Genomic DNA, 144,179 nt, shown 5'->3' with positions numbered 1-144,179 from the left:
TCACCATCTTTCCATACTTAGAATCTGCGAATCGAATAGGGCCTTAATGGGAGGAGATCTGATTCCATTTAGGGTCCATTAGGTTTGCAAACCTAATCCGTGAATCTTAGAAATTTTGCATGAAGTATCCTGTTTGAACATTTTTTCTACACTAACAGATACATGCGTAGTGTCCAGATCTTCTTGTCTGCTTTAAAACCAGATGGATTGGGCGAGTGGATTGGTTGGGTGAAATTGAGAATTCGCTATCTTCTTGTCATGGTAAACATCATTTTTCCTCCATGACCACTTTTTCTCCACATTGTAAAGCTCTGTTAACTTTGATTCTTGATTCTTTATACTTCAATCTTTTCTACAGTTGGAGGAGGTGCAAGGATTTTGTGATCCCAAACCGATTGAATATGTTGACATAGAAGCAACAGAGCCTAATATTGTGTTTTATTGGGGCTTAAATCCAAGTCAGAATATCTTTATAGATATAGACTATGTTGAACAGGACTTTGTTAAGAATATCAACAATGGTTGTGAAGGTCCTCGAGGAAGAATTGCTTTATCTATTGTATGATGAGCGCTGATTTGGCCCTCCATTGACATTGTGACACATGGCATCTCAGAACAACTAGATGACTCATAGACACCACCTAAGTGATGATTTGGAGTCCTAGATCACGGCTCATCTTTACCCCGACATGGAAACGTGCGTTTACCACTGACCTAGCAACCAACCTTCACCTTCGAACTGGCGACTTGCCTTTATGCCAACCTAGAGACCTCGACCACAACTTAGGTTGGTTTGCAGCACCTCATCCAGAGTCAACCTGAAGCACTTCGTGACCGGCCGAAGTGACCTCGACAAGAGGAGTGACTTCCCATCAGGGCTTCCCGACCTCACAGGGGACCAGGTGGTGACCTGCAAGATGTGCTCACGGACAAATTTGGATTACATATCCCGACACTCCCAGGCTTCTCGTAAAACAGCCCATGTATCGAATTTTCCCGACAATGATTCACATGAATGGTGGTTACCTCTGACAATCTCGGACCGGTTAGATACATCCGCTCGGAAATCTCGAATACGGTGCGTGAGGCCCAAACCCAACAATGCCTATATAAAGGCACCAACCCGAATGACACAAGAGAGAAGCGTGAAGCACATCCTTCCTCTCATACTTTCTGATTTTTTAGCTCGTGACCTACTACAAGAGTACTAACTAAATCATCTGAGTGACCACGCCAGGATAGCGACCCCGGGTCGTCTAACATTCATTCCTTGTATGTTTCAATAAAGAGCAACACAGCTCAGCAATAAACCTTGCTCGGCACCCAATCTACCCACCAACTCAGCCTAGTCAGCTCGTCATCCAAGTCCTCATCCAGCAAAAATCCTCCATTTCGGCGTTTCATTCGTCAGCTACCTAGAAGTAGTCCAAACAACAAGGAGCTGCCAGAAAATGCTTCATCATTGTACAATTTAAAAAGGTTTTAGAAGCTGATTTTGATCGTAGGTGTGGAAATGGTTTTAACGCATATTGGGGGATTTCTTTGTATAACGTACAAAGAAAACCAATTTACTCCCAGCATTTACCTTAGTATTTTATTGGATATGTTCCGACTTGTGAATTTGTTAGTGTTGCGGGGGTTAAATTGCGGTGGTCGAAGGTATTACCTACAGGACAATACTCAGATTTCAAATACCTACGACCTTGAGTTTTTTTTTTTAATTGCATAGGGTTTGAAATAACTTTGATTCAAGAAAAGGGAGATAGCACTACAAAAGTAAATTGGTGTGCAGGTATACTTATATACCCATGTGAAATGGAGTGGGTGAATAGGGTGAGAAACCATGCTAAGCGTTTAAATTTAGTGCAATTATTCCTATATCCGATTATGTATACATGATTCTTTTCCCGCTATACCACAAGTCTCAAATAATATCTTATCATGCATAGTTTGCTAAAGCAATTTCAATCGGAAAAATGAAGCCAAATTCCTTTTCAATAATATTGGAATCTGACGGATAAGATTCTACAAATCTGAGAACAAGCGAATCAGAGATGGATTTACCTAGGGGATGTGCCTTTAAAAAGGATCCTACACCAAACTGGAAAAAAGAGGAGAAAAATGGTCAATGGGAACCATAACACCACTCACCATCTTTCCCTACTCAGAATCTGTGAATCGAATAGGGCCATAATGGGAGGAGATATAATTCGTTTTAGGGACCATTATGTTTGCAAACATAATCCGTGAATCTGAGAAATTTTGCATGAAGTAGCCGGTTTGAACATTTCCGCTACACAAACAGATACATGCGTAGTGTTTGGATCTTCTTGTCTGCATTAAACCAAGATGGATTGGGCGAATGGATTGGTTGGTTGAAATTGAGAATTCGTATCTTCTTGTCAAGGTAAACATCATCTTTCCTCCATGACCACTTTTTCTCCACATTGTAAAGCTCTGTTAATTTTGATTCTTGAATCTTTATACTTCTATCTTTTCTACAGTTGGAGGAGGTGCAAGGATTTTGTAATCCCAATGCGATTGAATATGTTGACATGGAAGCAACAGAGCCTAATATTGTGTTTTATTGGGGCTTAAATCCAAGTCAGAATATCTTTATAGATATAGATTATGTTGAACAGGACTTTGTTAAGAATATCAACAATGGTTGTGAAGGTCCTCGAGGAAGAATTGCATTATCTATTGTATGATGAGCGTTGATTTGGCCCTCCATTGACATTGTGACACATGGCATCTCAGAACAACTAGATGACTCATAGACACCACCTAAGTGATGATTTGGAGATCTAGATTGCAGCTCAACTTTACCCCGACATGGCAACTTGCGTTTACCACTGACTTAGCGACCAACCTTCACCTTCGACCTGGCGACTTGCCTTAATGACGACCAAGAGACCTCGACCACAACTTAGGTTGGTTTGCAGTACATCATCCAGAGTCAACCTGTAGCACTTCATGACCGGCCAAAGTGACCTCGATGCGAGGAGTGACTTCCCTCCAGGGCTTCCCGACCTGACAGGGGACCAGGTGGTGACCTGCGAGATGTGCTCACCGACTAATTTGGATTACATATCCCGACAATCCCAGGCTTCTCGAAAATTGGCCCATGTATCGAATGTTCCGGACAATGATTAATGTGCATAGCGGTTACTTCCGACAATCTCAGACCGGTTAGGTACATCGTCTCGAAAATATCGAATACGGTGCGTGAGACATAAACCAAACAATGCCTATACAAAGGCACCAAACCCAATATCACTAGACGGAGGCACGTAACCACATTCTAGCTCTCATACTTTCTGATTTTTTAGCTCGCGACCTAGTACGAGAGAACTAACTTAATCATCAGAGTGACCATGCCTGGATAACCACCCTGGGTCCTCTAACATTCATTCCTTGTATGTTTCTCTAAAGAGCAATCCAGCTCAGCAATCAACCTTGCTCGGCACCCAATCTACCCCCCAACTCAGCCTAGTCAGCTCATCATCCAAGTCCTCATGCAGCAAAAATCCTCCACTTCGGCCTTAGATTCATCGGCCACCTAGAAGTAGTCCGAACAACAAGGAGCTGCCAGAAAACGCTTCATCATTGTACAAGCTAAAAAGGTTTTAGAAGCTGACTTTGATCGTAGGTGTGGAAATGATTTTTAAGCATATTGGAGAATTTCTTGGTATAATGAACAAACAAAACCAATTTACTCCCAGCATTTACGTTAGTATTTTATTGGATATGTTGCAACTTATGAAGTTGTTAGTGCTGCGGGGGTTAAATTGCAATGGTCGAGGGTTTTACCAACTTGACAATACTCAGATTTCAAATACCTAGGATCTTGATTTTTTTTTTTAATTGCATAGGGTTTGAAATAACTTTGTTTCAAGAAAAGAGAGATAGTACAACAAAAGTAAATTGGTGTGCAGGTATACTTATACACCCATGTGATGTGGAGAGGGTGAATAGCGTGAGAAACCATGCTAAGCGTTTAAGTCTAGTGCAATTATTCCAATATCCAATTATGTATACATGATTCTTTTCCCGCTACACCACAAATCTCAAATTATATATTATCATGCATAGTTTGCTAAAGCAATTTCAATCGGAAAAATGAAGCCAAATTCCTTTTCAACAAGATTGGAATCTGACGGATAAGATTCTACAAATCTGAGAACAAGTGAATCAGAGATGGATTTACCTTGGGGATGTGCCTTTAAAAAGGATCCTACACCAAACTGGAAAAAACAGGAGAAAAATGGTCAATGGAAACCATAATACCATTCACCCTCTTTCCCTACTCAGAATCCATGAATCGAATAGGGCCGTAATGGGAGGTGATATAATTCCTTTTGGGGTCCATTAGGTTTGCAAACATAATCCGTGAATCTGAGAAATTTTGCATGAAGTAGCCTATTTGAACATTTCTGCTACACAAACAGATACATGCGTAGTGTCCGGATCATCTTGTCTGCTTTAAACCCAAATGGATTGGGCGAATCGATTGGTTAGGTGAAATTGAGAATTTGCTATCTTCATGTCAATGTATACATCATATTTCCTCCATGACCACTTTCTCTCCACAATGTAAAGCTCTGTTAATTTTGATTCTTGAATCTTTATACTTCAATCTTTTCTACAGTTGGACGCGGTGCAAGGATTTTGTGATCCCAATCCGATTGAATATGTTGACATAGAAGCAACAGAGCCTAATATTGTGTTTTATTGGGGTTTAAATCCAAGTCAGAATATCTTTATAGATATAGATTATGTTGAACAGGACTTTGTTAAGAATATCAACAATGGTTGTGAAGGTCCTCGAGGAAGAATTGCATTATCTATTGTATGATGAGCGCTGATTCGGCCCTCCATTGACATTGTGACACATGGCATCTCAAAACAACTAGATGACTCATAGACACCACCTAAGTGATGATTTGGAGTCCTAGATCGTGGCTCATCTTTACCCCGACATGGCAACTTGCGTTTACCACTGACTTAGCGACCAACCTTCACCTTCGACTTGCAACTTGCCTTAATGACGTCCTAGAGACCTCGACCACAACTTAGGTTGGTTTGCAGCACCTCGTCCAGAGTCAACCTGCAGCACTTCATGACCGGCCGAAGTGACCTCGACGCGAGGAGTGACTTCCCTCCAGGGCTTCCCGACCTGACAGGGGACCCAGTGGTGACCTGCGAGATGTGCTCCCCGACAAATTTGGATTACATATCCCGACAATCCCAGGCTTCTCGAAAATTGGCCCATGTATCGAATGTTCCGGACAATGATTAATGTGCATAGCGGTTACCTCCGACAATCTCAGACCGGTTAGGTACATCCTCTCGGAAATCTCGAATACGGTGCGTGAGGCATAAACCAAACAATGCCTATACAAAGTCACCAAACCCAATAACACTAGAGGGAGGCACGTAACCACATTCTAGCTCTCATACTTTCTGATTCGCGACCTACTACGAGAGAACTAACTTAATCATCAGAGTGACCACGCCTGGATAGCAACCCTGGGTCCTCTAACATTCATTCGTTGTAAGTTTCTCTAAAGAGCAATCCAGCTCAGCAATCAGCCTTTCTCGGCACGCAATCTACCCCCCAAGTCAGCCTAGTCAGCTCGTCATCCATGTCCTCATCCAGCAAAAATCCTCCACTTCGGCCTTTGATTCGTTGGCCACCTAGAAGTAGTCTGAACAACAAGGAGCTGCCAGAAAACGCTTCATCATTGTACAAGCTAAAAAGGATTTAGAAGCTGATTTTGTTCGTAGGTGTGGAAATGATTTTTAACATAACCGAAACTACGTTGGTTGAAAACCCCAAGAAGAGAGCCCGTGATACAGTTAATCCCACGTGTCTGTGGCATTACCGACTTGGCCACATCGGTGTTGACCGAATCACAAGGTTGGTAAAGGATGGTCCTTTGGATTTTCTAGCTGTAGAAGATCTTCCCACCTGTGAGCCTTGCCTACAAGGCAAGATGACGAAACGGCCATTTGACGGTAAGCCTGAAAAATGTACAGGCACACTTGACCTAATACATACTGATGTATGTGGTCCCCTGAGTGTTAGGACACGAAATCAACACGTGTATTTCATCACCTTCACAGATGATTTTTCACGATATGGTTACGTGTACCTAATGAGACACTAGTCTGAATCCTTTGAAAAGTTCAAAGAGTTTAGACAAGAGGTCGAGAAACAGTTAGGGAGAGAAATTAAAGCCCTTCGATCCGATCGAGGTGGCGAATATCTCTCTGACGAATTCAGGGACTACTTAAAGGACAATGGGATAGTATCACAATTAGCTCCTCCTGCTACACCACAACTTAACGGTGTTTCAGAGAGGAGGAATAGGACCTTATTAGATATGGTCCGGTCGCTTCTCATACACTCAGAGTTACCCACATCCTTTTGGAGTTACGCATTAGAGACTGCGATTTACGTGCTGAATCGGGTTCCAACCAAATCGGTTCCGAATACTCCATATGAACTTTGGACCGGAAAGAAACCAAGTGTCAGACACTTGAAGATTTGGGGTTGTCCCGCACACGTTAAAAGAACGAGTGCAGACAAGTTGGAATCTAAGACCAGTCGTTGCCTATTTGTAGTCTACCCAAAAGGCTCTGTAGGTTACCTTTTCTATGACCCAAGTGAGCAGAAAGTGTTCTGCAGTCGAAATGCGCAATTCTTGGAAACCGACTATATCCTGGACACCCATCGTCAGGAAGTTGTTCTTGATGAGGAGAGCTCAGGAGCAGTGGGAGATGTCCCACAAGTTCCAGGTAGTGACCAACTTAGAAGATCCACTCGGGCATCCAGGCCACCAGTCCGTTATGGTTATGACCAGGATAGTTACCTGGTGGAAACCTTGACTAGTGAGGAGGATCCCGTGACTTACGCGGAAGCTATGTTGGACATAGATTCCCAGAAGTGGGTGGAGGCCATGAGGGCAGAGATGGACTCAATGGAGACCAATGGAGTCTGGACTCTAGTAGATCCGCCCTCCGGGGTAAAGGCAATCGGTTGCAAATGGATTTACAAGAGGAAGAAGGGCCCCGATGGTAAAGTTGAGACCTTCAAGGCTCGTCTGGTGGCGAAAGGGTACACTCAGAAAGAGGGCATCGATTATGAGGAAACCTTTTCGCCTGTGGCCATGCTTAAATCCATTAGTATCCTGCTAGCTGTAGCAGCATACCATGATTATGAGATTTGGCAGATGGATGTCAAAACTGCATTCCTGAATGGAGATCTTGCTGAAGATATCTATATGCAGCAGCCGCAAGGCTTCGTTGCTGCAGGTCAGGAAACCATGGTATGTAAACTTAACAGATCCATATATGGACTTAAGCAAGCTTCAAGAAGTTGGAACATCCGTTTTAACTCTGCTGTCAAAACGTTTGACTTCGAGCAGAATCCGGATGAACCCTGTGTCTACAGGAAGTACAGTGGGGATAAGGTTACCTTCTTGGTTCTGTATGTAGATGACATTCTACTCATTGGGAATGATGTAGGAATGTTAACTACGGTGAAAGTATGGCTTTCACAGCAATTCTCCATGAAAGATCTTGGAGAAGCCTCCTATATACTGGGTCTTCGACTCTATAGAGATAGATCGAAGCAGATAATAGGATTATCCCAATCTGCTTACATTGACAAAATAGTCAAGGGATACAGCATGGAAAACTCCAAGAAAGGAAACGTTTCTTTCAGGCACGGAGTCACTCTCTCCAAGAAGATATCTCCTAAGACTTCTGAGGAGATTGATGGCATGAAAGACGTCCCTTATGCCTCAGCCGTAGGGAGCATCATGTATGCCATGCTGTGCACTCGTCCTGACATAGCTCAGGCAGTGAGTGTAGTAAGCAGATTTCAGGCCAGCCCAGGGCAGGAGCATTGGACTGCTGTGAAAAACATACTTAAGTACCTTCGAAGGACAAAAGAGTTTTGTCTGGTGTTCGACGGTAGCTCACTACAGATCTAGGGGTTTACAGATGCCGATTTCCATCTGGATATGTTTTCACGATAGAATCATGTGCTGTTTGCTGGAAAAGCAGCAAACAGGGGTCCACTGCAGACTCCACGACCGAGGCCGATTACATTGCCGCAAGTGAGGCTGCCAAAGAAGCTGTGTGGATGAAGAAGTTCGTTCACGAGTTGGGAGTTGTTCCGTCCAGCACATCACCCATTCCATTGTTGTGTGACAACAATGCAGCCATTGCTCAGGCTAAGGAGCCACGAGCCCACTCGAAGTCGAAGCACATCGAGAGGAAGTACCACGTACTGCGGGAGATTGTTGGTAGAGGGGACGTCCTGATTCAGAAGGTAGCGTCAGCGGAAAATGTAGCAGACCCATTGACAAAGCCACTATCACAGAAAGTGTTTGAGAAACACGTGGAAAGCATGGGACTCTGGCTAGTACCTGATTGGACCTAAGTGCAAGTGGGAGCTGTTAGACAGTTTTGTATGCCCTTAGCTTCAATCAGAATGATGTACTTTATGAGTTTATTGTAAATGAATAAAGATACATATTTGATTCATGTTCCCTTGGTATGTTTCTGTGTAATACCCTTAAACTGGACACTTAATGAGACTCGTGTTAGTTTAGAATGTTCACAGCCAGTGGGTCGGTCTGGGGAGACCTATCCTGACAAGGCTGACACTGTGGTGCCACCAAGTCGGTTGGGGTGGCCTGTCTCAGCTGCCAGGGTGAGACCCTCGGCACATACAGTGTAGGATTAATTGAATCTTTGAACTGGACCAGATTTCCAGTATTGCCCTGGACCTTGGAGATTGATGGGCAAAACTAGAAAGTTACACCCGACCCCTAGACTCGATTATGATACTACACTAGGTGTCGGATTGGGCTGTCTTTGATGTACCAATCAGTGAGATCCTTAGCGGGGGTCAAAACCTGGGTATGTTGGGACAGTCCGAGAATTCTTCTGAGTGGGTGATCATAGTGACAGGATCAGCCCCTTTGTCAGACAAAGGTAATGATCGGGGATGCACTCTCTCTGAGGGAAACCAAGACCGCCGGCAGCCGATTTCAACCGTTGAGATTTGTTTTGCAAAATATATTTTATATAAGATATAAAAGTATATATGTGGTTTCTAAAATGTTTGCAAGAAGGTTTTAATTCCCGGGATCCATATAAGTGGAGAGTGCAACACTGTTCCTTGCAGCCGAGGGAGAGGTCCTCTCTTGTCGGGCAGTGTATGATCATTATGAGCTGAGAGGTCCTCTCTTGGAATAATGAACAAACAAAACCAATTTACTCCCAGCATTTACCTTTGTATTTTATTGGATATGTTGCAACTTATGAAGTTGTTAGTGCTGCGGGGGTTAAATTGCAATGGTCGAGGGTTTTACCAACTTGACAATACTCAGATTTCAAATACCTAGGATCTTGAGTTTTTTTTTTTAATTGCATAGGGTTTGAAATAACTTTGTTTCAAGAAAAGAGAGATAGTACAACAAAAGTAAATTGGTGTGCAGGTATACTTATAAACCCATGTGAAATGGAGAGGGTGAATAGGATGAGAAACAATGCTAAGCGTTTAAGTTTAGTGCAATTATTCCAATATCCGATTATGTATACATGATCCTTTTCCCGCTACACCACAAATGTCAAATTATATATTATCATGCATAGTTTGCTAAAGCAATTTCAATCGGAAAAATGAAGCCAAATTCCTTTTCAATAATATTGGAATCTGACGGATAAGATTCTACAAATCTGAAAACAAGCGAATCAAAGATGGATTTACCTAGGGGATGTGCCTTTAAAAAGGATCCCACACCAAACTGGAAAAAACAGGAGAAAAATGGTCAATGGGAACCATAATACCATTCACCATCTTTCCCTACTCAGAATCTGTGAATTCAAAAGGGCCTTAATGGGAGGAGATATAATTCCTTTTAGGATCCATTAGTTTGCAAACATAATCCGTGAATCTGAGAAATTTTGCATGAAGTAGCCTATTTGAACATTTTTGCTACACAAACAGATACATGCGTACTATCCGGATATTCTTGTCTGCTTTAAACCCAGATGGATTGGGCGAATGGATTGGTAGGGTGAAATTGAGAATTTGCTATCCTCTTGTCTGGGTAAACATCATATTTCCTCCATGACCACTTTTTCTCCATATTGTAAAGCTCTGTTAATTTTGATTCTTGAATCTTTATACTTCAATCTTTTCTACAGTTGGAGGAGGTGCAAGGATTTTGTGATCCCAGTCCGATTGAATATGTTGACATAGAAGCAACAGAGCCAAATATTGTGTTTTATTGGGGCTTAAATCCAAGTCAGAATATCTTTATAGATATAGATTATGTTCGGCCTTTGATTTGTCGGCCACCAAGAAGTAGTCCGAACAACAAGGAGCTGCCAGAAAATGCTTCATCATTGTACAAGCTAAAAAGGTTTGAGAAGCTGATTTTGATCGTAGGTGTGGAAATTATTTTATAGCATATTAGAGAATTTCTTGGTATAATGAACAAACAAAACCAATTTACTCCAAGCATTTACCGTAGTATTTTATTGGATATGTTGCAACTTGTGAAGTTGTTAGTGCTGTGGGGTTTAAATTGTGGTGGTCGAGGGTTTTACCTACATGACAATACTCAGATTTCAAATACCTAGTATCTTGAGTTTTTTTTTTAATTGCATAGGGTTTGAAATAACTTTGTTTCAAGAAAAGAGAGATAGCACAACAAAAGTAAATTGGTGTGCAGGTGTACTTATAAACCCATGTGAAATGGAGAGGGTGAATAGGGTGAGAAACCATGATAAGCGTTCAAATTTAGTGCAATTTTTCCAATATCCGATTATGTATACATGATTCTTTTCCCGCTACACAACAAGTCTCGAATTATATATTATCATGCATAGTTTGCTAAAGATATTTCAATCGGAAAAATGAAGCCAAATTCCTTTTCAGTAATATTGGAATCTGACGGATAACATTCCACAAATCTGAGAACAAGCGAATCAAAGATGGATTTACCTAGGGGATGTGCATTTAAAAAGGATCCTACACCAAACTGGAAAAAATAGGAGAAAAATGGTCAATGGGAACCATAATACCATTCACCATCTTTCCCAACTCAGAATCTATGAATCGAATAGGGCCTTAATGGGAGGAGATATAATTCCTTTAAGGGTCTATTCGGTTTGCAAACATAATCCGTGAATCTGAGAAATTTTGCAAGAAGTAGCCTGTTTAAACATTTCTACTACACGAACACGTACAAGTGTAGTGTCTGGATATTCTTGTCTGCTTTAAACCCACATGGATTGGGCGAATGGATTGATTGGGTGAAATTGAGAATTCGTTATCTTCTTGTCAAGGCAAACCTTGTCTTTCCTCCATGACCACTTTCTCTCCACATTGTAAAGCTCTCTTAAATTTGATTCTTGAATCTTTATACTTCAATCTTTTCTACAGTTGGAGGAGGTGCAAGGATTTTGTGATCCCAATCCGATTGAATATGTTGAAACAGAAGCAACAGAGCCTAATATTGTGTTTTATAGGGGCTTAAATCCAAGTCAGAATATCTTTATAGAAATAGAATATGTTCGGCCTTTGATTTGTCGGCCACCAAGAAGTAGTTCGAACAACAAGGGGCTGCCAGAAAATGCTTCATCATTGTACATGCTAAAAAGGTTTTAGAAACTGATTTTGATCGTAGGTGTGGAAATTATTTTAAAGCATATTGGAGAATTTCTTGGTATAATGAACAACCAAAACCAATTTACTCCCAGCATTTACCATAGTATTTTATAGGATATGTTGCAACTTGTGAAGTTGTTAGTGTTGTGGGGGTTAAATTGTGGTGGTCGATGGTTTTACCTACATGATAATACTCAGATTTCAAATACCTAGGATCCTGAGTTTTTGTTTTTAATTGCATAGGGTTAGAAATAACTTTGTTTCAAGAAAAGAGAGATAGCACAACAAAAGTAAATTGGTGTGCAGGTATACTTATAAACCCATGTGGAATGGAGAGGGTGAATAGGGTGAGAAACCATGATAAGCGTTTAAATTTAGTGCAATTATTCCAATATCCGTTTATGTTTACATGATCCTTTTCCCGCTACACAACAAGTCTCAAATTATATCTTATCATGCATAGTTTGCTAAAGCTATTTCAATCGGAAAATGTAAGCCAAATTCCTTTTCAATAATATTGGAATATGGCGGATAAGATTCAACAAATCTCAGAACAAGAATTAGAGATGGATTTACCTAGGGGATGTGCCTTTAAAAAGGATCCTACACCAAACTGGAAAAAACAGGAGAAAAATGGTCAATGGGAACCATAACACCATTCACCATCTTTCCCTACTCAGAATCTATGAATCGAATAGGGCCTTAATGGGAGGAGATATAATTCCTCTTAGGGTCCATTAGTTTGCAAACATAATCCGTGAATCTGAGAAATTTTGCAAGAAGTAGCCTGTTTGAACATTTCTGCTACACAAACAGATACATGTGTAGTGTCCGGATCTTCTTGTCTGCTTTAAACCCACATGGATTGGGCAAATGGATTGATTGGGTGAATTTGAGAATTCGCTATCTTCTTGTCAAGGTAAACATCATCTTTCCTCCATGACCACTTTTTCTCCACATTGTAAAGCACTCTTAATTTTGATTCCTTAATCTTTATACTTCAATCTTTTTTACAGGTGGAGGAGGTGCAAGGATTTTGTGATCCCAATCCGATTGAATATGTTGACATAGAAGCAACAGAGCCAAATATTGTGTTTTATTAGGGCTTAAATCCAAGTCAGTATATCTTTATAGATATAGATTATGTTCGGCCTTTGATTTGTCGGCCAACAAGAAGTAGTCCGAACAACAAGGAACTGCCAGAAAACGCTTCATTATTGTACGAGCTAAAAAGGTTTTACAAGCTGATTTTGGTCGTAGGTGTGGAAATGATTTTTAAGCATATTGGAGAATTTCTTGGAATAACGAACAAACAAAACCAATTTACTCCCAGCATTTACCTTTGTATTTTATTGGATATGTTGCAACTTATGAAGTTGTTAGTGCTGCGGGGGTTAAATTGCAATGGTCGAGGGTTTTACCAACTTGACAATACTCAGATTTCAAATACCTAGGATCTTGAGTTTTTTTTTTTAATTGCATAGGGTTTGAAATAACTTTGTTTCAAGAAAAGAGAGATAGTACAACAAAAGTAAATTGGTGTGCAGGTATACTTATAAACCCATGTGAAATGGAGAGGGTGAATAGGATGAGAAACAATGCTAAGCGTTTAAGTTTAGTGCAATTATTCCAATATCCGATTATGTATACATGATCCTTTTCCCGCTACACCACAAATGTCAAATTATATATTATCATGCATAGTTTGCTAAAGCAATTTCAATCGGAAAAATGAAGCCAAATTCCTTTTCAATAATATTGGAATCTGACGGATAAGATTCTACAAATCTGAAAACAAGAGAATCAAAGATGGATTTACCTAGGGGATGTGCCTTTAAAAAGGATCCCACACCAAACTGGAAAAAACAGGAGAAAAATGGTCAATGGGAACCATAATACCATTCACCATCTTTCCCTACTCAGAATCTGTGAATTCAAAAGGGCCTTAATGGGAGGAGATATAATTCCTTTTAGGATCCATTAGTTTGCAAACATAATCCGTGAATCTGAGAAATTTTGCATGAAGTAGCCTGTTTGAACATTTTTGCTACACAAACAGATACATGCGTACTATCCGGATATTCTTGTCTACTTTAAACCCAGATGGATTGGGCGAATGGATTGGTAGGGTGAAATTGAGAATTTGCTATCCTCTTGTCTGGGTAAACATCATATTTCCTCCATGACCACTTTTTCTCCATATTGTAAAGCTCTATTAATTTTGATTCTTGAATCTTTATACTTCAATCTTTTCTACAGTTGGAGGAGGTGCAAGGATTTTGTGATCCCAGTCCGATTGAATATGTTGACATAGAAGCAACAGAGCCAAATATTGTGTTTTATTGGGGCTTAAATCCAAGTCAGAATATCTTTATAGATATAGATTATGTTCGGCCTTTGATTTGTTGGCCACCAAGAAGTAGTCCGAACAACAAGGAGCTGCCAGAAAATGCTTCATCATTGTACAAGCTAAAAAGGTTTTAGAAGCTGATTTTGATCGTAGGTGTGGAAATTATTTTATAGCATATTGGAGAATTTCTTGGTATAATGAACAAACAAAACCAATTTACTCCAAGCATTTACCGTAGTATTTTATTGGACATGTTGCAACTTGTGAAGTTGTTAGTGCTGTGGGGTTTAAATTGTGGTGGTCGAGGATTTTACCTACATGACAATACTCAGATTTCAAATACCTAGTATCTTGAGTTTTTATTTTAATTGCATAGGGTTTGAAATAACTTTGTTTCAAGAAAAGAGAGATAGCACAACAAAAGTAAATTGGTGTGCAAGTATACTTATAAACCCATGTGAAATGGAGAGGGTGAATAGGGTGAGAAACCATGATAAGCGTTCAAATTTAGTGCAATTTTTCCAATATCCGATTATGTATACATGATTCTTTTCCCGCTACACAACAAGTCTCGAATTATATATTATCATGCATAGTTTGCTAAAGATATTTCAATCGGAAAAATGAAGCCAAATTCCCTTTCAATAATATTGGAATCTGACGGATAACATTCCACAAATCTGAGAACAAGCAAATCAAACATGGATTTACCTAGGGGATGTGCATTTAAAAAGGATCCTACACCAAACTGGAAAAAACAGGAGAAAAATGGTCAATGGGAACCATAATACCATTCACCATCTTTCCCAACTCAGAATCTATGAATCGAATAGGGCCTTAATGGGAGGAGATATAATTCCTTTAAGGGTCTATTAGGTTTGCAAACATAATCCGTGAATCTGAGAAATTTTGCATGAAGTAGCCTGTATGAACATTTCGGCTACACGAACACGTACATGTGTAGTGTCTGGATATTCTTGTCTGCTTTAAACCCACATGGATTGGGCGAAAGGATTGAATGGGTGAAATTGAGAATTCGTTATCTTCTTGTCAAGGCAAACATCATCTTTCCTCCATGACAACTTTTTCTCCCCATTGTAAAGCTCTCCTAAATTTGATTCTTGAATCTTTATACTTCAATCTTTTCTACAATTGGAGGAGGTGCAAGGATTTTGTGATCCCAATCCGATTGAATATGTTGAAATAGAAGCAACAGAGCCTAATATTGTGCTTTATTGGGGCTTAAATCCAAGTCAGAATATCTTTATAGAAATAGAATATGTTCGGCCTTTGATTTGTCGGCCACCAAGAAGTAGTTCGAACAACAAGGAGCTGCCAGAAAACGCTTCATCATTGTACATGCTAAAAAGGTTTTAGAAGCTGATTTTGATCGTAGGTGTGGAAATCATTTTAAAGCATATTGGAGAATTTTTCGGTATAAAGAACAAACAAAACCAATTTACTCCCAGCATTTACTTTAGTATTTTATTGGATATGTTGCAACTTGTGAAGTAGTTAATGCTGTGGGGGTTAAATTCTGGTGGTCGAGGGTTTTACCTACATGACAATACTCATATTTCAAATACCTAGGATCTTGAGTTTTTTTTTTTCATTGCATAGGGTTTGAAATAACTTTGTTTCAGGAAAAGAGATATAGCACAACAAAAGTAACTTGGTGTGCAGGTATACATATTAACCCCTGTGAAATGGAGAGGGGGAATAGGGTGGCAAACCATGCAAAGCGTTTAAATTTAGTGGAATTATTCCAATATCCAATTATGTATACATGATTCTTTTCCCGCTACACAACAAGCCTCAAATTATATTTTATCCTGCATAGTTTGCTAAAGCAATTTCAATCGAAAAATGAAGCCAAATTCCTTTACAATAATATTGGAATCTGGCGGATAAGATTCAGCAATTCTGAGAACAATACAAATAAGAGAACATGCGTATCAGAGATGGATTTACCTAGGGGATGTGCCTTTAAAAAGGATCCTACACAAAACAGGAAAAAACAGGAGAAAAATGGTCAATGGGAACAATAATACCATTCACCATCTTTCCCTACTCAGAATCTGTGAATCGAATAGGGCCTTAATGGGAGGAGATATAATTCCTTTTAGGGTTCATTAGGTTTGCAAACATAATCCGTGAATCTGAGAAATTTTGCATGAAGTAGCCTATTTGAACATTTCTGCTACACAAACAGATTCATGTGTAGTATCTGGATCTTGTTGTCTGCTTTAAACCCAGATGGATTGGGTGAATGGATTGGTAGGGTGAAATTGAGAATTCGCGATCTTCTTGTCAAGGTAAACATCATCTTGCCTCCATTACCAGTTTTTCTCAACATTGTAAAGCTCTGTTAATTTTGATTCTTGAATCTTTATACTTCAATCTTTTCTACAATTGGAGGAGGTGCAAGGATTTTGTTATCCCAATCCGATTGAATATGTTGACATAGAAGCAACAGAGCTTAATATTGTGTTTTATTGGGGCTTAATTCCAACTCAGAATAACTTTTTAGATATAGAATATGTTCGGCCTTTGATTCGTCGGCCACCTAGAAGTAGTCCGAACAACAAGGAGCTGCCAGAAAACGCTTCATCATTGTACATGCTAAAAAGGTTTTAGAAGCTGATTTTGATCGTAGGTGTGGAAATGATTTTAAAGAATATTGGAGAATTTCTTGGTATAATGAACAAACAAAACCAATTTACTCCCAGCATTTACCTTAGTATTTTTTTGGATATGTTGCAACGTGTGAAGTTGTTAGTGCTGCGGGGGTTAAATTGATGTGATCAAGGGTTTTACCTACATGACAATACTCAGATTTCAAATACCTAGGATCTTGAATTTTTTTTTTTAATTGCATAGGTTTTGAAATAACTTTGTTTCACAAAAAGAAAGATAGCTCAACAAAAGTAAATTGGTGTGCAGGTATACTTATAAACCCTTGTGGAATGGAGAGGGTGAATTGGGTGAGAAACCATGCTAAGCGTTTAAATTTATTGCAATTATTCCAATATCCGATTATGTACACATGATTCTTTCCCGCTACACCACAAGTCTCAAATTATTTATTATCATGCATAGTTTGCTAAAGCAATTTCAATCGGGAAAATGAAGCCAAATTCCTTTTCAATAATATTGGAATCCGACGGATAAGATTCTACAAATCTGAGAACAAGCGAATCAGAGATGGATTTACCTAGGGGATGTGCCTTTAAATAGGATCCTACAATAAACTGGAAAAAACAGGAGAAAAATGGTCAATGGGAACCATAATACCATTCACCATCTTTCCCTACTCAGAATCTGTGAATTCAATAGGGCCTTAATGGGAGGAGATATAATTCCTTTTGGTGTCCATTAGTTTGCAAACATAATCCGTGAATCTGAGAAATTTTGCAAGAAGTAGCTTGTTTGAACATTTCTGCTACACAAACAGATACATGCGTACTGTCTGGATATTCTTGTCTGCTTTAAACCCAAATGGATTGGGCGAATGGATTGGTTGGGTGAAATTGAGAATTTGCTATCTTCTTGTCAAGGTAAATATCATCTTTCCTCCATGACCACTTTTTCTCCACATTGTAAAGCTCTGTTAATTTTGATTCTTGAATTTTATACTTCAATCTTTTCTACAGTTGGAGGAGGTGCAAGAATTATGTATTCCCAATCCGATTGAATATGTTGACATAAAAGCAACAGAGCCTAATATTGTGTTTTATTGGGGCTTATATCCAAGTCAGAATATCTTTATAGATATAGATTATGTTGAACAGGACTTTGTTAAATATATCAACAATGGTTGTGGAGGTCCTCGAGGAAGAATTGCATTATGTATTGTATGATGAGCGCTGATTTGGCCCTCCATTGACATTGTGAAACATGGCATCTCAGAACAACTAGATGACTCATAGACACCACCTAAGTGATGATTTGGAGTCCAAGATCGTGGCTCATCTTTACCCCGACATGGCAACTTGCTTTTACAACTGACCTAGTGACCAACCTTCACCTTCAACCTGGCGACTTGCCTTTATGCCGACCTAGAGACCTGGACCACAACTTAGGTTGGTTTGCAACACCTCGTCCAGAGTCAACCAATAGCACTTCGTGACCAGCCGAAGTGACCTCGACGCGAGGAGTGACTTACCTCTAGGGCTTCCCGACCTGACTAGGGACCAAATGGTGACCTGCGAGATGTGCTCAACGACAAATTTGGATTACATATCCCGACACTCCCAGGCTTCTCGATAATTGGCCCATGTATCGAATGTTCCGGACAATGATTATTGTGCATGGCGGTTACCTTCGACAATCTCGGACCAATTAGGTACATCCTCTCAGAAATCTCGAATGCGGTGCGTGAGGCCCAAACCAAACAATGCCTATACAAAGGCACCAAACCCAATAACACAAGAGGGAGGCGCATAAGCACATTCTAGCTCTCATAATTTCTGATTTTTTAGCTCGCGACCTAGTACGAGAGAACTATCATAATCATCAGAGTGACCACGGTAGTATAGCCACCCCGGGTCCTCTAACATTCACTCCTTGTATGTTTCTCTAAAGAGCAACCCAGCTCAACAATCAACCTTGCTCGAAACCCAATCTACCCCCAAACTCAGCCTAGTCAACCCGTCATCCAAATCCTCTTCCAGCAAAAATCCTCCACTTCGGCCTTTGATTCGTTGGCCACCTAGAAGTTGTCCGAACAACAAGGAGCTGCTAGAAAATGCTTCATCATTGTACAAGCTAAAAAGGTTTTAGAAACTGATTTTGATCGTAGGTGTGGAAATTATTTTAAAGCATATTGGAGAATTTCTTGGTATAATGAACAAACAAAACCAATTTACTCCCAGCATTTACCAGAGTATTTTATAGGATATGTTGCAACTTGTGAAGTTGTTAGTGCTGTGGGGGATAAATTGTGGTGGTCGATGGTTTTACCTACATGACAATACTCAGATTTCAAATACCTAGGATCTTGAGTTTTTTTTTTTTAATTGCATAGGGTTAGAAACAACTTTGTTTCAAGAAAAGAGAGATAGCACAACAAAAGTAAATTGGTGTGCAGGTATACTTATAAACCCATGTGGAATGGAGAGGTTGAATAGGGCGAGAAACCATGATAAGCGTTTAAATTTTGTGCAATTATTCCAATATCCGTTTATGTATACATGATCCTTTTCCCGCTACACAACAAGTCTCAAATTATATCTTATCATGCATAGTTTGCTAAAGCAATTTCAATCGGAAAATGTAAGCCAAATTCCTTTTCAATAATATTGGAATATGGCGGATAAGATTCAACAAATCTGAGAACAAGCGAATCAGAGATGGATTTACCTAGGGGATGTGCCTGTAAAAAGGATCCTACACCAAACTGGAAAAAACAGGAGAAAAATGGTCAATGGGAACCATAACACCATTCACCATCTTTCCCTACTCAGAATCTGTGAATCGAATAGGCCCTTAATGGGAGGAGATATAATTCCTCTTAGGGTCCATTAGTTTGCAAACATAATCCGTAAATCTGAGAAATTTTGCAAAAAGTAGCCTGTTTGAACATTTCTGTTACACAAACAGATACATGTGTAGTGTCCGGATGTTCTTGTCTGCTTTAAACCCACATGGATTGGGCGAATGGATTGATTGGGTGAATTTGAGAATTCGCTATCTTCTTGTCAAGGTAAACATCATCTTTCCTCCATGACCACTTTTTCTCCACATTGTAAAGCTCTGTTAATTTTGATTCTTGAATCTTTATACTTCAATCTTTTCTACAGTTGGAGGAGGTGCAAGGATTTTGTGATCCCAATCCGATTGAATATGTTGACATAGAAGCAACAGAGCCTAATATTGTGTATTATTGGGGCTTAATTCCATGTCAGAATATCTTTATAGAAATAGATTATGTTCGGCCTTTGATTCGTCGGCCACCTAGAAGTAGACCGAACAACAAGGAGCTTCCTGAAAACGCTTCATCATTGTACATGCTAAAAAGGTTTTAGAAGCTTATTTTGATCGTAGGTGTGGAAATTATTTTATAGCATATTGGAGAATTTCTTGGTATAATGAACAAACAAAACCAATTTTATCCCAGCATTTACCTTAGTATTTTGTTGGATATGTTGCAACTTGTGAAGTTGTTAGTGCTACGGGGGTTAAATTGTGGTGGTCGAGGGTTTTACCTACATGACAATCCTCAAATTTCAAATACCTAGGATCTAGAGTTTTTTTTTTTTAATTTCATAGGGTTTGAAATAACTTTGTTTCAAGAAAAGAGAGATAGCACAACAAAAGTAACTTGGTGTGCAGGTATACATATAAACCCATGTGAAATGGACAGGGTGAATAGGGTGAGAAACCATGCTAAGCGTTTAAATTTTGTGCAATTATTCCAATATCCGATTATGTGTACATGATTCTTTTCCCGCTACACCACAAGTCTCAAATTATATCTTATCATGCGTAGTTTGCTATAGCAATTTCAATCGGAAAAATGAAGCCAAATTCCTTTTCAATCATATAGGAATCTGACGGATAAGATTCTACAAATCTGAGAACAAGCGAATCAGAGATGGATTTACCTAGGAGATGTGCCTTTAAAAAGGATCCTACACCAAACTGGAAAAAATAGGAGAAAAATGGTCAATGGGAACCATAATACCATTCACCATCTTTCCCTTCTCAAAATCTATGATTCGAAAAGGGCCTTAATGGGAGGAGATATAATTCCTTTTAGGGTCCATTTGGTTTACAAACATAATCCGTGAATCTGGGAAATTTTGCATGAAGTAGCCTGTTTGAACATTTCTACTACACAAACAGATACATGTGTAGTGTCCCGATCTTCTTGTCTACTTTAAACCCAGATGGATTGGGCGAATGGATTGGTTGGGTGAAATTGAGAATTCGCTATCTTCTTGTCAAGGTAAACATCATCTTTCCTCCATGACCACTTTTTCTCCACATTGTAAGCTCTGTTAATTTGATTCTTGAATCTTTATACTTCAATCTTTTCTAGAGTTGGAGGAGGTGCATCGATTTTGTGATCCCAATTAGATTGAGTATGTTGACATAGAATCAACAGAGCCTAATATTGTGTTTTATTAGGGCTTTAATCCAAGTCAGAATATCATTATAGATATAGATTATGTTGAACAGGACTTTGTTAAGAATATCAACAATGGTTGTGAAGTTCCTCGAGGAAGAATTGCATTATCTATTGTATGATGAGCGCTGATTTGGCCCTTCATTGACATTGTGACACACGGCATCTCAGAACAACTAGATGACTCATAGACACCACCTAAGTGATGGTTTGGAGTCCTAGATCGCGGCTCATCTTTACCCTGACTTGGCAACTTGCGTTTACCGCTGACCTAGCGACCAACCTTCACCTTCGACCTGGCGACTTGCCTTTATGCCGACCTAGAGACGTCGACCAAAACTTAGGTTGTCTTGCAGCACCTCATCCAGAGTCAACTTGTAGCACTTCATGACTGGCCGAAGTGACTTCGACGCGAGGAGTGACTTCCCTCTAGGGCTTCCCGACCTGACTGGGGACCAGGTGGTGACCTGCGAGATGTGCTCACCGAAAAATTTGGATTACATATCCCGACACTCCCAGGCTTATCGTAAAACAGCCCATGTATCAAATTTTCCAGACAATGATTCACATGCATGGCGGTTACCTCCGACAATCTCGGTCCGGTTAGGTACATCCGCTCGAAAATCTCGAATGCGGTGCGTGAGGCCCAAACCAAACAATGCCAATATGAAGGCACCAACCCGAATAACACCAGAGGGAGGTGCGAAGCACATCCTTGCTCTCATACTTTCTGATTTTTTAGCTCGTGACCTACTACGAGAGAACTAACTTAATCATCAGAGTGACCTAGCCAGGACAGCCACCCCGGGCCGTCTAACATTCATTCCTTGTATGTTTCACTAAAGAGCAACCCAACTCAGCGATAAACCTTGCTCGGCACCCAATCTCTCTCCAACTCAGCCTAGTCAACTCGTCATCCAAGTCCTCATCCAGCAAAAATCCTCCATTTCGGCTTATCATTCGTCGGCTACCTAGAATTAGTCCGAACAACAAGGAGCTGCCAGAAAATGCTTCATCATTGTACAATTTAAAAATGTTTTAGAAGCTGATTTTGATCGTAAGTGTGGAAATGGTTTTAAAGCATATTGGAGGATTTCTTGGTATAATGAACAAAGAAAACCAATTTACTCCCAGCATTTACCTTAGTATTTTATTGGATATGTTGCAACTTGTGATGTTGTTAGTGTTGCGGGGGTTAAATTACGGTGGTCGAGGGTTTTACCTACATGACAATACTCAGATTTCAAATACCTAGGATCTTGAGTTTTTTTTTTTTAATTGCATAGGGTTTGAAATAACTTTGTTTCAGGAAAAGAGAGATAGCACCACAAAATTAAACTGGTGTGCAGGCTTACTTATAAACCCATGTGAAATGGGGAGGGTGAATAGGGTGAGAAACATGCTAAGCGTTTAAATTTAGTGTAATTATTCCAATATCCGATTATGTATACATGATTCTTTTCCCGCTACACCATAAGTCTCAAATTATATCTTATCATGCATAGTTTGCAAAAGCAATTTCAATCGAAAAAATGAAGCCAAATTCCTTTTCCATAATATTGGAATCTGATGGATAAGATTCTATAAATCTGAGAACAAGCGAATCAGAGATGGATTTACCTAGGGTATGTGTGTTTTAGAAGGACCCTACACCAAACTAGAAAAAGCAGGAAAAAAATGGTCAATGGGAACCACAATACCATTCTCCATCTTTCCCTACTCAGAATCCGTGAATCAAATAGGGCCTTAAAGGGAGGAGATATAATTCCTTTTAGGGTTCATTAGGTTTGCAACCATAATCCGTGAACCTGAGAAATTTTTCTTGAAATAGCCTGTTTGAACATTTCTGCTACACAAAGAGATACATGCGTGTTGTTCGGATCTTCTTGTCTTCTTTAAACCCATATGGATTGGGCGATTGGATTGGTTGGGTGAAATTGAGCATTCGCTATCTTCTTGTCAAGGTAAGCATCATCTTTCCTCCATGACCACTTTTTCTCCACATTGTAAAGCTCTGCTAATTTTGATTCTTGAATCTTTATACTTCGATCTTTTCTATAGTTGGAGGAGGTGCAAAGATTTTGTGATCCCAATCCTATTGAATTTGTTGGCATAGATGCATAAGAGCCTAATATTGTGTTTTATTGGGGCTTAAATCCATGTCATAATATCTTTATAGATATAAATTATGTTGAACAGGACTTTGTTAAGAATATCAACAATGGTTGTGAAGGTCCTCGAGGAAGAATGGAATTATGTATTATATGATGAGCGCTGATTTGGCCCTCCATTGACATTGTGACTCATAGCATCTCAGAACAACTAGATGACTCATAGACACCACCTAAGTGATGATTTGGAGTCCTAGATCGCGGCTCATCTTTATCCCGACCTGGCGACTTGCGTTTCCCGCTGACCTCGCAACCTACCTTCCCCGCCAACCTGGTGACTTTCCGTATGCCGACCAAGAGACCTCGACCACAACTTAGGTTGGCTTGCAGCACCTCATCCAGAGTCAGCCTGTAGCACTTCGTGACCAGCCGAAGTGACCTCAATGCGAGGAGTGACTTCCCTCCAGGGCTTCCCGACCTGACTGGGGACTAGGTGGTGACCTGCGAGATGTGCTCACCGACAAATTTGGATTACATATCCCAACACTCACAGGCTTCTCAAAAGTTGGCCCATGTTCTGAATTTTCCAGACAATGATTAACATGCATGGCGGTTACCTCCAACACTCTCAGACCGGTTAGGTACATCCTCTCGGAAATCTCGAATGCGGTGCGTGAGCCCCAAACTAAACAATGCCTATATAAAGGCACCAACCTCAATAACACAAGAGGGAGGCACGTAAGCACATTCTAGCTCTCATACTTTCTGATTTTTTTGCTTGCGACCTAGTACGAGAGAACTAACTTAATCATCGGAGTGACCTTGCCAGGATGCCTATATAAAGGCACCTTCGACCTGGCGACTTGCCTTTATGCCGACGTAGAGACCTCGACGTAAGTGGTCGTAAGGTCAAGGGTGCCTATTGAGCTTTCAGGCTCACCGTTAAATGGTCATTTTGTCATTTTACCCTAAAGGCATGGTTCATAGGTTGGAAGATCTTCTACAGTTAGAAAATCCAAATGACCATCATTTACCAACCTTGTGATACGATCTATGTTAATGTGGCCAAGTCGATAATGCCACAGGCACGTGGAATTAATTGTATCACAGGTTCTTTTCTTGGGGTTATCATCCGATGTAGTTTTGGTTATATTTGTTTCTAGAGAAGGATGGAGAACATAGAGACCATTCTCAAGTTCTCCGTATGCGAGGAATTTGTCATCTCTTTTGATGGTAATCATATTACTAAAGTGAACAAAATATCCATCCGCACACAGTTTTGAAATAGAAATCAAATTTCTTCTCAAAATGGATACATAAAGACAATTTTTTAATGTAATTGTTCCTTCTCTGAAATACAATTCTACAGTTCCTATAGTTGTTGCTGCAACGCTTGTAGAAGTCTCCAAGTAAAGAATCACTTCACCGTCACTTAGTCTTTTGCTTGTCCTGAACCCCTGCAATGTGTTACATGCATGAGTAGAAGCCCTGGAATCAATACACCAGGAAGCAGAAGTCACAAACATATTGGTTTGTATAATCATGTGCATTAACTCCTCGAATTTTGAAAGTAGGAAATCATGAACCTTGTCACTATTAGAGGTGCAGTGATACTTTTGAAGTTTAGTCTAAGGGCCTGAAAGGGTAGATGGATTGAATGATCAAATTTTCATGAATCAGAACCATCTATTCTGTCTGGATATATTTGTTTTATCAATTTTTTGTACTTTCAGATAATCAAAATTTGGGTTGACTATCTGGCTGTAGAAGTCTTAGTTAGATTGGTTAATTTTTGTTTTTGTATTTCTTTTCCTTTCATTCCATATGACTAGCAGTTGAATGTCCTTGGGTCAGGTTGGTTAGAATTTGATTTTCCTTCACACTTAAATCATGTATTATTTATTTAATTGTAGGTCCTTTTGAGGCCAAATTTTGCTTGGAGTAGCTTGTTTGAACATTTCTGCTACACAATGAGATACATGCGTTTTGTCTGGATCTTCCTGTCTACTTCAAACCCATATGCATTGGGCGATTGGGTTGGTTGGGTGAAATCGTGCATTCACTGTCTTATTTTCTACAGTTGGAGGATGTGCAAGGATTTTGTGATCCCAATCCCATTGAATATGTTGACATAGATGCAGCAGAGCCTAATATTGTGTTTTATTGGGGCTTAAATCTTGGTCGGAATATCTTTATAGGTATAGATTTTGTTGAACAGGACTTTGTTAAGAATATCAACAATGGTTGTGAAGGTCCTCAAGGAAGAATTGCATTATTTATTGTATGATGAGGGCTGATTTGGCCCTCCAATGACATTGTGACACATGGCATCTTAGAACAACAAGATGACACCTAGACACCACCTAAGTGATGATTTGGATTCCTAGATCGTGGCTCATCTTTATCCCAACCTGGCGACTTGCATTTACCGCTGACCTCGCAACCTGCCTTCACCGCCGACCTGGCAACTTGCCGTATGCCAACCTGGCGACCTCGACCACAACTTAGGTTGGCTTGCAGCACCTTGTCTAGAGTCAATCGGTAAATCCTCGTGACCGGCCGAAGTGACCTCGATGCAAGGAGTGACTTCCCTTGAGGGCTTCCCAACCTAATTGCGGACCAGGTGGTGATCTGCGAGATATGCTCACCGACAAATTTGGATTACATATCCCAACACCCACAAGCTTCTCAAAAGTTAGCCCATGTAGTGAATGTTCCAGACGATGGTTACCGTGCATGGCGGTTACCTCCTACAATCTCGGACCAGTTAGGCACGACCTCTCGGAAATCTCGAATGTTGTGCGTGATGCCCACCCCAAACAATGCCTATATAAAGGCACCAACCCCAATAACACAAGAGGGAGGCGCGTATGCACATTCTAGCTCTCATACATTCTGATTTTTTAGCTCACGACCTACTACGAGAGAACTAACTTAATCATCGGAGTGACCTCGCCGGGTTAGCCACCCCAGGCCCTCTAACATTCATTCCTTGCTGGTTTCTCTAAAGAGCTACCCAGCTCAGCAATCAACTTTGCTCGACACCCAATCTACCCCCCAACTCCTCCTAGTCATCTCGTTATCCAAGTCCTCTTCCAGCAAAAATCCACCACTTAGGCCTCTGAGTCGTCGACCACCAAGAAGTAGTCCAAACAACAAGGAGCTGCCAAAAAATGCTTCATTATTATACAATCTAAAAAGGTTTCAGATGTTGATTTTGATCCTAAGTGTGGAAAGGATTTTAAAGCATATAAGAGGATTTCTTGGTATAATGAACAAAGCACCAATTTACTCCCAGCATTTACCTCAGTATTTTATTGGATATGTTGCGACTTGTGAAGTTGTTAGTTCTGCTGGGGTTAAATTGCGGTGGTCGAGGGTTTTACCTACATGACACTACTCAGATTTCAAATACCTAAGATCTTGAGTTTTTTTTTTTAATTGCATAGGGTTTGAGGTAATTTTGTTTCAAGAAGAGAGAGATAGCACAACAAAAGTAAATTGGTGTGCAGGCATACTTATAAACCCATGTGAAATGGGGAGGTTGAATAGGGTGAGAAACATGCTAAGCGTTTAAATTTAGTGTAATTATTCCAATATCCGATTATGTATACATGATTCTTTTCTCGCTACACCACAAGTCCCAAATTATATCTTATCATGCATAGTTTGCAAAAGCAATTTCAATCAAAAAAAATGAGGCCAAATTCCTTTTCAATTAAATTGGAACCTGATGGATAAGATTCTACAAATCTGAGAATAAGCGAATTAGAGATGGATTTACCTAGGGGATGTGTCTTTTAAATGGATCCTATACAAAACTGGAAAAAATAGGAGAATAATGGTCAATGGGAACCACAATACCATTCACCATCTTTCCCTCCTCAGAATCCGTGAATCGAATTGGGCCTTAAAGGGAGGAGATATAATTCCTTTTAGGGTCCATTAGGTTTGCAACCATAACCCGTGAATCTGATAAATTTTGCATGGAGTAGCCTGTTTAAACATTTCTGCTACACAAAGAGATACAAGCGTTTTGTCCAGATCTTCTTGTCTGCTTTAAACCAGATAGATTGGGCGATTGGGTTGGTTGGGTGAAATTGAGCATTCGATATCTTCTTGTCAAGGCAAGCACCCTCTTTCCTACATGACCTCTTTTTCTCCACATTGTAAAGCTCTATTAATTTTGATACTTGAGTCTTTATACTTCAATCTTTTCTACAGTTGGAGGAGGTGGTGACCTGTGAGATGTGCTCATCGACAAATTTGGATTACATATCCCGACACCCACAGGCTTCTCGAAAGTTAGTCCATGTAGTGAATGTTCCGGACGATGGTTAACATGCATGGCAGTTACCTCCTACGATCTCGGACCGGTTAGGCACGACCTCTCTGAAATCTCGAATGCAGTGCGTGAGGCCCACACCAAACAATGCCTATATAAAGGCACCAACCCCAGTGACAGAAGAGGGAGGCGCATAAGCACATTCTAGATCTCATACTTTCTGATTTTTTAACTCACAATCTACTACGAGAGTACTAACTTAATCATTGGAGCAACCTTGCCGGGTGAGCCACGTTGGGTCCTCTAACTTTCATTCCATGCAGTCTTCTCTGATGAGCTACCCGGCTCAGCAATCAACCTTGCTTGGCATCCAATGTACCCCCAAACTCGGCCTATTCAGCTCATCATCGAAGTCCTCATCTAGCAAAAATCCTCCACTTCAACCTCTAAGTCATCGACCACCTAGAAGTAGTTACCTACATGGTATAACAAACGAAGAAAACCATTTTACTCCCAGCATTTACATCAGTATTTTATTGGATATGTTGTGACTTGTGGAGTTGTTCGAGTTATTGGGGTTAAATTGCGGTGGTCGAGGGTTTTACCTACGTGACACTACTCAGATTTCAAATACCTAGGATCTTGAGTTTTTTTTTTTTTTTGAATTTTATAGGGTTTGAGGTAATTTTATTTCAAGATGAGTGAGATAGCACAACAAAAGTAATTTGGTGGGCAGGCATACTTATAAACCCATGTGAAATTGGGAGGGTGAATAGGGTGAGAAACCCTGCTAAACATGTAAATTTAGTGAAATTCTTCCAATGTCCGATTATGTATACGTGATTCTTTTCCCGCTACACCACTAGTCTCAAATTATATCTTATCATGCATAATTTGCAAAAGCAATTTCAATCGACAAAACGAGGCCAAATTCCTTTTCAATAATATTGGAATCTGATGGATAAGATTCTACAAATCTAAGGACAAGCTAATCCGAGATGGATTTACCTAGGCGATGTGTCAATTACAAGCTGATACTTTTGAATTTTAGTCAAAGGGCTTGAAAGGGTAGATGGATTGAATGATCAAAATTTCATGAAACAGGTGGTGCCCTACGAGATGGTTGCAAAAGTCTTAGCTATATTGGTTAATTTTTGTTTTTGTATTTCGTTTCCTTTAATTCAATATGACTAGCAATTGAATGTCCTTGGGTCTTGGTTAGGTTGGTTAGAATTTGATTTTTCTTCACACTGAAATCATGCATTATTTATTTAATTGTAGAACCTTTGGAGGCCAAATTTTGCATGGAGTAGCCGGTTTGAACATTTCTTCTACACAAAGAGATACATGTGTTTTGTCCGGATCTTATTGTCTGCTTCAAACGCAGATGCATTGAGCGATTCAGTTGGTTTGGTGAAATTGCACATTTGTTGTCTTCTTGTCAAGGAAAACATCATCTTTCCTTCATGACCTCTTTTTCTCCATATTGTAAAGCTCTGTTAATTGTGATTCTTGAGTCTTTATGCTTCTATCTTTTCAACAGTTGGAGGAGGTGCAAGGATTTTGTGATCCCAATATGATTGAATATGTTGACATAGATGCAGAAAAGCCTAATATTGTGTTTTATTGGGGATTAAATTATGGTTGGAATATCTTTATAGATATAGATTCTGTTGAACAGGACTTTGTTAAGAATATCAACAATGGTTGTCAAGGTCCTCGAGGAAGAATTGCATTATCTCTTGTATGATGTGGGCGGATTTGGCCCTCCAATGACATTGTGACTCATGGCATCTCAGAACAACTAGATGACACCTAGACGCCACCTAAGTGATGATTTGGGGTCCCAGATCGCAGCTCATCTTTACCCTGACCTGGCAACTTGTGTTTATTGCCGACCTGGCGACCTGCCTTCATCATGGACATGGAAACCTCGACCACAACTTAGGTCGGCTTGCAGCACCTCATCCATGGTCAGACTATAGCACCTCATTACCGGCCGAAGTGACCTTGACGCGAGGAGCGACCTCCCCTCAAGGTCTTCCCAACTTGACTAGGAACCAAGTGGTGACCTATGAGATGTGCTCATCAAAAAATTCGGCATGCATATCCCAACGCTCACAGGTTTCTAGGAAGTTGGCCTATGTACCGAATGTTCTAGAGGATGGTCAACGTGCATGGCAGATACCTTCGAGTATCTCGGACAGGTTAGGCACGACCTCCCTGAAATCTCGGATGCAGTGCTTGAGGCCCACACCAAACAAAGCCTATATAAAGGCACCAACCCCAATGACACAAGAGTGAGGCGTGTAAGCACATTCTAACTCTCATACTTTCTGATTTTTTAGCTCGCGATCTACTACGAGAGTACTAGCTTAATCATCGGAGCAACCTCGCTGGGTTAGCCACCCCGGGTCCTTTAACATTGATTCCTTGTAGATTTCTCTAAAGAGCTACCTACCTCAGCAATCAACCAAGCTCGACACCCAATCTACCCCCCAACTCGGCCTAGTCAACCCAGCATCCAAGTCCTCATCCTACAAAAATCCTCTACTTCGACCTTTGAGTCATCAACCACCTGGAAATAGTCCGAACAACAGGGTGCTGCCAGAAAGCCCTTCGTCAATTGGCGCCATCTGTGGGAAATGCTACAAGAAGCTAAGTTCTCATTTCTAAAAAGCTAAGTCCTTATTTTCCAAAAAGCTTAGATCTCAGCTTTTAGAAATTAAAGTTCTCACTTTCTAATTTCCATTTTTTATGAACTCAAAGGCACTTTTGAGCAGCACCAACACCAAGAATGAATATCGATTACTAGGGGGAAAAAACATCTGTGATGAACCTAAAGAACTCCCCTATGACAATCAAACAAGTTCAGGCTGAACTCAACATCCCTAGTGCCCTAGATAAATACCCCGCTACCGATTGTGAACGCCCCTCTCCCTGCGGCAGAGCCATCAGCAGTTCCCATCGGGATCGAAGCGCGGCAATTCCATGAGATGAAGCATGAATTTCTAGATGTGAGCACGAAGCAGCTCGACGTATTCATGTCGATGTCGAATAGGCAACAGTAGAATGACCTTAACAACCAATAGTTTGGCAACAGGCACCTCGGAGTAAGGTTGTCCCCGTAGGTCGAGCCAGTCATGGTTCTCGCAGGAAGTTGATAGCCAACAGACTAAGCAACTTTACCAACTTTATTTCAGCCCGGATAAGCCTCATTAGTCCTCTTCATGAGGTCTCCCCTACAGATTGAACCCTTCGCAACTCCCGTGGAAGTTAGCAGCCTACGAACTATGTGAACGCCCTTGTTGGTCGAGCACCTCAAGGCTCCTGAGCGAGTCGGCAACCTATAGTTAGTAGAGCTACTCCCGCAGATCGAGCTCCCCGTGGACTCTCTTAGGAGTGGACAACCGACGTTATTACGAGGCTGATGTAGTGCAATCGTGGCCTTGAACTGCCGACTCACACCAACAATAACATTATGCCCTTGCAAGGGGGGGGGGAGAACATGTACGACGTGGTCTCGCAAGCACTCACCTAGGAAGATAATCCCACGGGATGACATAGAAGCATCCACAAGAGGAGTTACTATAGAATGACTACCCACGTAGGCGGAAAGGTCAGGCCGCACATTGACCAAACAATATTAAGGAGAGTGGACTATGAAGTCACTCCCAAAACCTAAAGGCTAAGGTGCCGAGCTGATAATGACCTCGGCACAACCTAAGACCTAGTCGCCCCTTTGGCATGGGCAAAGTCAAGAATAAAGAGAGTGGACTACGAGTCGCTCACTAGGCCTAAGGGTTATGGTGGCGAGTTGATAGAAGAATTCAGCACCACACAACACTCAGTCGCTTCGGCATGGGCAACCTAAACCCTAGTCGCTTCGACAGGGGTAACCTAAACCCCAGTCACCTCTCTGGCATGGGCGAAAAAAAAAAGCAGTTCACGTTCATCGGTGTGCAAACATGTCGGATACATTTCCTACAATGTTCACACCCCTCTACTTACATCAACCTCGGATTATTCCTAACTATGCCCAACTCTCCAGTTTGGCACCCCGGGTGAATCCACACTTAGAAAAGTTTTCAGAGAAAAAGAAACGACGAAAGGAAGATTAATTCGGCACAAGAAAGAAAAAACAAAGGAAATACTAGTTCGCTTTCAGCATCATGACAGATGCAAACTTGGCCGATCTCCACCTTGGTTCCTAGCTCTGCATCAAACTCATTGGTTACACTTTTGAGAACCAGCTCGAGAAACATTGCGTCGAAGTCTACCTAGGTGGATTGACTTGATAAAACAACCACACATAACCCCTTCTTGAGGACGACATGATGAGCTTCACTCTTGAGGTACTTAGTTGGACTGTAGAACCCCTTGATGGTCGCATCCCCAATAAGGTAGATGCCCTCGGGGTATCTACTCCACCTTTCCTTGAGTAAATGAATTTGCTCACATGCCCCGATAATCAAGGCGGTGAGGTCCTGCGTAAGGCTGCAAACACTTGGACTCTTTCAACCTGAGAAGCAAATTGGACCGACTCTTACGACTACGAGCTTATCGAATCAGTCATTTCGGGCCAAAAGGAGCAATCTACTCCCTTTGCCGAGCTACTTAAATCTAAGGAGTGGGGGGCAATTGATGAGGGCGGATTTGGCCCTCGAATGACATTGTAACACATGGCATCTCAGAACAACTAGATGACACCTAGACACCACCTAAGTGATGATTTGGAGTCCCAGATCGTGGCTCATCTTTACTCCGACCTGGCGACCTGCCTTACCACCGACCAAGCGACTTGTCGTTACACCAACCTAGCAACCTCGACCACAACTTAGGTTGGCTTGCAACACCTCTTCCAAGGTTAGCCTATAGCACGTCCTCACCAGCCAAAGTGACCTCGACGCGAGGAGCGACCTCCCTCGAGGGCTTGCCGACCTGACTGGGGACCAGGCGGTGACTTGTGAGATGTGCTCATCGACAAATTCGGCATGCATATCCCAACGCTCCCAGGTTTCTCGGAAGTTGGCCCACGTATTGAATGTTTTGGAGGATGGTCAATGTGCATGACGGTTACCTTCGAGGATCTCGGACCGGTTCGGCATGACCTCCTAGAAATCTCAAATGCGGTGTTTGAGGCCCACACAAAACAATGCCTATATAAAGGCACCAACCCCAATGACACAAGAGGGAGGCAAGTAAGCACATTTTAACTCTCATACTTTCTGATTTTTTAGCTTGCGATCTACTACGAGAGTACAAACTTAATCATCGGAGCGACCTCGCCGAGTTAGCCACCTTGGGTCCTCTAACATTGATTCCTTGCAGGTTTCTCTGAAGAACTACCTAGCTCGGCACCCAATCTACCCCCCAACTCAGTCTAGTCAACTCGGCATTCAAGTCCTCATCCAACCCCAATAACACTTAGAGGGTGTGGGTTCCGTTTACATTTATGGGTGGCCGTTTATTTGTGATTTTTCGCTTTAAATGTTTATTTATACTTTTTCACTTTAAACGTTTTTTATTGTTTGATTCCTATTTTTGTTGTTTGGTTGGGCTTCACTTTAAACATTTTTTATTCTCCACCTCATATTAATACCCATTAAAGTGTGATACATCAGCATTTGGTTTCAAAAAATGTTGGGGCATTGGGGGAAACAAGAATTTATTATTTTCCCAGATGCCCCATGCACAAAAATCAAAGTGTTTAAGTTTTTTACCATTTATTTGATAAATGGTGAAACCAAACAGTTGTTTCATTTTGCTTCATATGCAATAAATGCCAATGCCTATATGGCGCTGATGTGGCAGGTGTTATTTCAATAAAGGCCAATGGAATAAAACACATACTTAGTTATTAATGCAATATTAGATCTATTTTGCTTAGTACTCGACCTAATTGGTTGCTAGAGATTGTTACGTCCATACTTAGATCAAACGACTCCCAGTTATACTGCACCTAGATCCGACCTTATTTTATTAAGTTATGATTTTCTTTTGTTTCATTTAGAAACAATGCAATGTGGTAGGGTAGGTAAGATGGATTTCGTTGGTGGAATTCCAAGCATTATACATGTACACCATGGCACTTCTATATAGATCATTGCATCATGTGCTTGGATCCTTTTGTGCATGGTTTCCAAGACTGGATCGGAATGGACGGTTGGACCGAAAAACCAGCAATCAATTAGGTAATTGGTTCAATTTCACCCTAATATCATTTTTTGACAAAAAATCGTTGATTTGGTCAATAATCCATTGATCTGGGTGGTTAAATCGTCAAACTATCGATCTGGACAATGATTTTCTACTATTATTTATTTATTATTTTTTTAAGTCAGAGTGGTCCATCCATTGGAATCAGACGATTGATAGCTATAATTATATAACCCTAGCAAGTGCACTAGTTATCAAGTAGTATAAAAATATCGTTCCCATGAGGAATTAACAAAATAAGTACTAAAACTATAGTTTCCCTTTGATTATTTGGACAACCGAATTCTGGATCTAACAAATTTAACTACTGAAAATTAAAGATAGAAAAAGAAAAGAGATAAAAACAAAGGCAATCAACGACTAAACTTGCAACGATTTAATTGAAAGCGTTAGGACTATTGGTCCACCTAACCATCCCAATGAACATCAATTTATTAAATTAACCAAGATGATTTATTATTTTCATAAGTAGAAGTCTTTCCTAATTTATCTGATATTCCCTCCCAGGATATATCAGACCTACTTCTATCAAGTAACCCTTCGATCCCTCGATTAGGGTTTTCGAGATAGAAAGTGCATTAAGTTCTATGAAAAACCTGTGTCATCAGATGAATCATGTATATATATTCCTATATACCATTCAATTCACACTATGAGTTATTTAGTCTCTTATATGAATTCCTCTTTCGATTCATCCACATAAACCAAATCAACTAAGAGGTGGCCAAACTCGTAATCGCATTACGCATAATAACTCATAGACAATATGAAAATAAAAACAACTTGATTGAATTAAATAAAAATCAATCCATGGTCGCGGTTAGGCTTTCCATAGCCCTAGCTATAAATAAACTAATTCATGATAAAGGAATTTAAATAAACAAGGTATAAGAAAGAATTCATGATGTCGCCCTTGAGATTGAGATCGATGAGCTTGTCTTCTCCTTGCCGCCGCCTTCCTCCTTTTCTCCTCCTACGTTGCTGACTGCCTTCTTGAAGGCTGAAGCTTTCTTAGAGGATTTCTCCTTGATTGCTCCAGAGATTGATTGATGCCTGGTGCTAGACCCCCCCCCCCCTTTATATAGCTTTAGGAGGAGGGGTTGTTTCCAACTTCTTTTTGGAGTTTTTTCTCAAAAATAGAAAGTCATAATTCCTAATGATTAGTTTAGATCTAATCCCGTCCTATCTCTTATCTGGTAATCTCAATCTTCTTTATCTTTCTAGAATTACATCAGAAAATTAAATCTGATAGGACTCTTTGCAGTTTTCTTATTCTTGTATTCGTATTGGGCTTCTTCAACGAATTGGGCTGCTACAAGGCTTCTCTGTGAACTGGTTCTATTGTGAATTGGGCTTCTGCTGCGAACTGGGCTTCTCTATGAATTTGCTCAAACTTCGGGCCCGATTTTGACTTTAATGCAGTCTGAATATATCAAAACTAAAAACATGAAATTTGTAGAGTTTTTCCTTATTTTTCCAATGCATCTTGAATTATCTCAATCGGAGTCCGGATGGGAGAGTTATGCCCAGATTACTATGCAGCGCTAAAACTGTGCAAAATTACCTGATTAGCCTTGTTTTTCTCCTAATGCCTTCTTTCATGCCCTGAATCGAAATACAAGCATAAGGAGTCCAATTAAGTACTAATTAAGTATAAAAGGCTGAACATTTAAGGATAAAAATATGATAATTTTTATTCTTATCAACGATTGGATCATTCGACCCGAGAACCGGTCCCCAGAATAGTTTCCTGTTCAGTCCAATTTTAAAAACCTTGCTTTTATGGCCTACGACTGCTTTTATCGTGGAGTTTCACCATTTTTCATATATCGAATTGTTTTGTTTTGTTTTTCTTTGAGTCCTCATTGCTTTGGCATGAACAAAGGGGAATTGGTCAGTAGGGAATTTGACCGGCTTTCCTACGTTCTTTTGCTGGGAATTAACTATAAAGCTCATGAAAAATGTATTTTCCCTTCTCAACTTGTTGGCTACCTCCCTGGGTAAGCTTTACCCTTTTCGTAGGTGAATAAATAAAATTTTCAACAATCTGGGAAGTTACCCAAATTATTGTGGGTCTAGAATTAGCACACAAAACCCAAAGGCAAAATTGGTAATAGAGGAAAAATGCGTTCACAGAAAGAATCAATATTTTTAGTTTTTACACTCTCAAGATTGCGCATGATTGGATTGGGATGGATTCGGAATTGGAGATAGAATTTTGGATTTTGACATTTTTTTGGCTTGGTGCATTTAATTATAAAATGAACCAATTGAAATTCTGAAAGAAACGGGAATGTATTGAAACTTGGGGTTAGATTTTGGGGTCTAATGGTCGAAAAACCTATTTGGTTGTACCAATTTTTAGAGAAAAATGAAAAGAAACGGGAATGTATTGAAACTTGTGCAACTCGCAACCGCCGGCAATGCAAAAAAGATGATTCAAGTTGGAGGCTGATGTTTCTCGAAACAGGAGAGTGACATGGCACTTACGTATACACTGAGTCAATGGGAAAACACTATCCAGTGCATCGTGATGCACCGTTCCATCCTTTGGGTTTTCACTTGCACTATGACGCATCCATGCATATAGCAAGAATTTTTTAAAATCAAAGATTTTTATGGTGAGATATGAAAATAGGACATTATGATTCCAATTTGAATTTTGGTCAGTCTTTTCCCTATCATATTCGAACCCAATAGTTTTTTAAGTAGTCAAGTATCATACGGACAAATGGTAAGGAAACACTTTTGAGAAAACAGTTTCAACCAAACCGAATTGAGGTGAAACCATTGCAATTCATCCTACATGGCAGCAACGTTGCCAAACAAAAAATAAGCCGTTTCTAGTGAGGTGTTGTGCGGCCATTTTTAGAAGGAAAAACTTCACTGAAAACGGCTACGATACCAAACACCTACTGAATTTTGGGCAGAGGCTTAGTATTCCACAACGGAGGGAGAAGGAATCTAAACTCTGATTCAGTACGCATTCAATTAAGATGAGAATTTTTTATAATAAAAGTAAAAACCTATAGCATATAAAACGGATAGTTGCCTTTATTTTGATAAAAGTAAAAAAAAAATTTAAATCCCAATATCATACATCATATATGATTAATACATATCTACATCTATTCCCAATAAGCTTTTCGGAGATATTCCAAAATGATGTCCAAATCACTCCGTGCGATGTGTGGCATCAGGAATATGTTGAAATGGTAAGGGAATAGGCTATCCCCAGTTGTGTGGTCTTTAAAAAAATAAAATAAAAAAAAGAGATCCCAACTGGATTAATACTTACTTGTACACTATTACACCAATTTATTTAAAAGAGTAAGAGCAATAAAAAAGACAAATGGGACAATGAGTCAGTGATCCTGAACTGGAATACCAGACCACTCTCTTAACCAAACAAACCCTGACTGCCAACTGGTTTTGCATTCCTGCCTACTCTTCCTCCTCGTTTCAGACATCCTCTTCCCCTTCCCCTTCCCCTTCTACTTTGGCAAACAAATTGGTCAGTTTGGGAATATATTAGAATAATTTGATTTTGGTACAACGTAGAGGGATGACGTATAGAGAGACCATTTCAGATATATATTATAAAACACACAACTGGTCAGAAGTCAGAACCTGCATGTGAATTTGACGAGGAATACGTATCGATCCCTTGACTCAAGTGATTTGATATCATCAGTCAGCACTCCCCCTCCTAATATATTGGACTTTACTTTGTTAAATGTGAGAAGTTGAATCCATCTCTCCTCATTGATAGATTAATTAATTGGAAATAGATGATGATGAGTAGATCGCATCTAGCCAGTCATAGACTCATAGAAATGAGAAGGAAGAGTAGAAAACCCCTCTAGCAAGTCATAGCCAGTCATAGACTCACCAAGTCAATAGGATGAGTGATGAGTGATCCATCTGAAATCTCCCAAGTCTGAAGTCTGAACCACCCAATATCCGTAGGGGCTGCTTGTGTTATTTGAATCTTTCACCTTGCTCCAATCCTGCCTGGGAAGGTTTATAGTCCATGCATTATGATTGAGGATTGGCCTATTTCCGATTATTATATATTCATGGAAAAGAGAATAGCAGCTCTTGAAGTTCGGATTTATAGCATTAATATTCCAAGCTAAATTACTGATTATGGGTTTATTAAAATTCAAGGAAGGTTAGAAAAAATGCATTGATTGAATATAGTAATTATATCATATTTATATACTAAAACAGAAATCAAATCTATTCAAATTCAAACTCTTAGACTCTATTTAAAATTTTATGTAGTCTATCTTTATCCATCCCAAACTCTATAGTAACATAACAAATTCTGTCTTGCTAAGAATTCTTAATGTAACTTTATTCAACGTCACCCTTATCATAACATTACATATACCAATCCTTATCTTAATTCCCTAACAGGGTTATACCTAGAATTTAGCTTCAATTCTGATCACCCACAAAAATTGATATTCCACAACACCGATGGTAAGTGATAGATTGTTCATATGGGTGGACGTGGATTGAGTTTTTTTATAAATTATTTAAGTTTGGTTTATGAAAAGCTTGATTATATTCATGAAACTTGTAAATTTAATTGAGCTTGTGTTATATATAATGTTTTTAATTTTGATATGTATGACTTTTATTTTTTATTTTTATACAAAACTTGGCACACTGTTGAGCTCGAGCGAACCGAGCTCGAACGTGTGAGTTTTTAAGTTCAGCTGAACTCGGACTCTAATCTTTAGGTCGAATGTGGTTGAGATTGAATTCGAGCCTTGTGTTTTTCTACTAATTGAGCTTGAATAGACCTAACTTAGACTGAAATCCACACCTACCTACCCAACCCAATGTGGATGGTTTTGTCTCCAGCCGGACCAGCCCAACTGGTCCCGAACCAGAACCTGCTACACGAATCGCTTGGGTTCCACTACCTATATTGTAATTGTGAATGTGGTGGAGTGAACTCCAAGTACAAGTCCAAGCTGTAACATATTTAAGTATTAGCACCCTAAAAAATAAAATAAGGATATATAAAAGAGATTCCGACAATTCGAGATTCCCTGAAATTCTTGGAAAATGTCCAGCCCCCCTCCATTCGCTGTCTGATTTGGTCCAAAGAGATCGAAAAGCGAGAGCTCGCCCAACTTGTGTTTCTGTTGACTTTTCTTCTTTTTCAACAATTATATATAGCACTTTTTAAAATTGGACCGGATCGGATGGTCGGACTAGAAAAACTGAGAACTGGTCACTTGATCGGTTTTGTTTTCTTCCAAAACCATTTTTTCCCCCAAAATCGTTGATTTTGGTCAGCAAACCACTGAACCGGCCGATTAATCATTCGAATCATTTTGACTATTTTTCAATTTTTTAATTTTTTAATTTTTTTAATTTTCTTGTCAGAACGGTCAAACTGTTCGAACCGATAACCGGACACCTGACCGATTCGGTCACCGGTTCGTTTTTAAAAACCATGATATATGGTACAAGTGTATATATAACCAGGCAATAGTCCTGACGATGGAAACAATTGGAGACCTTATCTGCTCCTCACACTCACATCGTCCCATGCATTGGGCATATCTCCCGTATTTATAAATTATTATTTATGGAAAATGTTCCCAATGCACGACAGATGGTGAATGTGCCAATGAAGCGCCCATGTGTGAGTAGCAGATCCCGTATAAAGCAATTCGGGGGAAAAACTGAACCGCTACCAACAGATCTCCAGTGGAAGTTCGCATCTTCTGCGACCCCTCAAATCAAGCAGGGGCTGTGGAATTAAATAATTTATGGTTCATGTGATGTTACATATTTTATTGGGGAGCAGCAACGGAATGCTGTAACCACGGTCGCAGCAGATGTGCTCTCATCTCCATTTGGGCCAATGCTGGTTGCATGATGAATAAGCCCACTTGGATTCGAATCGATCCAAGGGATATCATAAACCGTATGTTTGTGCTTCGGAGTGCTCTACCAACAAACAAAAAAACAGTGAACATGATATTTAAATTAAGTTAGAGAGAGATCCTGCCTAAGGGTTCGTTTCTTTTCTTTTTTTTATAAACAATTACAGTCTGGAGATTTTTATAATCAACATGCTGCTCTAGATTATATTCTACTTGCCATATATACTAAAGAGAGAGATGGTTCACACTTTGACTGTACATCGTATTTGCAAAGTCACAATATGATAGTTTAAATAGTTTGACATCATGAAAACTGAAAACCAAATTAAAATAAGAGTCCCATTCCATGTGCCTGGCACGTGATGAACAGTGCAAGCTAGCTAGGGTTATTGTCTTTAATTTGGAGCAATATAATTTTATAAGTAACTCTTGCTACATAGATTATAGATCCAGTGGTATCTCTCTCTCTCTCTCATCTCTCGAATACCAATAACAATGAAAACAAAAGAAGGCGGAGACTCGTTGCAATTTTCAATATGATGTCTGAATCTTTTAATCTAGTAACTGATGCATTTTAAAGGTAATTGATCGAGAAAAATTAATTTCTAAATCATAAGGGTTAAGTGGGTTTGACCAAATTATATGAATTCTTCTACTAGTTGGGTTTCTCGTGTAAACCAATTTCTTGATACAGAACATGGGTAGAGTCCTTTACTCCTCTTTATACAAGTTTGTAGAGAATAGAGATATCAGATAATATTCAATAAATAACAGGCTATGTCATGTAATGAGTATTGTTTATGCTAAAACCACTAAATTATTTGTTATTCACATCATCACATGCATGCATATGAAACAAATAAATTCTTCACTAATAGTTTCCCTCAATTTTTCTGTTTCTCTCTTGTTTTCAATTAAACCAAACACAGCCTAAGTGAAAGGTTCTAATCTAAACCCATTGTACCTAGTACTGTTATACGTAAAACTACGTAGTTATCGTTCAATAAGTCTCAAAGAGAAGTAGTTATCGTACAAATCAAACTACACAGTACGTAGTAATGTTCCATTCAAATTATCCAAACAATTAATCCATGTGAAAGTGAAACAAATTAATTAAACATTTATTAAACTGTATTACAATAAATAACAAGGAAGAAAAATTATATGTAACTCTGCTTGGTTTGCGACCCGGATGAGATTCATCAGAAATGAATCAGACTGCAAGAGACAAGAGTACTCCAATATATTTATATATTATATGAACTGCTATCTCATGCATCAAGTAGTTTTGCATGTCTGTGTGGTGTGAGTCTGGGGTTTGTTGTCAGTTGCAACAATCCCCTCGTTACCAGCCAATATCAAATACTTGTCTTTCCTTGTGAGCCTGGTGCACTCGAACTCCAACACCCGACCGATCTCCTTCTGCACATGGTTAGCCACATCAAATCTCGACTGAGCACCATCATCACGACAGTTAGAAGCAGCTCCACTGACCTTCTCCAGCAGCCGAACCTTGTAAGCCGGAAATGGGTTCATGAGGAAGAAAAGTGGGTCCAAGCATTTCAGTCCACCGGCGGTGGTGCCATAGAACAAACTGACATGGGCATCCATGGCCACCGGCACAATGTTGTCGCTCATCTCTGCAAACAGAGGACTGAACCTAAGCAGATAGGGCTCCCTACAGGTGGTTCCCTCGGGACACACAACAAGGTCGCCCTGGCTCAGGAGCTTCTCCATCATTTTCGCGTCTCGCTCTCTGTCTCTGGTTAGTCTGACGGTCTTAATGGGCGCTAAGACCTCGGATACTCTGCTCAGGCTGTAGGTGACTGCTGTGAGAGGTTTGTTGAGGATGGTGGAGAGGTAGAGTGGGTCTAGCAGTGTTCTGTGGTTGCACACATACAGAACTCCACCTTTGGTGGTTTTGTCTTCTGAAATGGTGGGAGAAGATTTGGGTATTGTTAGCTTCAGTCTTATCCCAGTGAAGACTAAAATTGGGGTTGACATCTTGTAAGGCAATGAGTAGCCTGCAATGGCTCTGACCAAGGCAACAATGAAACCCATCGGAATCCATAAGAACATGGCGAGAGTGGCGAGTGGAGTTGGTCTGAAAGCCAGCCTACCATCGTGAAAGATGAGCGGTTTTGGGTAGTTTTCCTTTGGTAGTTGACTCCAGTTACTCTTTTCTGCTTCACTGACCAAGTAAATCTCCTGCAGGTACAAGCACGGAAACCATAAATATATAATTAACGGTGAATTCGAGGCTATAGTTAGTTTAAATTGTGCCAAAGACTGTAGACTGTAGACTGTGGACTGTGAACCAGAGAGAGAGAGGGAGAGAAGTGAGTGTTTGGGTTGATTCTATAACGAAATCCAATATATACATATTAATTAAATAACATACCTTGCAGTGGGAGAAAACTTGATGATCAAGAGATTTGTTGAGGCAACCAATTCCAACAACATCACGATTCCGTTCATCTTCTTCTCCAAGCACCTTCTCCAAGACTAGACTGGATCTTTCCTTGTTCTCCATGAAACCCAGAAAATACCCACGAAACTGCTTTAGCTCTCTCCCGACGACAGACTCAACGCCCAGATAATCTCTCAGGAATCCCTCCACCATCACCGTGGGCAGGGCAGTCACAGCTAGTTTTCTGCCGGACCTCATCACCTCCTGGAAACCTTCCAACCCAACATCTTCCAGGAAAAACTTTGGCAACACGGCTGTCCCAACTCTGAAGCTGTGCTTCTTGATCCCAAGGAAACAAACAAACACCATGATCTTCAATCCCATGTCTTCACTGACAACACAGAGAATGGGATACAAGAGGAAGAGAACAAGAGCCCTCAACAGACTTCCGGCCTCGAAGGCTACAAGCAGGAAATAAGGAAACAAAGAGGATGATCTCAACAAGGCTCCCTCCACATCAAAGATGAGAGCTCGGTTTGCAAGAGAGGGTAGCTTTTGGAGTCTCAACTGGGAGGCTTTGAAGGAGCGAGGAATCCTCGATCTTCTGAGAATAATCCGAGAGATGTAAAGCAGAAAAGCTTTCAAGGAGAAGGCCTTACCAGCCATTTTCAGTGGCTCTAGGTATGAATGATGGGGTATGAGTACTACTGCTACTTACGAGCTTTGCACAGCCATCGAGCGTGGCTGGTTTTATACATGGACACCGATAAAATACCCTTTGTTTTCAGCTTTAATTACCATAAATGTAAGGAATCAGATACGTCTCTCTCTCTCTCCTATATTATTTTCTAGTGAAGGTGTTCATGAAAAGAGTTTTTTCCATATGGGTTTATAGATGCCATAAGGTCCTATCTTCTACATGAATAACCGTAATGGGTGTTTTGATGCTTAGGCTGTGTTTGGTTGTAATGCAAATAAATTTGCATTGATGCAAAACCATCGCAGGGCAAATAAAGTAAATTAAGACATGGAGCAAAATAAAGTCAAATTCAAAATAAAATTAAATAAAAATTTGCATTTTTACATTTGCACTCTCATATATTTGTACTAGTGCAATATCAAACGCAGCATTAATTAGCCTTTAGTTTTTTTTTTATTTATTGTTTCATGCGGTCCATTTTATAGATATCTATCCCTAAAACACCCCTTATTTTGAAGTATTAGATACTATTAGGAGTTGTTGATGTACTTGTTTGGTACTGGTTTAAAAATATACAAGTGATTAGCTTGAATGTATTTATTTAGTCAGATACCCCATTTCGTAATTCGCAGGTAGGTAGCTATAACATGGTATAGTATGGAAGTATTTTTTAATTCCCACAACTATATACATCCCTATTCTTAAATTGAGGGTTGATGGTTGATACATTTGCCAAAGCAAATTTTGTTGTAAGTCAAATTATATTGCATGATTAAAATGGAATATCTCTCTCCAATCTCCAGTATGCCACCTAGGCCATGACATGTGGGGCTCTTGCCTTGTTCAATTATTTTACATCCTATTGATACAGAAACCTGGTGCCCTTTCAAAAGAAACACACTAAAACAGGGGGCTTCATCTTGCCACCTGACAATTGTTTATTGGTTTGACATTTGGCATTGCATATGAAGAATGAACATCACTCATCGCTTGTTTGTGGCGTATCTCTGACCAACACACTTCTAGTACAGCTACAGAGTTGGACCAAATTATTGGGTGATGATTTGCACTTTAAGTTGAATGAGGGCCATAAAATGTAAAATAGATTAGAATTGGAGGTTGTTTTTGGTAGTAGGAGCATATGCATGCATGCATGCCAGTTAAGATGATGATGCAGCGTTTGGGAAGGCTGGCACTGGCCAGGCATGTGGCGTTTATTTGACTTTTCTTATGCACAAATAAACAATTAGGAATCAAGGTGGTGAAGGTGGGCTGCTGCTCAACTGTTGACTGGGGCCTCGCCTCTCGCTTGGTCGTCTCGTCTCACCGTGTTTAGCATTAACTCCACGCTTGTCGAGTTTGAACTTTAAAGGTTGCCATGTGGCAAATAATCCAGTCGAGGGCTTTAATTAATTACCTTATTTGGAGTGAACCGAGATCATTCCCCACCAAAACAGAAAAGGAAAACGGATGATTCATTCACTAAGATTAATAAGTCGATTGTGGCTGGGGACATTGGGGCTCCATGCCCACCCTCTCATAACTTGCCACCTCACTCTTGCTTTAAATAAACAATACCCATAAAAATGGGTCCCAAGACCAATAATTTTTAGGCGAGTCTTAGTTCATCTCTCTATTCAACTATTTCACTATTGTACAGTTGGAAACAATGACAATAGGAAAAATCGATACCAATATAAGGGGGAATAAAGTGTCAACGTGTCCTATGTGGGGATTTTGGAAGTTATAATTTATTATAATCGCATGAACAAATAAAAATTTATAAAGTGGATTTCGTGAAAATTTTCAGGGTTTTACCAAAAGCAAAGATTTTGTCATGTTATATTTGACATGTGAATTGATGAGGGGGGATTTGGCTCTCCAATGATATTGTGACACATAGCACTTCAAAACAACTAGGTGACATCCGGAATCACTTTGGCAACAACTTGCCTTAGTCAAGTTGATGGTGTCCCACCTGGCGGCCTGGCACAAGCGCGACCTGGTGGCCTAGCCCTGGCGTGAGTTGGCAGCCTGGCACAGGCACAAGCTGGCAACCTGGCACTGGCGCGACCTGGTGGCCTGGCCCAAGCGCGACCTGGCCCTGGCACGAGCTGGCAGCCTGGCACTGACGCGACCTGGTGGCTTGGCCCTGGCGCGACCTGGCAGCCTAGCACAGGCACGGCCTAGGAGACGTGCTCGGCGACAAATTCGACATGCATATCCAAACACTCCCATGATCCTTGGAAGTTGGCCCACGTGTCTAATGATCCGGAGGGTGGTCAACGTGCATGGCAGTTACCTCCAGGAATCTCGAACCACTTAGACGACCTCGCAGAAATCTCGGATATGGTGCGTGAAGCCCACGCCAAACAATGCCTATATAAAGGCACCAACCCCAATGGCAAATAAACAAATTCTAGCTCTCATACTTTGTGATTTTTAGCTCGCAGTCTACTATGAGAGTACTGACTTAAGCATTGGAGCGACCTCGTCAGGTTAGTCACCCCGGATCCTCTGACATTTGGTTCCTTGCAAGTCTCTAAAGAGCAATGAAGCTCATCAATCCAGCTCACCGCCAGGCTGCTCGGCACCTGGTCAACCCGACACCTCACAGGCAGCTCGGCACCTGGTCAACCCAGCACCTCACAGGTAGACCTGTTCATGGGTCGGGTAGCCCGATGGCCCGGCCCGGCTCGACTTAGCATTATATATTTTATAAAATATATAATATGTATTTTATATATTATATAAAATATATAAATAATATAATATTTATTAAAATATATATTTATAATTTAATATATACATTTTTTATTATTTTCTTTATAATCTCCCTCTCTCTCTCTCTCTCTCTCTCTCTCTCTCTCTATTCAGCCGCTAACAATAGGCTAAATTTCGAGCTCGGGCCCAGGCCTGGGCTTTGGGCTTTTTATGAGGGTCGGGCTTGGGCCCAAGTTGTAGGCCCGATGGTCGGGCCGGGCTCAGGCCTTAGAAAATTCTATTAATACAGAGTGAAAGCCCGGCCCGAGCCTGGCCCGGCCCATGAACAGGTCTACTCATAGGCAGCTCGGCACCTGGTCAGCCCGGCACCTCACAGACAGCTCGCCATCTAGTTTGCTCGGCACCTCATAGGCAACTCGCCACCTAGCCTACCCAACTTGACTTAGCTCAGCAGCCAAAGTTCTCCACTTCAGCCTGAGTCATCGGCCACTTGGAAACTGACCAAAAGACGAAATACTTAGCACAAAAAATTGGCCATCACCCAAAAATCGATTCATCATGAATCATTGTTAATTTGTTACGTTAATATCTTCCTTTTTTTGCATGGTGAGTTTGAATGTAACAATATTATAAGGTTGTGATTTGGGTCGTTCCTTTATAAATTTTTTATTTATCTGGTAAGATCATTTATTCAGGTAAATGTTTCTTGATAACACTTATTCTGACAAATTCATTTATACATGTTCTTTTGATTCTCAAATAAGTAATATAATGACTTTTTTTATTCATAAAAAGCTAATATTAAAAATGATAAATCTGTCTTATCATGTTTTATAAGCTTTTGTCCTAGGTTGAAAGAATATATATCTATCTCAGAGATTTGTAAATTTTACGGGGATAAATAAAGTTTCCTTTACTGTGGGAACCTGTACTTAATATATAAGAAACATTATAAAATTGGTGAGTCAGAAAGAGATAATCATTGACCAACTTTCTCTCCTTATTTATAAATAAAAAAATGGGGTTTCTTTAAGAATAGGATCCCTTTCATCTAATCATCTCACTGCACACCCAAAGATTTTTTCTTTTTCTAAACCACTGTGACGTCGGTTATAACGAACAAGAAAGGGTCTACCAAAGGATGAATACCCATTTCGCTCTGCAACTGAAAATGAAAAAACATTACTCGTCTACTTGGCTCCAGTCCAGTGGGTTTATTAACATTCAATTCTCTAATACAGAGCTTGTTTTGGAAATAAAACTAGGTTAAATAATTTGCTTTGGTAGACCGTAGGTGATATATGTGGTGAGAGAGTCGTCTAGACGTTGTACGAAGCAAAGAGCAAAACCTATCCGACTAAAGAGTTTAAAAAAGAATTAACATCCTAATTGGTTGAAACAGGGAAAGCTGTCACCTCTGAAACAGGAAACGTTTCTTTTGAAACATGCTGCACAGCGCACAAGCTACGATCAAATGATGAACACTGAATTAATAATTTGAATTTGGACCAGAATTCATCAATGCATCCACTGTTGCATTGGATGTCTGAGGCTGAGGACGTCTCAGCGGAATAGTATGTTGATTGAAGATGGCTCTTGAGAGAATGAATACAACTCTTAACATATGCATGCATGGTGGCTATAAACAGCTAGCTGTTCCGCTACTTCCACCAAAACTACGACACGTATGAATATATGATATGCTTTATCAATCCAACCAGTCATCGCTAGAAACTACTTGGAGATCCGGACAATTCGGTGCTAGGGAAACTGATGCCTGTTTGGCTGGATGTATTTCTGAAAAATGTTTTTTCATATTATACATCTTGGAAATTGGGAAGGGTGTGGTCTGAAAAATGTTACAATTTTTGTATACTGTTGCTAGTAATAATTTGTTGATGTGGTGTTGAAAAACAATTATATAAGTACCAGCAGCAGTCCCAGAAAAAAAAAAAAAAAAAAAAAAAAAAAAACGCTATACTAATACAACACTGTTTTATCAGAAATGGCACTGAAAAAAATGCCATAACATCCAAACATTACCTTAGTAACAGGAAAAAATCTGGATTCACGAATAATTTGAAGACACTACAAGACAAAGTTGAAGTTAGAATTCAGGTAGTTGCAACTTCAAGCATTCTTCTTCGTGCTGGAAATTAATTAGGTTGAATACAAGAGTAGTTTTAAGTTTGGAGAATATTTGATTCTGATTTCTCTGTATGTCAGAATCCAAAGGCCTTAACAAAGCGAAGTGGTAGCACATAAGCCCAAATGGGCCCACGTTATTTAATTGATATCCTCACACTGCTCCCATATGACACTTGTTTAATTTGTATTTGATTGTATTGTGGCAGAGTTTCTTAGTCATTAATTCTTGTTTTTATTTCTTTTTCTTATAAAACAGAAAGGGATTACACAAGATGAGATATCAAATCTTCAAGCATCACAATAGAAAATAAAAGCAAGACACTAAGATAGGTTGCTTATAGATATAGAAATCACTGAGGACTTCATATGTTAACCAGTCAGCCGCTTGATTTGCCTCATGATAAAGATGTTGATACCTAACTAACATCATGATCGAGTAAGACGTTCACATGCATGCACTCATTGATGGCATTCTTCGGCCTCAAGGGGGTTCACCATCTTTCGCAAACAGTTGATGAACTTGGAATCATCTTCAATAATGATAGGCTTTTCTCAACTTGAAGACAATTCTTGTCATGTTTATCCCATAAGAGTGCAACCTCATAATACCGTTGAGTAATCATAACTTAATTCTCTCTCTCTCTCTTTCAATTTTTCGAGTCTAGTGTTATGTCTCAATTTCCAAAGCGGTTTTCTTAATATCTAGATAGCCAATTATATATCCAAAATCTATGATGCCCAAAAGACATGATACTAGAAAGACTTTGACCAATCAAATCCCTTGTAAATTTTGATGAAAATCCATTTGATTGATTGTTATTAGGATAAAACCGATTGATTGGTTGTAAATTTTTCCGATTTCATATTTTTCTGGCATCATAGTTGAACCCATAATTAATAACATATTGCAGTAAGTTTGTAGTTGTATATTTCTATTAACATTAGATTAATTACATTAGTGTAAAAGATGAGTTTTAAGTATTTACATTTGTTTTTTCTCTTGATGTCAAACCAAAGTCCAGTTTTAACAAAATGGTTTAATAGTGGGAATGGCAGACATGGTGGGGTGCTCATGGTTTATTCAACGTGAGCACATTCATTGCCTGAAAAATGTTTGAAAATATTTGAGAAATGTTTTATATATAATATATATGCCCAAAATGACATTCCTTAATTTATTCTTCATGTTAATGGGCCCAATGTGGATTACTTTTAATTTCTTCCACTTCTCTGATAAGTAGTGATAGTTAAGCAGAATTTATTAATGAACAGAGAAGAATTAAAGACATTTAAGTGCAACAACGACCTTCAACTGTTGAAGCCATACCTATGGCCCACGGGGCCAGGGCTACGTATCCAAATCTAATAAGACTCTTATAATCAGAGTTTTGAACTATATATTAATTCTATGGGAAGCTCACTTATTATTATTTATTTGGCTTTTCCACCGGCCCTAATTGCTTCTTAATTTGATGCTCAATCAGTTCTATTTCCAGAGGAGAAACTGGTTGATTATTAATTAGATCATGTGTGGGTTCTAAAATTGGAAAATTTTGTTATATATCCATTGCAGAAATATTTGACGAATGAAGCAATAACTTTAGCTGGAGTTACTATTCAAGTAGATTGATATTGTGCCGGCCGGGTTCAGCTAACCTTATCTACATATCTATGGGATTCAAGAAGGTACATGACAAAATAATCATCATCATCGTCATCTAAGCTTTATCTCAATTATATGTGATCGGTTATATGAGTCCTGCTTTGTCATTCCATTCAATTTAATGTCGTATCCATTAATATTGAAATAATCCAAAGAATATGTTGCTTATAAATGAGTTGAAGTAACAAGGCTAAATAGTTCCCAATGTGCTTCTTGGATGTAGATTCGAACTCTTGAGCCCTGTTAAAGTGGGGACTTGTCTATTTCAAGTTTTTAAGGCTTTGACATATTAGGTAAAGTGAAAAGAAAAAAAAAAAAAAAGGTTTCTAAGAGTATTGATCATTTCAATATCCTCCATTGGATTCTCTTCTGGTCCGATGATATCATATCAATTCATTCAATAGTTAGTGGATAAAGATAAGTCGTTAATGCCAGCAAAGATTGTTAGGAGAATGACGGTTCAGCCCATGGTCAGAATTTGTAGGTATAAAGTACTGTTGGGGTAGGTGCTACCTCGGAATTGATGCAAATTTACAGGCGTACATAGAATGTGAGTTATTGACATTTTGAATGTTTATAACTCTGGAGTGGAAATCAGACATCTGCATTGGGCCTGTTGGTACTTCTCCAAAGATTGTTTGGGTGTGATAACACACCTCTGACCCAACTGAATCACCCACAGAGAAAACAATTCAGCAACTTCCAGTGAATTGTGAAAATGCCTATGGATGATGGAAGCTAAGGGTGTCAATGGACCGGTTTTGGACCAGACCCCATATATTAGATTGGAGTGGACCTAATCCGTCCATATATAATAAATTTATATTGGATTCTGTTGGATTAAACCAATATCCATTCCATTAATATAAGATAAGAATATAGGTATTAATGGACCGGGATTGGATTGAAACCAATCTAAGTTAAAATGATTTTGAACAGATTGGATGGTCCAAACATTAAATTGGATTGGTCCAAAATATTTATTAGATTGGATTGGACCTGATCCATTTGTAATGAACTCACGTTGGACTGGATCGGATTGGGTCAAATCCAATCCAATTGACACCCTTAATGAAAGCAGCGCCCAATGGGTGCATTATGAAAGACCATAATGGCCAAATAATCCCCACAAATAATCGAAGCCCATGTCTTAGCTCTACAGGTATGCGATAACAATCAAAGGTGACTCACTATTGGTGATCATGCACCAAGACAAAGCCAAGCCTCCATGGTCGTGCAAGACTGCAAAGTCTTAAAACAATCCAAGAACTCTCAGATCTCATATAAAACATACTCATCGCGAAGAAAATCAGCGATTGATTGGCTCACGAACAAAGGTCATATTCGAGAGGAAGAGTTAACTAGCCCCATTCCTTGGTACCTTGCTTTTCCTTTCCTTCATGGATTATGTGGGCAGAGTTGAATTTATTACAAATAGAGGTGGATTCGAGCTGAGCTGATCCGAATAATTAGTTATTCAAGCTCGGTTTGCCAAGGTAGTATGAGGCTTGAGCTCCAACTTAGCTCGAGTCAAAAGCTAGTAAGCTCGAGCTTGACTTGAGAAAAATGCTTTATAAAAATAATAAAAAAATTATATATAAAAAATAGTTTTTATTTGATATTTAAAAAATTAAAAATTATGATAATTAGTTATTATTATATATAAAAATATTATATCTATAATATTTTATTATATATATATATATATTATTTTTTATATTATTATTATTATTATTATGTAGCTATTCGAGCTCAGCTCGTGAAGTTCAAGCTCGAAGCTTGGTTGAAACCGAACTGAACCGAACTCGAATAGCTCATGAAGAACTCGACTCATGGCCAACCTAATTACAAATGGTGGTATGCTCATTTTTCATCAGAAGTGGCTGAATTGTTTTGCCATGTATTTGGGGTTTGGTATAGCTTCTTTCCTGTTAATCCCTTATCTAGACTAGACATGGAGGCTGACTCATTTTTGCCTTGAGCCATGGACTAGTGGTTCAATCATCCAGGTTGAATGGGTCACATGCAACATATATGCTTGTATTATGTCATTTAAATTGTATAAATATATCATCCATGTAATATATATGCATGTATTATTTTATGTCTAGCCTTAAAAATATTGCACCCAAAAGAAGTCCATACGACATTTTAGATGGTTTGATTGTCCGAATTAATCAACAACGGATTGAAAACACAACATCATAATAGGAAAAACTTGGCTGTTTGAAAAACCCAAATGTTTTAGGGTTTCACGTACATGACACCTAGCAGTATGCATGATATGACCACCCTAATGGCTTGAACATTTCCCTCCATGGTTACTATGCAGTCGAAGCATTCTATCGACCAATGTCCCTAAAGAGTGAAGGGTCATGGAGAATATATCAAACCCTACTGACACAATCATATGTCCCATTGAATTGATAATGACTGACAATGTGATACTTGGAATTCTTTCCATATACCATATTGCCTTGGTCAGGGGCTTGAGTCGATATCAATTTTAGGTGCATAAGACATTCTCTCTCTTTAAGGATCGTCGACACAAATATGATGATAGAAACAGTCATTAACAAAGGAAAATCCATGTGATTGTTTTATTGATGGATCAAGTTTAGTGAATTTGTTCACTAATAAGCATCTACATACTTGCTTTAGGCTATGTTTGGAAACGATGCAAATAAGTGTGAACGCAAATGTGTAGAGTGTAAAACGGTTCATATAAATTATAAAATTGGGTTAGTTTTGCATTGATAAATTTACATTTTTACCAAACAAACTTTTAGTTGTAATGGATGCAAACATGAATTTCAACAAAGCATATGCTTTTTTTTTATCAAAAGCCCACTTGAATGCAAATTTACTTCTTTTTATTGATGTACTTTTACATTTTATTGTCAATGTAAATATGCATTGGTTTGTCATTTGTCAATGCATAAATGTAATGTTGCCAAACACAGGCAAAAGTGAACCAGAGTGCGACCGTCCAGTCCAAAATCAATTTGGACGGATTGATCAGACCAAAAAGACAGTGGATTGGACCAATCTGGTCCAAAATATTTATTAGATTGGATTGGACCTAGTCCATCCGTAATAAATTTATATTGGATTAAGACAATATCTAATTCATTGATATAAAATAAGAATATAGGTGTCAACAGACCAAATTAACTAAAATGAATTTGAACAAATTGGACGGTCCAAATATTGAATTGGACCGATCCAAAATGGTCCAAATTGGATTGGACCTAGTCCATTTATATTAGACTCGCATTGGGCTGAATCAGATTGGACCAAATCTAGTACAATCGACAACCCTACCTCCGACTAGGAAGTATTTAAGATCATGTACCAAGAAGAATATATCTCAAATTCTTAACATGCTTAAGAATATATATTCTTGACATAGATTGCAAGGACTATTTATATAATAGATAAAACATGAATGGTGAAACTACCCATGGTTGAGTATAAAAATGTAAATAGTATAAAAATGCCCTACTTTTAGTACTGTCCCATGGTTGAGTTTAAGTCACATAACTAACAATTTATTATTGGAAAACATAAAAGAATATGATAATCAGATTTCTCAAGTGCAGGTCAATGACTTATACTAAATTTACCCATATCATGAAGCCTGCAAATGTTTCTTAACTAGTCAAATTTGCTTTTAAAAGAAAAGAGCACAAAACATTAAGGTCCCATTTACTTTTTGAAAAGTTATTTATTCGGGTAAATGCAATTATTTGAATAAGTTTTTTCTGAGAAACACTTACCCAGGTTATTTATCCATATTCTTTTATTTCTCAAGTAAAAAAGGAAATGACCATTTTAATCATAAAAAATCATTATTAAAAGGGGCATTTTTTTTGTCCCATTCAAGTGTTGGAAATATTACCCTCAAGTGGGAAAATTATTTATCCACCTAAGAAATGGGTATCACTTATCCGAATAAGTGATACCCAAAAAAATAAACTTTCCCTTCTCCCCTCATTAATCTGAAAAAAGAACATGTGATTCTTGGTCAATAGGAACCAAAATCCCAATGACCAGATTTCCCCCTCTCAAAAACCAAAAAAAGAAAGCCCCCTAAAGGTGATATACAATATAGGCTTGTTTTACAATATTTGTCAGGAAAACAAATGAGTAGAATCCAGAATTATGGGATGGGAATTAGGAAAATGGAAACAAGAATATTGCAAAAACTTCGTTGAAAAATATCTAAATAGCAATAATCATACCTTTTTGGTAAGTAGCACTAATCATACTTACTGGTGTAATTACTGTGCTGTAGCGTGACCAGATGAATCCAGTACATATAACCGTAGGAAACCGTAAAGGGAGATATTTACCATTAGTTTATAATAATTAAACCAAGGCGTTTGCTAACAGAAAACAAAATTTCCATGAGAAGGAGCTGACCCACTCATTGGATAAACTTTGAATGGAGGGTGAGAAAGCTTTTCTGGTGGTTTAGAAAAGTCGGCAACATTTGCTGTGCTGAATGCTGATACCCATTTAAAGGTTGGACCATGGAGCCCAGAAGTGAATTGCAGTTAGGATGAGTAGGCTTGGGCCTGGAGATTTGCGGGCCGGGCCAACAATTCCCGACCGAGTTGGCTCCCACCGGTATCTCTCTCTCTTCCTTTCTTCTTCATTCTTGGTTCAAGGAATTAACCAGAGCACCAGAACTGCCGAGCATCGTTTAGCTTTGGTAATCAAGCGTGAGGAGTGTAAATGGTTCTCGTTATCCGGTCCCCATTTACACTCAGCTAAACCGGAGCATCGTTGATTTAATTTCCACCTGCATTTTTTGTGTTTACACCATAAATCAGTGTTTTTAATCGCTATTGACCCAGATGCAGATGGTCAGACCATTCGGCTCAGGAATCCTTCAGGTAACCAATTTCATTTCACCCTTAATTCGGTCTTTGGTCAAAAACTATTGTTTTGGTCTATGACCCGCTGACCCAAAAGGTCAAACTATTTCTTTTATTTTTTAAGTTAGAATGAACTGTCCATTCCAACTGAATGGTTGAACTGTTGACCCAAAAACCAATAGCTAAAACGGTTTGGATTCTGAGTCATTTTTTAAAACCTTACCGCAAACGAACGTAAGATAAGTTCTACTTTTTTCCGGCCAAAAATCCCAAAAAACAAATCAATAGATGACATTACTGATGAGAAATGCATCCGTTCAAATTTACTCTTTACACCATTAGTTACCCAATGTATCAGTTTTTGAACTTTGAAGTAGTCGCTATTTGACATTCATTCATGATTCATGGGAACAGACTAGGTCTGATCTCTGATGTATGGGTTTGTTAATATTACCAACTGCTGCAACCATCCCTTCATTACCTGCCAATATCAAATACTTGTCCTTCCGTGTAAGCTTTGTGCATTGGAAGCCCAACGCCTGACCAATCCGCCTCTGCACATGATTTGCCACGTCGAACCTTGATGGCCCACCATCGCAACACGTGGACGACCCTGATACCTTGTCTAGCAGACGGACCTTGTAGGTGGGAAATGGGTTCATGAGAAAGAAAAGTGGGTCCAAGCATTTCAGGCCTGCAGCCGTTGTTCCATAAAACATGCTCACCTCTACGTCCATGGCTACAGGAACAATCTCGTCGCTCATCTCCGCGAACAGAGGGCTGAACCTCAGCAGATACGGCTCTCTACAGGTGGTGCCTTCGGGGCAGACGACGAGGTCACCTCGGCCCAACATCTTCTTCATCGTCTCTGCGTCTCGCTCTCTGTCTCTCGTCAATCGGACTGTTTTGATCGGCGACAAGAGCTCCGACACTCTACTTAGGCTGTACGTGACTGCAGTGAGAGGTTTGTTGAGGGCAGCAGAAAGGTAGACCGGGTCCAAGAGGGTTCTGTGGTTACAGACGTAGAGAGTGCCTTTTGCTTTACGTGTGGGGATGACTGAAACAGTAGTTGGTGAAGATTTCGGTTTTGTTTGTCTGCGTCTCATTCCTGTGAGGGCTAAAATAGGACCAGATATATTATAGGGCAATAATAAACCGGCCACGGTTCTGATGATGGCAAGAAGTAAACCCATCGGGAACCACATGAACGCAGCTAGAGTGGCTTGTGGCGTTGGTCTGAAAGCTAGTCTACCATCATGGAAGATGAGCGGTTTGGGATAGTTTTCCTTTGGTAGATGACTCCAGCTCCTCTTCTCTGCTTCATTCACCCAGTAAATCTCCTGTAGAGAGAGAGAGAGAGAGTTAGAGAGTGAGAGAGGTGTTCAGTGTTCATGTACTGATTCATGAAGTCTTAAGTTCTTAAAATATTGACTTACCTTGCACTGGGAAAACAACAGATGATGAAGATGTTTGTTGGAGCCAGCAATTCCAACAACATGACTACTCGGTTTGTCTTCTCCAAGCATCTTCTCCAAAACCAGACTGGTTTTCTCCTTGTCTTCCATTAAACCCAGAAAATATCCACGAAAGACCACCAACTCTCTACCCACGGCAAATTCAATGCCCAGGTAATCTCTCAAGAATCCTTCGATCATTACTCTGGGCAAAGCACTCACACCCACATTTCTCTGGAACTTCATCAGCGCCTCGAAGCCTTCTAACCCAACATCATTTAACAAGTACTTTGGCAACACAGCTCTCCCAACTCTGAAGCTCTCCGCTTTAATCCCAAAGAAACAAACGAAGACCATGATCTTCAACCCCATCTCTTGGCTAACCATGCAGACAAAAGGGTACAAAAGAAACAGAATAAGAGACCTCAGTAAGCCACCTCCCTCGAAGGCCACAAGCATAAAGTATGGAAACAAAGAAGGCGACCTCAGCAACAGACCCTCCACATCAAAGATGAGAGTTTGGCTGGAGAGCTGGGGTTTACAGGAAAGGGAAATGTACTTTTGAAATTTGAACTGGGTCGTCTGAGAATTGCCACCCTTTCTCCAGAGAGAACGTGGGTTTCTTAGTCTTCTGAGGACAATCCTAGAGAAGAAAAACAGGTCTCTCAAGGAGGCCTTACCAGCCATTTCGGTTGCTATGGGATTTTTGGTAAGCTAGAAGCAAAATTTATACGATTATGAGCAGAAAAATGCCCTATATTTTTTCCTTTATTACAGTAATGCTTATTTCAATTAACTAACTGGGGCCTGTCTGTTAGGCCAAAAAAAATAGTTTTTTTTTTTTAATTTGGTAATGAAAGATGCATGGAAGTGGTAAAGGCCCATCTCCCATAAGGTCCGTGAAAGCCCATATCTGCTGAAAATAATGAAGCTGCCCGTATTTCTGCGCCTAAAATCTTTCATTCAACAGTCCGATAGATCTAGATATTTGTATTTTTACTTTTCGGGAATAAATGGAACCTTAGGTTGAATTTGGAAGAAGTACAAATGCAAATACATACAAAACACAAGGTTTTGCACACTATATATTTGTATTTGTACTCCTTCCAAACTCAGCCTCAAAGACAAAATCCCAAGAACTATGTGAGGGTTGGTAAGTCTTTTCATGCGGTTTTCTAGGCTTTAGAAAGCTCTCCATTTGATAATCAAAAGCCAAAAAGATGAGAAAACGTGTGTGAAAAGACCCAAAAAACCAAATTTCAAAAAGCTTCAAATGAAGCTTTATGGTCTTTTTGTGTGATAAATAGCCTCTAAACATGTTTCTAAAAGTTTAGTAAACTGAGCTGATTACCAAATGGTCTATCTTTAAAGATAAGACGCTAAAAACTCAACATGTCTTTTGGCTATCTAGAATTGAAAGATCTTTCTAAAAAGACTTGTGATACGAGACATTAATATATTATCTTTTCACCATATCAACTCTCAAAAGATATTCTTAAAAAAAGATTAATTTGTGAAACAACACATGATGGAAAATTATATTGGAATTATCTAGAAATAGGATTCAACATATTTTCCCCACTTGTGGACTAGCATATAGGCAGTAAGGCGTGGCCTATATATATGATTTATGAAGCCTAACGAGCTTAAAATAAAATTTGTTCGATGACTTATCCAAACACTTTCTTATTTGGCAGGCCAGCCATCCTTTCAATATTTTCACTCAATTGAATGACTCTAGCTGACCCTATTTGTTATTTGTAATTGATTTCTAATGTGAATGAAAGAGAATTGCGTTTGTCCTTCCCCTAATAGTGCCGACAATTGAGGTCTCAACTCTCAGAATTCTAACATGAAGTAGTGGAAATTCAAAAACAAAGCTTAATTTTCAGTTTTTCCTAGGTTGGATACTAATGTCTTGGATAGAGATACTCGCCCCTTCTCTTTCAATGATGTTAATTCAAGCAGTACGAATCATGTGCTGAAAACTAAAACGAAATAACTCTTTTGTTGACTAGTCTAGCTGTCTGATCTAGTCCAAATATTATTTTGGGTTCTGGCCTGTTAGGCCTGGTTGAAATCTCCATTAATCTCCAACAAATACCTTACACCCTAAAAATTGAAATCAATTGGAATGGGATTTCATTCTGAAGGGAAAGAAAATAAATGTTCATGAAAGAATGCCATTCTACCAATAATGAAAATAAGATTCTAATTCTGTTCAATCAAACAGTTGGAATCAAAGTGGTCCATACATTTTTAGTTTTACTCTTTTAGTCATTTTACTTTTACAGAGGCATGTACACTTACGCTAATATATTAAATGGCAATCATCATTCATTGAGATTTTCCTCTGATTTCATTTGATTTGTTACTGATATCATTGATACCCATCTCTTCCTGTTTAGTTAAACTTCAGCCAAACGCATCACATGATTCCAACTTTCCATTTCTTTGTCTACGTACTACTAGTTTCACATTAACTATGGCAAAGACTAGCCATGCACCACCAACTCTGATGAGATATTATGCAGATCTGTACCATACTTGCTGTGATATTGTCCTTTATATATATATATATATATATATATATATATATATGAAAGAGTTTTTCTTTTTTTAACAACGATTTTCTATTTTTCTCACAGTAATATCAGCAGTCTCTGTTTCTCCAGCCACGAGTCTGACCATTACGTCGTTCTTCATCATATCGTTTTTTGAGTTGATGATTAGACAATACTAATGGTTTATTTTGCCACGATTAATCTCAACGTACGAGCTGAAGCGCTGAATCCGCTGATTATTATTATAGGAATCACGTGCCGAAACGGAACAGCAAGGTTTAGCTGAATTCTTTAATTGTTTAACGGGCTCTAACCTAAGGGTGATCATATATATATATAACATGACATGTATAATTTATATTATATGTAATATTTTATATTATATAATGAATAAAATAAGTTTATATACATGTTATGTCATTTAATATAAAATATTATAAACATATAATGTTTTATACATGAAAGACATTGGCCCAGAATCAGGTCCAGCCCAATCCGGCCCGGCATAGGCCCATGTAGACCTGAGATAGGGCTTATGTTTCAGTCCCAAAACCCCGGGTTAGGCCGGGCCTGGGCCTAAGCTATAGCCCTTATCATAAGTTTAAAGCCCGGCCCTGCCCGGCCCACTAGCTGTAAGGTTCTATGTTAAAAATATAATACATGGAGACCGCACTTTTCACAGTGGGGCCCATGAATTTATTACTGGTATGAAACCTCACAGTCACTTGCAATCATGTATTAAGAATGCTACATTTTTATTCGTGGGGTGATATTCTCAATGCATAGCTACAAATGGCAGTGAAGACTGTGTGAGCATTGTCTTATGAGTACTGAATCCGAGTTCCATGAAAATGGCTTTACCAGCCATTGGTTAGACCTAGCTTGTTAGGGCCAGCGATCCATAATGACTTATTTAGGATTTGAGGGGCAGTTTTCGACTTGACCTACAGGTCAAATACAGACTAATCTCTAGTGTGGTAATAGAATTTGGATTTAGTCCACACAACACCTGCAGCCATGTGAAATATCTCTGTTTGTATATATTGCGCTTTTAGCTAGGTTGTGTAATTGGCCAATTGGGTATTATACCATTGGTTTTTCAACCTCAAGGGTTTTGGGTTGAAACACCATTTGTACTTCAAACAGCAGTACCATCACTTGCACTTGAATTCTATTTGGAGCTCAGATCTGCTCCCAACACTGTCCCAACAGATCATTAAAGTTGCACATGGACAACATAGGGAATTGGGATCTTCTCCTCACAAAGTGTGTCTCACACCAACCTTATAGCCACATTTCACCTTGTACTGGGAGCATCTCCCCATGAATAATAAATACAAGTATGGGAGATGTTCCCAATGTACAGGCAGGACATACTGTGAGGTCGTTGTGAGGCACACTCTGTGAGGAAAAGATCCAAACTTCCATGAATGACAAGGGAGATATTCCCAATGTGTGGCTGCAGTGGCTTGTTGGAACAGTGTTGGGAGAATTTAGTTGATAACATATTCCTACCATTTTATTTGGTAGTCTGAATCTGCTCCTTATCAGTCTCACAGCATGTCCTGACCGAACATCTTCCTTATATTATTATTCATGGGAGATATTTCCAATACAAGGTGAGGTCAATGTGAGGAGAACTCTGTGAGGACCAATTCGGGAATTGTTTGGTTTTCCATCCATGTCAGCACAACGTCAATATCATATCAGTTAGGAAGTTCAAACTTAAACTTTGATTCCCAAGGCAGGAAACACCAATTGAACATTTGAAGACGTTCCTTCAAACACTTTGCGATGGATTTCCACACAGTGTGTTTTGACTTAAAACAGTCTCCAACCAAACAGATAATTAAAGGTTGAATTTTAGTTAAGTTCCTGCATTTGGATAAGTTTTAGGCTATGTGATTTTAAAGCCCCAGTTTTAAGCTTTATATTTTGGGCTTAAAAGTATTTCTACAGTTCTACTTTAGATTATAACGTCTTTTAAGGTCCCGTTCGTTCTTCGGTAAATTATTTATCTAGGTAAATACATTTATTCAGATAATTTATCCAGATAAATACATTTATCCATGTTATTTCATTTCCTAGGTAAATAAGACAATGGATATTTTAGCCATAAAAACTCATTATTAATTAAAAGGGGCATTTTTGTCATGTCCAAGTGTTTACAATTTTCCCCCAAGAAAATAATTTTCCTTAATTCCCACACAAATCTGTAAAAATAAACATGAGTTTCTTGACCAATGTAATTCACAATCTGATTGACCAACTTTCCCCCTCTCAAAATTATAAAAAAAAATTAAAGTTCAAAACACTAATAGAATTCATAGTAATATTAGTAAAGAAAAAAAAATGGCGAAAACAAAAAGTTAATTCCAATTTGTCTTAGAGAATTGACCTTGATTAATCTTCCCTCAACAGATGTGAAAGCAACGATTATGATGGATGGAAGGAGAAGTTGTATAAGTATTGCGTTAGAGCAGAGATGATGATGTTCAGCCAAGTTGCCATTGATAATACACGCTACAACGACCTCATCTTAATCTATGACACCATTTTTTTTCTGAAGTAAACTCCAAACCTCTGCGCCTAACTTCCTACCCACCTTTGAAAATTATTCCAAAACACTGTTAGCGTGAGTTGGACTGAGTCAAGTACTTGAAGTAAAAGCATGGAATTCATAGTAGTTCCATGCCAACATCGACTGACTCCCCCCCCCCCCCCCCCCACCCAACTCAAAAAGGCAATATGGTCCTCAGACCTACTCTTTCATGTTCAATCAATCGGAACATTTCCCAAATATCTGGAATTGAATGACTTTTTCCTCTACGATTTCTTTCTTTTTTTACCACTTTTCTTTTGATTTTTTGAATGAAAAATTAACTCAAACTTAGAAATTCCCATTCTAACTCGGATTAATTGAATGAAATGTTTGTTTAACAGGCTGCAGAACCAATGATAACATCTCATTCCAGTAAAATCAGTGTTTTCAAAACTAGACCAGAAAACCTAGAAACTGGTCAGGTGATTGATTCCGTTTTACCCTAAACCCGTTTTTTGGTCAAAAAATTGTTGATTTGGTCAGTGAACTGCTGATCCAAACAGTCGAATTGTCAACCCAAACAATGGTTTTTGGCTATTTTTGTTTTTTAATTTTTTTGTCAAAACAAGTAATCCATTCAGACCGGATAGTCGAACTGTTCAACCCGAAAGCTGATCCCCAAAATGATTCCCTGTCCAGTTCAATTTTAAAAACATTGCATAAAATACACTGGAGCCATATAATTCAATCTCTCACTTATGGGCCCATGTATTTTATGATTAGCATGGGGTGTTATCATTGGTTCTATACTATTGTGTTCAATTAATCCGATCTTTCGCTCATTCATACAGCCTACCACGATTTTCTTTATTCAACATATAGAGTGATCATGGGTCAGGCTTGGAGGCCTACAACCATAAATTTGTAGTTATGTATAATCTATAATATATACCATTAGTATGTATAATCTATAATATTCTGGGACATCCCAGGCCTGAAGTATTGGGCCAGGCTCACCTGCATATTTATGGGCCTGGTGTGGGCCAAGACCAGATCTAGGCTTGGACACAGAACATAGTTTCAATCGCAATCCCTCGTAAATATTTCTCTTACAAATTAACAAACAACCGTCCAAGATCCGTGCAACTGGTCTTCCAATTGCAGTACCCTCTTCCCTTGTATTAATATCGTCGCTGCGAGAATCCAAATATACATCGGGAACAACTCCAATATTTATTTGTTATTAAGATGTTTCTAATACACGGTAGGATGTGTGACTGTGAAGTCGATGCGAGGAACGCTCTGTAAGAAACAGATCCCAATTCATGAAGGAGGGATAAGGAATAAAGGCTGGTGGATAACACTGCCACTTAACCCACCTTACAGCATAAGAAAATGCAATGTTGAAGGGTTAATTTCGCTTGTTGTTGATTTTGGGTCTGAGTGGTTAAGAATTACCGCTTGTTGTTAATTTTGGGCCTGGGTCATAGGCAGCCCAGAGATGAAATAAGTGAGCCTTCCATCACCCATCCATCTCACTAGACGTGGCGTAGAAGCACAACACATTCTTACTACGGGCCTAGGCCAGCTCCTTGAAATAAAGGCCCACTCAATAGATCAGATCTTAGGTGCATATATAGAAATGTAGGCTGCATACAAACTTTAAAATGTTGAGAATATAAAGGTGTTTTTTGGCAAGTATTTTTTAAGAAGATCTTCTAATAGTTTAGATAGCCAAAAGATATGATGAGCTTTTGGAGTCCTATATTTAAAGATCTAGACCGTTTGGTAAGTGTCCTAATCAAGATATCTGTTAAACGAACGGTTTTAGGTGCAAAAATGAAGCTTCCATATTTTCAGCCATTTTGAACTTTCACGTGGCTTTTTGTCATTCATCGCCGAACAAAAGAAAAAAACAAATATTGGTCTTCCGAGTTTTGAAAAGCCCAAAAAACCACACAAAAAAACTTACCAAACACCTTAAAAACTAATCATCTTATATGACCAATCCAGACCGAACCACATCTTGATATCATTAACTCTGCCCAGGATGAACTTCACCAGGCCGAACCCGTTGCCTCTCCTCCTGAACATTTGTTGGGAGTCTTTGAATTTTTGTATGACTACTAAAAAGTTGCAAGTATGTTGGGTGGTATTTTTAATATATGGGGGGATGTGGAGCAAAGCAAAAGGTTATTGGATGAACTGGAATGGCATGGCTTTAAAGTGCTATAAAGTGGGAAAATGATTATATAACCGTTCTCACCTCAGCTGCATGCATTTATCATTTCATATTTATTAGGGCACTACTATAACATTTACAGTTGAATTCGGATTTCCTCTTCACACCAATCTCGGTGCATGCATCGGAAATACTAACATTGCACCATGGATTAAAAACATATAAGTATGGAGATGCTCTTAATGTTAGGGATAGTAATTTTTCTCATTTTTAATGGGTTCTGACTTTTTCGACCCAGTTGGGTTGGGATGTGATTGAGGTCCTTGCCCCGGCTTGTCCCCGATTATATATATATATATATATATATATATCAAAATATATTTAAATATTATTTATAATTTATATTTTTTATTTTTTATTTTTTTAAATAAATTTATTTTTCAAAAAAATATTGTTATCTAAAAAATTTAGGGATTTGGGTCCCCATGTGGAATTCATCCCCGTCGGGGATCAGGGATGGAGGACAAATTTTATCCCCGGCAGGAATCGGGGATGGGGATGGAGGTTAATTTCAGAATTAGGGTCAGGGACGGAGAATATGATCCCCACCCCGAACCCACCCTGTTGCCATTCCTACTCATTGTGCAGCTGCAAGGGCTGTGAGGATGATAGGGAAACCTGTACAAATATGATCCCCGCCTCTCTCTCTCTCTCTCTCATAATAGACTGTGTTTGGTTTGATTGAAAACGTGGGGAAAGATAGGGAAACTTGTACAAATTTCCCACCTTTTCTTTCGAGTTTCAAAACAAGCACAATAGAGAATAGAGTAATGGTGGTAGCCTGTGGCTGTATTTACATTTGTTAAGATTGCAAATGTAGAAGACCAAGGTGAATTTGTTCTCCATTGCAGTTTATTTCCGTTAAGAATACATTTTTGTATTGGAAATGAATGTAAATTTGTTTTTGCAAATGACTTTGCATTCGAGAGCAAAATTGATTGACGTAGAAAAAATGTGTTCCACTCTTGAGATTTGTGTTTGTATCAATCATAATCAAACTCAATACAAAATTTATCACTGCAAAACCAAACCAAATTTATATTCTCACTATACCTGACAATTGGGTTGGGTGGGTCAGGTTCGGGTTGGGTCAAGTTGAATTTCGGGTTGGATTGTCAAATGCCAAACCCTTAACCCTAAATATTTGGGTTAGGGTTGACCCATGAATCAATTTGGGTCATCCCAAAAAATAATTGAAATTTAAAAAAATAAAGAAAAATTACATGAAAAATGTCAAAATTAAAAGAATTAACCTTAAAATTCTAAATATAAAATAAAAAAACTTGAACATTTAACAATTTAAAGAGTAAACAATAAAAAATAAAGACTAAATAGAAAAAATTAAAGAGTGAAAACTTCTAACAATGCATAAATAATCCCAATTAGGCTTGACAATCGGGTCAGCGGATTGACCCATGACCCAACCCAGTTTTTCGAGTTGGGGTCAGGTCGGGTCATTTCACATTCAGGTAGCTAAATATGAAACCCTAACCCTGTTTTTTTCGGATTGGGTTCACGGGTCGAGTCAACTTTTTGCCAAGTATAATTCTCACCCTTTAAGAAAGTTTACATTTACATTAATTGATACATATTTTTTGCACTGTTACCAAACTATTAAGGTAAATGAAAATAAACTTACACTGCAAAGATGAGACATGAATACACATCGATTAAAGTAAGCAATCTCTCTCGCCCTACATTATTTTCACATATGTATTAATGAGTTTTGGTGTTCAAAGGACAAAGGCCAGCTTGCAAGTTAGTTGGGAAATCTTAACAAAAGGACCTATCACGACACCCCACTCGAATTAATAAATACAGTAATTCGACATTGACACTTGTAACCAATCAACTGCTATCATAAAAGCGATAACCAATCAGATTGTTATTTATCAAATTCACAAGGAAACTAGGATCTGCTCCTCACACCAACCTTATATCATGTTGCAGACATAAATTGAGAACAAAATGATAACATACAAATAAGGAACATCGGATCCGGGGGGAAGGGAAGCTATGTATCGGGAATATCTTCTATACAAGTAATTTTGTCATATTCATGAGATGTTCCCAATGCATGGCTGCTATGTGGCATGAAGATGGTGCAAGGATCTATTACTGTTTACGATATAGTATCCACGTCTCCATAGAGCAGTGGGTATTAGGCATTATGGCAGAGCCAAAAATTTTCTTTCGTTTTTTTTGGGGGTTTTATGATTCGGTCCACCCTGAAAATCCTAGCTCCACCTAGGGTGGACTGAATCCTGCCCGTGGATTGATGTCAAAGTTACGGGCAGGATGTGATTTATAGGGGAGGGGTGTCAAGTTAAACAAGAAAATGAGATGGAGAGAAAAAGAAGTAGGACTTAAGGAAAAATGGCCCAAAAGGGTTTGGTTTACTACAGATTCTTTTTTTAAGTAAATATATATTTTTTTTTAATTTTGGGAGTTGGAGGAGCCTTAAAGAATGATCCTTTACAATTTTATTTCAAATTTAGGGGGGGAAGAGGGGCAAGGATCCCCCACCAATATACTTGGCTTCACCCTTGCTTGAGAGGTCAACCAAAACTGGCCCAATATGATTATATACATATTAAATTTTATTTTTTATAATATTATTATAATTTTTAACTTTAAATTTAATAATTAAATTAATAAATTAATACAAACTGATACAACTCAAGTTAACCGATTTTCACTAATGATCGGTCAGCTTCGGTAACCAATTCCCTAACTTAATCAAATCGATTTAATTGACCAAAAAACATACAAGCAAACCAAACTTACCACATTGCCATACTGTAGAGCCCTTGTATTTTTTTTGTGCAGGTCAGATGTTGTGTTGTCCTTCCATTTATGGTTAGGTTTATTCTCGTCTTCCACCCATGTGAAGCAATTTATATACAACCGTATTACATCAGGCCATATCCATATATGGAAATTCCATATATTAATACTCCATAGATAAAATACATAAAAAAAGTAGAGGAAGGAATTCATGAAAAGGAATAGACATGCACAGCAAAGACATGTTTCAACTTTCAACATTACAATATCAGACAACGACGAGTCGAGGACCGTCTAAACAGCAAAAGCTGCCGTTATTTAGCTGTTGCCCTGTTGGAAACAAGCGACTGATTTTGGGATTTGTTCCCAGCTGTTGCTGCGATCAATCCTTCGTTACCTGCCAAAATCAAATATTTGTCCTTTCGTGTAAGTCGAGTGCACTCGAAGCCCAACACTCGACCAATCTGATTCTGTACATGATTGGCCACATCGAAGCTCGATTGTCCGCCATTAACACACTTGGACAGCCCACATACCTTCTCCAGGAAATGAACCTTGTAGGACGGAAATGGGTTCATCAGGAAGAAGAGTGGGTCCAGGCTTTTGAGCCCGGTAGCAGTTGTACCATAAAACATGCTAACCTGGGAATCCATTGCCACAGGAACTATGTCATCGCTCATCTCTGCAAACAGGGGGCTGAACCTCAGCAGATACGGCTCCCTGCATGTGGTTCCTTCCGGGCAGACAACCAGGTCACCTTGCCTCAATAACTTCTCCATCATCCTTGCATCTCGCTCTCTGTCTCTTGTCAAGCGGACGGTTCTGTTTGGTGATAACATCTCTGAGACCCGACCCAAGCTGTAGGTGACTACTGTGACTGGTTTGCTGCGGACTGTGGCAAGGTAGACTGGGTCCAAGAGTGTTCTGTGATTACAGACGTAGAGAAGGCCTTTTGGTTTGGAGCTGGAGGATTCTAGCTCTGGCTTGGGGCTACTGGAACTGAGAAAAGATTTGGGTTTGGTTAGCTTCAGTCTCATCCCACTCATGGCTAGAATAGGGTTGGACAACTTGTAGGGTAACAACAAAGCGACGAGGGTTCTGATGATGGCAAGAGGTAACCCAAAGGGGATCCACATGAATAAAGCCAGCATAGCAACTGGGGTTGGTCTGAAGGCCAATCTACCATCATGGAAGATGAGAGGTTTGGGGTATTTTTCTCTGGAAAGCTGACTCCACTTCCTCTTTTCTGCTTCGCTCACCAAGTAGATGTCCTGTTTTGAAGGAGGATATATACTGATCACTTTTAAATAATTACTGATCCATATTTCTCGATCCAAAAACGAAAATCTTTTAAGGCTCAGTTTGGATGGAAGGAGTATAAATACAAATACGTAGAGTGCAAAACCTTGTATTTTGTATGTATTTCTACCCTACATATTTGCATTTGTACTCCTTCCAAACTGAAATGACTGACCTTGCAGTGGGAGAAGAGCTGATGATCAAGAAGAGCTCCGTTGCGGCCAACAATCCCGACGAATTCGCCACTGGGTTGCTGCTTTTCTTCTCCCAACATCCTTTGCAGAACCAGACTGGCCTCCTCCTTATCCTCCTCCATTAGACCCACAAAATACCCACGAAACACCTTCAACTCTCTTCCCACCACATACTCAACCCCCAAATAATCCCTCAAAAATGCCTCAACCATCACTCTGGGCAAAGCGCTCACACCCACCTTTCTCCCAAACTTGGCCAACGTCTCAAAACCTTCAAACCCAGCGTCCTCTAAGAAAAACTTTGGCAACACAGCCGTCCCAACTCGGAAGCTCTTCCTTTTGACCCCAAGGAAACAAACAAAGACCATGATCTTCAACCCCACCTCTTCACCAACCATGCAGATAAAAGGATACAAGAGAAACAAAACAAGAGCCCTGAAAGTACCTCCAGCCTCGAACGCTACAAGCATGAAATAAGGAAACAGAGAAGATGATTTCAACAGTGTACCCTCCGCATCAAAGATCAGAGTTTGGGTTAAGAGCTCCTCCAGTCCATGGGCAAGAAAAGGGTGCTTCTGAACTTTCAACTGAGATTCATGGACATTGCCACCCTTTCTCCAGACCCAGATATTAGATGGATTCTTTGTTCTTCTAAAGATAATCCGAGAGAAGAAAAAGAAAAGAGCTTTGAGGGAGAAAGCCTTACCAGCCATTTCAGTCACCCTGGTAGAGACTGGAACTGTTACTCATGTTACGCAACGCACTGATGAGGTTTAGGTTAATTTATATAAAAGTACTGACATAAATGATGCCCCTTCCTTTCTACCATTATTACAATAATGCCATGCATACCCTCTTATCCATCATGCGCTGACTCATGCAGAAGAATGGAAACCATGCATCGTTTAGGGCACGTACATTTGTTTGGTTGGTTAGTTTGACCACAAATGGAAAGCACTGCTTTCAAGTTTCAACATATTAGGGTGTACTTTAACTCTTGAAGTTACAAATATGTACAGTATAAATATATGTAAAAATAATATACATTTGTAGTATTTCCAAACTGAGCCTTAGATTCAATTTTATGTTTATTCTAAAGACTTTTCTCATTCAAACTTTATTTGTTTGGCTTAACACATTGAATAGCCTTTGATGGAGGTTGATCTCCTTGGTCTTGCATATTGTTACTCTGTATTTTGAGGTTAATCTCACTCTGATATCTAAATTTTAAGTGTGTCAGTCTAGTACTTAAACTTATATATAAAACTTATATAAATTTTAAGTGTGTCAGTCTAAATTTTAAGTGTGTCGTCAAGATTGAATCAAAACAATGATGAACAGTCTGAAAGACATTTAAATGATTGATAAAGAAAATTAAATGACAGCTTAAAAGCATTTGCATCCTTTTACAGAACATTCATCAACAGTTAATGATTTAGAGACATTTTGAAATTTGGATACTAAAATGAAACTAGGCCTTAAATAATCTGCAATTTACCCTTTTATTTATTATTATTATTTTGGTATAAGGTGAGTTGTACAGTTGGTTTTTTAATTAATTAAATTATTGAAATGGTCGTGGGTGTAGTGTAGTAAAAGTTTTTTCTTGGATCAACTTCGCCACATGCAGTAAAGAACCTGGGTCTTCCTCTTTCTCAAGTCAACCAGTAACCCTGTTGAGTCATTGAGTCTCCGTCTCCTTCACTCAATGACTCAACACATAATTAGCACCTAAAAATCCCATCCATGTTTCAGCAACTATCGCGTTCTTGCATTGAATTTGAAGGCATATATGCATCTACTGCCGTCGGCTGTCATTGTTGCATTTTTTCTTGGGTCTAAACATTTCAACAGGACCATTAGCTTCAGTTGGGTTTGGACAATTGGACTGAGGCATTAAAAATCTCTCAGACCCAGCTCACTATGGCCTTCTGGTCATTTGTCGAAGTCGTGGTTGAAATTAGGGGTGTCAATCGATCCAAACTTTATTAAATCGGATTTAGACAGTCTATTTGGGCAAATCCAAAATAAATTGGTCCATATTCTTATTGGTTTGAATTAGATGTAAACCAAATTTTCAATAATCCGATCATGATCAGGCCAAATCCTTGTCCAATTTAAAATCAACCAAAACTGAAAACAACATAAAATCAAGTTTATGAAAGCACTTTTATAAAAACATTTTTATAAAAGTAATTTTATAAAATGTATTTTTATGAAAGTACTTTTATAAAAATACTTTTACGAAAACATTTTTATAAAAGTAATTTTATGAAAGCACTTTTACAGAAGTAGTTTTATAAAAGCACTTTTATAAAAGTATTACACGAAAGCATTTTTATGAAATCACTTTTACAAAAAAAAAAAAAACTTTTACGAAAGCACTTTTATGGAAGCTCTTTTAGAAAACCACTTCTATGAAAGTACTTTTATGGAAGCACTTTTAGAAAATCACTTATGAAACACGAAAGCACTTTTACAAAAGTACTTTTATGAAAACACTTTTATAAAAACTCTTCTACAAAAGTACTTTTATAAAAGTACTTTTACAAAGCACTTCTACAAAAGTACTTTTATAAGTCTATGGAAGTACTTTCAAAAAGTACAAAAACACTTTTCCGAAATACTTTCAATAAAGTTCTTTTGTAAAAACACTTCTATGAAAATATTTTTATGAAAGTACTTTTACAAAAATGCTTTTTCAATGCTAAAAGTGCTTTTATATAATTTTTGATATTTCATTTGGTTTGGATTGGATCCAATCCAATCAATTTACATTTTAATGGATTGGATTGGATTTGGACTGGATTGGGTCCAATCCATTTATAAATGGACTCACATTAGACTGGATCGGGTCGGACCAAATACGTCCAATTGACACCTCTTTGAGATATCAGCCCAAGCAAACTGTAAAACCTTTTTGTCATGACTGGGCATTTATTCTGGGGCCCATTCTACTATAGACCAAATAGGCTTGAGAGCCTGGAAGAGGCAACAACCAAAATATCAGCCCAAGCCCAGCCTAGAGTAAGTAGGATGTCTTATCATGAAGGACATTACATGGGCATTTAAGGTTTTGTTTTGTCATTTAAAGGCCCATAATAGCCATGGACTAAGATTGATCGCCAAATAAAATTAGGGATGCAATTTGGGCTGGCTTAGCCCAACTCCAACCTGAAGATGTCGAGTAGGGTTGAATTACAGTTAGGATCGGAAATTTGACCCAGAACCTGAACCCATGGTTTTTAAAACCGATCTAGTGATTGAATCGATTAGGGGTCTGATTATCGGGTCAAATGGTCTAATCGTTCAAATTGAACGTTCTGTTCGTTTTGACAAAAAATAAAAAACGATCAAAATCGTTCGAACGGTTCAAATGATTAATCGTCCGGTTTAGCGATTCATTGACCAAAATCAATGGTTTTAGGGAGAAATCTGGTTTTTGGAAAAAATGGAACTAGTCACCTGACCGGTTCTCAGTTTTTCCAATCCTGTCCAGTTTTAAAAACCATGCCTGAACCTGTTTCAAGTTTATAGGTTATGTTTCTTTTTTCTGTGTCAGTGTAAAATTGCAAATACAATATTCCTGAAATACCATGAGGTCCACAACTTTGGCTCTGTACTCAAATCTGTCCACTATTATTCAGTATGACAGAAGTAACAACACCTTGAATTACTTTAAGATTGACATCAAACCGACCAAAGCTGATCCTCCCCATATAATCCATACTTCTGCAAGAAGTGGGTGCATGTTATCATCTTAGTTTCGTAATTTAAAAATATCAAAAATGGTGTGTTGACATCGAACCATTTAACCCAGAAATCTGTCATGTTTACGAGTCCGATTTATGCCCCTGGAGTGCTATTTAAAAAACAATGAAAAGATAAAAAATCCATTGATCCAGATGGTTGAACCATTTGACCTTAACGGGTTCATGGATTACATTTAAAATTAATCAAATTAATGGTTTTTCCCTAGGATATTCTAAATCTTCTTTCTAAAGACATAAGAGAGAAGAGATCTGGGATCAAATCCAGCTGCCACCAGGGTTTGGGGGTTAAGGGAGGGTATAGTTTTCAAAACCAGACTGGACTGGAAAAACCGGGAACCGATCAGGTGACCAGTTCCGTTTTACTTCAAAACCGTTGATTTGGTCAGAAAATTGCTGACCCGGGTGGTCGAACCACTCAACGGTTTGGCCAGTTTTTATTTTTTTATTTTTTTAATTTTTTGTTAAAATGGGCCATTTATTCAGTTCGAATGGTTGGACTGTTCGACCCGGGAACCGGACCCCTGACCAGTTCATTGTCCAGGTCAGCTTTAAAAACCTTGAGGGAGGGGGATGGCTACCCCAGTTGTGTAGGAGAGAGAGAGAGAGAGAGAGAGAGAGAGAGATTCACAAGTCTAACCCAAGGCTATGACGATTGACAAAGTAGGCCATCAACTCCCTCTATCTCGCACTGGCCCATGTAATGAGTTCATACTGAACCGGATTGGATTGAACTAATATTGATTCTATAGACAGTTTTATAAAGTGGTTCTATTTTTGGGTCAGTTTTTAAAATCCTGGACAGGATTATGTTAATTTGACGAATGACATATAATATTGATGTGTACAAACATGAATTCCAAGACTAGATTTCTTCTTTACATTGATGGCTTTGAATACAAAGTTTGCATCCATTTTTCGAAGCAAATTTTACTCATTTTGAAAACAAACATATTAAAAGGAAAGCAAATTTGTTGTCGTTTTTCATACAAAAATATATTCTTACTAAGTGCATGCAATACTGAATCAGGGTGCAAATTCACTTTGGTCCATTATTTGCACTCTTACCTAACCTAGCTAAAACTAAACCCCATGTTTTCACTTTTTTTCAGTTTGAAAATTTATTATTTACATCAAGCAATAGCCCTGATTTGATGGATGACATGTAACTCTCACAATTCAGCTAATGAACTTGGCATTTGGCTGCATCTGATAATAATGAAAATGTAGAACTGAGGTGAATATGTACGTTGGATAAGTTCTGCATTGTTTGGTGGCTCCGTTGGGAACAGTGCAAATATAAGTATGTAGAGTGCATTATGTTCCATACAAATGTAAAGTTGGTTTAGTTTTGCATTGATAAATTTATTTTTTTGTCGAATATTTTTTAGCTGTAATAGTGGTAAATATGAATCCCAAGATTGGAATATACCTTTTTAACATTGATCAACTTTGAGTGCAAAGTTTATATTTATTTTTTAGATGCAAATTTTGTTCTCATTTTGAATGCAAATATGTCTTAAAATCTGTATTTGGAGTCATTCTCAAATCACAAATGCATTCTTGCCAAATACTAGTAAAACTTAACTAAAAGGCATGTATGCACTAAACTAGCACTTGCACTCTTCCCAAACGGAATCTAAATTGAAAATGAAAATAAATTTGTTTTTTTGAGGCTTTTGCATTTAAAATAGGAGGTTAATGTAAAAGAAATATATAGATTCGGTCTTGTAATTTGACCTATCATAATCAAACACGATACAAAATTTATCAACGTAAAACCAAACCGATTTTTCATTTATATAAATTTCCATTTACTCTTTTTGCACTTACCAAATGCAACCAGTTTTTTTTTTTTCTTAGATAATTGTCAAACTTGGTGTTTACAGTTGTATGGGATGGATACATGTAACTATAAATTGCCAAGATATATGCATAGTTAACTTTCAGGGTTAGCCATAAGTTTAACATTTGAAGGTCTCATATATAGGTTTGAAAGTCTGCAATATTTGATAAGAGCTGGCAACATGAATATGAGTTGGGCTTCTATCAGGGCAAGTCGGTGCTCGCACCATTCGAACAGCCCCTTGCAACCTTGCATTGGAAATATCTCCCATGAAATAAATCATATAACTATGAAGATATTTCTAACACAAGCCTATAAAGGCTGTTGGATCGGGCTTTGCCCTGACTGAAGCCGGACTCCATGAAATATATAGAGTTCGAACCCAACATCATTGATACAACATGAATCTTAATTTATATATGGCCCGCCTTAGTCCTGAGATTGATGCAACATTAGATTAATTGTATCCTGAGCTCAAAATTAATCTGTAGTGGTACTTTCTTTTTATCCTTCAACTGCAGCTTTAAGGAAAAGTGTTAAGATAAGATGAGAGAGAGAGAAGCGTTTAGATATGACAAGTCCTGGGGTGTTGGCCAATGGTGGGGTCAAAGAAATATATACCCCACAACAGCATTCCATATTAATGATGTAGGATATGTTATATTAAGATCCCATATTATTAATGTGGGACAAATGGATTGTAACATTCCACCATACTCCGTAGTCCTAGTGCCTAGTCGCCCACACATGTTGGCTTTGCACTAGTCTATCTAGTCCTGGCCGAACACTACAATACCGGCGTCACCACCTATGCCACACGATTACAACTAGGAGGCATAGTGTAGGATCTGATACCATTTATTATTCGTCTTAGAAGAACTCGCCCCTAAAAGCTAGTTGTTAGAGGGAGGGAACCCAAAAGCATATATACCCCATAACAACATTCCATACTACTGATGTAAGATATTTCACATTAGCATCCCATACTACCAATGTGGAACAAATGGATCATAACAACCAGTATCTGACTTCACTGTCATGATGTCTATCACCCCAAACCATGGTTTTTAAAACCGGACCAGATCGGATCAGAAAAACAGAGAACCGATCACGTGACCGGTTCCATTTTACCCTAGAATCGTTATTTTGCCAAAAACCATTGATTTGATTAGCAAACTGCTGACCCAGGTATTCAAACCATTCAACAATTTTAATCATTTTTTATTATTTTTTAATTTTTTATTAAAACGAGTCATGTGTTCGATTCGAACAATCGGACCATTCAATCCATGAGCCTGACCGTGACCGGTTCATTATCCGGTTCGATTTTAAAAACCTTGCCCAAACCATAATAAATGAGGGGAGTGGGAGTAGTTGGTTTAGCGGTTGACATTTAAAATCCGAGAAAACATTACCTATTACCTGATCGCAGGTAATGTTTGCTCCTCAAATCTCACCAAAACAAGTTGATGATTCCGAGTCCCATCCACATCGAAGTGAAGTAGCTAATAAGGGATCACTCGATACCATGATTGGGGCTCTGAAGAAGATAGTAAACCGGCAGGAGCTATTCCTTCTTGCACCCTCCAATGGAGTTTAGTCTGTAATGTTGAATGTCCATTAATTACTTGATTTATTGCGCTATATATATACGTACAATTAATTCTTCAGGATGCACCGTTCACGTGAAAACAGCAAGAGCTGCACCACCACCACGTCGTTGATATATATGATGAGAGAGAGATTAGCAACCTCTGTAAAAGTAGTTGAATTCTAGTTGTGAAGCCATTAATGAAGTTTTATGTCGCTTGCAATAAATGACTTTTCTAACTGCATCGATCAAGAGAAAGAACGAAGATATATCCTACTGATCATGATCAGCAGCTTGCCACTGTAATGGATATTAAATCCGTACCTGATACCAGAAAAACAAAGAAGGGTCTCCATCTCTTATCTCCGTTGTTCAGCTTCTGCAAGCTCGTCAATTTTTAGTGTTATCTCTTATTTATAAAATGGGTCCCACTACTCCACTCCTCTCGGACGACCTTCATCGTCATGTCCATCTTAGACTATCTAGTAACTTGTGGGAGCAAAAAGAATGTCGATCCGGTCGATTGAACCGTTCGAATCATCATTCACTCATCATTTTAGATTGGGTTCAATTAAAACTCGTCGGATTGTTAAAATGATTGACTTTGTCAAGAATCATTCGACCCAAACTTGTTTGACCATTGACCTGTTCGACCCGATGATTGAGTTGTGGGTTGAACGATCAATACATGCAAACTTTTGGAGGTCATAACTTTGCACTCCAAGGTGTCCCATGTTATTTTCACAGAAAAAAAAAACCCTTGTTTGACCTCAAATTACAATTTTTAATATTTTTTATAAATAAAAAATTAAAAACTAAATTATAAAATAATACATATAACATATCTAAAACGTATTTATACATTATTTATTGCTAATATATATACTTAATAAATGTAATATGTGGTATAGTCTGAACCGTTTAACTCAGCCGATTGAATCGGTGACCAGCGACCCAGAGGCAAAAAACAATTCGGCCTCTGGATCGGTTTTTAAAACATTGGAATAAAGAGAATAAGATGAATGAATGGGCTTCTCTGAATACAATACCACGGCGAGTGGGTGATATTTGAAAGTAAGGGGATGCATTGCTGGGTCGGGTCACCAACTGGAATGCACCTTCGAGCTTGTAAAAAGAGAGATAGTACTGGCCTACTACCATGCTCGATAGAGGTGTCAAGTGGGCCGTGTCGGGCCGGCACGGCCTGGCCCTGGGCGGCCCGCGGGCCATCACGGGCCGTGCCACCCTCCCCGATGAAAATTTTGGGGGTCGGCCCAATGTGGCCCATGGCTTGGGCCTATGTGGGCCCATGCTGGGCCACGGGGCGAGTCGGGCCAAAGCTATTTATTTAAAAAAAATAACAAAAAAAAAACTTAAAATTTTAATTTTATATGAATTTTGTGTATAAAATTGCTTATATATGCAATAATTAAATAAATTAGTATAATAAAATTAAAAAATATATTTATTTTATTAATATATACTATATATTATTATATAATATATATATAATAATATAAATATATATATAATATATGGGCCATGCTAGACCGGGCTACGGGCTAGGCCGTGCCATGTCGTGCTGGCCCGTGGACCTAAAATCCCATGCCCAACATGGCTCACATGGTCATTCAGGGCCTGACATGGCCCATAGACCGTCGTGTCGAGCTGTGCCAAGCCGCGGGCGACACAGCTCGATTTACACCTCTACGCTTGAAGGTGTGGGAATCCAACAATACCTAAATGATGAGACACATACCTTTTGTAGCCCCACACCACTTATCCATCCTATATAGCCTTGTCATGGCAAGTTTTTCATCCATTGTAGGGAGTGTGATGATTGGTGAGGGCTAATAGTAGGGGTGCAAATGTATTGGATCATGATGTGATTTAATCTGAATATGATTTTAGGGTCCGTTTGGTTTGCATGAATAAGGGTTTGGAATCGGAATTGGAATGGACTATTCCGATTCCAATTGTTTGGTTGGGCGGAATCAGAATCTCATTCCATTCCTGTTGGAATGGCATTCCTTCATTTGAGGGAATGGTCATTCCCTGCCCCTCCTTTGGGAATGAAATCCCATTTCTGATGATTTTAATTTCTATTCTAATTCCTATCTGAACCAAATAGATTATGGGAATGGACCATTCCGGTTCCAATTCTGGAGGATTTCGATTCTGATTCCAATTTCAATTACGAACTAAACGGACCCTTATTTTTTGTTGGATTTAAATAATCTCTTATCCATTTTTTTGATAGAATTGATGGCTTTACATATAAAATTACTGAAATATGATCAACAAAAACCTCTTTTAACGATCGTTTCAGTAATTTTACATACAAAATTACTGAAATATGTTTTTTTTTGTTGAGTTAAAATGGGATTATTTCAGTAATTGTATGTAAAATAATTTATAAAAGGGTAGAATGGATATTTGGAAAAAACTGGTGCATCAATCTAGCGTCTGTTCAGAACCATTGCTGTTGCTCCAGAAAACGTTGCCACATCAGCGCTATGTAGGAAAAAACGATGCTCCAGGAAACAATTATCTGTTTGGAACCATTTTTCTATAGAAAACAGTGCCCCAAGCCATGCTTTGGAAATCGGGAAGGCACGGCTTGGAGCAACGCCAAATTTGGCATTTCCTGAAACTACAGCTCATTACTGCCAACAGGGCAGTGATGTGGCAGTGGATAATGGGTAGAAGTGTAGAAAATGTTTCCTGGAGCATTGGTACCAAACAGAAAAAATTGTTGTTGCTCCAAAAAACGTCCTGCCTAACAGCAATGATTCCAAACAAAAAAAAAAAAATACACCGTGGTGCTCCAAGCCACACATCAGCAGCACCATTTTCTGAAAAAGGGGTGCTACAACTGCAGTATCAATGCCAAACATATAACTAATGTTTTCCGTCTAGGACAATGATAGAAGGGAGGTTTTTGTTGAGTTTCTCAAAAGTTTAAGGGAGGTATTTGTTAGCTTAGGTTTTTGTATTTTACTCTATTTATTATATAACTAATGTGTATTTTTATTATATGTAATAGTATCCAATCAGCCTCATGCCCGGACTGAGTTTATTTGAAAAAGCCTGAGCCCGAGTCGGCTCGCCGGGCTACCTGGCCATGAACAGGTTTAGTTTTTATTATATTTTTTATGCATAAAATGAAGAATACAGTGCATAATAGCATTTTTAGAAGAAATCGAATTTAATCCTCACAATACCGTACTGCCATTCACGTAATCCCTTCCGGCCTTTCATTGAGAATATCTCCGCATGAAAAAAACATACACAAAAAAATGATTCCCAATGCTCGGCCGTAAAAGGCTGTGAAAATGATGTAAGCACGGTAATCACGTCCCTTGATGTGTTGATATGGCCCCACTTTAAATTAGATGAAATGATGTAAAGTGGGGCCACAACAACAATGTATCAAAGGCCATGACTTGACAGCTTTAGCACAGTGCTATTCCAAATGGAGTAGCTGATTTATTCTCTTTCAGTGTAAAGACAGCAGAAGCCCACCCACCTCCATCTTCTCACGTGTTGATCATATAAATAAAACTATGCACACTCTGTAACTAATTACAACACCTCATCAACTTCCTCCACACCTTATACCGACAACACATTATCCCAGTGTCCTCTGTAATCTCTATTGACGATCGATCCAACGTAGAAATAAATGCAATTTTACTTTCTCGTGATTTCTTTTATTTTTTGGGCAGACAAATAGGTATCTCTTTACAAATAAAATCAGTGTGATTGGAAAATAAGATTACCATCTAATTCATTTGCTCATCATCCACAAGACATGGAATTATAGTTAATTGGCTGGTTTTAACTTTAACCATCCAAGTGATCTTGTTATTATCTGAATCTTATTGCATTGTTTAAAATATTTCTAGGAAGAGCTACCAACAGTCACAATGAGATGCATGGTCTCTCCGTCTCTGAGTTCTAGGTTTTGGATAGGCATAATTTAAGTTAACCCCATAAAAAAAAACCACCATATATTCTCAATGCTATGAGAATGATGTGAGCATGGTCTTATGAGCACTGAATCGATTTCAAAAAACATAAATTTTGATCATTAATTTATAATGCTTTTGGCTTTTACACTGGTGCTCGGGGGGATTATGATTAAACTTGGCTTAATTTCATGCCAAGGTTCAAAATATCAATATGCCCGTGTATGGTAGGGGCATATCGGACTATCGATATTTAAAATTGCACGTTTTTTTTTTCAAAATTCGGTTTTTAGACCTATTTTTAATTATATTTTTCATTAAACAGGATCCCAAAACATAGGCGTATAATACAATACGATACGAGTACGACATGTCATATCGAAATCTTGAGTAATAAAATTTTGACTATGAAATTAAGCGGCAGAAATAATTAAATATGTAGAATTGTAGATATGGGTGCTTCATCAGAGTTAAGACTTCAACCACCCATTAAAGGCACAAACCTGTATAAAAAGCGCCCCTAAGCTTGGTCTCAGAAGTGGGCATTTAAAATATATTGTCTTTCTTCTAAAATGGCCTGCAAGGGATTCTCCTTTAAGACCCTCGTCTTTTCTCTTCGGATTCTATTAAGAAGGAATCCACTCTCTCTTGTCGGAAAGGGCAACAATGCCAACATTCCACAGTTGAAATCTCTTGTGTTCTCTTCTCTTCTCCATGCAACAGAGTTGTCAAACCAAACCTTGATCTTTGACGTAGAGGGAGCCCTCCTGAGATCGTCATCTTTGTTTCCTTACTTCATGCTTGTGGCCTTCGAGGCTGGAGGGTTATTAAGGGCCGTTCTCTTACTGTTTTTGTACCCTTTTGTTTGTTTGCTTGGTAAGGACGTGGGGTTAAGGGTTATGGTATTTTTGTCTTTTTTCGGGATTAAGAAGGAGAGCCTTAGAGTTGGGAGAGCTGTTTTGCCCAAGTTTTTCCTGGAGGATATTGGGTATGAAGGCTTTCACATTTTGATGAGGTGTCGGAGAAGGGTAGCCGTGAGTTGTTTGCCCAAAGTAATGGTTGAAGGGGTGCTTAGGGATTATTTGGATGTTGAGTTTGTTGTGGCGAGAGAGTTGAAGGTGGTCTGCGGGTATTATGTAGGTTTAATGGAGGATGACAGGAATGATAGTTTGATTCTGCGTGGCAGATTTGCAGAGGGAAAACTGGGCTCTCATGTAGTGGGCATTGGGAGCTTGCACAAATATGAAGGTCATCAGTTGTTTTCTGTTTGCAAAGTATGCCATTGATGCCTTCAAGTCAGCTCTCTCTCTCTCTCTCTCACACACACACACACATGTCATGTCATATGTCTTTTGACTCTTTTCCTTATTGGGGTACATACTGGATGGATCTTGACTAATAAATACTTGTGTTGGGGCAGGATATCTATTTGGTAAGCGAAACAGAGAAGAGGAATTGGCATCCTTTACCAAGGGATAAATACCCCAAGCCATTGATCTTCCATGATGGCAGATTGGCTTTCAGGCCCACTCCAGAATCTGCTGTGGTGATGTTATTGTGGCTCCCACTGGGTCTCTTCCTTTTCATTCTCAGAGCTATTGTTGGCCTCTTGCTACCTTACAGGTTGGCATACTGTATTTTGGCCTTCAGTGGGATGAGAATCAGGTCATCAAAGCTCAAATCCTTCATAGCCATATCAAACCCAGAAAATGTACAAAACAAAGAAAAACCAAAGGGAATCCTCTATGTATGTAATCATAGAACTGTTCTTGACCCACTCTTTGTTTCTACTGTTCTTAACAGACCTGTCACTGCAGTCACATACAGCCTTAGTAGAGCAACAGAGATAATTTCACCAATAAGAACCGCCCGTTTAACAAGAAATAGAGAACAAGATGCAGTGATGATGGAGAAACTACTGAATCAAGGAGATCTTATTGTTTGCCCAGAAGGGACCACTTGTAGGGAGCCCTATTTGCTAAGATTCAGCCCTTTATTTGCAGAGATGAGTGATGAAATTGTTCCTGTGGCCATGGATGTTCATGTTAACATGTTTTATGGAACAACAGCTAGTGGATTTAAATGGCTAGACCCAGTTTTCTTCCTTCTAAATCCTTGTCCTTGTGGTGCTGTCAATTTTCTGGACAAATTATCCAGAGGTTCCAAGTTCTGGGATAGTGCAAAGTCGAGTTGTGAAGTGGCAAATCAAGTCCAGAGACAGCTCGCAGAGGCTCTAGGGTTTGAATGCACCAGTCTTACAAGGAAAGACAAGTATACGATCCTGGCTGGTAACCATGGAATTGTTAATGCTGGTAAACAAATTGTGTGAAAAGCAATATGTATAAGATCAAGGAAGAGCAAAGACTTGAAAAAAAACAAAGAATAGCAAGAAACAGAAAATTGTATACCACTTTTCCATTGATTTTTCCTGGCATTTTACTTGACCATTTCACCATGGTCATCGCCTTGTTAAATATGGCTACAATTATACTAGAGAAAAAGAAAAAAATAGCTACAGTTACAAGTACTTGTCTTCTTAAATGGATACATAGATATGGTTCCAAGTTCCATAAATAGATAGATACAAAGTTGTGGTTTTATTTGCATCTTCACATTCAATGTAGTAGAGATATTAGAAAATAGAAACTTACCCCGGGTTTTCTGAAATTAATTAAACTTCCCTGGGACCATCTGTGTAATGAATACGTGGATTCTCAGATGCCAAGGCCCTAAAGCAACCGGGAACTTGGGTGTCGGATTTCATTGCTAAACTGAAGGTCTCTGACTCCTTTTAGCCTCTATTCAAAGAATCCAGACTCATGAGTTTGTGGGCCTGCATATTTAGAAAAGTAGTTTGTGGGCCTGCGTATTTAGATTGACCCACAGCACAAGATCTTGCATTCTGAAGTTGAAATGGAGTGGTGGATCTGGTGTTGATTGCAGAGCTGTAAGGGGTGCTGGTGGCTGATATGCTGAATGACTGGATCTATTTCCATAGACCTGCACCTTAACTCTAGAAAAGCCAGAGGGACCAGTGGATCCAAGTCCCACATATATGTGAGACACTTATAAAGAAAGGAGAGCAAAGTTCCAGAAAGCCAGTTCATCCAAGGAGATACTTATGTTCCTTCACTTCCATGACCAATTGACTCAAGTTCAAACACACTTGTAACACACAAGGGTGTGACTTGTCCCCAGCCACAAACTCATGACAATCACCATTCACCTCAATCAAGCTACAACCAGGGCTCTTTTTACAACCAACCTCCTTCATCTCTCTCTTTACGTTCTCAACATCATCCCATCTCTCTGCCTCCCTGTACAAGCTCAACAAAGATAAATAAATGACTCCATTCCATGGTTCTTCATTTATTAACCATCTTGCTGCTAATTCACCAACATCAACATTCTTGTGCACCTTGCATGCATTCAGAAGAGCACCCCAAATTGCAGCATTAGCCTCTACTGGCATATCTCTTATAAATTGGATTGCTTGACCAATCAGTCCAGCACGGCCAAGAAGATCAACCACACAACCAAAATGTTCAATCGTGGGCTCAATCCCAAACTCAGCTGTCATTCTCTGAAAATACCTCAAACCTTCATCCACCAGTCCGGCATGGGTACATCCAGAGAGAAGTGCAACAAATGTGACTGCATTTGGTTTAATACCTGAACTGACCATGTCTTCAAACAATTCGATTGATGTCTGACCAAATCCATGCATGGCCATCCCAGATATCATAGCCGTCCATTCACCTACGAATTTCTTCTTGGCCCCAGCAAAGACTTGGAGCGCGTCTTTTATGCTCCCACACTTGAAATACATATCTATAAGAGCAGTAATAATTCGACAATCAAATTTGTTACCTTCCCTCTCGCATATAAAGGAATGAATCCATCTACCCAAATCCAAAGCCCCGAGATTTGCACAGGCACAGAGGACACTGGAGAGGGTAGAATTGTTTGGCACCAGTCCTTCTATTTGCATCCTGCGAAATAATTGCAATGCTTCCTTAAACCATCCATGACGAATGTAGCCAGCGATCATGGCACTAAAAGAAACATTACTTCTTTCAGGCATTCTATCAAAGAGCTTACGTGCTAATTCGATGGAGGCAAAATTAGCACAACAAGCAACCAAAGTAGTCCAAGTGGCGATATCACGATGAGGCATTTCATCGAAAATTCGATGAGCAATCTTGATCTTTGAATTTGATCCGTAGAGATGAATCAACGAGTTCCGGACAAAAATATCGGAAAGGAATCCTTGTTTGATCACATGGCAGTGGGTCTCCTGGCCTTTATGGAGATCCGAAAGAACGGAACAAGCTTTGAGCAAGAAAGGGAAGGTGTATCTATCAGGCTGAGTGCCTTGTCTGCGCATTTGGTTGTAAAGGTGTAAGGCTTGAGATGGGTCTGAGCTCGTGGCATAAGCTCTGATCATGGTGTTGTAGACGAAAGTTGATGGGGTTTCAATGTTAGAGAATACAAGGCGAGCATAGCTGAGAGAGGAAGGATTAGAGATGGCGAAGAAGGTTATAAGCTTTCTAAGGTAAAGCTCTTGCTGTTGCAATCCGGCGATTATTATGTGAGCGTGAAGCTGCTTGGCTTCTTGCATATTTTGGGCTTTGGACTAAACGCTGCTCTGCTCTGGTTGTCTTCTCGTTCTCGGTTTTGAGTTGACACAACTTGACAGTTGAATCTGTTACTCTGTTAGTTTAGTTCCATAGAACGGCTTTGATTGGATTGTGACCGTCTGATCAGTCTACTTCTTCTAAGAAAATGACTTGATCAAGGCCGTCTGATCACGACGCTAGTTTCAAAGTTTTAACTTAAATTTCGGATAGGTACCTTGTTCTTTGGGTTAATTTTACTTGGGGCCTGAACTTTCAAATGCGTCATTTTAATACCTAAACTTTCAGAAATTTATATTTAAGTGCAACTCTTATGATGAGGAGTAAAATTACGAAACTGCCCAAATTCTGACTGTCTACGGTCTACTGTCTTGGCCTTACTCTTCATCCCTCTCCAAATCAGACGCTCCGAGTTCGAAATCGGGAAGTGTAAACGACTACAACCAGGTAAAAAAAGGGAGTGCGCTTAGAGCTCGCCTCGATGGCCATGGCCATGGTTTTGAAGCATATTCTATCGAACAGAAACACGTTCTCAGTGCCACGGTTAGTTCCTGGATTCCCAAGATTCTTCTCTAAATCCAACCAATACTTAGGTAAGTAAGTTTTAGGGTTTAGTGTTTTCTTTGTCTGCTTCTGGTTAGGGTTTTAGGCCTCTATCTCATGGTCTTTAGTTTTTTGGTTCTAGTTAAGGTTGGGATTCCAGAGTTCCTGAACGGGGTAGGGAGAGGAGTAGAAACCCACGTACCGAAGCTTGAAGCGGAGATCGGTAACTTTCAGAAGCTGCTCGTCACCCGCACTCTCAAGCTCAAGAAACTAGGCATCCCGTGCAAGCACGTAAGAACAAGTCTCCATTTCCATCCTACTTCCGTAATCAGGTTTCCTTGCTTACTTATTATTTGATAGGGTTAAGGATGATATCTCATGAAAAATAGTTATTGATTTTAGTTTCTACTGATCCTAAAGGAGAAAGAATTTGTAATTTTCCTGGTGGTAGTTGATAAAACTGTCACTGGGAGAGGTCATATGAAAAGAGCATATGATCCAGTGTCCACCATTCTATCTCATTACAGAAAACAGCCTCAGGCTTTGAATGAACAAAATCCTTCTAGGGATTCGTCCCTTTGGAGCGAAACTAATGGCGTGGTAGTATTGTACCACTTGTAGAGGGTTTTTGTTCCCTTGTATCTGAGTGTACCCTACAACATTGGCTTTTTAAACACCCACGGATTTTTCTGTCGCTCGTGGAATAGAATTGGTAAGATTGTTGCCACTATTAGGTTCTCCGTATGCTTGTATCCAGAGATCTGTTTGCAAGTAAAACCCATTTGGGGATGGCAATTTTCTCCATTTCTCCGATTCCGTGGGACCCCTAGCCCCCGGGAATGGGGCAGGGATGGGGAAATTTCATCCCCTTTGCCCCCGATCCCTGCCCCGTGGGGATCTCCACTTATATATGGTTGAATATGTTTGAATCTTGTTTAATTGGATTGTAAGTTTTAACTACTTTCTTTTTTAATTTTTCAAATTAAATAGAAAACAAAAACAAAATGATTGATATCATAAATAATCACGGGGAGTGGGGATTCCCGTGGAGATGGGGATGGGATAACCTTGTCCCGCCAGTGGGACAGGGATGGGGATAGGGGTTTTCGTAGGGACAGAGATGGGGCCCCACCCCATTTCCATTCCTAAACCTATTGCTGAAATAATCTACAAACTCTCGGTGCTCCAGTAGATGTAACACTTGGGTACAATAAATTTATATTTCACAGCTAACAAATTGTTCTTGATGTTGTGAAAAACTAGAAGAGACACTGAGCTGGCCAAATGGCAAGTTGAATGGATCAGTCTGTTCTATTTTGAGTTTTTGACAGCTCGATTGATCAATGAGCACCTTCTATAATGGATATAATACCATGTTATATGCTACATGGATTAACAGTATACATATGAGAGGTCATGGTATCATCCCTTAAGATGCATATTTCTTCAAGCATGTTTTTTTTTATTGGAAACAGTAACTTTCATTAATTCTTTAAGAAACTTAGTACAACTGTCGCCTTCAAAAAACAAGGTGACCCCTCCACAGATTACAAACAGGCCCAAAAAAGGTTCTGCCTACTAACTCCTCGCTTTGCTAAAATATCAACCATTGCATTGGCTGATCTACTGCTCCATTTAAACCTGACTTCAAGCTCCCTTGTTAGTTGCATAATCTCCCTTACAGGTTGTCTAAGGGACCAGGCGCCTAAGCTGTTTGTTTGCATCCACATATTTCTTCAAGCATGTTATCAACATCTTTATATATTTGTGATCAGGACACTCTTCTTTAATAAGAGTTTCATGTTGACTACCCACATTCTCTCTATTGTTAACTCCCCAGTTTATGTTTCACGGCCTTCTGAGCTCTTTCTTATTTGCTAGTACTTAGAGCTTGTTAGATTAGTGCTGGGGATAATCTTGTTTAATGGATCATGCATGTCCACTGCTCATTTTTTGCATCAAAATCTTGGTGTTGGAAAGCTGGTAAACTACCACTTTGTATGCAAATGTAGAGGCTTTGACATGATTCAACTTATTGAAAAACTAGTCATTTTTACCACCAGAAGGGGTTGCAAATATGTAATTGTGACCTTGTTCCTTGTTAATTATCTTATAGGGTAGTGGGAGTCCGGGTCTGGAGGAAGTTTGTTGCAAATATCCCAGGTGTTGGAGCATGGTCATGGTATTTTGAGACTCACTAACTAGATTGTGTAGTGTAGGCTTGTAACAGACGTCTGGGCCAGAAGTCAGCTTGGTGGTTGGAATGCCATTCTGAATCTCTGGTGCATCAAAACTTTGGACTGTAGTCTTTATGTGGGTTTATTTATCCATGACTTAAAATTTATTTTGTTTATTGATTTCTTTTTAGGGGTGGAAACCTTTAACAATCCTAATTCTAACTGCTCCAAATGTGATCTGATCACTGGATAGGATCCTTTGTGGTATAATCAAGTCATAATACTACTACTACTTGAGTCTGTGATGCAAAATCCTGCCTTTCCCAGACCATTCTGTTTTGGAGAATAGGCCCTACCCCTAGCATAAACTTGGCAACCATGACTGAGGATAGTGTGGTAGAAAGCAGTGTTACCAGGACACCTAAAGACTATTTGGTCCAGCCTTGTCAACACTTGGCAGCTGCCACAACTCTTCTTATAACATTCTAATGGTGCTCCACTTTTAAGATGAGCAAAGGCATTGGAAGATTTCATGAGAAGGAAGACACCCTATAAGGTGCAAGCACTTTGATATTCCGAGTTTGCTTTAACTTCGTTGCAGTGTTATCAAAGTGTTGCCTGATCTGGTCATTCACTAGTCAATGTACTAGTCAATTGAGGGCCATACTGACCACTCCATTAACTTATCAGTTGATACTCATGATGCAGTTGCCTGGGACAAGTAAGCATTGACTAGATTGACTAGCTCTCTGATTTGTTCTAGTCAAACATGAAGTTATTTTTATATAAATTATTATTTAAAATAGTATTATATATGCTATTGTCTCATGCGTTCATATTGTCTGCATTAAGCATTTGTGATTGTACACGATTGGTTAAATGTATATAAATAGAAATAAGACATATAATAAAAGAAAATGATGGTCAAGTTCTTTTAAGTTTTCTTCTAATCAGTGGTATGCTGGTAAAATGTTGCTATAGACAGAGGGCGGCCAAAAGGTAAAGGTTGCATTATTTCTATGAAAGACATAACTCCCTTGCTAACCTATCCAATATTCCTTTTTCTATATTTTCTAATCAAATATTGCAAACTAAATGTTCTATATCGTATTTTATCACACATTTTCAGTATTTTTTTTTGAAGAAAAAGGTAACTTTCATTCAATTTTTATTAACTTATATATGAGATTGAATCAATATCTCTTATTAGGGTATCATTTTGTGATTGACTAGTCAGTGTCTAGGTGCTGACTAGTCATTGCACAACCAGGGACTATTTTAATAGTTTTTACTTTCTATGAACATGTCCACAAGTCAGTTGTTTTTTCTTCTTACCAAGTCAAACTTCTGAATATGCAACAGATTCCAATTCTTGCATCCACATCCATGTAAACACTAGGGAGGCCCAATGTTTTCAACCCATGGTTGAGCTGGTCAGTTGAACTGGTTGACCCAGTTAGCCCCTGAACCATTTACTTGCAATAATATGTTTACTCAGTCAACAGACTGATTTAACCACTGAACCAAGAACAATTTGACCTTGTCAGTGAGTCACAGTTTAGACATTAATTCTTCTGACATCTTTTTCTGCTTTTTTTTTTATTTTTTGCTGTTTAACTATAATTCTCATTTTTATACTTGTTTTTGTTTAATATGATGAACATATAATATTAGAGACATGCCTAATTTTCCCTGTAAAATTTATTTGTTTTTCTGCATTTATCTTTATTTATAGTTTTATTATTTGATTTATGACATCATGGGGTTGACATGTTTGACCAAGATAATTGAACTCCTAACCCACCACCTGGAGAGAAAAGCAGTTGCATTTCCATTTCATTTATTTTAAAGCATTGGCGAGGCCAAAACAATTAGTCATTTCTCTGCTTTCTCCCTTTTTACATTATTTATGTAGTTTATTATTTATTTATGGCTATATCCACGCATTGTCAGTTCTAGAGGTGGATGTGCCAGACACGTGGTCACCTAAACACTTGGCACTTGTGCTATTGTACAAAGTAACACTGGGTGGATATTATGAAACTTTTCTTCTTATCCAAACTTTCTTGGTTGGCAAAATCTGCCAATTCTCTGAGTCCTGGCCTTCTACACCCCAAACTTATGGTAGGTAGAAAGTAATTTGTCTTGGTCTATGGCATACATGTTCAACCCCATGTTATTTTGGCCACACAAATCAGAAACCTCATTTGCTTATTTTGGCTCTATCTGGGGTCTTGGTCAGGGTAGACTGGATATGAATCCAACTTTTGGCCTTTTATTTATTTTATTTTTGGCACCAAGTGGCTGCCCTCAGAATGTTGGTCTTGTCAGCCCAAGATTTTTTTTCATTGCACCAAGCAATGACCCTTGCTTGGTGAAGTGCATGTGCTTTTAGATCACCATGGGCAAACCACAGGCATGCCCCTCGTAGAATTTCTCATGTTACCTTTGGTACATTCTGTTCTTGTTATAATGAGTGGCTAAGTGGGTGTGTTCTCTTCTAAATTTCTTATGTCGGCTTTCACTCCTGAAGATGGTGCAAGTCTTGCTATCTAAACTAGATATTTGCATTCATGTTTACTTTTTCTTTTCTTTTTTTTGTTGTTGTTATAAATACCAGTAGTCAGATCTTCTTGCCCTTTTCTTTGAAATTATGTGAAAGTTAAACCTAAAGCCAAACTACTGATTGCAGTCAACCTCAAAATCATTGACACTGGATTGCATGATTGTAATAGCAATGATAGCTCCTTTTGATAACTTAAAGGTCATGAGAATAACTAGAATCTTGGTGATGCAGAGGAAGTTGATCTTGAAATACACCCACAAGTATAGGTTGGGACTCTGGAGGCCTCGAGCAGAACCTGTGAAATCTTCTTGAGCAACCAAACCATGGAGAACCTTGGCATTGCTTATGTGGTTCGACAGAGGATGACAGAATCGTTATGGTTTCGCATTAGGGCATCTGCAGAAAAAGAGGTTGTTGATCGTAACTCATCTTTGATCTCCCTACTTTTCATGTCCCATTGAATTTCAAACATTGTCTTGATCAGTGATTATTTATTTATTTATTTATTAATCACATAAATTTAGGTTGAGAATTAGAAACAAGAGCAAGTTCATAGTGGATGGGCCTTTGGTATAATGGTGGTATAGCGCTCGCTCTGTTCCTGTTCCATATTATAATATTACATTGCCGAGGTTTCAGTTTTCATGATACAAGGTGAGGCGGCATGGAATTATATGCTCTAATTTGACAACAGACAACTTGTAGCCCGTTTTTTAAAAGGCAATACCGTCAACTTTTCTAACAATACTAATGTTATTAGCCCATCTTTTTAAAAAGGTTTTTTAAAAGTAGGTGCTCATCCTTCTTTCGTAACCCGTGGCCCGTGGGAACAAGGCCAAGCCAAAAGGATGGTTCTATTCATGATTAATATTAGAGCATCGTGATGATTGATCGGGAAATAGGATAAGACGGAACTCGTCTGTTTTTCTCCGTTTACATTGTCTGGAACAAGGTTGAAAATATTGGTACGATACACCCCATATTGGCTTGGTTCAGGGGATACTGGGATAGATCAGCTTTAAATTGACCCCTTTGAACCAGTTTCGAAAAAAATAGTGTAACGAGCTTTGATACAGGCTGATACGTGCCTATTGGCGTATCAGCCTGTATTAATGTTTTAAATCTTGGTCTAGAACCTTATGTTACCCCCCGCATGGTTTTTTGTTCTTCATTACGGTGTGGTGGTTCATATTGCCATATTCAGTGTATTGGAAATCCCAGGTGTATTAAGAAGGAAATTTGAAGAGATGCAGGGGCATTTGTTGTTTTGGATATACATGAAAGTTGAAAAAAAGCATATATCGAAGTATAAAATCCATGTTAAACCAGACTGGCTCGAGACTTAAGTGGTAGACTAGGCCGAGACTTAATGGTTCCAATTTCCACGTGTCAATATGCTCATACCGAGTTAAAAGCATCCATAATTCATTGTGGTGTAAAATCCAAAAACCCTATTGTACCATAGGGGTGTCAAAATTACCAAAAGTTGCATGTATCCTCTCAAACTTTCACAAGTACATGTACATTAAAAGAATTCCATCGAGGAAAACGGACAAAAAATAATCATGAATGCATTTATTTGACATATCAACGAGAACAAGGTATGTTTTTTACCTGTTTCTTGCAAGGTTCAAAATTTCACAAAGGCTGATGTATATCAATCTTTAAGGGGTTGTCTTGAGAAACATTATGTTGACCCCATGTCAGGAACGTACAGATAACCAATTCCACAGAAAATACGTATTTGATTAGATGATGACATTTATAATAAAAACACTAAATTTGAAATTTCATGAAGCAACATCAATGGTATCAAATATTGCATCGATGAATCAAAGCCTTTGGTGTCAACCAATATTTAACACAACCTTCGTGATTGCCCATTAAGCAATTTAAGCTCCCTATAATATTGACCTATTATTGTTATATAAAATTGCCACCTGTCCCTAATTCAGAGTTTCGCAACATAAGAAACCAATACATATGAGATATCTTATGATACGACAAGTATTGATACTTTGAAGCAATACATATCGTATGATAGATGCATCATACATATCGGTTTTCAAGGTCACTGGAATACGAAATACTGAAAATTAGGGCAAGGGCTTAACATTTTGTTTAGACTTTTGACAGCTTATTTAGTAAAAGGTTTTGCGTGCAAAAAATGAGAAGACGACTTTCTCAACACGTATTTACAGACCGAAATCACCAAAATGAGCAGTCTATCAAGAGACATCGATCTATAAGGATCCCGAAACTGGCCAAACCCACCTCAGTCCTCTCAGACATCTGCTCATGTGAAGGGAGGGCATTTAATATGACAAACCGTTTCACCCCGCAACCCTGCTCACTCCTTCCTCGGAGCTCAACCCAGATACCTGTTCTACTAGACTGCAACAAGATTTTAAAAGGAGTACAAAATATGAGAACCATATCTTATGGCAATGTCACCAGATAATCTCGTCATCAATGCTTAAATTGAACAAAAAACAGAAGTCAACCACCCCGTTAACATATTATCAGTGAAAAGAGAAGCCACAAAAGAAAAGTGTAACGTACATAGGCGACGCAGAAACAGATCCGTTAGCACCGCTTGCCGAAATATTCTTGTAATACTGAACTGAAATCAATCCTACAGATGATTCAGGAGATCCGTTGAAGCTCACACTTGAACTACTCCTAGAACATATCCCTATGAAGCAAACATCATTGATTAACTGAAAATGAATTATATTTGTGGTTCAAACTAATCCAATAAACATGATCCTGATGACTTGTTAAAGCCTATTGTGACACTTGAATTGAAACATCTCTAGATGCATGGGGAAAGACCAAGTTTCAGCTCTAAGCATAAGGAGATAGATCATGCTCTAGAGTGGTTGCAAATCTCAGCTAATCATGTTTCACTTGGTGCATTCAAGACAATGACAGGAAATAACAGTTAAATTTTCGTTATTGGCAACTATATAAAAGTTTTATCACTCAATGCCAGCCCCCATCATCCAGGGAGGTCTTGGGTGGGGTGGACCGGTGGACAGGTGCAGCCCTAACCTCTGGCATTTTTCGAAAGGGACCACTCTCAGAACCAAACCTGATAGCTTGCCGGGCCAGGATTTTTACCAATAGCAACAAGCAATGGGCCAATGCCCCCTTTTTACCAAAAATATAATAACATGTTCATTGGTGCCAACCGTGACATAAATGCAAGACATTTCCTACAACAGAAAGACAAGCTGAGATTTCCCTGTAAATAAGACTGTAATACTGCCAATTCTAGAAATATATATCTCTCCAGGCCTTGGTCTCTTGAAATAAAGCATCGGTTTGATTTAGCACAAAGTACCAAATGAAAGACTATGGAACACAGGAAATAAATTTAAAATCCTGAAATCAAGTTTCTGATCAACACGAGGGAAAAATAATTCAGAAGATGGTGAGCAATTGCACATTGGAGAATGTACCCCTCTTACATCCAACCAGCAACTTCAATGCAACATCAAAGAATGATTTACTGACCAAAAGAAATATTGATAAAAGAAAAAAGACTCCTTATAGATAAGTAAGTTGCAAATCAACACAACATAAATTATGGGATTTGAAAAATTCACCATGTGTATTAAGGTTCAAGTTAGATCTCAACAAAACAATATCCTATACAATTAATACTTGCACATGTTGACAAATAAAAGTTAAAAAAGTGTTAATCATATAACATCCAATTAGCAACAGAATAATTGTATTCTAGAAATGGCCATCCATTATATAGCACCAATATTTGTGCATGTTAATTCACATTGAAGTATCTTAATCATGGCATTGCTACCTTTCCTCCTACTTTGAACCTTTTTAAAATTCAACATCCCCAAACAATTTTAGAATCAAGAAATCATAGTCAACGCTCAACACAGCTACCTTAGTTAAACAAATAACCATGACAGTATATTGGGAGAAGAAGAAGCTGTGCAAGGGTCTATTAAATGCTATTTGGGCATGAAAATGACTATTGACTTCACACACGAGAACCCAGGAAACCTGAAAGCCGAATAAATGTAGACATTATAATATTTTAAATTGTGTGTACTCATCGTACTAGCACACAAATTTTGACAACTTACCAGTTATTAATTATATAGTCAAATGGCAATAAAAGATTGTATCTGAGTACAGAGCTCAAACACATATTTGGATCACAAAGTATCAAACCAAGTTCCAGGAACAAGGGATACCAAGTTGAGTTTCATTTCACAGCAGTCAAGTCTCAAAATTCCACTCAAAGAGCAACTGTGTAAGTGTGTAATGAATGACACCAACTCTTACCAACACAAAAGCACTCCCATTAAAAATGTTGGAAGATAGAATGTTCAAATTATGATAAAAGCTTCTTTAGATACAAAACTGAGTTAATAATCTACCCAAGTACCTATTAATAGTCGATCTTCTGACACAGAAAACATGAATTTCTTGCTTCCAGTGAATCAAGCATCCCATAAAGGAAACTGATAGCATCCAAGTATCTGTAATGATGATGAATGTTGTATAAAAATGATAATACCACAAGTTCTTAACTGCAAATTTGGGCTTCGATCCCCACATGGGTTTACATAGTATCCACAAAAAATAAACAGTTACTAGGAATTTATGGGCTAGGACCCAATATAGACAAATAATAACCATTAGTAGGTGAAACTTGTTCATTATAACATGGTCAGAGAGTTCAAGTCAACATAAAAGTACTCACAAACATGTACACCAGTTGAAATGTAGCAATAGTGATGCCATTCTAGCAGCAGCAATGTTTAATTAAACTGTTCATTAGAAACATTTACCTAGGAATTTATGGGCTAGGACCCAATATAGACAAAGAATTAGTAGGTGAAACTTGTTCATTATAACATGATCAGAGAGTTCAAGTCAACATAAAAGTACTCACAAAAATGTACACCAGTTGAAATGTAGCAACAGTGACACCTTTCTAGCAGCAGCAATGGTTAACTAAACTGTTCATTAGAAACATTTACCTAGGAATTTATGGGCTAGAACCCAATATAGACAAAGAATAACCATCTGGTAGGTGAAACTTGTTCATTATAACATGGTCAAAGAGTTCAAGTCAACATACAAATACTCATGAACATGTACACCAGTTGAAATGTAGCAACAGTGGCATCATTCTAGCAGCAATAATGGTTAATTAAACTGTTCATTATAAACGTTTACCTAGGAATTTATGGGCTAGGACCCAATATAGACAAAGAATAACCATCTGGTAGGTGAAACTTGTTCATTATAACATGGTCAGAGAGTTCAAGTCAACATACAAATGCTCATGAACATGTACACCAGTTGAAATGTAGCAACAGTGACACCATCTTAGCAGCAATAATGGTTAATTAAACTGTTCATTATAAACATTTACCTAGGAATTTATGCGCTAGGACCCAATATAGACAAAGAATAACCATCTGGCAGGTGAAACTTGTTCATTATAACATAGTCAGAGAGTTCAAGTCAACATAACAATACTGATGAACATGTACACCGGTTGAAATGTAGCAACAGTGACACCATTCTAGCAGCAGCAATGGTTAATTAAACTGTTAAAATAAAATGCGTTAATAATAAATTGACTTTGAACAATTAAGGAAATTAATAATTTAAGTGTGAACATTTCGTACAGGTTAACTACTATATTTGCATTAACTACCAAGAAATAGAAAAAGAAATGAAACAAAGCCAAATTATTGACATGCTAAATTACAGTAACAGGTCATAACTCAATCCCTAGCTAAATCAACAAAAGAAGAAAAACTGAAGACATAAAGAATCCACCCAAATTCTAAAGGAGATATTACCTTGAAAAAGAATTACAAGGCAGAAGAGAATAGTAATAATCATGGCATACAAATTGCTATTTGATGATGAAGCTTTAGCTGCTTTCATCCTCTTCAAAGCCTTCATCCGTTCAACTCTCGCCCTTTTCAACATAGCAAGCTCAGAGATCTCTTTAACCAATTTCAAATCAGCAGCATCCAAAGATGGACCTCTGGGTGGTCGTGGTGGCTTAGGAGGCTTTTTAGAGCTTGTTTTTTTGCGTTTTTCCTTCATCACTTTCTTCTCTAAAAGTTCAACAGCTTCTTCTCCTCCGGACTTCTTGTCTGTCACCAACTCCAGATTATCAATAGAAAACTCCCCAGAATTTGATGCTTGCCACGAACTAATGCCATCTTCACCTTTAACCGAACCATCAAAATTGACAAACCCATTCCAAACCTTACCCAACAAATTCTTTGTTTGTCCGGTGCTTGAAACAGGTTCTTTACTTCCTTCTTCCTCGCTGGTAGTACCACCACTTTCTAGATCAACAGCAAGGTCTTTATCTCTGAAGGTCATATTATCCATCACATGGACCCAATCTATTCTATTCTTGCTCTTCTCCCACTCTCTGAATCATGAATACAAGCAACCCAGCACAAAAATGCTAAAACCCAGATGTCTCCAGTCAACCCATTAACGCGATTCCTAATTACTCAGCAGTTGCGCTTTGATAGATGTATGATCCCAGGGGTTCTCGATCTTCATAAACTAAAAATCTCCTCAAATTCCATCCCTAAGCAAAGCCAGAGAAAACCTCTATAGTTTGATCACCAAGCTTCCCTTAAACACTGAAATGGAAGATTATCTACAAGCAAATTACTGGACCAAAAAAAAAATTGCAATCCGTTTCTTCTCCTCCTGTACAAAAGAGAGCAGCTTCGACTTTAAGCCTTGGGACACAGAAAGAACCAATACAACTGATTTTTAACCAAATCCAGTCTACTTTCTTCTAATCCAAGCGTTTGGAAAGAAATATCTGCATTTATAGAAAAAGAGCAAAAAAGTCAAATAACCCATCGTTAAAAAACAAAAAGAAGCCTTGACTTGCTGCTCCACCTACAAATCCGAGAAATATGCGAACTCTAGCTCGAAATGCAGTATCAGACACACCAATAAAAAACCAGAGGAAAAAGGAAGCTTGACAAAGTCGTGCACCTCAAAATGCAGCTCTTTCAAACAATAACCAAACGATCACCGGGCCGGCAGAAACGAAAAAAAAAAAAGGACCGAAAAATGCAAGAAAAAATGTCAAACTACAACCGATGGAAACTCCAACCCTAACGTGTATCAACGACTGTGAAATACTGAAACAGAACCCAGACAATCCCCCCAAAAGCTACATCTACATGGTAAGAAACGGAGCACCTTTGAGAAAAAAGAGAAACGAAGAAACCCTAGATCCGTCGAAAACGAGAGCTCGAGATCCCACCCAAAATTAAATAAATGTACTCACCGAGAGCAAGCGCACGAGAGAGAGAGAGAGATGCACAAGGTGTCGAAGCCTCTGAGAAAACTTCTAGAATTTTACATCTACACCTCTCTTCCTCAAATGGAAATTGCAAAGAAAAGAAAAAATCTTAGAAAATTAAAAAAGAGAAGGAGAAAACGTACAAGGTGAAAGAGAAGAAAAAAGAAATCGGGAAATAATCGAGTTTTAAAGAGGAGAACCTCTGAAAGTTCGTCGGTGGAGGGTTCTCGTAGGTCCCACCAACCCCCTGCCTCCGGCCATCGATTCTTCAGTGTATTCCATTTCCATCCCATAATTATACTACATTGCCTGTTAGAGCAGTTGGTCACCGTCTATCTTTTACACAACACGTGTCTAATTACAAATGGACAAGATCTGGTAGGTTGGGGGTCCCACCATCGATCCACGATGCTTTTCTGAATCCAGTGACGCCACGTTAAGATATTTTTCTTCTGTAAACTGTCTGAGGCAAGACAAGTTCAATTGAGTTGACTCGGTTGGTCCGGGGTGTCCACGTTGGCCCCGGCCTGCACAGTCACGATTGCAGATTAAGAAACAATGCTCGTGATGGGCCTGGGCAATTGAATTCCAGCTTGGCCCGCCCAAGATATGGAATCCAGAGTATGTGTGTGGAGGCCCATTTCGTTGAGGCAGCATAAAGTTTGATGGACCCGAGCACCAATTATTGTACGCTATTCCAAGTCTCACCAACCAATCTGTGGGGCCTCGTCTTGGATATGATTACGTTAACGTTCCCTCCTGGATAAGGCCGCGAAAGATGGACCCACCGTTGAATCAAAGAGATCGGTCGATTCGAATAAATCTAGCTGATATCTTTGGAAGTGGGCCATGATTTTGGACCTTTGGTTGGTGTCAACGGTCCAATCCAACAAGACTTTTGTGTGATCCATCCTTTTCCTCTGAGCCCTTTTTAGACCTAAACATGGCAAAAAGTTGAGTAACCCGCGAACCCGATCCAACTCAACTCGAAAAAACAGGATTAAGGTTTTATATTTAGCTTCTTGAATTTAAAAATGATCTGATCCGATCTAACTCGAGAAAAGGAAAAAAAAAACTGAGTTGTATTGTTAGAAGTTTTTACTTTTTAATCTTTTCTATTTAGTCTTGACTCTTTATCATTTATTCTTTATTAAATGTTCAAGCTTTCTATTTTCTATTTGAAATTTTAACGTTAATTTCTTTAATTTTGACATTTTTCATGTATTTTTTTATATTTTTAAATTATATTTATTTTTAAGAATAACCCAAATTGACCCATAAATCAACCCTAACCCGAACATTTAGGATTAGGATCTAACAATTGACAACTCAATCCAATTGCCAGGTCTAGCCCTGTTCCATGAATCATGATTCCATCTGAAAAAACAATTTTCCAACTCATAAATGGTGGCCATTAATCCATTGCTTTTACTTTTCAACTAGTGTTTTCCTTGAAAAGATAATGATATGTTAAATACCAAAATGAGTTATATTTGCAAATGGTTGAGAAATATACAAAGTTTCTTTAAATGGAAAATAAGAAGAAAGGCGTTTTTTCTCAGTGTTTTAAGACTCAAGCCCCAACCGGACGGTCGGACCATAAAAACCAAGGAATAGGTGGTAAATGATAGTTCTAGCAATTTTTTTTACAGGTTGAAATGGGCAAACAGCTTGGTTAACCAGTAAATGGGACCCGTCGAGCATTATAGTTTTTAGGGGTTTTTACTGTTCAGTCCACCCCAGAAATCCTATCTCCACCATACAGTTGGGGGTAGGTGCCAATTCACGGGTGGGTATAGGTGTTATAGGTGGAGGTATTTATAATTTTGAATTGTTGTAGGTCTGCAGTTTAAATCAGAATTTTGTGGTGGAGTGTAGTCTAAAAATCCCTAGCTAATACCATATAAAGTGGATACTTGACTCTATTTCTATAGAGGAGAAATTTGGCCCGGGCCTAGATTTCGAGCCTGAGCCAACCCTCATAAAAGCCTGAAGCCCGAGCCCAAGCCCGAGCTAATGCCTAAACTAAAATGATTTCAGAAGGGTCGGCGAACTAGAGGAGTGGAGGAGTGGAGGAGATAGAGAGAGAGAGACCTGATGGGGTTTTCTGTCACTGGTTGTCGCTTGTCCGACTTCTGTTGTAGATGCCACCGACCATTGTTAGGGAATGGGGACACCGCCTCTAATCTGAAATGTGCTAATGTATATTTAAAAATTAGAGAATGGGAAATGGGGTACCGCCTTGTGAGAGATGATATCGCCTGCTGATTCACCGTTTGTGGAAGGAGATGAAAGATGATACCGCTCAGGTGCTCACTGCTGCTAGTGCTGGCTGTGATTTGGAAGGTTTGAAGGATATTGAATGAAATGGCCTGAGTCGGGCCAAGATGCCCAGTCCATGAACAGGTTTATTTTTAACCCTCTACCAAATTGATTTAACACCACACATCTCACCATGAGACTGGGACTTGCCATGTATGAGATGTGCGATGTGTAGGGGTGTCAATTGTGGTTTTGGTTTGGATCCAATCCAATCCAAACCTTATCAAATTGGATTTCGGCGGTCCATTATAATTATTGGATTGACTCGATCCAAAATAAATTGGTCCATATTCTTATTGGTTTGAATTGGACCAAAACCAAATTTCCAATAATCTGATCATGATGCCAAACATTTGTCCAATTTGCAATCAGTCAAAATTGAAGCTAGCATAAAATCACTTCTATGAAAGTACTTTTACAAAAGCACTTTTACGAAAACGCTTTTATAAAAGTAATTTTATGAAAAGTATTTTTACAAAAGTATTTTTATAAAAATACTTTTACAAAATTACTTTTATAAAAGCATTTTTGTACAAGTAGTTTTATAAAAGCACTTTTACAAAAGTACTTTTACGAAAGCACTTTTGTAAAAGTACTTTTACATGAAAGCACTTTGTAAAAGTACTTTTACACGAAACCACTTTTACAAAAAAAAAACTTTTACGGAAGTACTTTTAGAAAAGTACTTTTTATAGAAATACTTTTATAAAAGCACTTTTACGAAAGCACTTTTATGGAAGAACTTTTACGAAAGTACTTTTGCAAAAGTACTTTTCTGAAAACACTTTTATAAAAACATTTATACAAAAGTACTTTTATAAAAGCACTTTTATGGAAATACTTTTATAAAAGCACTTTTACGAAAGTACTTTTACAAACGCACTTCTACAAAAATACTTTTACAAAAGTCTATAGAAATACTTTTCTAAGTGTTTTTTTACGAAGTACTTCAAGAAAGTACTTTTGTAAGAAAGATAAATCTTTTCATATGAAAATCTATTAGAAGAGTAGACCAGTCAGTCAAGATTAGTTTTGTCATTAAAAAATAAATAAAATTGGAACATAACGGGGACTCATATTGACCTGACGAAAGATATGTATATATTTTATAAATATAAAAAGTGTTTGATATGGGTTCTCTCGAGGTATAATTGTATATAAAGGTCAGGGTAAGGAAAATGTTGAGTAATAAAAGCGAAGAGGAGTTTTAACCCTTCATTTAATGTGCAACCAAGCAGAGGACTATACAGAAGATCGAAGATAGAAATGTGATATTTGACAAAACCATTCATACCCCCATGTAGGGTTGTCAATTGGACCGGATTTGGTCCACTCCGATTCAGCCCAATATGAATTGCAAATGAATTAGGTTTAATTAAACCTGATGAATACTTTGAATCATTTTGGAGTAGTTTAATTTAATGTCCCAACCGTCTAATTTATTCAAATTGATTTTAACTTAGAATGGTTCCAATTCAAATTTGGTCCATTGATACTTCTTTTCTTATCTTCAATCAATGGATCAGATATTGGTTCAATCTGATCTAATCCAATATAAATCCATTACGGATGGACCAGGATCAATCCAATCCAAGAAATACTTTGGACCATTAAGTTTGGATTAGTCCAATTCAGTATGTCTTATTGGTCCGTCAAATCCATCCAAATTGATTTTTGATTTGAATGGGGTCCATCCCAAAACCAGCCCATTCACTGCTAACCCCATGAATTTCAGACATGCTGCTATCTGTTTTTTTTCGTGAGGCATTGGTTCGCAAACCAGTGGTTTAGGACTAAATGCACAAAGAAAAAAGGGAAAGAGGTAACTAAGGGTGCAAATCAGGTATCCAACTTGCAGAATTTACATTGCATAGGGCTCGGCTTGTTGATAAGACCTATTCAAATTTTAGCAAAATCCCAACTAGGAGTGTCAATGGACCAGTTTTGGGTTGGATCGTCCAAATCAAAATCCATTTGAATGGATTGGACGGGCCAATAAGACATTGAATTTGGACGGATTGAATGGACCAATATGACATATTGGATTAGAACTGGTCCATCCATAATGAATTTATATTGGATTGGGCCAACATCTGGTCCATTGATAGAAGATAAGAACATAGTGGTCAATGGACCAGGTTTGAGTTGAAACCAATCTAAATTAACAAGAATTTGAACAGATTGGACAGTCTCTGGACCGGTCCAAAATATTCATTGGACTGGATTGAACCAGATTCATTTGTAATAGACTCACATTGGACTGGATTGGACCAGATCCATTTGTAATAGACTCACATTGGACTGGACCGGATTGGACCAAATCCAGTCCAATTGACACCCCTTTCCCAACCTGAGGCCACCCAATTGCAGCGATAGAAGTAACGTAAGAAGCCAGTCAGCCCGAGCCGGCCAGGAAGAAATAAAGAATTGCTTGAAACTAGAAATTTAAGAAGAAAAAACAGAAAAGTTTCTTCTTCGCCATAAGGCCCACAAACATGTTTGAGCAAAATAAAACTGGTTTTCTTTGTGACGTAATGTGGCAAGAAAAGGTCAATTCTCATTCCAATTTCTTTATAAACCAAACAGACTGGGAATAGACCATTCGATTTCAACTATAAATCAAACGGCCCTTGAGAGCCTAATCCACCATTCTGACTCAGGCTTATCCCATTCTCACTCTTTAAAATGGAATATTCTAGAGATGGACCCTGATGGATAGTTAGTTGTAAGATGGGTCACTGCGTAATCAAGTTTGACGAGTGAAGGCATGTCAATTGTTTATATGAACATGGAAAACATTAAATAGAAGTACGGAACTTTTTTTTTTCTTGGGTAAAATATATTTACTTGTCTTCACGGTAAAAAGAAGGAAAAGGAAATAGGAGTATTTAGAATAAAAAAAACAATTTTAGTTGTGAACCTTATTATTTTTTTTTTTGATAAATCCAGAGGAGATACACAAGACGGGGTAGCACGTCCCCACAGTCACTAGAACAAATAAAATTTTAGTTGTGAACTGAATCTGAAGTAAGCCATGAATGTTTGTATACTTTTACACATTAAATGTGTTTTAATTTCTACATCTATAACTATGTTGGTCGTTTAGAAAAAATGATTGCTTCGGATAAGGGCAACTTTTGGGCCCTAATATCAATAAGAATAATCTTTTTAACATAATTATTAAAATAGTTTAACTTTTTTTAAAAAAATATATCAAATAAGGGCAGAAATACTATTCATCTCTTTCCTCCTTACCATGAACAAATCTTCCCCAATCCTGATTTTCATGTTTCAATGGCATTCAAAACTGCTTCAGATACCTCTAACAGGCTTATTAGCTGGAACCAAACCGTCGATTCGTATACCTGGTATGGTGTTTCATGTATTCTTCTAACTGCTTTAGAAGAATAACTCATAGCAGTTATGCTCTAGGTTTGGAACATCTCAGATGCAGTGAAGAAGAAGAGAGAGAGAGAGAGATGGGGAGATTTGTTCAGTGGTCTGGAGGAAGAGGAAGATGAGCAGTGTTTTTGCCCATATTTGATATAAAAATTAAAAAAGTTAGCATATTCTAAAAATTATGCTGAAAAGATCATTTTTATAGATAATAGGGCCCAAAAGTTGCCCTTATCAGCTAGAATCTCTTTAAAAAACAAACCCTAGGAGATTTCAAGCTTCCATCAGTCGATGGTTCCACGGTTCAGATTTGTGCATGTTCCCATTGATTCTGCACCCACAATGCTTCCAAAAATATTTCCTGGCTTGGTACTTGATGGTAGATAGAAATTGATGCTCGGTATCCAAATGCAAGGATTTTAAATCTGGATCGAACATGGACAGGGAAGTTTTTGGGACTGATTCCCAAGTTGAATGGTCCAACTGTCCGGTTTGAGCGGATGGCTCATTCTAACCAAAGAAATTAAAAATGTCCAAAAATCGTTGTCCGAATTGATTTTTGGGTGAAATGAGCGGATGGCTCATTGACCACCAGATCAATGGTTTTTGGCCAAAAGTGATTTTTGGGTGAAATGGAACCGATTGAATTTTCCAGTCCAACCTTTAGATCCAATCCAATTTTGAAAACCATGTCTAAAAGTTCCTTCGGTGATAATGAAGTGGTCGAATTTTAGGGATGAACAAGGTTCAAAGTACTAATGCTAGGTTCAAAATACCAATGCATATATATATATATATATATATATATATATAATATGGCTGGATTGCAGAATAAAGAGGCATAATCGGGAAAGCATATTATTATTTGTGTTATAATTAATTGAAAGGATTTGAAACTTAAATTTTAAAAATTGGATTTAAAATTTAAGGGTTCCAACTATGATGCCGGAAAGCCATGATATGAGAAAAACTTGTAACTAATCAACCGACATCATCTTAGTGGTAACCAATCTGGTGTGGTTTCAACAAAATTCACATGGAGATTTGATTGCCAAAGCCTTTCCAGCATTATAGATTTTTTCAAAATTTAAAAAGAATTTTTTAGTGATGGAATTAACATGTAGATTAATAAAGGAGGGATTCAAATTAATAAGGATTTGGAATTGAAGGTATGTTTATTCCTGGCTCCTGCATTAATATAAATTATTATGTGTAGGATATTTCTATTAGTTTACACTTGCTGATCTTTGTACATTTTTATATTATATACCATTCCTATACATTCTAAAATTTTTGCATAAGTTGAGCTTTCTTAATTTTAGCAACTTATTGATCTTCTTGAAGAAATTATCATAAAATACCTGTCTGTTTTGCTGAAGTTCAAATAAACGATTACAATATGCATTTTCTTATATTTTTATCATTTATATTACCTTCCCTAGCATACGTAGGCATATTCAAGAGCATTCTAAAGAGACATGTTGGGATATGATTTGGAAACACGTGAATATGATTGGAAAAATTAAAATATCAAAAATATATTAATGACACTAAAACTTAAAAGACGACCCAGATTCAAAGTTTATGCATCAGGAAACAATAGGAAAACCTCTTGGAAAACTTGTTGAGAGGGGATTTTTGGGGGAAAAAAACGCTTTTTTAGTGTATAATTAGTTACTACTCACCAGCTTTTTTTGGGGGGATTCGAATATGGAAAAGATATAATACCCGAAAAACAATTGACCAATAAACTGAAATCATAAACATGGTAGCAAATAAGCTATTATTTATCAAAATTCATGGGTGGGTTTTGATTGATCAAAACTCTTTCCATACCATATCTTTTCTGCATCATAGATTTCCCCCCCCCCCCCTTTTTTTTTTTGAAATAGCTTCTTTGAGGGTTTTCTCTGCTTTTTCAAATGGACTTTTTACATTTTAAAAACCTGTTTTAAACTTTTTGACCAAGTGATTCTTTATTAGCTTTTGGCTTCAACAACATAAAAATCACAAAAATGAAAACCCCCATTTGGAGAAGCTCGGCCAAACACGGCCATGCTAGGCTATAGAATCTAATGGCCCTTCAGCCCATAATGGCCATGTAAAACCTAATTACACACCAATACATAACTGATAAATAGCCAATACAAGCCAGCCTGAACTGATACATGTGTGATTCTGGGCCATTCCACCCATGCCAAAAGGCCGTATCAGATGATTCAGACCACATAGTCTAATATGTATTGATGCTTTAACATTGAAGGGTTTTTTTTTTCCTTTTACCTTTTGTCTTCATAAGGAAAACTATGCAAAGATGTCCCTAACATGATAGAAGCAGGATTATTTCTGGGAACAAGGACATCACATTATCATCCATCTTAATTAAAGCTGACCAAACAGCTTTCCACCAATGTTTACACTGGTGTAACTAAAACTTGAATATTGCAGCTCCACTAGATGGCTTTGAAGCAAAAACATAGAGGCCAAGATCGTTCTTATTGATAACCCCCCTTTCTATCCTTGACTGATAAAATGATTCCTGAAACAGATAAGCACCAAGAAGATCAAAAACCATGTAGCTTAAGTTAATTTTTCCTAACAGAAGACAAGAAAATCTGGTCGGACAGAACACAAGACTAACCTTCAAATTGAGGATGAATTGTGGGACGATATTCTCCTTGACCAAGGCAACAGCACAGCCACCCCATCCAGCTCCTGTAAGCCTTGCTCCAAGTGCTCCATTTTCCCGGCAAATCTTTACCAGTTCTTCCAACTCAGGGCAGCTGAAGTCGAGGAAAAAAAAGAGGAAAAAGTTACCGAGCAGAATTCAGAATAACTATCTTCAGGCATATGGGATTCTGTTACGTCATTTTTCCTTAAAAAATTATCCATGGCAACAAGAACGGACAATTAAGCAGAGGCCCAGCTGCCCAGGAAATTTCCCATGGGAAGGGAGCAATTAATGGAAACCATTAGACCTTTGCCCACCTTATATCTTCTCGAGAGAAGGTAAAGTATAATTTGCGGCATCTGCTTCAAATCCATGGAGTTTGCATGGCAATTTAACTTGCATTGCTTCTACACTTGAGTTGAGAAGTCGGGAGGTAATCACCTTCTAAAAGCACTACAACAGCATTCAATGCCATAACAGATACTTGTGGATTAATTGATTTGGGTATGGCCAGCTTGTTCAAAACAGAATTGATCAGGTTCTGATTTTGCATGATTGGCCGAGTATCTTCCCAATTGCAAATGTTATTCGTTTACCATACTATGCAAGTGACCATTGCCCCCTTATTTTACATCTTTTCAATGAAGCTACTGCTGCCCACATCACTAGATTTGAAGTGCACTGGTTCAAATAAACTAGTTTTCCCCACCCTTATAAACAACTTAAGCTTTCAAGAAAGAAGTGCAGGAGCCGGTTACAGTGGTATTGAACCCAATATCAGATCTCTAGAAGAGAGATTATCTAAGTAGCAGAGTTCGAATGATGCTGGCAACATGATCGAAACTGAACCCAGTTTGAGATGTGAGCTAGAAAATGTACTTGTGCAATAAGAGCTGTACTAGAAAGCCCGAGCCAAGGCCCATTTGTTACATGAAGGGGATAGAAACACTCGTTTCTATCATATCTGTGCTTCAAACAGGAGAAGAAATGCAATTCGTTGGCTCAAGGACTCTCAGCGACAATGGACATCATCTCGAAGAAAGATAAGTGAGACACTCTATCCAACTATTTTGATAATATGTTCACTTCCTCTTCTCTAGACATCTCTGGTTTTAGTGGCTTGCCTCCTAAAATAACTAATGAAGTGAACATGAGACTTTGTATGATTCCAGATACCACTGAAATCAAAGAGGCTATGTAGCATTGCAGCCCTCAAAGCTCCCGGCCCAGATGGGTATCATGCACTGGTGTTCCTTAAGTATTGGCATATCTTGGGAAATGATGCCATCTTTCTAGTTCAAGACTGTTTTAGAGACCCGACAAAGATTAGATATTAATGACACCTATATTTGTTTGCTTCCAAAAGGTTGTATTGTTGAGCACGGGAAAGACAGACCCATTGGCCTTAGCAATGTGCTGTACAAAGTTATCACCAAGATAATTGTTCAAACACTGAAGCCTCTTCTGCCATCTATCCTCTCCCCTTTTCCAAGTGCCTTCAAACCAGGGAGGCATGTAACAAAAACAATCATCACTCAAAAGATCCTTCACTCCATGAACAAGCAGAAAAGAAAGACTTCTTATTTTCTCTAAAGTTGGATTCCTCTAAAGCATATGACAGAATTAGGTGGGCTTTCCTGATGCAGATGCTTTCTTCCCTTGTTTTAATCAATAATTTTGCTCTCATTTTCAAAATTCTCTATTTTACTTAATGGTGTTCATGGGCAGATCTTTTGCTCCTACAAAAGGTTTGAGGCAAGACTGCCCTCTTTCTCCTTATCTCTTCATATTATGTACTGAAGTGCTCTCACACATTCTCAATATAAAGCTGGAGTATAATGAGCTGCATGGCATAAAGTTTGGTAGATCAGGCATGAAAATAAAACACTTACAGTTTGCTAACGATCTTTTGTTTGGAAAGTGTTCTATGACAAAAGTTACTCATATGTTGGAGCTGCTCAACACCTTTTGTAAGTGGTTGGGTCAAGCCATAAACTACCAAAAATCATCTATCCATTTAAGCAAGAATACTCATAGAAGGATATGGCATCGTATCACTAACATTCTTGGAGTGAAGATGATGTCTCATAAGAAGTATCTTGGTGGACCAATGTTTTTCCACAGGTAAAAACTCAAATGTACATGGTTGGTAAATGCTCATTGAGAAGATGAAGAAAAAACTTTCAGGATGGAAGTCCAAGTCACTTTCTCAATCCGGAAGGACCATTCCCATCAAATCAACACTAGAGAGTTCTCCAATCTATCACATGCAATCCTACCTCCTTCCCTAAACTACAAGCAAGAAACTAAACTCTATTTGTAAGAATTTTTGGTGGGGAAATGAGCATTTCTTCAATGGGTCAAAGAAATTTCACCTTATGCGTTAGGAGCATCTCCTAAAACCTAAGGATCTTGGCGGTTTGGAACCTTGAGTAGGGTAATCAAGGTCAGCTCTCTAAATCAATTCGGGACCTCAGGTAGGGTAAGATCCCAAACCTTGGAATCAGCCTGGGTGGGGATCAGTTCAAAGAATTTGGAATTGGACCCTACACGGTAACAGATTGGGTAGGATCAGTTCAAGGTCAGTTCAATTCAGTTCCAGGTAGAACCGACCCATTTTCTCACCCCTAGCCTTTATCTTCTATTTAGACTCCACCCCAGCAGATTCATAGATGGCGTAAGCCCCCCGAGGGGTAGTTAAGTGTTGATGGCACAGTTGGCAAAACAGCTGGTTTTGTCTTTAGGGTTCACATCGAAGTCCCTCCTATTTTCTCATGCGAGGCTAAGCCCATGCAATGCGAGAACCGAGAAAGCCCAATAAAAATTGGGGTGGCTATAATCCACCCCCGCAACTTAGGTACTCAATAATATGCCTGTTTGGGATTTTGGTATTGTTAAAAGATAATAGAGGTAGGGCATCATTAGAGTAATATGGTATAACTGGCTTTGCTGTCCATATCCTATACTGCAGTCCTCAAAAGGATAATGTGAAATATTAACTTCAAACATTTTAAGATAGACTGGCCTGTATGCAAACAAATATGAATCATGTACAGATTTCACATAAATAAATAAAATGGATAAGGTGGCATTCATGAATGGCATATAACCCTAGGCTCTGTTTAATTTGTGGGAAAAGGATGGGAAACACGGAACATACTAGTATTATTCTATTTTCACATTTTTATTTTGAGAAACACCAAAACTAGGGATGCAAGTAGCTATCAAAAAAAAAAAAAAAAACTAACTAGGGATGCAAGGGTAACACCAAATCAGTTGAACCCCAATGAGAAAGGAAATAGAGAGACCATGGTAAAAAATACCATGTATTCTCAGACCATCTATTGCCTCCTTTGCTAGACTGTGAAACTCTTCTTGAACAGTTGAACTCCAGTGTCGATCCTTGCAGTTTCAAATCAAGGTAAGGTTGAATCCACACCCTCTACGTTCATCTACAATGCTCTTTTGTATATTTCTTTGTCACTTTTGAGTTTAGAGATGCATTCTCAGTCTACAATATGATGGGCAGAAAATCTATCTTCCATGGATTCCAACAACCATGGAGAGTTTTCTAACCAGAGAACATAGATTTGCCATTTACAAGTCTTCTCTTTGATTATTTCCACCATTTATTGGGGTGTGCAGCTGAGAGAGAGAGAGAGAGAGAGAGAGGAATGGGAGAAGGGTTTCTTGGCTTCCATTTGAATGGCAGAGAGAGGGAAGAACAGAGAGAGTGAAAATAGAGAGAGAGAGAGAGAGAGAGAGAGAGAGTGATGGGATTGTTGATCTCATTACAGTAGAAGGGCTGGTTCGAGGGAGCTCACCCACCTGAAATGGAAGAGAGAGAAAGAGAGGAAGAAAGACGGGAGAGACTAAGAGATTATTTCATTCATGCCCACTCAATTGATTGTTACAGATTGTTAGAATACACAAATCAGGGGTATTTTGGTCATTTGGGTTTATCCATTTGAGAGTGAAAGGTCTATTTTATTTAAGTTTAAGTTATGTGTCCCATCACTTATGAGGGACAATATGGTCTTTCTTGTAACTATGTTATTGGAGATAAATACAAGTGGGTCGGCCAGAGGTGGATTGATTTTCCTAATCTGGCCGAACCCTTCTTCTTCTTCTTCTCTTCTTCTTCTTTCACTTCTTCTTCTCTACTTTAACCTAGAATCGAATAGGGATTTCACATAGTATCAGAGCAATAAAACCTAGTTCTCTTTTCTCTTTTTTTCTTTCCTCACTGTTTGTCTTCTTCCTGGGTTCACCGCCAACTATTTCAGCTTTCTTTGATTTTCTTCTAGCCTGAGTGGAAGCTCGACAAGAGGCCTAAAAGGAGTGGTTGTTTTGTGGTTTTGGAGGTGAGTATGTCTCCAGTTACTGTGGTGGTGGTCGTTGAGTATGTCTTCTTCCTGGGTTCACCGCCAACTATTTCAACTTTCTTTGATTTTCTTCTAGCCTGAGTGGAAGCTTGACAAGAGGCCAAAAAGGAGTGGTTGTTTTGTGGTTTTGGAGTGAGTACGTCTCCAGTTACTGTGGTGGTGGTCATTGAGGTTGTGTACTAGATGCCCTCTATTCTGTGATACGAAGAGGGCTGTTTGTGGACAGATATGAGCAGTTCTGTTTTTTGCCCAAATAGTGGACTGTAAATGCTGTGTTTTGGTTCAAAATATTTTTTTGTAGAGGTTTGAAGTGATTAGTATGCATATCAGCCTTGTTCTTCTCTGTTTTTACCTCATATGTGTGCTGAAAGTAGAGTTTTTCGACTGCTGAAGTTCATGACAACAGTAGTGTGGTGGTGGTTGTACTGTGTTGAATGGTGTGTGGGTGATTCTGAATAGTTGAAAGTGAAACCTTGTGTCATGTGGTGGTGATTATACTGATTTCTGTGTTTGGTTTAATGGCTGATGGACTTCCGCCCTTGTATTTGGTGTGTGAATGGTTCTGCAGTGTGTAGTACAGGTGTTTGATTTAATGACCGAGTGATTTCAGTTTTTGTATTTGATGTGCAATGTATATTTGAAGAAGTTGGTGGGGCTGAGAGTGAGATAAGTTTTGTGGAAGTGCGTGAAGTTGTGCTGAATATTTGAATGTGAATTAGTTAAGATGGCATCGTTTGGAGATGGGAATGACAATAAAACAGGCATTATGATTTCTCCAGATTACCTAAATGTTCAAATGACATCTATTAAGTTGAATGGTAAGAATTATGTGCCGTGGGCAAAATCTGTGGAGGTGTTTTTAAAAGCCAAGAAAAAGGTAAAACATGTGAGAGAGGAGAAACCCTCCTCTGATTCTTCGAGGTTTAGTGACTGAGAACGGGATGATGCACAAATAATGACATGGCTGTGGAATAGCATGGAACAAAAAATTAGCGTGAACTTTATGTTCCTAGATACAGCTAAAGATTTAGGCAGACTCTTGAAACAGTCTCCCAGAGCCTGGTTTGATGGATTTAGACAGACTCTTGAAAAATTCGGCTATGTGCAAGCTCAATCAGATCACACTCTTTTTATTAAAAAAGTGGGTTCCTCCTTAACCCTACTTGCTGTATATGTGGATGATATTGTAGTGACAGGGAGTGATACCTGTGAGATTGACTCTCTTAAGCAACTCCTTCACCAAGAATTTGAAGTCAAAGACTTGGGAGAGCTACGTTATTTCTTGGGTATTGAGGTACCTAGATCTAAACATGGGATTTTTGTTTCCCAAATGAAGTACGTTTTTGATCTTTTGGAAGAAACTGGGAAGCTAGGTGTTAAGCCTACTGACACACCTATTGAACAAAATCACAAGATTGGTGTACAAGGTGGAGAGCCCCTTGAAGATAAAGTTATGTTTCAACGGTTGGTTGGAAAACTTCTCTTTGTTTCACACGACCAAACATCTTTTATGTAGTCAGTGTTGTTAGCTAGTATGCATTCCCCTAGAACCGCTCACCTACTTGCAGTTGAGAGGATACTAGCGTATTTGAAGGGATGTCCAGATAGAGGTATACTCTTAAAAAATAATGGTCACATGAAAATAAAAGTTTACACAGATGCTGATTGAGCTAGAAGTGTTGATGATAGGAGGTCTACCTCTGGGTATTGTGCCTTTGTAGGAGGAAATCTTGTTTCTTGGAGAAGTAAAAAACAAAATGTTGTTACTCGCTCCAATGCTGAAGCTGAATATAGGTCTATGGCGAATGGTGTGGCTGAAGTGTTATGGTTGAAATCCCTATGAGGAGTTGGGTATTGCTTATGAGAAGCCCCTGATGTCGTACTATGATAATCAAGCAGCTAACATTGCCCATAATCCGATACAACATGACAGAACTAAGCATATTAAAGTGGATCAACACTTTACCAGAAAGAGAGTTGCTTCCCGAGAAGCGTGTCTTCCATATATCACCTCTAACATGCAAACTTGCAGATCTCTTCACTAAGGCAGTTTCAAAGACAAAGTTGGAGCCAGACTTATGCAAGTTGGGAATGACTAATATTTATTCCCAACTTGAGGGGGAGTGTATAGATGTAGAACAATAATGTGGTCCCCACTACTATTTGTCTATATATGTTACTTAGTGGTAGTTGGTAGTTATTTTCTATTTCTATTATTTCTTAGCTTATGTAAGCAGTAGGGGTAATTCTGGTTTTTTAACCATGTTTAAACTATTAATATAAATAGCTGAGTGGGGTGGCAATCTCAATCAAGACCCACACTCTTTTTGACTTTCTTCTCTTCATCTTCTCCTTCTCTTCTTCTCTTCTCTTATTCTCAACTTTCTTTCTTGTTTATTTTACATTACAACTAGGACTGATTGCAGTCTTACTAGACAAGTATCCTAATAAAATATCTTCTTAAAAAGCTTAAAATTATAAAATCATCATTTTTTGTGTGTTAACTAAGAATTTAAGACCTTAGCATGGACTTGTTTGGGCTTGCCTCAAGGGGTGTGGCATGGGGATCTGGGGGTGGATCCCCAGCCCAACCGCTAGGTTCATAAAAAGCAAAAAAGTGTCAAATTTTCAAAAGGCGCACCAAATATGTGCCTTTTGAAAGGGCTGGCACCTAGGACCTAGGCAAGGTGCATACCCTAAAATGCACCTAGGCGCGCCTTTTAAATCACTAGCCAGTCCCATTGCAAAACTAAGGGGAAGGCTTCTACATTTGGATGATTGAGTGAACAAAGAACAATGAAGCAGAGAATTTGTTCACTACACTCCATCAACCAACATTGTTGTTCAAGAACCTCCACACCGTTTCCGATGGCCAACCAACTTCATCTTGACTCGTGCCATTGTCTGCTCTCTATAGGATACCTAGAGAAAGACACTAAGGAAAACCACGTTAAAGACACAAGGGATCCAATCCATCATCTTCCAAGCACATTCGCCTTTTGGTAAAGAGATTCACATAATATCACTTCATCCTTAGCCAATCAATCTAAATTATGTTTTCACAGTTGGTTCAATCTCTCCAAAGCAAACTAGTGTGTCCTAAGGGCTACACTAGAGTAGGTTCTCTACCTCACTTCAGGTTTACAATTCCCATATCGGCATCACTGCTGGGTGATGCTGAAATATGTTCGTTGACCTTCAATTTTTTGGAATAAGAGTTCAGACTTCATCTCCATTCCTATGCATGAATTGATGGTCACCATGCTCTGGCAATTATCCTGAACCAATTTGTTTTGCATTAGGTTCTTGCATGTATTTTGTGTCTTCAAGATGTCTGGGTTATTTTATTCATTTTGCTTCAAGCTGTGTGATCATTTTCTTCTCAAGTTGAATAGAAGATGCCATTGTGTTTCCTATTTGAGAGCCTAATGAGAGAGGTAGTTAGGGGTCCCTCTAGTGAATACCTTTTTTTGGAAACCAAACATGGGAAAAGGAATATCCCAACTATTTTCTCGTGTAAATAAACAATGGAAAATGAAAATTTCACACTTTCTCATCACATATTTTTCCATCCCACCCAAATCTTCCTGCAAACCAAATGGAGCCTAAAGTTTTAGAATGTCAACTACACATTTCTTTACATGGTTGAATGGATATACAAATGCTTGTACGCATATGTTTTGGATATACAATGTGAACCATGCATTCAAGTAAAGAATTGGACTACCTGCACTCGTAGAGAACACTGCAGCTGTAATGGCTTTCATTCATGAGGTCACCAAGTTGTTTTAGTTTGTCCTCGTCACTGCAACATAGCTCTTAGAAATTAGCAATTACAAAGATTTGGAAAATGTAACATGTCTCCAGCTACCTGCCAGATATTGACTGTTTCCCTTCAACCAAGCTAAAAGTTTATGGTAATTTCATTAACTCAAAACTAACCAATAGTTCCTCATAAAGTTTGCTAGAATATTTGGTCCATATATGGAAATCATATTGCTGGTCAAGACTTGGAAGCTGTGGCTCAGAATATAGACCCCTAATTCCACCTACAGGCTACAGGGTTCAATCATAAGATCCATTTCTCAGGAGCAAAAAGGGAACACCCATATATTTATTCATCTGCACTTTTGGTCATGCCACAGAATATGACCATATATCATACTATGAACATATATTTTCTCTGTTATGCATGGGTATCTTAGTACCTAAGCTTCAATTAAAATGTAAGAAAAGATACCCACCCATATCAGTTGAGTAACATAACAAGTGCACTACAAAAGCATGAAAACACCAAAAGAAATAATAATTGGAGATTTAAAATGAAATGCACCTTAGGTTTGATGAGACAGTGTCCTTGAAATCATGGACACGCTTAGCTTCAGAATACACATGAGAGGCTCGCTGGAATAACCATTAAGCAAGTCAGAAGATCAACTTGAAGAACAAATAAGTTGCCATTCATTTCAAACATTAAAAAAAAAAAGGATCATATTCTTAGTACAAACCAACTTTAATATCTATTCCTGCATGAATACTTTCTTATAAACAATTTGGCATGAATCAAAGCAAACTTAACCGCAAAACACTTCAGACTTGGGAATTTGATCATACATTGATCAAGGTAATCCACAAAGCTTAAAACTAAAGTCATATAACTAGCAACAATAACTTAATTTGAGAGATTCTATACTAGCTTATTGGAACATATGGTAATTGATATCAATGTTTTTAAGACCTGGACCAGACCAGACATTTGGACAATTAGACTCAGGAACCAGAGACCATTCCGATTTTTTAGAACCCTGGGTTTTAAATTTCTCAAAAATGGTTGAACTGGTTACAACCCAGCAGAATTGTTGAAAGCCGGCTGCATTTTGACGACACAACCGGTTTTAACAACCCACCCAGGTTGGTAAATGCTCTAAAACCTAAAATGCATGTCTTAACATTCAAACTTGCAATCTAACATTTAGCTAAGTTAGCTTATTACCATTAATCCATCTTGTTATTTGTGCTTAAATTTGTGTTTCTAATATAATTAAAAATATATACATACATACATACATATAATTAAATATATATATATATATTCACATAGTAGAAATCACTGATTGTAGTTTTAGATAAATTCCTTGTGAAGAGAAAGAAGAAGATGAAGAATTTCAGCAGTAGAGAAGAAAAGAGGAGAAAAAAAGGAGTAGGATGTCAACCAGAATTGAATTAGTTCTGGCCGCCAACCTCTCTTTGTATTATATACTCAACTTAAAAGAATAAGAGATTACAAGAATGTCCATAGTATGGTGGCTACTTAAGTAGTTGAACATTTACAACATAAAAACATAAACTAATGGGCCTAAAGCCCAATAACTTCCTAACTTAACAACTTAAAAATAAGAAATAAATAACTAGGCCCAATAACTAGAAATCGGCCCAACTCAACACTCCCCCTCAAGTTGGGAGTAAATGTCACACATTCCCAACTTGTGTAGATCATGCTCCAACTTGTTTCTTGCAACACCTTTTGTGAGAACATCAGCAAGTTGCATATCAGAAGCTATGTATGGGAGACAAACTTTCCCAAAAGTCACCCTTTCTCTGATGAAATGCCTATCCACTTCAATGTGCTTAGTCCGATCATGTTGAACTAGGTTATGGGCAATGTTAATTGTTGCCTGGTTATCATAGTACAGCATCATAGGTTCTTCTGCCTGTACACCAATCTCTCCCAATAGGGAACGGATCCAGAGAAATTCTAAAACTCCATGTGCCATGGCCCTGTATTCTGCTTCTACGCTGGATCTTGCCAACACTGTCTGTTTCTTACTTTTCCACGAGACTAGGTTACCCCCAACAAGGGTGCAGACTCCTGAAGTATTTCTCTTGTCATCAAGGCATCCTACCCAATCAGCATCTGTATAAGCCTCTAGCTTCAACTGTCCTTGATCAGCAAATAGTATACCTCTGCCTGGGTGTCCCTTCAAATAAGCAAGAATACTGTCAACAGCCTCCCAATGTTGGACTCGTGGGGCATGCATGTATTGACTCACCACACTCACTGCATAGGAGATGTCTGGTCTTTTCATACACAAATACAGCAACCGCCCCACAAGTCTCTGATATCCCCCAATGTCCTTTACCAGCTCACCTTCTGATGCATTAATTCTGTGATTCTGATCAATAGGAGTGCTGGCTACCTTTGTTCCAAGCTTCCCTTTTTCTTGTAGAAGATCCAGAACATACTTCCTCAGAGAGATAAAGATTCAATGTTTTGATCTTGCAACTTCAATGCCTAATAAGTACCTAAGCTCTCCAAGATCCTTAATTTCAAATTCCCTATGTAGATTCTTCTTCAAACTGTCAATCTCACTTACGTCATTCCTTGTGACAACAATATCATCCACATAAACAATTAGGATTGACACCAAGGATCCCCTCCGCTTCACAAACAGTGTATGGTAAGATTGAGTCTGAGTGTAGCCAAAAGCAACCAAGGCCTTCCTGAACTTGTAAAACCATGTTCTGGGTGATTGCTTTAAACCACAAAGTGACTTTTTAAGTCTGCATACCTTTCCCTTTTCAGCATCACTGTAGAAACCGGCAGGAAGACCCAATATACACTTCCTCTTACAGATCTCCATTTAAGAAAGCATTCTTCGCATATCCGAACAGAAGTCATCTTTGCAACAGGTGCAAAGGTCTCTAAGTAATCAATGCCATAGGTCTGTGTGTACCCTTTTGTAACAAGTCTGGCCTTATACCTTTCTATACTTCCATCTGCCTTATATTTAATTGTGTAAGCCCATCTGCATCCAACAGTTTCCTTGCCCTCAAGTAGATCCACAATCTCCCATGTTTGATTCTTAATTAAGGCTTCCATCTCTTCCTGCATAGTTGTCTTCCACTCAGGTTTGGAGAGAGCTTTACAGACACCCTTGGGTATAGACACAAAGTCAAGAGAGGAAAGGAAAACACGATAGGAAGGAGAAAGTCCACTGTAGGATAAATACTATGAAATACAATGAGCAGTACACTTTCTCTTCCCTTTTCTGAGAGCAATAGGAAGGTCCAGGTTATCTGTAATGGGATTAGTAGAATCAATGGGAACTGAAACAGTAGAGGGGTCAAGAGGAATACCTTAATTTGTGTCAGCTGAATTTGAAGTCTCCAAGGAACCGACAGGAAGTGATGTGAGTTCTGCTACAGTGGAATCAACCTCCCTGTGAAGTCTCTGTCGTGAGTAACACTGAGAAGCAGGACACAAGGGAGGTGGTAAGGCAGGTGACATAAGAGGATCAGACACAGTAGTGGACACAAGAACTGGAACCGGAAGAGGGATAGACTGCTCAACTCACTTCCCCAAAACACTCCCACTAAGAAGGATTCTTCGAGAAAAAAGGATGTGGACTCAAAAAATGTGACATCCATGGTAACATACCAACTCCTAGAGACTAGATCATAGCAGCAGTACCCTTTCTGATTTTCTACATATCCAAGGAAGACACACTTCTTTGCCTTCGGATCAAACTTCGAACGATGAGGACCAAGAATATGTGCAAAGCAAACGCACCTAAACACTCTAAGAGGAATATGGAACATTTCCCCTCTGGAAAAATGAGACTGAATGGAGTGCTAAATCCAAGTATACGGGAGGGCACCCTATTAATCAAAAAGGCTGCTGCGAGAACTGCATCACCCCAAAAACGAACTGGAACTATAGATGTGATCATCATGCTCCTTGCAATCTCAACAATGTGCATGTTCTTCCTCTCTGCAACACCATTCTGCTGTGGACTGTAGAAACAGCTGCTCTGACGGACAGCACTATATTCTAACAGATACGAAGAAAAATGTTTTTCAAAATATTCCTTGGCATTATCTGACCTAAACACCTTTATTCATATCCCAAACTGTGTTAGCACGATCTGATGAAATTGCCTTACCAAGGATGATACCTCATCTCGAGATCTCAATAAGTAAATCCAAGAATATCGAGAAAAATCATCCACAAATAAGAGAAAATATCGATAACCACCGATAGAAGGAACATGATAAGGTCCCCACACATCAGAATGAACAACATCAAAAGGAGATGAACATCTTTTATTAATAGCTTTAAAGGAATGTCTACAATATTTTCCAACTTGACAACCTTCACACTCCAAACTTGACAAATTAACAGACTCAAAAAGCTTTGGAAACAAGAAACTCAAAGAAGAAAAAGACAAATGACCTAAATGATTATGCCAAAGCATAATCTGACTCACAAGCCCTGACTCACTATCCCTACTGACATGATGACCCTGATGAGGAAGCACATCTAGGAGGTAGATTCCATTCACTTCACGACTACTCCCAATCGTCCTCTTTGAATCCAGATCCTTCAAAATACAATGACCAGGAGAAAAAATTACTGAACAGTTCAGGTTCTTAGTCAAACTACTAACAAATAACAGGTTAGTACTCAATCTGGGAACACGAAGGACAGAGGGAAGGGAAATGGAATCAATAATCTTGACAGACCCATTCTTAGCAATGGGAACATGAGATCCATTAGCTGTGGAGACTCTGTCTCTTCCATAACAGAGTTAGCAAGAGGAAAAGATAGTGAAACTATGGGTCATGTGCTCTGAGGCTCCAGAATCTATAATCCAAGGAGGTCCCTCCTTACCTATAGTAGAAACATAATTTGCAGTGGCATGTGAACTACCTGTGTGAGCAAAGGAAGTAGAGTGTGCTCCACCAGAACCACCTGTACCTGGCTGTCCACCTCTTACTAAATTAGAACTGACTGTATCCCGCTGATTCAGGAACTGCCCATATCTCTCAAGTTCGGCCCTCACTGCAGCAACTGCAACAGACTCTAGAGTAGTTGTAGTGGAAGGGGCCGGTATGTCACCAGTGACTGCCATGTGAGCATTTCCTTTCTTGTTTTTGAGTCTATTCGGCACCAGATGAGGATGAAACTTCCAACAAGTATCTCTTGTGTGTTTAGGCTTCTTACAATAGTTCACAAATCAAATCCTTTTTGTCTTCCTTCTTGATTTCACTGCCACCCCGGTCTCCACTTTGTTTAGGTCTCGCAGTGCTAACCATGGCTGATTGATCAAAACCAAAATTTTTCATCATCACATTTCTCCTGCTCTCTTCCCCTGACACAAAGGCATATGCTTGGGAGAGAGTATCATTGTCCCTAGAAAGAATGTGTTGTCTTGCAATATCATACTCAGGATTAAGGCTAACAAGATATTCAAAAACCCTATACTTCTCTAGGAGCTTCTGATAAGCAACTGCATCCTTAGTGGTTTCTCAAACCATTGTCTCCAAATGGTCAATCTCTTGCCACAGGGTTTTAAGGGCTGAAAAGTAAACAGCAATAGGTCTATCTCCCTGCCTTGTAACAATAATCTAATTTCTCAACTGATAAGTCCTAGCAACATTCTCCCTCTGTGAATAGGTTTCTGCAACCCCATCCCATATTTCCTTAGTTGTATTTGCCCACAAAAAATTTTTACTTATATGGGGCAGCATTGAATTACACAGTCAATTTATCACCATATAGTTTTCTTGTACCCACCGGGAGCTGTTAGTTTCAGGTTTCACTTCTTCACCAGTGATATACCCTAACTTCCCATGAGCACCAATGGCCATCTTTGCAGATTGTGACCATTCTAAGTAATTTGAACCATCCAACTTAACTGTACTAATAATGGTTCCAGCCCCAAAAAGGTCTCTGGTACCTCCTCCCACTGGTCTCATTTCACTCCCGGGCTTGTTTTCAACTCCGTTACCCTCCATAATTATCAAAAAGAGGGTAAAAAGTTGCTATAATATGCAAGAATATCAAATAATCACTCTTGGTACCAACGACACCCTTCTGGTGCCCTAGATGGTCCTCCCACAAAAGATTCCTTTTCTGCAAGATGGGAGAAGAGAGAGAAGAGGCAGTCGCTCTCTCCAAAAACCTCCAAAACAGGTAGGACTTGAACCGCCCCCCTCAAAAAACTCCAAGGAACCCTAAAAAATTAGGGCGCCACTTCCTAGGTCAAAATTGAAGTGTCCAACAGAAACATGACTCTCCCCCTTTCTCCAATTTCTCCTGATTTTGATGGGAAACCCTAGACCAACTACAGGGCAAAACAAATCCACCAAAAAGTCCAAAAACTAGGCTTACCTGAGATCTTTGATAACCTCTTAAATCACCATGCAATCGGCCAATCTAGGGCTGCATGATCGAACAGCTCAAGGAACCTTCGGCTTGCTCTGATACCAAGTAGAAATCACCGATTGCAGTTTTAGATAAATTCCTTGTGAAGAGAAAGAAGATGATGAAGAGTTTCAGCAGTAGAGAAGAAAGGAAGAGAAGAAAAGGAGTAGGATGTCAACCAGAATTGAATTAGTTCTGGCCGCCAACCTCTCTTTGTATTATATACTCAACTTAAAAGAATAAGATATTACAAGAATGCCCTTATTAGGGCGGCTACTTAAGTAGTTGAACAGTTACAACTTAAAAACATAAACTAATGGGCCTAAAGCCCAACAACTTCTTAACTTAAACTTAAAAATAAGAAATAAATAACTGGGCCCAATAACTAAAAATCGGCCCAACTCAACACACATAAGATATAAAACAATGAGTTAACCATCCCGCCAATGCATAAGATGTGTTATGTTTTGCAAAAAGTTCTAAATATATTAAATATGCAAATCACAGCCAAAACGTTTAACCCACAACCCGGGAAGCATTCCAGTTTTGTGTCTGGTCCCAGTCCTAAAACACTGATTGATATAATCAAATAGTTGGGTTTAATACATCCAAAAGAGCTTTTCTAGTCTTAAGCTTTTGCACAAACAGGCCAGACTTTGAAGAGAGGAGGCTCAAGTCAGGGTGGCATCCAGCATACAACTTAAGGAGGCCTACCTCTACTTCTCAAAGTCATTACATTACTTAGAAATGTTTATGCAGGATCTAAATAGGTGCCTTCTCCCTAAAAGACCTACATCTCATGAGGATTTGCACAAAAAAACTTGTTCAAAATGTTAAGACTACCATTATGCATCATTGGTTTCAAAACAAACTTCTGTATAGGCTTTCTCTTAGTAACTATAGATTACTCACAGATCATGCAACTAATGAAAAAATAATAAAAGAATATAAGTTATGTGAGCAACACACCCCATGATAAATCCTCCCTATAGTTCCTGAGTTTGAAGGTCATCTACTGTTAAAATTGACTCCAAATCTTTTAAACATGGGTTGGAATGGTCGGTTTCCCTTTTTTCAGTTTATGAATTATAACAACTTCCTTGGAGAAGTTGACTTTGTTATATCAATCACAATATCAGCTCTTTGCGGTAGATATTTGTGCAAGGAACATGTTTCTTCCAAATCTTGCACAACAAGGATAGAGATTTTGAATAAGGGATTTACAATTGAGAAAAGCAATGTCCCCAGAAGAAACTTATTATGATATTGAGCTGCTATAACACAGTTCAAAAATTTAGAGGGTGGCCCATACAAGATTTGAGTTCTATCCTTTTAGATAATGAGCTTCCATAAATGAAAGCAACAGGTAAAAAGTTAGAAAGTAGTTAAAGAGATAGGGAATAGCAATGATGAAAGAGAGTGAAAGTATGGTCCATGTTGTGTGGGAGTAAAAAGGAACTCCAACCAATTTGCTTTGCATATGGTTGCTGATTCAAAGTGGTTGAGATTAAGGCTGAGTTGAGTTGAGCTGTACTGCTTTGATCTGCAATTGTAGAATTACAAACCAAAGCTTGAAAATTCACGAATATATTATTCATCAAAAAAAAATTCACAAATATATGGACGAGTATATCTACAAATTGGTGGTTCAGAGTGGAAATACCCTTCATGGCCCACGGGCAATGATTCTGGTAATTTGGTGATTAAGCTACAGTGCATTCTACATCAAAAATCCATTTAAACATGAATCTTTTCTGTGGGACGATGGAGTGAGGTAGCCAAACCCAAATAGTTGGAATAAGGCTCATTTTAGTTAAGCTGAGTATGCATATCAAGAAGCAACAGATAGACAGGGCAACTGTCAAGCAACCTAATTCAGAATCCCAAATTTATACAAGAGAATTTTCCAAATACCCAAGATCCAGGGCATAATCTGAAGCATGAAGCCTAAAAGAAGCTACAAGATATGTACCTCATTAGACTGTATGTTACCACATATACAATGTAGAAAGCACAGAATGAAGAGACAAATTTCAATTGCATCACCTCATTTGAACTAAAACTGAGCCTTGAAGGCTTTGTATTACACATAATTATGATACCAAAGAAATTCTAAAAATACATCTCAAATCTAAGAAATTACCTGAAATAACTTAAAGTGCTTTGCAGCTCTTAGTACATCCAATGAGGTTGGAGAACTACCCAAGACAGAAGGCAGATTTTCCTCTGTGATTTTCTCAATTTCTTCAGCAGTATACGGCTCCTCCTTCAAAAATTCCTGCAAGGCAGAGAAGGAAAACATAAGCTGATTGATGATAATATAAAATAAAAATTATCTGCAAATAACAAGAGCAAAACTATGAGAAAAAATTGTCCCTTTTGCTTCTTAAAACTTTGTCAAACTCAAATGATATGGAGGTAGAACATGGAAAAAGGAAAGAGAAAAAAATAATAAAAAAAAGGAAAGGAAGGATGAAAGAAAACTAATCTAAAATATTTTGTGCCTAGAAGTGAAAAATGTATAAATAATATAAGATCAAATCTAAAGCAGAAAAATAGAAAAGTAAAAAAAACTTATTAAGTGATAACAGCTGTAAGATCCCAATAGAAAGTAAATTATAGAACTTACAATTTTTTAAGGTTAAACAGCTAATATAAGGTACCAAAAAAAATTAGAAGTATAGAAGCTAGGCAAGAAAATATGAGGAAAAAATGTGTGATACCTTGACAGCAAGAACAGGATCTAAAGAACCACAACTGCTAGAAAATGACACACATAATCCCTCAACATCAGAAAGAGTTTTCACTTTGGAGATAGCTTCCTGTGGCTTCATCCCAAGCTTTATACCAAGGACAACCTGCAGATGTTTCTTAGAATCTCAGTATCTTAGCCAAGGTTCAAAGTATTGATACATATTGTAGTGCATCATACAATATGTATTGGTTTCCAGGGTCACCAACATGTGAAATACTAATAGTTAGGTTTTATTAATAGGTTTAAACAATAATAAATATAAGAGTATCCTGATAATAAATAAATAAATATAAGAGTATCCAGATAAAAAGACTGAAGTTTGATGTTCTTAACTAAGCATTCCCCCAAGTAGCCAAGCCCTCGGTTTGGAAGATCTTTGAAGACTGTAAGTGGGAATACAAAAAGTAATGAAAAGCCCCATATTTCACAACTTGTCCATACATAACCTCAACCAGAACAAAAGGTATCCTGATAAAAAATTGGCAGAACAAAAGGACTCCTATCAGTGATTGTTCATTTTCACTTTGAATCCTAGATCCTTCAGGTTGCTGCTCAATTTTTTTTATTGCATTGTGGTCATATGAAAGATTTATTTACATTAATGTCTCTTCAAACTACAATAAGGATCAGGTTGAGTACTGTCCATTATGAAAGAAATGCCATTAAGAAAAAAGTATGAGAGACAGAAAGAGTAAAGAGAAAGGAACTTATAGTAGACTCTCTCTTAAGCAAGAAATTTCCCTCCAGGAGTTTCTTAAACCAATTCCAGCACCAGCAAGAATTTTCTATTGCTTCAGCTAGTAGGCCTACATTTATTTCCTGACATGAGTGCCATTTATTACACTACACCCCCCCCCCCCCAAAGTGGTAGGGGGGACCAATCACACGGCTGAAAAACTTGCCTTCTTTGCAATCCCTCCTTTGATTATGCCATCTTTTATCCTGTTAATTTCTCCATAGAACTCACATGCCTCTGTTTCAAGAACACCAGTGCCTTTACATATTAAATTTTGTAATTGTTATCTTTTGTTGGTATAAATTTCCAGGTCTGATGTCTATTAAACCCAGAAGAAATACATAAGTTAACAGTGACTCGCCATTAAATGGTAAAGATAAGTATGGCACTTACCAGTAACATAACAAGAATTCAAAGAACAACCAAAAGAAAGTGTCATCATATTTTAAAGAAGAGATTGGAACCCAACTATAAACCAAGAATTTTACCACTGAGAAAAGTAAAATTCACCCATCATCTACCAAAAAAAAGGAGAAAGGAGATAATAAAAAAAAAAAAAACAGAAAAGAACTCTTCCTTGGTAAAGATTCACACCAAAATTGCTCAGCCATTAGGCAGTAGCATTTATCTTAGTTGTTCCTTTCATCATACAAATCAAGGCTCCAATGATTGTTAATATATAGAACATGTAACTTGCCACACATCCACAATTGTTCCCAAGTTTCAAAATTATTTTTAACCATCATAAGTAATACTGGACCTCGTAATCAACTCAAATAATTTAACTTGTTTACTGAAGTGATTGAAGATTCTTTGTCACAATACCGAACCTCATAATCAAACCACTAAAATAATTTAACTTAGAATGAAGCCAATGGTTTTTTTAGAGTGCAGATTGAATTTGACAAGCATGAGCATGTAGGTTCAAGTCTGAGAAAAGCCACTTAATGCCAAAAAAGATGTTGAAGGTTAGGTCCATATCCAGTCCACCCCTCTCCAGACCCCAGATATCTGAGACCAACATTGGCTAATGACCTTTTCACATAGCATTTGACACTTGAGAAACAAATCAAGTGGTACAAAATCTAAAGTATCTTGGGAGCCTGACATTGGGAAAGTGATATACTAGAAGCAAAACTTCTTTGCCAATATAACAATGAAATGCCAAAACTTACAGCTGCTAGACGACATTCTACAACCCGGTTGTTGTAATTTGTTGCAGCAGTTACTGCTTTCTGAGATTCTGCCAACGAATGGGCTATCACAAAAGATCCACCAGCAGGAAGTTGCACATCAGTTGCACAGATAGGGTTGAAATCAATCAGTTCCGCAAACCCAGCCTTTGCCATGACAGAAATTGCCTGTGAAACAACAAAAATCAGGTGTGGTGAACTAGCAAATATAATCCATAAGCATATATGTATCTTTCCATTCAAAGAAAATGGATTATCAAAAATCATTTAATCAACCATACAGTGCAAGGAAATGGTGATTCAACTAGGGCACAACTGTGGGTTGTGTTAGGAGAAAGAAGGGCTAATGACATGAAGTACAGGCATCTAATAGTAGAAGGCATTCTCATGTTGTTACGAGGTGGCTGATGAAAAATCACAAGGGTCCGTGGAGGTACAAACATTTAATTAAGGAGATAAAAGAAATGTTTTTTTTTTTTTGGGTGAAGAAGCATGTAGAAATTAAGGGCACTGTTACATGGGTACCAAGATCTGCCAATGGATTGACAGATAGTTTAGCAAAACAAGGGGCATTAAGACTTCTTAGATGAGGTGATTAACAGAGGCTAACCACCTTTGAGGGGCTATGTGATGATGTATGAAAACACAACACATAGTGCTACTACATCCAGAACTGTTATTCATCAACAAAAAAATATACAGTGCAAGGAGGCCTGGGGATTAGGAGATTGAAGAATTTTAACATTGCTCTGTTGGGAAAGTGGATTTGGAGGTTTGGGTTGGAAAGAGGTAGGTGGTGGAGAGACTTAAATGCTGCTAAATACGACACTGATAGAGGAGATTGGATAACCACTTCATCTTTGCCCTCTTTAGGTTGCTCCTTATGGAGGAAAATTATTGGCATTCTTCCAAGGTTCAGCAGAGGACTAAGCCCTAAATTGGGTAATGGTGAAAGGCTGGCCTTTTGGAAAGACCCTTGGTGCAGCAACTGCCCTCTCTCAGAGTTGTTTCCACAGCCATTTCAGATTTGCTGAGAATCAGGATGCTGCTGTGGCAGACTGTTATGAGTCTAATGGTAGATCAGCAATCTGGTGCCCTTCATTTCGAAGACACTTTCAGGACTGGGAGATTGTTAAATTTGTTGAGTTGCTTGAGATAGTCTCAGTTCAGTCTGTGGACATAAATAGTGATGACAGTTGGAGCTGGAATTGGAATGCTGATGGTCTTTTTCAGTCAAATCTTTTACCCTCTGGTGTGGGCTGTGTCTCTGGACAGGTGTTTAACTAAAATTAATGTCTAAAAGAGGGGTACAGGTCCAGGACCAGTTGTGTGTGCTGTGCAGGCAGGCTTTGGAGGAAACCAATCACCTGTTCCTACATTGCTCTGTCACCTCCTGACTCTGGTGGCACTACATCTCAGCTCTGGGATTAACTTGGGTAATGCCTGGAAGAGTGATGGATCTCTTTTGGTGCTGGGAAGTTCAACATCTCTCTAAGCTTGCCAGCAGTGTGTGGGTCTCTGTTCCATCTGCAGTGATAAGTACCATCTGGACTGAAGGAAACAGCAGGCTGTTCCAGAAGACTTCCAAGGAAACGCATGATTTAACATCATTTTCCTTTGGGAAGTTGGTCTCTTGGGTGTCAGCTGCAAAGAGGCTTCAGATTTCTAACCTGGGGGTGCTGTTGAGGTCCAGGAATTTGTGGGATTTGTAATGTTTCTAGCTGTTGTCAATGCCCGTCCAAGGTGTTCTAGTCTGTTATACTATCTAAGTTTAATAAAATTACTTTACCTTTTCTCCAAAAAAATAAAGGAGAGAACGTCCATCTATATGCTTCTTCCCCCTAGAAGGCCTAATTCACTTTCGCCTACATGGAGGGATATGTGTAGGTACACAAGGGCAGCAACCATTTGGTCAATATGGGAAGAGAGAAATGTTAAATTTTCCTAAGAAGAAAAATGCAATAAGCCATCATTGAAAACATTTTGATAAAGATGGGTCATTGAATAAAAGCAGTAAGCATTTTCAACCCATTTTCAGTGGATGGCATTCTTAAATGATGGCAATGTATGGTATTTTTGATGGGTCATCGAATAAAAGCATTAAGCATTTTCAACCCATTTTAAGTGGATGGCATTCTCAGATGATGGCAATGTATGGTATTGTCTTCATCTTCAAAAACCAGAATGGCTACCTCTTGGTCTCTACTAATGACAGGGAACTTGGTTTTATCAAAATTTGACGGATGTAGTATGGGGAAGCCAGGAGATTCATGCATTCATGGTGTTTTTAGGGAGAGCAATGGCACCATTCTGGCCATCTATTTGGGACCTATTGGCAGGAGTGACTTGATAAGATTGGAGCTACTGGCTGTATGCCAAGGACTGAGATTGGGAATTGGGAAAAATCCTTAACTATAGAGACTTCATAGTTAAAGGGGACCTCATGTTGTAATTGATTGGTTTAAAGATGACAATCTAAGGATTTGGCATCACATGCAATCGTGAAAAAAGTGAGAAGCCCAGCTAGGGAACTCAAAAGTCAAAACATCCTTTACATAGGTCTAAACTCTAAAGAACTGCAAATAGTTCAGCATATACTTTGGTTAGGCAGGGTGCGAGCAGAAATCAGCTGTTTTAGGGGACCACTGACCCAGAAAATGAGGTTATATAGGTGTAGATACACAACTGATGGGAAAGGGTATTGCAGAAATAAATCTTGAAGTCTGCTAAGCAAATATTCTCTCTGTACTTATATTAACTCTTTTTCAGATAGCGACAAAATGTTTGATGCTACCAATAAAATCCAGCTGTCCACTCAGCCTTACATCTCACCTTGTATTAGTGACATCATTTCTCCATGCAGTAAAAACAGGGTAGGTCAATCGGACAATAAACTTAACTGACATAATTAAGAAACCATTCTTTGTGAAAGAAAATAATTCAGGAAAACTAATAGAGAACCAAACAAGTGAAATAACAAAAACCTCACCTGGTCCATTCCACCAGATTGTGTTCCAATATGGCGTTCACATTCACATGTAAGTTGTGCAATTTCTTTCTGCAATAAAAGGAATGAGCAGGCTATTATTCAAAAGAAAAAAGAAAGAATCAATATATGCATTGAATGCTCTGGTTGGTTTCCTGTCTATTTAGCATGGCAAAAGCAACTATATTTACCAAGCAACTTAACCAGAATAAACAAAAGTAGTTCTCAGTGAAATCTTGATTACTTGATAGTAATTCCAGACTGCATTAATTAAAGAAATTGCAATAAGATATTCATTGAAAGGCATTAAAAGAGAACAGAAAGTGTATTTTAAAATTATGAAGCAAAGATCATCCACGTGCACAATGTAAATGTCTGAGAATATAATATGACAACTAAAAAAAAGAATTTTCATAGGTTCATCTAGCATATACTCAACTCAACAAAGCTTTGTACCAACTATATGGGGTGAAGAAAGAGGACTTCCCAGGGGGCACCCATCCTAGTACAGGTTAATTTGACATATATATGGAACCAAATTTATTGAAAATCATTATAAGACATTTATGTACTTGTAAAACATTGTATTTTGTATCAACAATATTGAAATTAAGCTGCTAGCAAACAAAATTTTAAATGGGGAGGGGGAGAGAGAAAGAGGGAACAATATGTCACACATAGTGCACATAAAATAAACTAGTCAGTCTCCATTCCAGCACTGAATTTCTATCTTCAATAAGCAAATAGCTGCAATACCAAATAGGAGTTCCTTGGAAAGTAACTAGCGCTTCACCAAAAAACTTCAGTACCCCCAAACAGTAAGAATGAGGTGCTTGTTGGAAACTAAAGACAACAAAGCAACAGGAAATTTTGTTCCAGGAAATTTCTCCCACAAAGGATTATTCCTTGGTAGATTTATCACATTGCAAAAGAGCTGGATAAATTTCATAGTTCTACCAAAATGTTCTTCATCCACCAAGGAGAAATGGATAACATGAACCTTATGCATAAGAATTTAATGAAGGGAAATGAAGCTAAGCAAGACCAACTTTTCTTTTGGTGGTCGATAATGGTTCCTCTTTTTTCTTTTTCTTAAATTTTTTTGACAAGTTACTTTTTCTTAAAAATTGAATAGTATGTTAATATAATCTGATAATGATTCTCAATGACAGCTGGGACTGAGATAGGATCTACTATTTACAGTAAAAGCAGTTTGTATGGACCTCAATCCTCTAAAATAAGGGCTTTCTGCTTCTAAGCTTTCCATTTGATGAAAAGTAACACTTGTGAGGTCCTTTAAAGGAGAATACCACTTTGTGTCCTTTTATTCCATGGGTACTTTCTCCAAAAAGCTAGTTGAGAGATCACTTTCCATTTACTAATCCTTTGCAATTTATCCTTGGTATTTTGGAAGCATAAAATTTCTTTATCTGCTATTATGTCGGACTGGTCATCAGAAATGAAGCATCCACTCAGTCCATTTTCCTTTCCCTCCAAACCATTTGGGGGAGGGGGGTTGGGGGGAGTGCAGAACTTGCAATGGAGATGCCAGAGGCAACATCTCTATATGTATATATCTATATATACACAGTTACACACATGTTTGTATGCATATACACATAGAATCATGCAAATGCAGTTTTCTTTTTCTTTTTTTTTTTTTTGCTTACATGCAAATACACGAGGAAATCCTGCCAAATTCATAAAATAATACTCATAAAGAGTTGCATGCTATAGAAAACCCATACGAACATTTTGAAAATAAGATGCAAGAAGTTGATACTATCATAGAGATCAGTATTATAAGAATGGTACACTTGGTTGGTGTTGATGAGGGAGGAGTTCAAAGGGGTCGCTCAATAGACTATTTTGAAGGGCTGCTGCCAGCCTGACACTGCTCTGCAGTTTTTGGCTACTTGGATACTCCTAGAAGACAATGGAAAATTCATCATTGAGTGGCATAAGCATAAAATTTAAATTTTTATGGATTGATCTGACGGGCCTTTGGATTTTTGACATCTACTCAGAGAAGCTAAGAACAATGGATATGGCACAAAACAGAATGGAATAGTGAAACAGGATTCATGCAGCCAACCCCATATAGTTGGGACAAGGCTTAGGAATTAGCATCCATTATGAACCTCTCATTTGCATGGATCCCTAGACCTGCCAGTGGCCTAGTAGATTCTCTAGGGCAGAATGGACACAGAAGAGCTTTTTTTAGGGGGGAGGGGGGGGGCACTGGGCCCAAGGTAAATTTGTAATTCTATTTTCAATTTTACTTCCTATTTTATGTCAGTCCCAGGCTATTCGTGTATTAGTCCCATCATCTCCAAGCTTTTTGGAATGATGGCCTTAATATTTTCTGAAATTAATACAAACTGGTTACTGCTGATGATAAAAAAAGATCCATTTGGACAGAGAAGAGGTCCACTTGTCATGATTTTGAAAGATAGGCCCTGAAGACCAGGCAAGTAAGCAAACAAAAAAGAACTTTGAAAGGATTAAGAGCAACACCTTTGGGAAATTCACACCAAAAGCAGCCATTATAGCAATAGTAGAAGAGCAAACAAATGCTGCTGAGCTTGATAGTCCAGACCCTGCATAAAAATAACACTAAATGAATTTGACTTCATTATGAAACAGAAAACTATAGTACTAAGCAGGATAGCTTTCAATTAAACAGAACTGATGCTGCATTTTATCAAAAAAAAAAAAAAGAAAGAAAGAAAGAAAAGAACTGATGCTGCATTACAAGCAAAAATCAGGGAGAGTTACCTGTAGGAACTGTCCCATCAACAAGGACATCAAGTCCAACTGGTACACCAACATCTACACCTTTAGATTTGGCATATTCATAATATCCTTTGTAACTGAAGAAAAATAGAAGACAATTTCTCATTAAGAAATTTCATTAGCAAGTGTCTTACATAGTTGTCAAGGAATATAGGCAATTCTAGGCAACAAGGAGAGCCTATTGCCCATATAATGGAATTTAACCCAATTTTTTATCATTAACAGATCAGAAACAATTTTATTAATAATGTAATTATGATATTGGTACATATCTTGGAGAAGAATCAAAATGGGTTTACACTGAGGGTCAGAACTTAGGCCATATCTTTTTGCAGTAGCTATGGATGAACTACAAATTTACAAGAGAAGATCCCGTGGGCATTTTGTTTGCTGATATATGGTAATAATTGATAAAAGTTGGTCTAAATGCAAGGCTAGAACAACAGAGATGCTTTAAATTAAAAGGTTTCAAGATATGTCAGCCTAAGGGGCTGCTTGATAATGGCCAGAGTTGCAAACAGTATAACCAAAGTAAGAGTGTCATATCTCACCCACAGATAAAATAATGACCCCATTTGTGGTTCTTCAAATCAACATCCTGCACAGATGAATAAGATCATGCATCTTGGCATAATATAAAGTTCATTTGCAAATGCGAAAAAGGAAGATAAAAAAAAATTAAGGCTTTCAATAATGTATTAACCCATTTCTGTTTTTTCTGTTTATTCTTGTTTTTAATTGATGTAATACTTTGTTAGAAGAGGTAACAGCTCGTGCCTCTTCATGGGTTTCCTGTATTGCCTTAATTTCTGGATTAATAAATTATTCTCATTCATAAAAAAAAAAAAATAATGTATTAACCCATTAACTCATATTAGTGCCTTATTTGTAATTCTGGCTGACATTAACTTATCATGAGCATATGGATGGTAAAGCATGAGCCAGTGTCAGAATTACAGCACACAAGGGAGGAAACTCAAATATAGGAGCACAGTAAAGCTGCAAAGAAAACCTTGGACAGCAAAAAAAGTAAGTTCTTTTCGTTGTACATGACACTTTGTTTCCTTTTGTTATTAACATACTTTACCCCTTCTCAAAAAGGAAAAAACAAAAAAAAAGCAATTTCATCCAGAATGCATCTAATGAAATAAGTGTTTTTTTCTTTAAGAAAAAGAGGTAAATTATGCACTAGACTAGTGTATTTTTAGTAATCAGGCCTAAGTTTTTTCTTTTTTTTTATGAATGTAATCAGGCCTTAAGTTCATTAATTTCTTTGCATACTTTACCTTTTATCAAAATCTAAAGAACCGCATGTGATTAGATGCCCATTCATGCATAGTTTTATAGTTTACATTCTCTATTATCCCCCTGTGACCCTTCATTGATGACTTCTAAGGAACTAAAGATATAAGCCAATTACCAATGAAGGGAGAGAAAGAGAGAAGGACTATTTCAAATGATTAATAGTCATCAGAACGCTCTTGAACCAGAATGTGCACATCAACATACGGCATCGAAAACAAAGTGCGTGATATGTTAGTAGAAGTAAATGGTGGTAAGGCAGGCAGAGTTGAGTCTATCTTGGACTACCTGGGTCTTCTCCCAACGAGTAAAGGGAATTTACTTTGCAAGGGAAGGTGAAAATTGCATGATAGAGACAGAAATTAGAAGAATAAACAAGTTCACATTCACCTGATTAGGATCAGCGGGATAAGTACACATTGTATATTTATCATTCACATTTGCGATTCTAAGCTGGGGAGACTCTCCAGCGTCATGCTTACGGATCGCGACGATTGTGTCTTGCCTTATGGCCATCGGCAGCACGGAGTATCCCTCATAATCAATATGCTCTCCGATCAAATTCACTCGACCTGCATGAAAGACCAGAAACGAGGGTTGAGTCTCCGAAGTCCCCTAAACGCAATTGAAGGCTTCAAAGCCAAATAGGTGTGTCAATTAGGGGGAAAGACAAAGAATTCGTTTCGCTTAGAATTCTAATAAACAAAAGCAAGATGAAAGCAACGGAACTCGAAAGAACAATTCGAACTGAAAACGAAACTGAGACAAAACAGAAGAAGGGAGGAAACGGAGAAAAAAAGAAGACCTGGAGATCGAGCGAAAACATCAGGTTGGTGACCGAAAACTTCAAGAAACTTGGCTTTAAGCTTATCGAATCGAAGCTGAGCTTCTTCAAGCTGGGATTCATCCCCATAAACTGGTTCGAGGGTGGAGTAAACAGGGATTGACAGTTCTTCGTGTTTTGCCATTGAAGTGAAGAAGAGATTGAAGCGTCACAGAGTTCTTTGCAATTCAAACCACAGTTTCGGGTGATACACTCACTTTTTGCCTTGACCTTTGTTTTTTCGGAAATTCGGTTTGGTCAAAATGGTAATGACGTGAAGTGGTAGACCTTTTTCTCGGCTTGTATCAATCGATTTGGATGAAATAAAGGGAATCGAGGAGGAAAGCGTCCAAATCTTTCTCGCTATTCCCAGAAACAAAATCGACAAGTTTAGTAAGAAATACCGATTTATTGACGGCAATTTATATTAGAGGAACTTGCTAAATTCAGCACAAGAGCAATCTGGACCGTACGTCTCCTGGTTCATTTTGTATGTTGGGTAGCAAAGCAAGGTGGGACCCCTTTCTTTCTCTTGCTAATCCTAACTTTGAACGTACTCATTTGTCGCAGTTTTTGATTGTTTTTCTTTTTTAAGTATTTTTCATTGATAAACACCCATTTGTCTATTAGTCGTGAGAGTTGAGACCAAGCGTGGACGCGTTTTTAAGTACATCGGGATAATGACAAACATTATTAAATTGCATTTATATTTTTTCTGTATTTCTGTTTTTTTTCGTTTTATTATTCTTTTAATTGGGTGTGGTAGCAACTTGCTGGCAAGGTGGGCGCCTTGTTAAGTACTTCACGATAATGGAGTTAATTCTGATTTTATTCTTTTGGGTAAATTTATATTTATTTATACTATTTAAAAAAAGTATAAATGGTCTTAAGAATATTTTTAAAATTTTTTAAAGACAATTTATTCTTTTATATTTAAATTTATTGATAAAAAATGAGGACAAGTTCTTGATTTAAATGAGTTGAAAAGAGGTAATTTAAAGATATTCAATGCATTCAATTCCCTCTCATTAAATCTAACATTTAAGTTATTAACTTGCATTCATATTCATTAAATCATATATTTAAGTCATTTTTATTGCTTCTCATCATTAAGTTCTATTAATTAAATCCATACTTAATAAATTAATAATTCAAACAACATAAAAGTTTATACTTTTAAAATCTACCTAGTAAAAATAGTGTTTTCATCTAGGTGTTGGTAAGAAATTAAATCATTTTGGGTCAAATGAGTTAATTCATGTTGCCATGATTAAATAATAAAATTAAAAAATACAAATTAAAAAATGAAAACATTTTTAACATAGATATTAAACAATAATAAGTATGATAAATAATAAATATTTTTATTAATGATGGAAATAGAATGTAAAACTTAAAACCAATTGGAAATAAATATTTTTCCTATTCTCTCTCATTAAATCATATATTTAAGATATATTTTTTCATCATTAAATTCTTGTAATTAAATCCATAATAATAATTTTAATAATATAAAAATAAATATTTTGAAAAGTAATTTGAAAACAAAACCATTTTCTTCCCTCCTGGCGGTGGTGGGTAAGTATTCAATCATTTGGGATCAAATGGACTAATAAATAATGTCATAAGTAGATAAAAAAAATAGAATAAATAACTATGAAATGTAAGAAGTATTTTTATTAACCATGAAAATGGTATGCCAAATTCAAAATCTACCTAAAATGAAATGATGTCATAGTCAAATAATAAAATTTTTAATAATAGAAAATACAAATAATCACAAAAAAAAGATAGAGAAAATTTTAGGCACATATCCAATGTTATATATTTATAAAAAATAAAATATTTGGTACATCACTAACATTGTGCATTCATTATATTGACCAAAAATAAGTTTTATACATAAGAAATACTTTTATCAATGATGAAAATGTAATACAAAATTTAATATCAACCTAGAAATCAAACAATTTTTATTTTTACATGGTGGGTTAGTGGTTTGAGCCAAATGATACCATAGACAAACAAAAATTAAGTGTGATAAGTAAAAAAATATTATATATAATGTAAATGAAATATATAATTTAAAGAAAAAATTATAGTCAAAGTCGATTGTACATTTAAAATTAGGTTGTAGGTTGGTCCAGAAACCAACAAAACTCTAACAACCAGCTCTATATTTCAAATTATAAAAACCCCCGCCACATCATTAGAGGCTTATGTGGTGGTTGCCAACATAGAACTCTTAGTCCATATTAGACACAACAAAAAACCTATATAGAAAATAGGTTTTCAGTTTCTATCCTACTCCCTCCCTTCTCTCTCACTCTCATAGTCATCTCTTGATCTCCTGCTCCCTCTGTCTCTCCCACTCTATCAGCTTTGGTCTATAGCTAAATCAAAACCTCTATCTCTATTGTTCCCACTTAATCTTTCTCATTTATTTCCCTTACTCTCCCTCTTAGTCAATATCCCATTCTCACTCAATTTCTATCGTTCTCCAATTGGTATAAATTTCATAGATAAGAGCTTCTTGTGATTTTTTATCAAATTGGTGTAATAATTTTTGAACCATACCAAGTTGGTCTCATGTTCTTTTATATGATTTGATTAATACCATATAAATGTGTGAGAAAATTAAAAAAATGAGAGAGAAAGAGAGTGGGAGAGAAATTGAGGGAGAACGATATAAATTAAGGGAGGATGAAAGATCAACCAAGAAAGAGAGTGTGAGAGATTAAGGGAGAACGATTGGTAGAGAGAGAATGAGAGAAATTGATATAGATAATGTAAATATAGAAACCAAAAACCATTTTTATTTGTTTTCAAAACACATAATCGTTAAGCAAATAAAGATGATTATGAGTGAGAGAGTGTGAGGGAGGGAGGGAGAGAGAGAGAAAGAGAGACTAAAAACTTTTTTTTTTAATCACCCAACATTAAAGGTCAATTTTAGTATAAGCTTTTTGTTGTGCCCAACATGAATTAAGAGTCTCATGTTGGCACCAACCATATAAGCCTCTAATGACATGGTGAGGGTTTTTATAATTTGAAATTCATAGCCGGTTGTTAGAGTTTTGTTGGTTTATGGACCAACTTGTAGCCTAATTTTAAATATACAACTAACTCCAGCTATAATTTTCCCTGATTTAAAACTAATTCACAAGTAAAGCTATTTTCTTGTCTAAATGGTGGGTCAGCAATCCAACTTTTCAAAGAAACCCATGATGTCATAATTGAATAATAAATATTTAAGTTTATTGTTAACCATATTGTTACTTTTGTTCATTTTCAATTTACATTTTTAACTATGATATATCTAAAACTCAAGTAATTAATATGAAGAAAAAAATTCTAACATGCAACGCATGTGAGTTTTGCAATTACAATAAACTTTTTTATTGAGTGGATCCCTTTCTTAGAGGACGTTTAGGACTACTGTGTTTTTTAAATGCTGGTCAAGGATTAAATTATCGACATCGAGTATCGTATCGGATAACTTGGATATTGATACAGATACAAATACAGATACACTTTGGAAACGCATGGATACGGACAAAAAATATCAAAACACTTGAATACACTAGGGAAACACATGCAAATTTCATAAATATATTAATAACACTAAATTTATGGTCAAATAGCTATAAATAATGTATAAAATATATAAGAAATATATGTTTACTGGTGTACATAAAAATATATTATAATTAATAGCAGAATGTGCAGATATCATACAATGCATTAATTAAGAGTCCAAGATGGTCCTATTATATTTATCCTAATTATTATATCAATTATTTTCTATTTTATTATTTTTTCTCTTTAACATTAATAAAAAAGTTAACCAAATATTAATTTCTCAAATATAAATTAAAATATCATTTAATAATTTTAAAAAAATATATAATTTTTACTTTCTGTAAATAATAAGTATGTTGTCATTTAATGTAAATTAAAATATTAATGAATAATTATAAAAACATATAAATTTTGTAAGATATATATCACGTGAAAATTTATAAATTTTAAGTAATAAGGTAATTATTCTACTATTAATATTTTATTTGTATAAATTTCTTGAGATTAAAATCATCTTTTGTTGTAAATATAGAATTGATAGATTATTTATTCCATTTGTTTTATTAAATATTATTTATTTTTTTAATTAGAGTTATTTTTAAAACATAAATATTGATTATTTGTTTGGACAGACATTAATAAAAATATGTTATTTCGTTAAATATCACAATGCATGGCATGGCTTAGTGGTTTAACAGTGAGTTTAAGGCTTTTGACGCCTCGTGCATGGAGTTTCAGGTTCAAATCATGCAATTAGCAACGATACGAGCTGATATGCACTCATATCAGACAAATTAGATGTAACGTGTCCTATATCACCCTAATTCGATACCGATATGATACGCCCCGTATCGGATGTGTCATGCGTGTCATATCAACAAATAAATGGAATCGGTAAAAAAATGGTATTTGGTAGCATGTTTTTTGAAACGTTTTTGTAATAATTAGCTTTGGAATTCGTGAAAGGAAGGGTTTCTTGAAACACCAAATTTTTGGTTATTGAACCGCCTGGGTGATCATGTATCACCCTAGCTTTGAAAAAGCTTTTTACCTTTTGAGATATCACACAGTTGTCATTATAAATATGTTATGATACTAAGCTAAATCACTTTAAACGTCCAATCAGCTTGCATCCCTTTATTCGTGTTTCCAAAAAAAACAGATGAAATGAATCACTTATAAATCGGGGCCCACTTGTGAAACAGAATGGTCGTGAAATGCACTGGTCCCAAGCACCCCCTTAGAATCTACTAACAAAGAAGTACGAGAATGTCCAAAATAGCCATGCATTTACTTTTCACCAAAATGCTTATTTTCTAAATTTTTTCTTCGAAGTCTCTATTTTTTCAAAATTGATTTATTTTCCAAATATGTCTCTTTTTTTGTTGTTCATAAAATTTGTATTATTTTTATGTAGGGATGCAAATGTATCCAATCATATTTGAATCAAGGTATATCCAAATCTGATCTAACAGTACAAATAATAGATCTGATTGGATCTCACAAACATCGTTTCAAATTTGAATCCATTAATAATGTTGATATTCGGATAATGGATGAGTTGGCTCCGGACACCACGTGGTGCCTATGTGGCCACCCTGTCACCTCGGCCATGCCAACCCCACGACATATCCGCGGCCTACCTTATCACCTCGACCACGTCAGCACTATTCCCTACCTTATCCAGCCACTTTGACACCACGCCATACAAATAACCACGTCTGAAAACAGGAAAAAGGACAGCCCTGCTAGGGATCAGGTCTTATCCCGAAGACCTTAGCGGTTAACCTCATCCTGATAACCCTGGAAACCTCATCTGACTAGGACACGAATCTTCGGCTATAAAAGGTACCTCCCGCTCAAGGTAAGGGATCCAACTTCTAGATCTCATACCGTTATACTGCTCGGACTAGCACTGTTCTCCAACTGCTCAGCCCAATTCCCTACCACCTTCTACTGACTTGGGCATTGGAGTGTCTACCCAGGGATAACTCCTCAGGCCTCTGATATCTTTCTTGATTGCAGATCTTGGAGCGCGTTTCAATCCTTCCACCCCGGCTCCGCCCAGTTGGCAGGGATTATCTGACTATGACCTCGGTTCCTGCACTACCTTGGATTGAGCAGCATTAGATTGGCATTGGATGAGCTCTTGCACCTTTTGTAAGTAGCTCGCCACGGTGGGGATCCGCATCTTGAACTGGCTGTGGATCTGGTTGACCACTAGCTGGGAGTCGTTGAAGGCTTCGATTCATCGGGCTCCGAGGTCAAGGGCAAGTTGAAGCCCGACGATTAGGGCTTCATTGTTGGAGGCCTTGAACTCGAACCTGAGAGCGTGCTCTAGTACCGTGTTATTTGAACCGAGGAGGATGAGGCCGACCCCATTGCCTTGTCTGTTTGATGAACCATCCACATGGAGAGTCCATACCTATGGTGCCGAGGCTGGGTCCAGTGTGGTAAAGGTGCATTCTGCCAGAAAAATCGGCTAGGGACTAGGCTTTGATGGCGGGTCGAGGAGTGTAGTCAATGTCAAATTCGCTTAGTTCCACACTCCATTTAACTAGGTGGCCAGATGCTTCTGGCCTCTAGAGTACTTGCTTGAGGGGCTGGTCGGTAAGCACTAGCGCCAAGGCCACCTTCTCTAGGTTGGTGTACTGGGTTTCTATGCCGCCGAGAACCTTGATGGTGTAGTAGATCGATCTCTATACCCGATTTTCCTCTTTGACCAATACCGAGCTGACGACCTCATCCCCGATTGAGAGGTAGAGCAGCAGCTCATCCCCGGGCTCAGTTTTGTAAGGAGAGACGGCAAGCTTAGGTACCTTTTTAGTTCCTGAAAGGACCATTCGCATTCCTCGGTCCATTGGAAGTCCTTCGTGTGCTTGAGGGCCTTGAAGAAGGGTAGGCACTGGCCCGTGGATTTGGACATGAATCAGTTGAGGGCGGCTATTCATCCGGTGAGATGTTGCACTTCTTTGTGGGTTCGAAATGACTACATGTCGAGGATGGCCCGAATTTTTTCTAGGTTGGCCTCGATTCCTATTTGCGTCACCATGAATCCCAGGAATTTACTAGAGCCGACCCCAAAGGCGCACTTGGTTGGGTTCAGCTTCATTTTTTACTTCCTGAGAGTGTCGAAGACTTCCTTAAGGTCTGCTAGGTGGTGCTTGGCCTTCTTGCTTTTCATGAGCATGTCGTCAACGTAGGCTTAAACATTTTGGCCAAGCTGATCCTTAAAGACCTCATTCACCAGCTGCTGATAAGTGGTGCCAGCGTTCTTGAGGCCGAAGGGCATCACCTTATAGCAGTAGAGTTTGCGGTCGGTGATGAAGGTTGTTTTCTCTAGGTCATCTGGGTGCATCTGCATTTGGTTGTATCCTGAGAAAGCATCCATGAAGCTCAGGAGTTCGTGTCTCGCCGTTGCGTCGACGAACTGGTCGATCCAAGGAAGGGGAAGCTATCCTTGGGACAGGCTTTATTCAGGTCGGTGAGGTCGATGCTGATCCTTCACTTCCCATTGTCCTTCTTCACCATTACCACGTTGGACAACTAGTTTGGGTACTTCTCGAATAAAGCTGATGTTGAGCAACTTCTGAACTTCGTCGGCGATCACCTGCCACCGGTCTGTGGCAAAGCTTTTCTCTCTCTGCTTGATAGGTCGGTAACGTGGGTCGACATTCAAGTGGTGGGTGATGACCTTGAGGTCAATCCTCGGCATGTTCGCCGCCTACCAAGTGAACACATCGGCGTGATCCCTCAGTAGCTGCACTAGTTCATCCCGAAGACAATCTCCTAGGAGAGAGCCAACCTGAACCGTCTTCTCGGGGTCTTCCTCACTAAGTGGCACCTGGATGAGGTCTTCAACAGGTTGGCCACGTTGTGTCTTCATGTCGTCCCGCAGGTCATATGCTTCGGCCATCAGCGTTTTTGCAGTAGGGCGCAATCCACGGTAGGAAATCAGGTAGCACTGTCGCGCGGTTCTCTGGTCTCCACGCGCCACTCTCACGCCATATTGGGTTGGAAACTTCATTGCGAGGTGGAAAGTGGAAACTAAGGCCCGCAGAGCATTGAGGGTTGGCCTACCGAAGATGGCGTTATAGGATGATGGGCAACGGACCACAATGAAGTCTACCATGGCCGTTGCAGTGATGTCGTCATCTCCGATTAGAAGAGGGAGGATTATCCTCCTAGTCGGCATTAGGGATTTCTCGAAGAAGCTCGTAAGGGGAGTGTTGACGGGGGTGAGGCGGTCTTTGTCGATACCAAGTTTCTTGAATGCGTCTTCGAAGAGGACGTTAGCTAAAATGCCTATATCGGCTAAGATACGCTTCACTTCAAAGTTAGCTATCTCGGCTGTGATCACCAGGGTGTCATCGTGCGGGGTTTGGACCCCCCGGAGGTCATCCTCGATAAAGGTGATTGGATCCTCCCGCCTCTTCTTATGTCCTCGGTCATCGATCTCGAGCAACCGCGCATACTTCTTGTGCCCCGAGCTACTCTCTCCTCCAGCGATGATCCCTCATAATATTACGTGGATGGCACCGGCTGGGGGAGCTCGGGGTGGTGGCTAAGTCTTTGGGCACAGATCTTCTTGTGCTGGCTCCTCTCTTTTGTCGACAAATCCGCCGAGGTACCCTTGCCTGATCAGGTCCTTGATGCGATTGCAGAGGTTGAAGCAATTGTCCGTGTCGTAGCCGTGGTCCCTGTAGAACTTGTAGTATTTTTCGCGGTTCCTCTTGTTGCCCTGTGTCTTCATCTTCTCGGGCCACCGGACATAGCTACGGTCGCGGATCTGCATCAGAACTTCAGACCGCGGTGTGTTCAACGACATGATATTTCGATAGGTCAGTGGAGGCGTCCTCGGTCTATGGTCGAGCCGACGATTTTGTCTTTTGTGATCCCAGTCCAATCTCTCTTCCTTGTGTTCCTTTGTGTCCCTTCTCTTCCTTGAACAGTAAAGGGTGGAGTCTGTGCTGTATAGCCACGAAAACCATGGATTGATTCAAGCTCTGGACCTACAGTGCTTCTATATTGAATCTCGCCAGGTAGTCTCTAAGAGATTATCTCTCTCTGCCGCACCTGCATTAGGTTGGCCGAAATCTTCCAGTGCTTCTGGCTGGCTATGAACTGCGCCAGAAACTGGTTCTCCAACTGTTCCCACGACGCAATGGAGCGCGGGGGAAGGGATGAGTACCATGTCAGGGCTGGTCCTTTGAGGGTGGAGATGAGAGCTTTGCACATCAAGCCCTCAGACGAATTGTATATCATTAACTGGGATTTGAGGGCTTTAATATGGTTGTCGGGATCGGTGTTTCTGTCGTATTTGTCGAGTTGTGGTGCCCGCACCCCGCGAGAGGGAGCTCGTCAATGATCTCTTGGACGAAGGGTGGCTCTTTGACGGGCTGGTTGCCTTCCGCGGGTTGGTCTACGGGTGGTGTCACGCTCATCTGTGCTTGACTACGCTCCAACTCAATCAAACATTGTCGGAGCTCTCGAATCTCAGCGTTCCTGTCATCCGGGACCACGACGTGCGTGGCTCTTTCTTTCTTGGGCCGCCCTGGGCAGTCCTTAACTGAATTGGACTCGGTGACAGAGACCACCTATGGTGGCGTCTGTTTCTCAAGCCTTTCCTTGGCCAGGATCTGTGTAGTTTGATGAGTCCTACTATGGTTGTTGGGTTCGCAAGAATGGGTGGAGGAAACGAACCTTCTTGTTGTGTCTTGCTTTTCTTGATCAGACCGTGCTCCCTTCTTGTCCGATCGGCACGCTTTGGGTTCCTCGGGGTGAGGATTGTCCTTCGTACGCGTCGGGGAAACAAGGGGGACGGTCTAAGTGAGTGGCGTTGCAGACCCCAGAGACTGCATCATCGCCAAGATTTGGTCGACCTTTTCTTGCATTGCTTGGAATTGGACGGGGTCGACCACGGCTGGCTGTGATTGCTGGGTTTCGTGGCGTGGAGGGCTGCGACGACGGGATTCCCAAGATGAGGATCGGTCGGTTGAACGTTCATAATGATTTCTTGGCATCTTGATCACTTCTTGAATGCATGATGAAGAAAAGATTTTTGAGAAGGCTTTTTGTGCGTTTCCCACAGATGACGCTAATCTGATGCTGCTCGATCCGAGGTAGTGCAAGAACCGAGGTCACAGTCAGATAGTCCTTGCCAACTGGGCATAGCTGGGGTGGAAGGACGCAACCGCGCTCCAAGATCTGCAATCAAGAAAGATATCAGAGGCCCGATGAGTTATCCCTGGGTAGACACTCCGACACCCAAGTCAGTAGAAGGCGGTAGGGAATCAGGCTGAGTAGTTGGAGAACAGTGCTGGTCCGAGCAGTATAACAGTATGAGAGCTAGAAGTTAGATCCCTTACCTTGAGCGGGAGGTACCTTTTTATAACTGAAGATTCGTGCCCTGGTCGGATGAGGTTTCCGGGGTTATTGACATATCCAGGGAACACAGGGGTATCTGGTGTTCGGCCACGCCAGTGCCACGACATATCCGCGGCCTGCCTTATCACCTCGACCACGTCAACACTATGTCGTTATATTGCTCAAGGTAAGTGATCCAACTTCTAGCTCTCATACTGTTATATTGCTCGGACCAGCACTGTTCTCCAACTGCTCGGCCTAATTCCCTACCACCTTCTATTGACTTAGGCGTCGGAGTGTCTACCCAAGGATAACTCCCCGGGCCTCTGGTATCTTTCTTGATTGCAGATCTTGGAGCGCGGTTCTACCCTTCCACCCCGGCTCTGCCCAATTGGAAAGGACTATCTGACTGTGACCTCGATTCCTACACTACCTCGGATTGAACAATATTAGTTGGATATCTGATCAAATCTGATTTAATTTATGGAAAATGTAAAAATATAATAATTTATATAAAAAAACAAAAAATACAAATATTTTCTTCAATTATTTTCATCATATATATATACATGTGTTTTTATAAAAAACAAATAACATCATATCTAATCTTATCGGATTGGATACGAGGTCGTTCGAATTCGATATAATTTTCAACTGTCCTATTTATCCAATCAAAAAAAAGAAAATCGAAGGAAAAGGATAGGATTTCGCCATTTGAACCCTAGAATCGATTGTAAAACGAATGAAAATAAACGATTTAAAAAAAAAAAAGATATTTTATTGTATAAGCTGAGTATTCGCTTTTTGCTACAATATGATTTTGGGCGCATGCTAAAATCGTGAATCATAGCACCGACTAAAATCGTCACTTCATCTAATTCAAGATGCTAGTATGCCACCGCCGTACCATCAATGCATGAAGATGAAAGGTTTCAATTTCACGGTTTTGGCGCGGGCACGTTATAGTGGTTTGTGTGTCAATTCAATTACCAACCATATTGTCAATGAAATGGTGGTGTTTTTTAGAAAAAAAAACAAAAATATATTATTTTATTATATTTTAAAGACAAAAATACGTGGATTGGAATTTGGAGGATATTTAATTTGTGTCGTTTCGTAGTAATCTATCCAAAATCTGAGTCATCTGACTGACTTTATCCATTATACTAAAATATTGTTTAGACTACAACAACATTCAAGTGAAAGCTTGTGGAACTTATCAACCAACAAGAGAAATTATCATTTAAGGGATAGTTAATTCGCTCATCTATTAAGGTATCATTTAAGGGATACCATTAGTTAGTGATAGTTAATTCGCTCATCTATTACAAAATAGACCCGACAAAAAGTTAATCCACCCCGCGAATCCGACCCAACCCGAAAAAAAACTGGGTTGGGTTAGGTCATGGGTTAATGTCAAGTTTAATTGAGACTATTTAAGTATTTATGCATTATTAAAAGTTTCCATTCTTTAATTTTTTTTATTTTTTATTGCTTATTCTTTAAATTGTTAAACGTATAATTTTTTTTTATTTTATATCTGAAAGTTTAAGGTTAATTTTTTAAATTTTGGCATTTTCATATAGTTTTTCTTTATTTTTTAAATTTCAGTTATTTTTTGGGATGACTCAAATTGGCCAATGGGTCAATTCTAGCCTGAACATTTAGGGTTAGGATCTAGCATTTGACAACCCAACCCAAAATTCAACCCAACCCGTAATCAACCTGAAGTGTCTTGACCCAACCCAAACCTGACCCACCTAACCCAATTGACAGGCCTACAAAAGTATTTCCATGTGATACGCTCTTACTGTATTTATCCAAACACCTTTTCTAGCCTTTCAAGAAATACATGTTTTTAAATGTTAAATATTATTAAAATCAACCTCCTCTAATGTTTGATATCACCAAAACACCATATACATACAAACATGTGTATCTGTATCGATACTTTGAACCTTCTACAAATATTACAAGTATTGGTATTTGTAGTGACTAATTCAAAAGGCTAAGTGTAGCCATAAGTACACCTAATCTCACAGACAACATCATATTGGCCCACAAGGTCTTTCACTTTCTGCAAACCTGATACAAAAGGAAAGTTTTTTTTTTTGTATGGGTTCAACATGTAGTATGGCTTTTACTAACCATTGGATATCTTTATGCACTAGTGCCTCTTGATTGTTAAGATTTTTTTTTGTTAGAAAAATGTGTTATAGATATTTGGAAGAGAAGCTTTGAGGAGTATTTAATTTTTTTTTGAGTTTGTTGTTAGGCTACTAGCAAATTCATTCCAAGATACAACAACCTTGTGTGAGATACTATAAGCAATAAAGTTGAAGAATCTCCAAATAAACCTTTTGTGAGAGAGTAGCATATTAGATTGAGAGAGACAAGTGTTTTGCAGTGAGAAGTGAGTGAAAACATGTCTGTGTTCAATCCAGCTTGATTTGCATCCTATTATAGATTTTAAAGAGTCACCTTAAGAATGGGTGTTTTTGTTCAAAGAAGTTCTTCGTATAATCACAATTTCAAATTCTGTGGTTGTTCACAATTAATTAACATTTAATGATTGTTAACAATTGAATAATGTCTTTTGATCACAACCATCAATTTATGACCATGGGACTAATTTAAAATGTTAATGGTCATTGTTTGGCCTCCAAAACTATAACTTACCCTTATGTGCGGCTTAGATTAAATGCAATTTTTTGGTTGCAATTTGCAATTTTGTGATTTCACAAATTGTAGTATGTGATTTCTACTAGGTGTCATCGCATCTCATATCATCCCACATTGCTTCAACGCACTAAAATATAGTCATTTCATGCGAACCACGTGGTAGCAAGTCTCTATATTCTCCTCTTTATACTTCTAAGGGAGTGTAAGTAAGCTCTTA

General features: G+C 38.5%; 6 protein-coding genes and 1 pseudogene across 15 annotated transcripts; 1 reads left to right on the top strand and 6 right to left on the bottom strand.

The window, feature by feature from the left end:
• Positions 1-40,913: 40,913 nt before the first annotated feature.
• LOC104598728 (putative glycerol-3-phosphate acyltransferase 2) lies at positions 40,914-42,859 on the bottom strand. The gene is made up of 2 exons (XM_010260907.3): positions 42,106-42,859; positions 40,914-41,912 (listed from the first exon to the last, which is right to left on the bottom strand). Exons 1-2 carry the CDS (start codon positions 42,778-42,780, stop codon positions 40,983-40,985), a joined length of 1,605 nt encoding a protein of 534 aa, XP_010259209.1. The 5' UTR covers positions 42,781-42,859; the 3' UTR covers positions 40,914-40,982.
• Positions 42,860-53,168: 10,309 nt separating this feature from the next.
• On the bottom strand, positions 53,169-56,428 carry LOC104599031 (putative glycerol-3-phosphate acyltransferase 3). Of its 2 annotated transcripts, XM_088899853.1 has the most exons (3): positions 55,669-56,428; positions 54,714-55,572; positions 53,169-54,156 (listed from the first exon to the last, which is right to left on the bottom strand). In XM_088899853.1, the coding sequence occupies exons 1-3, from the start codon at positions 56,371-56,373 to the stop codon at positions 54,146-54,148; spliced, it is 1,575 nt and encodes a 524-aa protein (XP_088755979.1). In that variant the 5' UTR covers positions 56,374-56,428; the 3' UTR covers positions 53,169-54,145. The 2 variants fall into 2 exon arrangements, with proteins under 2 accessions (XP_088755979.1, XP_010259703.1); XM_010261401.3 differs by lacking the exon at positions 53,169-54,156 and having other exon boundaries at positions 54,498-55,572; positions 55,669-56,425.
• Positions 56,429-65,814: 9,386 nt separating this feature from the next.
• LOC104598729 (putative glycerol-3-phosphate acyltransferase 3) lies at positions 65,815-68,093 on the bottom strand. The gene is made up of 2 exons (XM_010260908.3): positions 67,296-68,093; positions 65,815-67,092 (listed from the first exon to the last, which is right to left on the bottom strand). Exons 1-2 carry the CDS (start codon positions 68,025-68,027, stop codon positions 66,136-66,138), a joined length of 1,689 nt encoding a protein of 562 aa, XP_010259210.1. The 5' UTR covers positions 68,028-68,093; the 3' UTR covers positions 65,815-66,135.
• A 10,811-nt stretch (positions 68,094-78,904) lies between these two features.
• LOC104598731 (putative glycerol-3-phosphate acyltransferase 2) lies at positions 78,905-88,996 on the top strand. 4 transcript variants are annotated; one of them, XM_088900988.1, is made up of 4 exons: positions 78,905-79,766; positions 79,913-83,672; positions 83,815-83,963; positions 88,647-88,996. In XM_088900988.1, the coding sequence occupies exons 1-2, from the start codon at positions 79,065-79,067 to the stop codon at positions 80,819-80,821; spliced, it is 1,611 nt and encodes a 536-aa protein (XP_088757114.1). In that variant the 5' UTR covers positions 78,905-79,064; the 3' UTR covers positions 80,822-83,672; positions 83,815-83,963; positions 88,647-88,996. The 4 variants fall into 4 exon arrangements, with proteins under 4 accessions (XP_088757114.1, XP_010259213.2, XP_010259214.2 ...); XM_010260911.3 differs by having other exon boundaries at positions 79,913-83,722; XM_010260912.3 differs by having other exon boundaries at positions 79,913-83,722; positions 83,815-84,004.
• On the bottom strand, positions 81,596-83,113 carry LOC104599032 (pentatricopeptide repeat-containing protein At5g66520 pseudogene; annotated as a pseudogene).
• A 1,180-nt stretch (positions 88,997-90,176) lies between the features above and the next one.
• On the bottom strand, positions 90,177-96,108 carry LOC104598732 (uncharacterized). Of its 6 annotated transcripts, none has more exons than XR_735425.3 (5): positions 95,746-95,923; positions 94,271-95,268; positions 92,839-92,932; positions 90,978-91,110; positions 90,177-90,809 (listed from the first exon to the last, which is right to left on the bottom strand). XR_735425.3 is itself a non-coding variant. In XM_010260914.3 (5 exons), exons 3-5 carry the CDS (start codon positions 94,815-94,817, stop codon positions 90,749-90,751), a joined length of 741 nt encoding a protein of 246 aa, XP_010259216.1. In that variant the 5' UTR covers positions 94,818-95,268; positions 95,746-95,832; positions 95,961-96,028; the 3' UTR covers positions 90,177-90,748. The 6 variants fall into 6 exon arrangements, 5 of the variants coding, with proteins under 5 accessions (XP_010259216.1, XP_010259218.1, XP_010259219.1 ...); XM_010260914.3 differs by lacking the exon at positions 92,839-92,932 and adding an exon at positions 95,961-96,028 and having other exon boundaries at positions 95,746-95,832; XM_010260916.3 differs by lacking the exons at positions 92,839-92,932; positions 95,746-95,923 and adding an exon at positions 95,961-96,108.
• A 7,472-nt stretch (positions 96,109-103,580) lies between these two features.
• Positions 103,581-131,727, bottom strand: GALK (Mevalonate/galactokinase family protein). The gene is made up of 13 exons (XM_010260918.3): positions 131,315-131,727; positions 130,900-131,081; positions 129,759-129,805; positions 129,190-129,284; positions 128,929-129,011; positions 126,415-126,483; positions 123,408-123,593; positions 121,465-121,599; positions 120,885-121,019; positions 112,868-112,938; positions 112,262-112,339; positions 104,120-104,261; positions 103,581-104,017 (listed from the first exon to the last, which is right to left on the bottom strand). The coding sequence occupies exons 1-13, from the start codon at positions 131,475-131,477 to the stop codon at positions 103,907-103,909; spliced, it is 1,497 nt and encodes a 498-aa protein (XP_010259220.1). The 5' UTR covers positions 131,478-131,727; the 3' UTR covers positions 103,581-103,906.
• Positions 131,728-144,179: the final 12,452 nt, after the last annotated feature.

Source organism: Nelumbo nucifera, chromosome 3 (genome assembly GCF_055504915.1).
Source record: "Nelumbo nucifera cultivar China Antique chromosome 3, China Antique-T2T, whole genome shotgun sequence".
NCBI classification, from domain to species: Eukaryota; Viridiplantae; Streptophyta; class Magnoliopsida; order Proteales; family Nelumbonaceae; genus Nelumbo; species Nelumbo nucifera.
The sequence above is the reverse complement of the archived record's forward strand: the minus strand, read 5'-3'. Positions and strand labels throughout refer to the sequence as shown.

What these genes read in the sequence shown, in the direction of transcription:
- LOC104599031 (XM_010261401.3), bottom strand. Translation starts at nt 56,373, where the DNA reads ATGGCTGGTAAGGCCTCCTTGAGAGACCTGTTTTTCTTCTCTAGGATT. An exon ending in TGTTGTTTTCCCAGTGCAAG is followed by an intron (nt 55,573 to 55,668) that starts GTAAGTCAATAT and finishes CTCTCTCTACAG; the next exon opens with GAGATTTACTGGGTGAATGA.
- GALK (XM_010260918.3), bottom strand. Translation starts at nt 131,477, where the DNA reads ATGGCAAAACACGAAGAACTGTCAATCCCTGTTTACTCCACCCTCGAA. An exon ending in AATCTGGTGGAATGGACCAG is followed by an intron (nt 123,594 to 126,414) that starts GTGAGGTTTTTG and finishes GTTGTTTCACAG; the next exon opens with GCAATTTCTGTCATGGCAAA. An exon ending in ACTGTCTCATCAAACCTAAG is followed by an intron (nt 112,340 to 112,867) that starts GTGCATTTCATT and finishes GCTATGTTGCAG; the next exon opens with TGACGAGGACAAACTAAAAC.
- LOC104598729 (XM_010260908.3), bottom strand. Translation starts at nt 68,027, where the DNA reads ATGGCTGGTAAGGCTTTCTCCCTCAAAGCTCTTTTCTTTTTCTTCTCT. An exon ending in AGCTCTTCTCCCACTGCAAG is followed by an intron (nt 67,093 to 67,295) that starts GTCAGTCATTTC and finishes CCTTCAAAACAG; the next exon opens with GACATCTACTTGGTGAGCGA.
- LOC104598728 (XM_010260907.3), bottom strand. Translation starts at nt 42,780, where the DNA reads ATGGCTGGTAAGGCCTTCTCCTTGAAAGCTTTTCTGCTTTACATCTCT. An exon ending in AAGTTTTCTCCCACTGCAAG is followed by an intron (nt 41,913 to 42,105) that starts GTATGTTATTTA and finishes TTGTACCTGCAG; the next exon opens with GAGATTTACTTGGTCAGTGA.
- LOC104598732 (XM_010260916.3), bottom strand. Translation starts at nt 94,817, where the DNA reads ATGGATAATATGACCTTCAGAGATAAAGACCTTGCTGTTGATCTAGAA. An exon ending in CCTTGTAATTCTTTTTCAAG is followed by an intron (nt 91,111 to 94,270) that starts GTAATATCTCCT and finishes TTTGCTTCATAG; the next exon opens with GGATATGTTCTAGGAGTAGT. An exon ending in TCTGTTTCTGCGTCGCCTAT is followed by an intron (nt 90,810 to 90,977) that starts GTACGTTACACT and finishes ATCTTGTTGCAG; the next exon opens with TCTAGTAGAACAGGTATCTG.
- LOC104598731 (XM_088900989.1), top strand. Translation starts at nt 79,065, where the DNA reads ATGGCCTGCAAGGGATTCTCCTTTAAGACCCTCGTCTTTTCTCTTCGG. An exon ending in AGTTGTTTTCTGTTTGCAAA is followed by an intron (nt 79,767 to 79,912) that starts GTATGCCATTGA and finishes GTGTTGGGGCAG; the next exon opens with GATATCTATTTGGTAAGCGA.